We start from the raw sequence: 143,455 nt of genomic DNA, 5'->3' as shown, positions 1-143,455 counted from the left end.
TATTTAGTTCTTTATAGAATACAAAACATAATCATCCGTCTTGTATGTCAAAACCACAAATCTGAGACATTTACCTTCAGAAAGATGCAAATTTCTCTCACTTTGTCATCTCCTGGGAATGCCAACCAAAGAAAACATCATTTTTTCTGAAGATGAGGCCATAAATATTACAAGAAGGAGGGCACTTCTGAAAACCTGGAGTGAACTCCACTCCATGAAAGTCTTTCAAATGTAAACAGCCTCCGGTAACGACACAAAAGCACACTTTTGGACAGAGAATAGTCCCACACCTAAAAGGAAAATAAACCAACCCGAAACACACAAACATAAAGCACAGTATAACCAAGGAGGCACTAAGCGACTTCTTATCTCGCTGCAGGTCGTGAAAGAATTAGTCAGGTCAACAAAGGGCACAGACCCTGCGTCAGGGCGATCTGCACGGCTGAAGGGCCCTGGGAGGCAGCCGGGCAATGTGAAGACCGAGGGTTTGGGAAAATGAATCAGGAAGTCTAGTCAATACAAAACATTTTGATTATCCTGACTAATGCGCTAATGCCTTTCAAGTCACATCAAGAAGAAACATCCATCCACATTCTCTGATGTTCCAAGGAGAAAATAAAGGACGGAAATGCTATGAAATGAGTATTTCAGATTTTTGATGTTTTGGGCTGCCTCTTAAAAACTTGGGTTTAACTCTGCAGTTCAGTTACAGTAGCAAAATGGTTGTAGGATCAGATGCAACCTGGGCTGATGTCCTTATAATCATGGCTAACAGGTTCCTGTCGTGCTAGAGAGAGGCATTAAAATAATAGATGGGAGAAAACTTGGTCACATGACTGTCATATACACTCTCCTCTCTTTCCTGATATGAATTTGCTTCTTCTGTGAGTAGCTATATTTCCAGAAGACAAACGAGACAAGGGTGTTTCCTATGTGTCTTGTTCCATTGAGGCAGCTCTAACAGACCACCATAGGTTATAAACAAAAAACATGCATTCTTTGCAGTTCTAGAAGCTGGAATCCTCCATGGCTCATAGACGGCTGTCTTCTCATCGTGTCTTCACAGGGCAGAAGGGTTGAGGGAGCTCTATGGAGTCACTTGTTTTTCAACTGTTTTTCTTTTTTTAAGTATAGTTGATTTACAGCGTTTCAGGTGTACAGAAAAGTGATTCAGTTATGCGTATATACACACACACACATGTATACATGTATATATATATATTCTGTTTCAGATTCTTTTCCATTATAGGTTATTATAAGATATTGACTATAATTCCCTGTGCAATACAGTTGGTTCTTATTGCTTATCTAGTCTATATATAGTAGTGTGTATCTCTTAATCCCAAACTCCTAATTCATTCCTCCCCGCCTTTCATGTTTGATAACCATAGGCTTGTTCTGTGGGTCTGTGAGTCTGTTATCAAAAGTGTGTGGTGGGATCGAGCTGCTCAACACTTAAAAGCCAGTGAACAGGCCAGGTTTGTGGAAAGGAAAGTTTGCTTTACTTTAGATGCTGGCAAATGAGAGGGGAAGGTGACGGCCATCTTCCCAAAGGTTGCAACCAGTGGGCAACAGCTTTTATAGACAGAAGCGGAGGGGCTACATGCAGAAACAGCACAGTCATCTCTAACAGCCATATTCAAGTTGTCGTAGATGGCCTGACCAGCGTCATCTTGGCTGTTTTAGGGACAGCTAATCTTCAGTTCCAGGGTCCATTTTTCTCCATTTCTTTGCAGTTAGTTCTCAGAATTGCAGCAGCTCAAGTCCTGGGCACAGTCTGGTCATCATGTAGTTAACTTCTCTACCTGGTATTTCAGTATCTATAAGACAGCTCATAGGATATGGCTCAGAATATTATCTATAGCCCTCAAGAAAGAACTAAAAGTCCTTGACTGTGCTTAATGACACATTATTATTATTTAGTCTCCTTTGACTGTTTTCCCTTGTTTCCACATTTCTCATTTTTCTGGTTAAATTCATTATTTGACTAAAGTTTTCCACAGACAAAAGGCAGTCACAGGACATGGCGGGGCAAGGACCATAGGTCCCTGCCCTGTTTCAAGTCTGTTTCCGCTTTGTAAATAAGTTCATCTGCACCGGTTTTCAGCTTTCACGTATAAGTGGTATCAAATGATACTTGTCTCTCTCTGTCTTCACTTAGGATGATAGTCTCTAGATCCACTCATGTTGCTGAAAACAACATTATTTCATTCTTTTTTATGACTGGGTGACATTATATTCAGGGCTTCCCAGGTGGCTCTAGTGGTAAAGAACCTGCCTGTCAATGCAGGAAATTTAAGAGACTCGAGTTGGATCCCTGGGTCAAGAAGAACCCCTGGAGGAGAGCATGGAAACCCACTCCAGTATTCTTGCCTGGGAAATCCCATGGACAGAGAAGCCTGGTGGGCCACAGCCCATGGGGTCACAAAGAGTCGGACATGACTGAGCACGCAGGCTCACAGCTTCTTTCAGAGAACAGAAGAGGGGGCGGTAAGGAAGCAAAGTAAAACAGTCAGAAGTTTTGCAGATATCTCCTGAAATGATCAGCCCTGGGAAGGGGGTGTCTTAATTTCCTTTTTCTTGCAGGCATACACAGGTGGACAGGGTCAGGATATCTCTCTAAACAAAGGCACTTCGGTTTAACATTCAGGCAGAGGGGCAGGGCCCCCAGAGGCAGGCCATTATGTGTAGATAGTATCCTTTGAGTGAACAAAAGCCACGGGAAGCAAAGGTTAAAGTAAAAGAAACTGATCCAACATTAGTCAGATTTTGTTCTTCACATAAAAGTGATGGATAGCCACATCCCAACTGAATGGGGAGCTGCCTTCTTTTTGATATTCTGGGCTTGACTCTGTTTGAAGCCATTGTTTTATGCAACAGTCTCAGATGATAGTCTTTTGCATTAGTAAAAAAAAAAAATTAAAACCTCCTATAAATTAAAAAAAGGTTAAAATGACCATTTTATTGTAGTTTGCTTTATAAAAGTGTAATAGTGAGACTAGTTAGGTTTTACCTGATGTATAATTTACATTCACTCTACAAACAAAGACAAATGACTTTTTTAGAGATGTTTATAAATAGAACTGTGTGGATCACAAAAAAACTGTGGAAAATTCTGAAAGAGATGGGAATACCAGACCACCTTACCTGTCTCCTGAGAAATCTGTAGGCAGGTCAAGAAGCAACAGTTAGAACTGGACATGGAACAACAGACTGGTTCCAAATAGGAAAAGGAGTACGTCAAGGCTGTGGATTGTCACCCTGCTTATTTGACTTCTATGCAGAGTACATGAGAAACGCTGGGCTGGATGAAGCACAAGCTAGAATCAAGATTGCCGGGAGAAATATCAATAACCTCAGATATGCAGATGACACCACACTTACAGCAGAAAGAGAAGAACTAAAGAGCCTCTTGATAAAAGAGAAATAGGAGACTGAAAAAGCTGGCCTAAAGCTCAACATTCAGAAAAGTAAGATCATGGCATCCAGTCCCATCACTTCATGGAAAATAGATGGGGAAACAGTAGAAACAGTGGCTGACTTTATATTTTGGGGCTCCAAAATCACTGCAGATGGCGACTGCAGCAATGAAATTAAAAGACGCTTACTCCTTGGAAGGAAAGTTATGATCAACCTAGACAGCATATTAAAAAGCAGAGACATTAACTTTGTCAACAAAGGTCTGTCTAGTCAAGGCTATGGTTTTTCCAGTGGTCATGTATGGATGTGAGAGTTGGACTATAAGGAAAGCTGAGCACTGAAGAATTAATGCTTTTGAACTGTGGTGTTGAAGAAGACTCTTGAGAGTCCCTTGGACTGCAACCAGATCCAACCAGTCCATCGTAAAAGAAATCAGTCCTGAATATTCATTGGAAGGACTGATGCTGAAGCTGAAACTCCTATCCTTTGGCCACCTGATGTGAAGAAGTGACTCATTTGAAAAGACCCTAATGCTGGGAAAGATTGAAGGCAGGAAGAGAAGGGGATGACAGAGGATGAGATGGTTGGATGGCATCACCAACTCAATGGACATCAGTTCAGTTCAGGCGCTCAGTCATGTCTGACTCTTTGCAACCCCATGAATCACAGCACACCAGGCCTCCCTGTCCATCACCAACTCCCGGAGTTCACTCAGACTCACGTCCATCGAGTCAGTGATGCCATCCAGCCATCTCATCCTCTATCGTCCCCTTCTCCTCCTGCCCCCAATCCCTCCCAGCATCACAGTCTTTTCCAGTGAGTCAACTCTTTGCATGAGGTGGCCAAAGTACTGGTGTTTCAGCTTTAGCATCATTCCTTCCAAAGAAATCCCAGGGATGATCTCCTTCAGAATGGACTGATAGGATCTCCTTGCGGTCCAAGGGACTCTCAAGAGTCTTCTCCAACACCACAGCTCAAAAGCGTCAATTCTTCAGTGCTCAGCCTTCTTCACAGTCCAACTCTCACATCCATACATGACCACTGGAAAAACCATAGCCTTGACTAGACGGACCTTTGTTGGCAAAGTAATGTCTCTGCTCTTGAATATGCTATCTAGGTTGGTCATAACTTTCCTTCCAAGGAGTAAGCAACTTTTAATTTCATGGCTGCAGTCACCATCTGCAGTGATTTTGGAGCCCAAAAAAATAAAGTCTGACACTATTTCTACTGTTTCCCCATCTATTTACCATGAAGTGATGGGACCGGATGTCATGATCTTCGTTTTCTGAATGTTGAGCTTTAAGCCAACTTTTTCACTCTCCATGAGTTTGATTAAACTCCGGGCATTGGTAATGGATAGGGAGCCCTGGCGTGCTGCAGTCCATGGGATTGCAAAGAGTCAGAAACGACTGAGAGACTGAACTGAACTGAACTGTACTGATCAGAATCTAGACACAGACTCAGGACTTCTTGTTTCTGCCTTTATTTTTTGCAATTTTTAAATCTTTTCAGTGACGTATAATAATAAATTTATGATAATTCATAACAACAATTATTTATGTTTATGTATGATTATAATAATAATTTATAATAAATTAATGTTCTCTAGCTCATTGAAGATTTCCCTGGTGGCTCAGTGGTAAAGTATCCACCTTCTTATGCAGAAGACTTGGGTTCAGTTCCTGGGTCGAGAAGATCCCCTGGAGAAGGGAATGGCAAGCCACTCCAGTGTTCTTGCCTGGAGAATCCCATGGACAGAGGAGCCTGGCGGCTATAGTCCATGATGTCAGAAGAGTCAGACACGACTGAACAACTAAAGAACAGTAATAACAAGCTCATTGACATTTCATTTGCAAAACGGGTTCATAGATTCAATAACTGCATTGTTCTTGGAGAAAACAAAGGCTTTGCAACTCTTTTCCCTTGTGAAACTATTCCCCACTTTTGGCAGAAGTGAATTTGAGTCAGGGTTTTGCCCGCTGCAGACGAAACTGTTTTACCTGACACGTTATGTTTGAGGAGAACATTCCTGAATAGTGTCTTAAATAGTCACATTTTCTTTCAGGTCTTCCGTATATTCTCTTGAAATCTTGCCTGAGGACTCCTCTCTTTCCCAAGGTGATGTGGCTGGGTGACAGCAGGGCTGTGTTTCAGAGCTGAAGTTGGGACTCTGATCTCATTCCCCTTAACTTCTGCAATGCCAGGAATGAGGCCTCCCTTGCTCCGCAGGGAAAATGAAGGGATGTGCTGCCTCTCTGGGATCTTTCAGCTCAAACTGACCGAAGTGTGCCCCGCTAATCTTTTCAGTTTCTCGTCTAGACTATATGGTCTCCCAGAGGGTCAGGTCCTCAGTGGGGTTATCCCCAACCTCGGGCTTCAGCCCCAGAGACAGAGGTGAGCCTGGGGGTCCGTGACCCCCTGAAGGCAGCTTGCACCCTGAGCACACTCTCCCTGCCAGGCTGCCTGGGCTCGATGCCAGGCCTGCCCGCCCCAGAGGGTGACTCAGGACCTCCAGCCTACAGAGTAACTGCGTGACTACATCCAGTGACTGCGTCCCACCCTCATAGCCACGGCCCTTGAGGTTCCTCGGGTGTCGGGCAGCTCTGGGTCACAGGGCCCACCTGCAGGGCACCCCAGTCCCCCCAGGGGCCAACTGCTGGGCAGTGACAGGCTTCAGGAAGCCACAGTGTGGCCATTTCCTGAGTTCCTTCATGGTCTGCTGAGGCCACTTCAGCTCAACATCTAATTAAAACCTAGTGCAGACTGATTGAAGAGGGGCTTTATTAAGGGGATTCCTGCAGGAGGAAGAGGGGTCATTGTCATGTGGGGAGCAGTGACAGGTGTGCCAGCTTCTCATGAGTTAGGGGGGTTCTCTCCGGCAGAGATAAGTAACCGGTACGGGGAAGTAGGAAGAAACGGTGGCCCGGACGACGGTGTCCCATCCCAGAGGACGGGAAAGGGGAGGCTTCTGGGCAGGAGTGACCTTTGCCTCCGGCCTGGAGCAGGAGATGCCCCCCAAATGGGCCGCAGACACAGAGCCACATGCAGAGGGTGAGAGTCAAGAGGCCTCCCCTTTATCTTGAGTAGCCCAGCACCCACATGCTGTGTACATGCCAGGGTTTGGTGGCTCATCTCCAGGGACACAATTTTGCTGCAAAAGCAGCAATTTTTTTTTTCACAGATGTTCCATTTTATTATTTTTTCAACTTTTAATTTTGTATTGGAGTATAGCCAATCAGCAATGCTGTGATAGTTTCCGGTGGACAGCAAAGGGACTCAGCCATACATACACACGTATCCTTCTCCCCCAGACTCCCTCCCTTCCAGGCTGCCACACGACGTTGAGCAGAGTCCCCTGTGCTGTATGGCAACTGGCCCTTGCTCGTTATCCGTTTTAAATATAGCAAAGCTGAGGTTACAGTTTCTCTTCTCTCTCTGCTGTGTGCTCTGTTGTGTACAGTTCTTTGCGACCCCCATGAACTGTAGCCCACCAGGCTCCTCTGTCCATGGGATTCTCCAGGCAAGACTACTGGAGTGGGCTGCCATTTGCTACTTCAGGGGATCTTCCCGACCCAGGGATTGAACCTATGTCTCTTTTGCATCTCCTGTGTTGGCCTTGATGGTTATCCATTTTAAATATAGCAAAGCTGAGGTTACAGTTTCTCTACATGAGCTCAAAGAAGAGCCTTCAAGGAGACCCAGGCAGCTGCAGGGAGCCTGTGAGAAGAAGCCTGTGATGGGCTTCAGGCCAGGCCTCCTCGGGACTGCTGAACTAGGGTTCCAGGAAACCGACCCCAGTATCTGCATTCTCTTCTGAAACACCGTGTAGAAGACTCCCGGGCATAGACCCTGGGGCTGGAAAGTGAAGTTGCTCAGTCATGTCTGACTCTTTGTGACCCCATGGACTGTAGCCTACGAGGCTCCTTAGTCCATGGAAATTTTCCAGGCAAGAGTACTGGAGTGGACTGCCATTTCCTTCTCCAGGAGATCTTCCCAACCCAGGGATAGAACCTGGGTCTCCTGCATTGCAGGCAGATGCTTTGCCATCTGAGCCACCGGGGGCTGGAAAAGAATGATCCATACTGAGGGAATGATTTGAAAAAAGAGGCAAGAATTAGTTTTCAGAAAGCAGAGAATATTCTGTAGACCCAAGTCAGCTTAAAAGGAAAATTTTTGTTCAGGCAAGAGTGGAGGGTCCCTGGAAAAAGAGGCAGGTGCCTGTGAGGAAATTTCCAACATGCCCCCAAAGACAGGGGCTTCCTCTCCCAAATGGTGAGGAGCCTGGTTCACCTGAGGGCTACTTCTTGAGGTTTATTTTATGTTATTTAATTTTTATTTTGATAAAATTCACATAACATTCACCATAGTAATTATTTTCAAGAATGCAACTCAGTAGCATAATACCTCAGTTCAGTTCAGTTCAGTCGCTCAGTCGTGTCCGACTCTTTGCGACCCCATGAATCCCAGCACGCCAGGCCTCCCTGTCCATCACCAACTCCCAGAGATTACTTAAACTCATGTCCATCGAGTCGGTGATGCCATCCAACCATCTCATCCTCTGTCGTCCCCTTCTCCTCTCGCTTTATGTACGTACATCGTGTATAATACATACACATAGCAATACGATGGCGCTAGTGGTAAAGAACCCACCTGCCAATGCAGGCATAAGAGATGCAGGTTCAAGACCTGGGAAGGGCAGATCCCCTGGAGGAGGAAATGACAACCCACTCCAGTATTCTGGCCTGGAGAATTCCATGGACTGAGGAGCCTGGTGGGCCACAGTCCACGGGGTCACAAAGAGTCAGACATGACTGAAGCCACTTAGCAGGCAGGCAGGCCTGTGATGCATACTTTATGTTGTTGCTATTGTTCAGTCAGTAAGTTGTGCTGGACTGTCCTTTGCCAACTCCCGGAGAATACTCAAACTCATGTCCATCGAGTCAATGATCCCATCCAACCATCTCATCCTCTGTCACCCTCTTCTCCTGCCTTCAATCTTTCAGGCACCCTTCAATCTTCAGGGCCTTTTCCAGTGAGTCGGTTATTCACATAGGTGGCCAAAGGTATTGGAGCTTCAGCCTTTAGCATCAGTCCTTCCAATGAATATTCAGGATTGATTTCCTTTAGTATTGACTGGTTTGATCTCCTTGCTGTCCAGAGACCTCTCAAGAGTCCTTCCCGGGATCACAGTTCAAAAGCATCAAATCTTTGGCATTCAGCCTTCTTTGTGGTTCAACTCTCACATCTGTTGATGACTATTGGAAAAATGAGAGCTTTGACTATACAGATCTTTGTCAGCAAAGTGATGTCTCTGCTTTTTAATACACTGTCTAGGCATACGTATTATGATATTAGTATATGTATAATGCATATATATTATATATAAGTAAAAGTGAAAGTCGCTCAGTTGTGTCCAACTCTTTGCCACCCCATGGACTATACAGTCCATGGAATTCTCCAGACCAGAATACTGGAGTAGGTAGCCTTTCTCTCCTCCAGGGAATCTTCCCAACCCAGCTCTTCCACATTGCAGGCAGATTCTTTACCGCTTGAGCCACCAGGGAAGCCATAATCTTATTAAAATCCTCAGTGATTGATAAAGGAATTGGCTCTGGGAGGTGAAGGCATAATCCCAGGTGTACTGCTGGCAAGACACTGGGTTTAGAATTCAGGATCACAGCTGCCACCAAGCCTCCAATGCCCTCCTGACAATCATAAATGTTTCTTTCTTCCATGACCATATCTGTCAGACTAAGGTGTTGGTTCTTTACAAAAGCAGAATGAAATAAAGTAAATAAAGTAAAACATTTGCCACCTGCCTGGGCAGCATTCCAGCCTACGCTTCAATTGCTTCAAAGGCTGAGCCTCCCCAGCCATCCCTATCACGCCCGAGACCCAGATCCCACCATCTCTTTCTTCCCTCCCCTCCACGTCTCTTTCCTTCTCCTTCTTGCCACTCCCTCATAACCACCAGGATTCTTGTTGACTGAAGGCTACAAGGAGACTGCACACACACTCACACACTGCAAATGGATGCTCTCACAGTCACACACACACACACATACACACTTGTACACTGAACACACATGAGCATATAAACACATATGCACATTCACGCATGCACACAAATACACACATATACACATATGTACTCACACATACATGCTTGTACACACTGAATACACACAAGCATATACATACACCATGCACACACATATACACATTTATGCACACTCATACATACACACAATGGCCTTCCAACCCCACTTGTCTCTCTTTAGATCCTTTAGAATCCTCTTTTCTCAGCCCCGTAACTCATTCCCTGCTGCTTCCTCTTTTAAGAATTTTCCTTTAGTAATCACTTTAGCGCTGAAACATGGATTATATCAGGAGATTAACTCTAGTTGGAGAAAAAATTTCAAGTTGGAGAAAAAATTTCACACGTTCTTCCACCTCTTCATAGCGTCTTTTGCAGATTATCGAACAACTGGCCATTCTTTTTGCAGGAGAACAGGATTCTCTTTCCCCCCCTACCTGCTCTCCTCTCTGGACAGTACTGGACTGGTCCCTCCCCGTGGAGAATCTTACATGACCCCAGCTCAGAGGCCACGCAAAGAGATACCACTTACGTTTAGGATGGAAGAAACTCGATGGTGAAAACGAGGGGTAGGACCACAAGTTATAAGAAGCGACTGCCTCTTCACCTCCTGCCAACGGAGCAAAGACTTCCACAGCTTCTACTTGCTTTATGTTAATATTTTATTATTGAAGTATAGTTAATTTACAATAGCATGTTAGTTTTAGGTGTGCAATATAGTAATTCAATATTTTTATAGACTACACTCCATTTAAAGTTATTGATAAAGAAGATGTGGTACATATGTGTGATGGAATATTACTCAGCCACTGAAAAGAATGAAACAATGCCATTTGCAGGGATATGGATGGACCTAAAGATTATTGTACTAAGAGATGTAAGGCAGACAAAGAGAAATATATATTATACTGCTTCTATGCACAATATTTTAAAAATTACACAAATTAACTTATTTATGAAATAGAAACAGACTCACAGATGTAGAGAATGAATTTATGGTTTCCAGAGGGGGAAGGGAAACATTAGGAGTTTGGAACTGACAGGAAAAAAACTGCTATATTTAAAATGGATAACCAACAAGGGCCTATTGTACAACACAGGGAACTCTGCTCAGTACTCTGTAATAACCTAAATGGGAAAAGAATTTTAAAAAGAATTGTTGTTGTTGTTCAATCACTCAGTCAGGTCTGACTCCTTGCAACCCCATGGACTGCAGCATGCCAGGCTTCCCTGTCCTTCACCATATCCCAAAGCTTGCTCAAACTCATGTCCATCAAGTGGGTGATGCCATCCATCCATCTAGTCTTCTGTCGTCCCCTTCTCCTCCTGTCTTCAATCTTTCCCAGCATCAGGGTCTTTTCTAATGAGTCAGCTCTTCACATCAGGTGGCCAAAGTAGTGGAGCCTCAGCTTCAGCATCAGTCCTTCCAGTGAATATTCAGGACTGATTTCCTTTAGGATGGACTGGTTGGATCTCCTTGCAGTCCAAGGGACTCTCAAGAGCCTTCTCCAACACCACAGTTCAAAGCTTCAGTTCTTCAGTGCTCAGCTTTCCTTATGGTCCAACTCTCACATCCATACATGACTACTGGAAAAAGCCATAGTTTTGACTAGATGGACCTTTGTTGGCAGAGTAATGTCAGATCCATGTATGTGTGTAAGTGAACCACTTTGCTGTACACCAGAAACTAACATAACATTGTTAATCAACTATATCCCAATAAAAAATTAAAATTTAAAATATGAAGTTATTACAAAATAATGGCTACATTTCCCTCTGCTGTACAACATATCTTTATTGGTTCTTTTTTTAATTTGTTATTGCAAGATATTGCCTTACCGGATTGTGTTAGTTTCTGCCATACACCAACATGAGTCAGCACAGGGACACACACGTCCCCTCCCTCTATGCATAGTGGTTTGTACATCTTAACCCCCCACCCATTTGCTCCTTCCCCCACCCCCCACTGGTAAATGCTGGCTTGTTCTCTCACAGCTTCTAATTTCTGACCTCGACTTTGGTCTTTGCTCCTCAGGCCTTGCAAAGCCTTTTCTGACGTCCGCATCCAAGTTCCAAGGTTGAGCAAACCCCTTCGAATTAGATAAGTCCAGTTTGATGTAACTTTGAATAAACAAGAAAAAGAAGACAGAAAATGAGAAGGTCCCTAAATTTACCAAAAGGCACAGAAATGTGACTTCCTCTCCCCAAGTTTACAGGGAGAGATAGAACTGAATTAAAACCTGGCTGCTTGAGCAACTGACATTCCGCTGGAAATGAAAGCTTGGAAAGGAGCCGGAGCCCAGCGGCTGTCACTCTGCAGTGAACACAGAACCACCCAAGGGCTTGTTAACACACCCAGAGCTCGGACTTGGCAGGTCTGCGTGGGGCCTGACGGCGTTTCTCTCATTCCCAGCTGACGCCGATGCTGCTGGCCGAGGGGCCCTCCTGCGGGAACGGCTGTTGTGATGCCTTTAGCCTGGCCACAGGGCAATGCCACAGCTCCCCTCAATTCCCGTGCTGCCGTGGGGGAGCAGGAGCATGCATGCAGGAGTGGCTGATGTAGTCATGATGTAACAGGGAAGAGCCAGTTTTGACTCTTCCCTGTTAGATCTGTGCCTTTGGCTGCTTTTGTTATTATAATCACACAGAACGGTTTGCTTCAGAGCACCCTGCCCCTCTGCCTGACTGTTGTGTCCTTGTTCAGAAGCCTGTCCTCCTGTGGATGGCAGGAAGGAAGAAATTAATGCATTCCCCTGCCTGAGGCTCGCCATCACAGGAGGTACTTGCAGGACTGAATGGCCTTTTCACTGTGTCTCCTCACCTCCCGGATCTCTGATCCATAAGAGAGCCTGGCATCCTGATCCCAGACGGTCATTTTGAGAGGTCAGTCTGCCATCTTCTTGGTCAGCCAGCTTTCAGAACGAAGCTTAATTCCTTGCCTCAACACCTCGTTCGTCTCTGATTCACTGGCCTCGCCTGTGGCAAGCAGAGCAAGCTTGGACTCGGTAACAGGGAGGAGCTCAGGGCTTCTCAGATGTTTGCTGATCCCATTTTCGTCCACTTAAAACTGAAGATCCCTGAAATCTTGGGGTCTAAGACACTGGATAGCTTAATTCTCTCTCTTACATTCAGGGCTTAAGTTCTTAGCTGTGGTTTCCTTCCAAATGATTTCAGCTAGGATTGGGCAGAATTACATCCTCTAAGTCACTCTTGAAGGCCTTGTGGTATTTAAAGTGTCTTTTGTTTCCAACATCCTGGAATACTTAAGTAACCCTTTTCCAGATCGAATAATGTCCCCTGTGTTTTGGTTTATTTACAGTTTTTCTGAGGCTGCAGGAGAGCCAAGCCTTATTCTTGGCACGTGGCTGAGCTGTTTTCACCCTCTGCTACCTGGAGGTTAATCGAAAGAAACACCCTGGAAAAGATAAAATCGCTGAGCAGGAGGCAGAAAAGTGACGCCTTCAGGCCCAGCCTGTCTCCACCCTGCTGAACTCAAACAGCAAATCCCGAGACTGAGGAAGGCCCGGGGTGTCTGGGTGACTCACTGCCCCTGCAGAGCTGGGTTTTCTTCCTGGGGGATAGATTGCACCACTTTCGCTGTTGTTATTGGGAAATCATTTTGAAATTAGAGAAAATGTTTTAAAAATTGAACCAGAAGACTTGTGTGCCCTTTCCTCAGAATCAAATTTTATTTCCATTTTCCCCCATCTGCTTTTGCATGTGTTCTCTCTCTGTCTAAATATGCGTATCCATATTAATATAATATTCTCTGAACCATCCGAGACTAGCTTCTTACACCTAATAATGGGTGTGCTTTTGCGTAGCTGTAGTACAATGATCAACTGTGGTGAATTTAGCATTGATGCAATTGTTTCATCTAGCCCACCATCTATATTTTAATTTTGACAATTAATCCAATACAGTAAGTCCCCTACATACTAATGAGTTCCATTCTGATAGTACTTTTGTTTGTAAGTCCAATAAACTTGGCCTAGGTACAAAATAACACAAGGCCATATAGTATTGTACTGTAATAGGTTTATAATATTTTTCACATAAATAATACATTAAAACAAACACAAAAAATAAAGCAAACATTTTAATCTTACACACAGTGCCTTGAAAAGTACAGCAGTGCAGTTCAGCAGCTGGCACACAGGGGCGCACTCGCATCTTTGAAAATTTGCAACTTGAAGATCGTATGCAGGGGCCTTACTGTAATGTCCTTTATGGCATTTCCCCCCTCCAGAAAAAGAGTCAGTTCTAGGACCATTTCCTGTGTCCGGTTATCCCATCTTGCAATCCTCTTTCACCTGAGACAGTTCAGAATCCTACCCGTCTTGCTTGAATGGGCTGTTCGCCAATGATTGCTCACATAGAGCTGGGCAGTTCCTCTGGAGAGGGACACTGAATATCACACATCACACCCAGAGCACGGGGTGTGGTCTGCCCTCGACGCCGAGGCAGAGTTTGCTCAGCCAGTGATTGTGTGGTCCAATTTCTCACTCTGTAGTTACTAGCTTTTCCCTGATTTTGAACAAGGTAACTGAGAAGGCACATTAAGACAGGCCAACATCCTGCTCCTCATCCAAATCCATCCCCGCCCCTGAGATCTGAGCATCACTGATGACTTCCTAAGCATCAGTGATGACCTTGCCTGAGCCGCTCTGTGCAGTGACGGCCACCGAGTGAAGACCTTTCAATCCAGCTCTCCCTCTACTTTATCAGCTGAACGATCATGCCACAGTAGTTGAGAGCTCATCCTTCCCCTCTGCTTATTTTGTGTATCGATGAATTGTTGGGTGTTTCCCTGGTAGCTCAGTGGTAAAGAATCTACCTGCCAAGAAGGAGACGTAGGTTTGATTCCTAGATCGGAAAGATCCCCCTGGAGAAGGACATAGCCCTGTAGTATTCTTGCCTGGAGAATTCCATGGACAGAGGAGCCTGGCATGCTACAGTCCATGGGGTTTCAAAGAGTCAGACAAGGCTTAGAAACTAAACAACAACTATTATTGTTGACATGGACACAGGGATTTTTGCAAAAACTCATTACCATCCTCAATGATGTTAGAGTGAAAACTGACCCAGACGTTTCTGCTGAGACCGCCTTCCTGCGGCATCTGCTCTGTGTCCTTGTACCAAGGATCCGTCTCATTTTTTCACCCTTTTTCTTGTTTTCTGACATAATAATATGTCCCGAGTTCATCTTATACTTTATCTGCCCCAAGCCTGGGATCTGCCACTTTTACACCTAGAAAAAGGAAGTTGACTTCTGTTGGGTTTATTTCCATGCTATGAAGAGAGTTCTCTTTAATGAGTGCTTAGAGTCTAGAATTGAAATCTCTTAGTTAAATAGAACTCCTTTGGTGGCAAGAAACAGAAAACTTGAATGAGCATAAGCAAAACATCAATTAATTGATCAATGGAATCCAAGCAAGAGTCGAACAGTCAACTTCTGAAAGTGGAGTGGTGGTTCTGAAGCCCAGAGGGCGTTAATCCCCAGATATAAATGCTGCCCCGCTTCCTCAGTTTCAGGACCTCATCCTTGCTCTCTCACTGGGCCACTGGGAGCCCAGCCTGCTCCTCCGAAGGACAGGAAACCTGGCACCCAGAGTGCCCTTGGCTCCTGTGCTTCAGCCTCCAGCCTGGGGAATTCCTGCTCAGAAACCCTCAGGAAAGACTCAGCATTTCCTAGATGACCAGGTTTCCACCCCTGGGCTAACCTAGAGAGCCATGCAGATGCACTCAGAAAAGAACAGGGCAGCTTCTGAGCTGACAGACTGGGGAGGCAAAGGAGGGGTCCAGGGAGCATTAAGCAGATCCTCCCGCACACATCTGCTCAGACACAAGAGTGTTTGGCTAATCGCCTGTTCACTGTGCTCAGGTGCTGCAAACGAGTTGTTCTTTTCTTCTGAGAGACCCTGGAATGTAAAGTTTCCAACAACCACAAAACCGTGCCACAGCCCCAGCCGAGATTTATGGGGGGCAGCTGTGAAGTGTGTAGAGGCGCAGCCAGCACGGCCCTTGCATCAGGCTCACCTGTCCACACTGTGGCAACAAAAGAAACAATAGGGAGATTTCCCTGGTTGTCCAGTGGCTGAGACTCTGCCCTCCCAGTGCAGGGGGCCTGGGGTCAGTCCCTGGTTGGGGAACTAGGTTCCACGTGCCAAAGCTAAATATCCCATGTGCCAAAATTAAAAAAGTAAAATAAAAAAAAGAACCAGAGCACCACAAGTAAAACCAGGTGGGGCCAAATAAATAAATATTTTTTAAAAGTAGGAAAAAGGCTGCTTGAAAGGAAGGGAGCTTGGAGACGGATCCCATTCTCTGTGACCTTGGGCAACTGGTTGACCCTGTGACTCCTAGACTAGCTTGAAAGTCAGTTTCTGCTCTGACACCCCACGCCTATGTGGTCTGTGTTCAAGTAGAGACGTTATTTGACAGCTCTGGCCTTGCCTCCACATCGACCTCAGCCAACCATGACTGTTGGTGACCACAGATGGACAGAGAGTCCAGTCCTGGACTAGCCCCTTCCCCTCCCTATTACCTAATCCCCAACTCCCTTCTGGCACGCCCTGGACATTCTTCGGGTTTGGACCCAATCTCCAGGTCCTGTTTCACCCATCAAATTCCATATTAGGTGTGTCTAGTGCCATCACAAGGTGTGGCCAGACAGAGGCCAGCATGCCAGGCTCCTCTGCCCTGAAGTGGCAGGCACTACCCATCATCCCAAGAATAGCTCCCTGCACTCAGCCAAGCTTGAGTCCCCAGACCTCATCATCACTGGTTACCATGGTTACAAGGCAGCCACTCCTGCCACCTATAAGGGTCTGTTCAATGAGTCCAGGGCCCCCACCAGGGTTACAGAACCTTCAGGAAGACATTTGGAAGTGGGTGCTGGGTTACAGGGCTAGGGGACTAGTGTTTGGGCTTGATTGTGAATGCGTCATGTTTCTAGGATGGTGAGCATGCCTGGAAAATGGATATGAGCCCAAACTATGGGCTCCACCATTAGGGGTGGGATTAGTGGTTCCGGGGCCCTGCCAGAAGCCCAGCTGTGTAGACAAGCCACGGTGACCTACTCTCCCAAACTATGAGCCAGCTCTCTCCAGCTGCAACGGGGGAGTGCTAGCCTGAGAGTGTGGAGCTGGCCTAAGTGCAGGGGAGAGGGATGTGAGTGTCTGTGGGTGTGGGAGGGGAGAGGGAGAGGACTGGGTGGAAGAGAAAGAGGAAAATCACAGGGAGAGGCCGAGTGAGCAGATGCGAGTGGTCCTGCACTTGGGGAGGAAAGAAGACACGAGATGAAAAGAAGCCAGTGCTCTTGCGGGGTGGGGGACAAAAATCAGCAGAGGAAGGGATGGATCGCTTCTGTCCAGAAGAAGTGAGTCATGTTTCTGTCTCAGAAGAAGAGTCTAATAAAAGGAAATGGGGGGAAATCAGTGAGTTTTAAAATACTTGGTTATTTTCAAGAAGGGATTAATGAGATGCCGAGTTCCTCATCTTGACAAGGTTTTCTCTGGGATAAGTGTGCTCACATCTCTCCACTACGTGATGGCTTGAGACTCAACAATGTGGCATCCCGTGGGGATTCCTTCCATCCCCTTAGCTGAGGTCTGCCAAGCATCTACTATGTGCTACTCTCTGTAGCAGATGCAAGGGCACCCAGAGACGGAGGCTTCACAGCTCAGCCCAGAGGAGAAGCAGAGATGCGAGCAGTGAGCACAGAGAATGGGCCACATGCTGCACGCAGCACGCGGGTGAGAGCGGGCTGGGTCTGGGCCCTCGGGGGTCGCCAGGGTGAGGACGTCGAGGCGCTGTTTGCTGTTTGCCGTGTGCTCCGTCGTCAGTCGTGTCTGACTCTTTGTAACTCCATGGACTGTAGCCTGTCAGGCTCCTCCGTCCATGGGATTTTCCAGGCAAGAGTACTGGAGTGGGTTGTCATTTCATTCTCCAGGGGATCTTCCCGACCAAGGCATGGAACCCGCATTCTCTTGCATCTCCTGCATTGGAAGGCAAGTTCTTTAACCCGTTGCCACCTGGGCAGCCTGAGGATGCCCAGGACAGAAGCAGCTAAATCTCCCTGGGACCCTGGAGAGCAAGTGGGACCACAGCATCACTGCAGCAGGTACACAATGGTGGCATGTGGGACTGGAGGACTGGCCAGGATCCCTCAGGCTGACTCCTGAGCAGATGCTGACAGACATCAGGGTGTGTGCACAGTGGGGACAGACACAATGAGCGCTCTTCGCCCCTCTCGGATACCCACCTCACCCCCTCCGCCTCTTCATTCCTTCATTTCTCAGCCATCAGCGCAAACACACCCCTCCCAGGCAGGCACCTGCCCTCAACCAGCTCACCCCAGGCTTCTCCAAAGTCCCAAGGTTTTAAATATAATCTCCCAAAGTAACTGAATTCTTTTTTGACACTCAAGTGAATAAACTCTTATTTTATGTTTCTGTCATAGCAAACTGAGTCCTAATGAAAATTTCCTCACCTTTAAAAATGGCAGGGCCATCTCAGTTCATTCAAAAGCGAGTAATTTACATTCCTGCCACAAGTTGAAATGAACCCACATGTTCGGCAAGAAAGAATACTGTGTTTTCACCGAGAAAACCAGAATTGAAAGAGACACGTGTACTCCAATGTTCATTGCAGCACTGTTTACAATAGCCAGGACATGGAAGCAACCTAGATGTCCGTCGGCAGACAAATGGATAAGAAAGCTGTGGTACATATACACAATGGAATATTACTCAGCTATTAAAAAGAATGCATTTGAATCAGTTCGAATGAGGTGGATGAAACTGGAGCCTGTTATACAGAGTGAAGTAAGTCAGAAAGAAAAACACTAATACAGTATATTAACACATATACATGGAATTTAGAAAGATAGTAACGATGACCCTATATGTGAGACAGCAAAAGAGACAGAGATGTAAAGTCTGTTCTTTAACAGACTTTTGGACTCTGTGGGAGAAGGCGAGGGTAAGGATGATTTGAGAGAATAGCACTGAAACATGTATATTACCATAAGTGAAACAGATCACCAGTCCAGGTTCGATGCATGAGACAGGGTGCTCGGGGCTGGTGCACCGGGATGACCCTGAGGGATGGGATGGGGAGGGAGGCGGGAGGGGGGCTCAGGATGGGGGACACATGTACACCCGTGGCTGATTCATGCCAGTGTATGGCAAAAACCACCACAGTATTGTAAAGCAATTAGCCTCCAATTAAATCAATAAATTAATTATTTAAAAAATACTGTGTTTTCTTATGCCCACCAGTTTGTTAGCAATAAATAGCATTTTCCGAAGAAAGAATTTCAAAGCAGTAACAAGTCTGTATTCTAAAAGGATGCCAGATGCGGGCGTCTGCGGTTCACCTTGTGAGAAGCCATGTAAAGCAGAGGTGGGTGGTATGAGGCAATGAGGGGGCACTTTGACGCAGGGCATAGGTGCCCCGTCCTTCCTACAGAGAGATGGGGAAGGGCTGCTGCCCAGGGACCGTCCAGTGAAGTCACAAATACAGCTGGGGGCAGGAGTCCCACCAGCGGGGCTGGTGCGACGGGTGATAACATCATTGAGAAAGATGCCAAGCGCGTCCGTCCCAGGGAGTCCGTCCCAGAGAAACCCGTTCGAGCACCTGAGCGTCCTGTCCCGCCGCGCTCCTGTCCCCTTGCCACTTTGGTGCCGACTCACACATCTGCTTCCGTGAGACGCTGAGCCGAGTTCTGCTTCGCACTTGTTCCGAGGCAGGGATGCAGGCACTTAGGCCCCTCGTGCTGCAGTGGACAGTCGTCCGCGCAAGAGGCCGGGGGTTACTCAGCCGTGTCTCCTGGCTTCCAGATTCATCAAATTTGAAATAAAATAGAAACCAGTCACCTCTGCTGTCAGTTTTCAGTTTCTCAGTAAAGGGAATGGTTTTCCTGGTTAAATATGACAAATCAGAAAAACCTAAGCATTTTTAATGAACCCAAGGGGGGAAAACCCAGAGAGCTGGGCTAAGAGCTCTCTGACCCTGAGATGGCAGGAGCTGATGGCAACCCCAGTTGGAAATAAGATGATTTCAGCCTAAGTGAATTCTCCCAAGCAGGAAGAACCGGTTTGGGAAGAGACTTGCAAGCCTTCCACAAACTGCCCAGATGTATTTGAGTGGCTTCCACTGCTTTTGCTGCATGATAATGGGCCTCCCATTATAATGGGGTTTCCCAGGTGGCTCAGTGGTAAAGAATCCGCTTGCAAGGCAGGAGACCCAGGTTCAATCCCTGGGTTGGAAAGATCCCCCGGAGAAAGAAATGGCAACCTACTCCAGCATTCTTGCCTGGAGAGCCTGGCATGCTACGCTCCATGGGGTCGAAAAGAGTCAGAGACGACTGAGAGACTAACACACACACACACACACACACACACACACACACACGTGCCTCATAGGTGAACTTTTACGAAACCAAAAGGCAGACTTGAAGAAACAAGGCTGCTTGTCCAGAGTGAGGTCAAATCTGAAACTGGATTCCGTCCAATTGGCACTGTTAATTTAAAAGACCCACTGGACTTGGGGGCTGGAATGGCAAGGGCTCCTCTCTCTCCATCCCCTTCTCTCCCACACCACAGTTCAGGGTCTTAAGAAGAAGCCAAATTCAATAGGGACAGACATTTAAGAGGAAAAACCAATTTTATTTAAAACTTCATTTTATTAAACTCCAGGAATTTGTCTCTAGGTTTAAAGAGAGTTGATCCGATGACTCAAAGTTTTCGCATTGACCTCCTCCGAGGCTTGGGGAGGCCTCCCAGGCCTGCAGAGGGTGCAGCTGACAAAACAGACAGCTGCTGAGTCCACATCAATGGGCACTTTCCGTCGATGCAGATGGCTTAGAAATCGCCCCCTTGGCATGGAATTCTCTGGTGCAGGAAAACAGAGAGGAGAGACATCAGGCTCACCTGCGAAGCCAGGCAGCATGTCCTGCCCTTCCATCACCTCCGCCTGTGACTGCTTCTAAATTTGAGAAACTTGTCCCGCTGCCCAGGTGGACAGATCTCTCGCCATACCTTCCTGCAGTGTCAGCTCTGCATGGATGACAGTAACGGATGTCAGAGTGGACAGAACAGATCACACACATGGACAGGGTGTCGCACATGGACACATAGACCATCGGCAGAGTACAGCCTCAGCAAGAGGCGAAGCCATGCACAGAAAGGCAGGTCCTAGACTCCTGAGAGTCCCTCAGACAGCAAGGAGATCAAACCAGTCAATCCTAAAGGAAATCAACCCTGAATATCCATTGGAAGGACTGAGGCCGAAGCTGAAGCTCCAATACTTCGGCCACCTGATGTGAAGAACTAACTCATTGGGAAAGACCCTGATGATGGGAAAGACTGAGGGCAGGAGGATGAGATGGCTGGATAACATCACCAGCCCAGGGGACATGAGTCTGAGCAAACTCCAGGAGATAGTGCAGGACAGGGAAGCCTGGCATGCTGCAGTCCATGGGGTCGCGAAGTCGGACACAACTTTATCGACTGAGCAACCATCTGTCCCAGCTATGGTTCACACAGTGCCCCCCACCCTCACAGTCCCAGGCATAAGATTCGGTGGGAAGCTCTGTCTGGCAGCTGTTTGTGATCACCAGGAGAAACACACTCCTCAAAGCAAACACTGAGAGCTGCTGTGTATCTGTGGAGAGATGAAGTGCAGATGTCGACTGTTGTACAATGAATTCAATTATTGGAATTTTTGTCATCCTTAATCCCATAAACCACCCTCAAAGAGCACTCTTTTCAACCCAGAAAAAGCTGAGTGATGCCCGGGTTAGAGGTGTAGTTGAGACCATTTGCCTCTGTGCAGTGGGGAAAAGGAAATGTCTTTCTCCCTAAAATGACCTCGTAAGAGTGACTAGAGGTCATTTTCTTAGAAAGTTTAGTGTGAAACAAAACAAAATCTATTTGCTCAACACACAGACACACACACACACAGGTATAAGCATCCCATGCAAATGTCTGTGTCTTTTAATTACCATAAGTAATTAGGAGAGATTTTACTCCCAAGAGGTTAGTTGAGCATTTGTTTGTGATGAGCATTTTCCCCTCTATGGAGCTAGAAATATCACAGTAAATGTGGTGATTAACAATGTCTCTATCTCCAGCTCAGGAAGTGTTGACACAGATGTTTGGCTAATCATTGATAGCAAATAGCTATTCCCATAAAGGCGAAGATTAGTCGGAATTGGCATGCATTTTGTTCTTCTGTGAGCCTCATTTGATTATAGATGATGTTTTGTTAGAGTGTATCCATGCAACCTCATAGTGATGTAAAACCCAAGAAAACAGGGACTCTGTGCCAAAACCAAATTAAATACACGTTTGAAAAATGCAAACTTGATTCGAGTTCAGGTACCACGAAGTTTGCCTTCATGTCTATTGTTGCTAAATCCTTCAGGGAAACTATAAAAAGCAACCCTGAACATTAATATCAATTTAAAGTTGGTGTCACTGCCAACATTTCCTCCCCACGAAGCCCAGCTGCCGTATCGTCTCCAGCCCAACACGGAGTGGCAGCAGAGCCGCTCCCACAGGGCTGGGAAAGCTGCCCACAGACTGGGCAAGGAGAAGCCCTCTGCTCTGCACAAGCCCGCTGCACTGCCCTGGTTTCCCTGTGGGCAGCACGGACCCCTCTGGGAGCTGGGTACAGAGCCCGTTCTCCAGGAGACCAGCTTCAGCGTCTCTGAGCTGTCATGCCCCTTCCTCCTTCTTCAGCAGCTTCCAAGAAGCACCTACATTCAGATGGCTCCCACCCGCTTGCCACCCCACTCACGTGTGTGCTGGGCTGTTTTCATCTTGTCCGACTCTTTGCCACTCCATGGACTACAGCACACCAGGCTTGCCCGTCCCTCACTATCTCCCAGAGCTTGCTCAGACTCGGGTCCATAAATCGGTGATGCCATCCAACCATCTCATCCTCTGTCGCCCCCTTCTCCTATCTACCAAACACAGCTTAGCCTAGCCTACCTTAAACGTGAGCAGATCACGTATGTTAAAAGATGGCTGTGAAAAATCATCTAACACAAAGGCTATTTTGTAATAAAGTGTGGACTGTCTCAGGTAATTATTGAGCTCTGTGCTGGAAGTTGTCTGGGCACAGGATGGTTGTCAGTGTATCGATTGTTGACCATCATGATTTTGAGGCTGACTGGCAGCTATGACTTGCAGCCGCTGACCAGCATCACAAGAGAGTACTGCGATATAGATCACCAGCCAGGGAAGAGATCCAAGTTCAAAGTATGGTTCCTACTGAACATAGAGACATTTTGTGCCATCATACAGTCAAAAAAATCATAGGTCAAACCATCCATCATAAGTCAGGAACCATCTGAATACGTCGATCTCGCCAAAGAACAAAAGCATCCTGCTATTTGCCTTTAAGGAAGTGGGGAGAGGACGAGAGGCAGCAAACACAGAAGTCAGGGCTTTGCACGCCCTCCTGAGGTCCTCGATGTTTCCATTTGCTTCCAGGACACTCGGTAGTGTTAGCCCCTCGTTTCCACACTCAGTCTTACCCGACGGCTCCTCCTCTTTCTTGAAAACTCGGCTCGGAGTCAGCAAGGCACGGTCTCTGTGACCTTTGTGTCCTCAGGATTTGGGCACAGCTCAAGTCCTCAGCACCTGTGCCCACGTCTCTCAGGGATAATTAGATGGCATCCAGCCATCTGTCCTTCCCTGGTAGACTCTGAACTTCTTGAAGAGGAATTCTCTTCCTCCTCTTGCTAAGTCATTTCAGTCGTGTCTGACTCTGTGCGACTGTCTGTAGATGGCAGCCCACCAGGCTCCCCCGTCCCTGGGATTCTCCAGGCAAGAACACTGGAGTGGGTTGCCGCTGCCTTCTCCAGTGCATGAAAGTGAAAAGGGAAAGTGAAGTCGCTCAGTCGTGTCTGACTCTTAGCGACCCCATGGACCGCAGGCTACCAGGCCCCTCCGTCCATGGGATTTTCCAGGCAGGAGTACTGGAGTGGGTTGCCATTGCCTTCTCCTCTTACAAGGACACTAATCCCATCACAGGGGCCCCACTCTCATGACCTCGTCTCTACCTAATCACCTCAAAATACCATCCCAGTGGGTTAGGACTTCAACATGTGAATGGAGGGGGTGTGTGCAGGGAGGAACAAAACCATTTAGTCCACAATAGGCCACCACTAGCCACACGTGACTGCAGAGCGTCTGAAATGTGCTCAGTGTGGTAGAGGAACTGAATATTTACCTGCCTCTGTGTGTGTGTGTGTGTGTGTGTGTGTGTGTGTGTGTGTGTTAGTCGCTCAGTCCTGTCCGACTCTTTGTGACCCCATGCACTGTAGCCCGCCAGGCTTCTCTGTCCATGGGATTCTCCAGACAAGAATACTGGAGTGGGTTGCCTTTTACTTCTCCAGGGAATCTTCCCAACCCAGAGATCGAACCCAGGTCTCCTCCTGCATTGCAGGCAGATTCTTTACCATCTGAGCCACCAGAGAAGCCCAAGAAGATGAGTGGAAATTGTATTTTATGTTAATTGATTTAAGTTTATGTTTCAATAGCCAAACGTGGCCAGTGGCTACCACACTGGACAACACAGCTCCAGGATCTCTTGCGTGCATGGGTACTGGGGAATGAAAACCGACCTGAGTTCAGGCTTGAGTGGTTAAACTTCCTGACTGTATCAGGGAAGTGAAAAGGCTTCCCATGTGGTGCGCGTGGTAAAGACTCTGCCTGCCAATGCAGAACACATGGGTTTGGTCCTTGGGTCGGGAAGATCCCCTGGAGGAGGGCATGGCACCTCACTCCAGTGTTCTTGCCTGGAGAATCCCATGGGCAGAGGAGTCTGGGGGGATACGGTCCATGGGGTCTCAAAGAGTTGGACACGACTGAGCGAGCACAGACACACACATCAGGGAAGTTACTTACCATTTTCTCACCAAACCTCTGCAGGACCACCTGTACCAGACTAGATGCCGCCTTCCCTGGGGGCCCCTGCAGGCTCCCCGCCCCCCCACACACAGTCACTGGTGGGAAGGAGCCTCCCTGGAGAGGAAACACTTGAACAGACACCTGCGTCCTTGGGGTGATCTGGAGGAAGTAGCTGCAGGTGGGGGGACGCAACCCACACCAGCCTGTGAACAGAAAGGGAGCCTGTGCTCTCAGCAGACAGGAGTAGGAAGATACAGGCACCCAAGCACGCAGGCCCACCCGCCATCGGAATATTTAAGTTTCCTTTCAAGCATCATGGGGAGTCGTTGCAGGCCTATGAGCAGGGGCGTAATATGATATTATTTAGGTTTCAAGCTTCCTCCTTGGACACCTCTGAGGACACCAGGTCTCAGAGGGCAAGAAGGACAGCAGAGATGCTGGGGTTTCGGGGGCGGGGAGGAGAAGCAGCCTGGTCAGAAGAAGAGACAAAAGAGGGGGAGCCGAGAGGCCGTCCTGTCATTGGCACTGAGGACACAAGTGACCCATGGACACCGCCTGGGGTGAGGTCTGCGGCGAGGGGAGCTGCCGGCCGAGAAGGGCAAGGTTCCAGCTGTGCTCGGGTTGCCTGGATGAGATGCCCCCGGGATACCCACGTGGGCAGCTAAAAGGTAAACAAGCAGGGAAGAGCCTGCGCTGACTGACTGCTGAGCCAGTACCCTCTCCTCTGGAATAAGAAGTCTGCGGATGGGACAAGACACCGCATCAGAGGTGGTCCAGGAACGCTTCTGCTTTCTGGTCAGCGAAGACTGGGCAAGTCCTATGGGCCACTCAGCGGAGACCACAGCAGCCTGTCCCGCGGCTGGAACATTTCTTTAGCAGCAAGGGGATGGCTGAAGCCCCTTAAACCACCCCCACACTCTGCTTCCCATGTTTCAAACTGCTAGATGAAGTTGTTGAGAAATCCTGGAATGCCCCCCAAGTTTCCCTAAACTATATTTCTCACGGTGGACTCTCAGCAACGAGATAAATTTAGATTCCCCCCATTAAGCAAGCCCAGCACCAGGGCGATTGTATAGGCTGATGTTTTCAATTCCACTTTTATTATCTTGTATTTCTCTTCCAGGCTTAGAATCCCTCTTTCTCATCACCCTGCAGTTCTTCCCTGTTTGTATTCCTTTCTCCTCCTCAGAAGATGATCATGATACTGCTTCCGTCATCAGTAAATGGCGTAAAGAATGAATGAGCTTGGCTTTTAACACTCCTAAACAGACAGTTGGGAGGTGGTGGAAAATTAAAACCAGGCAGCTCCATGACATTAGTGAGTCCTGCTTGAGCGGAAGATCCCGACTCCAGTCTCCAGTCTCGTCGTACCAATGACATCAGAGCAGAGGGGCTGGCCAGGACGGGGAGCCCTGGAGCAGAGGACACCATAGAGCCGGGCTTGTCTCATCTGCCCCACAGGAGCCCAGCTTGTCTCATGCTGAAGTGGGAAATGGCAGCTTCCTCCAGCCGACGAGGAAGTTGACGGTTCCTGAAGAGAGGAGCTTGGTGTGAAGGCGAAGGGAGCAGGGACAGTGCTGTAGCATCCTCGGGGGTCAGCACTTTCCCCGCTACCCTGGCTGAAAATGGGGAGCTCCTTCCAGCCGATCACCAACCCCATGGAGCCTGGTTTGACTAAAAGCTTTCACTTGCTAGATTTTGTGAAAACTTTACCAAGTGACTTTCACAAACTTGAGGTCCAGAACTCAGAAGAGGAGATCAGGTTATAGCCTGGGGAGAAAAGCAGGTTGGAGCATGGGATGCTTCTCAGGTTAGCAAGTCTCTGGCTGGGGGGTTGGGGTGGGTGCTTTCTTTCCAAGCATCACTGAGGGCAGACGAAACGTGAATTGCGTCAGCACCGCGTAAAGGACATCAGTGCCATGGCTGGTGATTATTTCATCAGCCTCAATATATTAAGCATGTTCATCAGCCACAAATAACAGTGAAGCTTAAAATAGACTCTGATTAAAGCGTTCAGAGAAAAGGCAACCTCAGGGCCCACACACAGATTCTTTCCATCCCCAGAACAACAGGGCCAAACAGCTGTGGGGAACGTGGCCTTGCCAGACACGGGCAGAACCCTGCCAGGTTGTCAGCATCAGTCTCTTGGGCGGCTCTCTGGGTTTCCTGTGCGTTCTACTACCCCTAGCCAAGAGCAAAGGCTTTCCATGTGGCTCAGTGGTAAAGAATCTTTCTGCCAGTGCCGGGGCCATGGACTCGATCCCTGGGTTGGGAAGATCCCCTAGAGGAGGGCATGACAACTACCTCTAGTATTCTTGCCTGGAGAATCCCATGGACAGAGGAGCCTGGTGGGATACAGTCCTTGGGGTCACATAGAGTAGGGCACAACTCAGCACACACAGGCACCCAGGTCTGTCCTGACTCATTTTTATCTTCCCGGTCACACGTGGGACATCTCAGCAGCACAGAAAATGTCTAAAGCCAGTGCAGTCCAGCTGTGCGCATGCTCAGTTGTGTCTGGCTCTTTGTGACCCCAGGGACTGTAGCCGAGGGCTTCTCTGTCCATGGGATTTCCCCGGCAAGAACACTAGAGTAGGTTGCCATTTCTTTCTCCAGGGATCTTCCTGACCCAGGGAGCAAGCCCATGTCTTCGCCGTCTCCTGCACCGGCAGGTGGATTCTTTACCACTGAGCCACCTGGGAAGCCCAAATTCTTGGTACCCCCAATAAAAGGCATGAGCGTGGAGGTAGCTCTGAAACAGCCCCAGGTTCCCACCACAGCCCCCCAACCCTGTGGTGGACACACATAGGCTCCCAGTTACTCAAACAGTAACCTAGGTACTGCTGTGATTGGATCTTGTTGATGGGATTCAGGTCAAAATAAATTGACTTCAAGATCTGGAGATTATCCAGGGTGAGCCTGACCTAATCAGGTGAGCCCATACAAGGGATAAGGTTCTTCCTGAAGAAAGAGATTGGAAGCATCAGGGGGACTCACATGAGGGGGTCCCTCTGATGCTGGCTTTGAAGATGGAAGGGCATTTCAGATGGCAGGGAATATGAACGGCTTCTGGGACCCAGAGTCCTCAGTCCTACAGCCATAAGGAAACGAAATCCACCAACAGCCTGCATAACTTGGAATCATAATCTTCCTTGAGCCTCTGGAAAGGAAGGAAGCCTAGCCAACAGCCCAATTTCCCCAGGTGGGACCCTGAGCAGAGAATGGCCCTCTGACCTGCAAAATTATGAGCTAAGGCAGTAAAGAATCTGCCTGCAACGCAGGAGATCTGGGTTCAATCCCCGGGTCGGGAAGATCCCCTGGAATAGGAAATGGCAACCCACTCTGGTATTCTCAGCCGGAGAATCCCATGGACAGATGAGCCTGGCGGGCTACAGTCCATGAGGTTGCAGAGTTGGACACGACTGAGTGACTACATTTTCACTTTCTTTCCAGCAGCTTTTGGTGACTTTACACAGCAAAGGAAAACTGACGGAATCTGCTGGGTAATGTTCAGATGCCGACTCCTGAGCAGGCCCCCACCGCACAGCTGCAGGATGTCAACGACCTCAGCAGAGAAGGATGACAGCTCCTGTCCTCCAGCCCCCTTGGGGGAGAGTGGGGGCCGCCCAGAGAATGCACAGAGCTTGCTCAGAAGACTGGAAACTGCCTCTAAGATAGAGCAGATCCTGTTGCCTTCTTGTCAATGAGCATCGTTAATTACACTTGTTTTCATTTTCACTCTTGGAGATATCATTTCATTTTTTTTTTTTTTTTTACAGTTTTGCTTGAAAAATTATGGTATCGGGAGACTAGCTTTGCCTGGGCTGCTGAGCTTAGATAGCTGGTGTTCACAGGCGTGCTGATGGCTGTTGCTTGGAGAAGGTTTCAACTCTGCTGACCATCATGCTCTCGGAGAGTCACAGGATGTTCGCAGATTAAAAGCCCTGAGAAGTCTGGCTATGAAGGAATTTGCTCGACGTGATTTATTTAACCAGGCATCTTCCAATCCTTCTGCTCCAGAAAGCCCTTTCCTCCAGCTACTCTGATAAATTAGGGGGAGGAGCCTAGTGTGAAAAAACTGGTTCAGAGATTAATAAAGGCAAATAAGTAATAGACAAAGATGCACAGACCCTGTGTTGTGTGCAATCTGATCGTGCTGTGTGTGATCATGAATGTGTGAGGGGCCTTCACTTGGCCAGATTTTGGACATCCCCCCTTGATCTTAAAACTTGGTGGCTCAGGCAATAAAGAACCTACCTGCAATTCAGGAGATCTGTGTTCGATCCCTGGGTTGAGAAGATCCTCTGGAGGAGGGCATAGCAACCCACTCCAGTATCCTTGCCTGGAAATGTTCATGGATGGAGTCTGGCCAGGCTACGTTTCATAAGGTTGCAAGAGCCAGACATGACTGAGTGACTGATCACACCATGACCTTGAACCTAAACATTCTCAGACAATAAGGCATAGGGAAGGGAGCTTTGGTAAGAATATTTAAGACAGGGTTCATTGCCTTATATTGCACAGGAAGAAATTTCACTAAGTGAAAATATCTTTTTAATGGGAAAATAGCTTGATAAGAAAATGAAAAATCACTGTCCTTAGAAAAAAACTAAAGAATGCTGTTTTACTTACCTAAATCCTATACAAGTAGACACTCTATCGTTTGCAAATAAATGTTTTGATATTTAAAATGAGACCTACTCTGCCAGATGAAGAAGTCTATTATATATCAACAGTGACTTACGTTTTATGGTCTGGGGCCAAGACACAGGCAAATCTAGAGGCCGGAACAGACAGTCCAGAAACAGGCCCTCCTGTACCGGGCCTTCACATATGAGCAATAGGACTTAAAAAAACTACGGTTTCTAGAGTCAAGAATGGGACAGCAGAGGATGAGATGGTTAGATGGCATCACGGACTTGATGGACATGACTTTGAGTGAACTCCAGGAGTTGGTGATGGACAGGAGGCCTGGTGTGCTGCAATCCATGGGGTCGCAAAGAGTCAGACACGACTGAGTGACTGAACTGAACTGGAGTCAAGAAATCTGGCTAACTCCTTGGGGAAGAAACCTTATATCTCCAACTCTCATCCTATTTTAAAATGAACTGTAAGTAGAATACAAATTTAAATATAAAATAATAACTGCTAGATGTTTTGAAAGAAAGCACAGATAAATACAGCTGTCCCGCTACGCCCTTTGGTTACTGGTTCCAGGACACCCCCTCATCCCACGCAAATCCTTCTGAGGGTAATTGTGAGAATATCTATGACGATACTTATGACAGTCCTTATGAAACGGAGTCAGATGAGCCATGATCTTATTCTTGGACTATTTTTTCTTGCTAGTAAACTTCACTGATGTTCAAGTCTTTTATGTGAAATTGGCACAGTATTTGTATTTAAATTTGCACAGTATTTGTATATAACCTAGGCACATGCCCTGGTGGCTCAGAAGGTAAAGAATGTACCTACAATGCGGGACACCCTGTGTGGGGAAGATCCACTGGAAAAGGGAAAGGCAACCCACTCCAGTATTCTTGCCTGGAGAATTCCATGGACAGGAGAGTCTGGCAGGGTACAGTTCATGGGTTTACAAAGAGTCAAACACGACTGAGTGACTAACACTTTGTCTCTCAGGCGTATACACCCCTATACTTTAAATCATTTCTAGGTTACTTGTGTTACTTAATGCAATGTAAATTCTATGAAAATCGTTGCAAATACAACCAGATGCTATGTGAAGTGTTGCAGTCCATGTGTGGCAAATTCAAGTTTTGCTTTCAGGAGCTTTCTGGACTGTTTGTCCCAAATATTTTTGATCCACTGTTGGTTGAATCCAGACACAGAGCCAGTGGGTACTAAGGGTAACTGTATTTTATCCACGTTTAAGAAAGGCTGTTTCAACATAATCCCAGAGTTCAATCACAAGAAAGATAATGATCAACCCACTTATACATACATCTCTTTATAATTTTTTTTTTCTTTACTTTTGTCTGCACGGGGTCTTGGTTCCTGCCAGGGCTTTTCTCCAGTTGCATGGAGCAGGGGCTACTCTCTCGTTGCAGGGCGTGGGCTTCCATTGCAGTGCAGCACAGACTCCAGGGCACCCGGGCTTCAGAAGCCGCAGCTCCCCGCTCTGGAGGCAGGCTCAGTAGTCGAGTCACACAGGATTAGCTGCTCTGAGGCCTGAGGGGTCTTCCTGGATCAGAGATCGAACTTGCGTCTCCTTCACTGGCAGGCGGATTCTTTACCACTGAACCACCAGGGAAGCCCCTACAGACATTTCTGCAATAAAGAAAAACTAAACAAAAAGGCAAAGGAACATTTAGAAACATATCTCTAACATTTAAAAGAGACACATAACTGATGGATTGCAAACGAACGAGAAAAAGTTGACTCCTCTAAAAGGAGAATGGACAAAGGACCTGAACAGACAAATAAATTAGATCGTGAACGGACAGTATGTGGAACTATTTGGCCTCAAAGGCAGTGAAATAAAGGGGGGAAAAGTAACGAGATATTCATATGATTGAATACAGTAAAAAAAAGATTGAGAACCTACCCATTCATGCTGGGTATGGTTATGGGAGCTGGGTCAACTGAGATGAGAGCACGCTTTACAAAACTGCAGGAAGGCAATGTCAGGGGAAGAACAGTCAGAATCAGAAATGGCCAGTAGCCAGGTAAGACCCACCTGATTCACTAGGAGTAAGTACCTTTGGTTTGCCTACTATTACCTGTAGACTGGGGCATCCCCTGTGGCTCAGTGGTGAAGAATCCACCTGCAATGCCACAGAAGACACAGGTTCTATCCCCAGGTGGGGAAGATCCCTGGAGGAGGAAATGGCAATGAACTCCAGTATTCCTTTTTTTTTTTTTGGTGAAAGTTTTCTTTTTATTTTTTATTTTTATTTTTTAATATTGTATTGGTTTTGCCATAAATCAACATGTATCTGCCATGGGTGTATACATGTTCCCATCCTGAACCCCCCTCCCACCTCCCTCCCCATACCATCCCTCTGGGTCATCCCAGTGCACCAGCCCCACGCTTCCTGTATCCTGCATCGAACCTGGACTGGAGATTCATTTCTTATATGATATTATACATGTTTTAATGCCATTCTCCCAAATCATCCCCCCCTCCATCTCCCACAGCAAAAGAGACACAGATGTATAGAACAGTCTTTTGCACTCCAGTGTTCTTGCCTGGAGAATTCCATGGACAGAGGAGCCTGGAGGGCTGCAGTCCTGAGGGTCTCCAAGAGTAGGACGCGAATGAACTGACCTAGCACACACGAATCTGTTGATTATAGTATTTCACAGCCTTGGAAGAGTCCGCATCCACACAAAGCAATGAATGATGCTGGTAGACTTGAAAAGGATTACAGCCCAAGGTTAGAGCTCACTTGTGTGCGTGATTGAATAACCTCCCTCTCCAGCATTTTTGCGATGCTCTGGGGCACCGTTTCTTCACTTCCTTCTGAACCAGCCTCCCCAGCCTGCTGGTTGTCTCACTAAATGAGACAAAGAAATCTCTGACACAGGTTCACTGTGCGTTTGTCTGAGAGTTGTGTTTCTAACTTAAAAAAAAATGATACTTTGACAGAAATTTGGCAAAAGGATATTAAAGTTCTCAGATGGATGTTTCTGCTCTGAGACAGTAATTTAGCATTGAGGAATTTACCCTCTGGATAGAATTGGATAGAGATGGAAAGACAGCTATAAGGAAGTTCAGGCAACTTTGTGTAATGAGAGCTGGGGGGAAAAAAAATACATACATCACTGGTTCTCTGTCCAGGGTGATTCTGCCTCTAACAGATTTTGGGCCATGTCTGAAGACAGTTTTAATTGTCACAACTCAAAGGGCCGCTACTGGCATCTGGTGGCCTGAGACCAGAGATCTGCTCAGTGTCCCACCGCAGAGAACGATCCAGCCCCAAATGCCAGCGGTGGCAAGCCTGAGAAACCCTAACCAAACTGTGCAACTGCAGGGACGAGGCTGAATCAAAGTGCAGTGCTTTGCAAGCGTAGGGAAAAATTATGATATTGCAGGTCTAGATTCATATTTATATTTAGAACTCGTTGCTAAGTGAAAAAAATATTTATAAAAATATACTTGAATCATCATATGGTTAGGAAATATAAATGTATTAATAAGATATTTATATATTTATAGACTATTGTCTCTCATGTTTCCCACGGACAGAATAGATTCATTATATGGGTCCATAGAAAGTGGCATATGAGTGAATACGTGCATGCGTGTGTGTGTGCATAGTCGTGTCTGACTCTTTGTAACCCCGTGGACTGTAGCCCGTCAGGCTCCTCTGTCCATGGAATTCTCCAGGCAAGGATACTGGAGTGGGTAGCCACTCCCTTCTCCAGGGGATCTTCCTGACTCAGGCATTGAACCTGGGTCTTCTGTGGCTCCTGCCCTGGCAGGTAGATTCTTTGCCACTAAGCCACCTGGGAAGCCATGTGTACATATTATAGTATTTATTATTCTGTATCTTTTGTCAGTTGACTTCTATATTGATTGGCTTCCTCTGTGGTGTGATGATGCCCGAGAGTCCTTCACTAAGGAGTCCCGTCTCTAAGACAGTTCAAGCTGTTATTATGCATGTGTCTGGACAGATAGCACATTGACACTTATAAGCCATGAACCCTGCCTAGGAAGCTCTTGATTAAATCGGGTGGCCTGCCTGTCACTCAGCTGAGGAGCAGACAGCTCGGGTGTTGAGCTGCAAGACCGCTTCTTAGAAAGGTGGACCTCTGAGCAGCCCAGGGAAAGGACACAGATGGAGCGGACAAGGGTCCTGTCACTTTCCCTTAGGCCAGCCTCTTCCATCCACTCACTGAGCCAGCCTGAGAGTCTCAGGCCCAGTGAGATGGGCCCATGCAGGACTGTCCATCCCAAACCTGGCCGCCAGCCCTGGCTCTGTCACTGACTCCGGGTTCCTTGTCTGTGAAATTAGTGCACTAACCAGCAGCCTCCTGCAGTTTTCCAGGGCTCTGGTCCTCTGGATTCCCCATCACACATCTGTCCCTGCGATTTCACAACGAGTGGTGTCCACCCTGAACACTGACGTGCCTGTTGAAATTGTTCCCTTGTCTTGACAACTTTCTTCTGTTACTTTGGAATGATCACAGACCTCAGGGAGGAGAGTTTAGGTAAACCTCTTTCCAAGTTCTGGGCCCCAAAAATGCCCCCAGAACTTCCTCCTTGTGAAGCCTTCTCAAGGTCCTGTGACCGCGGAGATCTGGAGGGTCGGCCAGCTCTGCTGCTCCCTGGAGAGGAGGCTGGCCGTGTCCTGTGTTCTCCAATTTTTTGTGGGTTACGAATCTTCACTTGATAACGTAATTTTCCCTTTTTTCCTTGAAGCCCAATAAATCTTCTCCCACCCTCCAGCAGTTTATTCTGGGAGTATACAATTTCTGCCTGATCTGTGAGTGCATGCGACTATCTCCCTGAGATTGTCGTGTGACTTAAAGAATGCTGAATTCTGCAAATGCGCTGAAACCAGGTGGCTTTCACTCCTTACTTCCACTGGGTAGAGCTGTGCAGTATGGTTGAGAGAGAAAGGGACACCTTTGAAAAGAAACAAAACCCTGATTGAGGTGAGTCGTTAACCAGCAAGTGATGACTGGTACAGGCAGCTTCCTCTCTTTTGTGAATATATGAACCAAATAACCTTTGTAAGAGGTTTATAAAGAAAGCTGAGTGCGAAGAATTGATGCTTTTGAACTGTGGTGTTGGGACTCTTGAGAGTCCCTTGGACTGCAAGGAGATCCAACCAATCCATCCTAAAAGAATTCAGTCCTGAATATTAATTGGAAGGACTGATGCTTAAGCTGAAACTCCAATTCTTTGGCCACCTGATAAGAAGAGCTGACTTACTTGAAAAGACGATGATGAAAAGAAAGATTGAAAAGAAAAATAAAAAGAAAGACTGAAGGCGGGAGGAGAAGGGAACGACAGAGGATGAGATGGCTGGATGGCATCACCGACTCGATGGACATGAGTTTGAGCAAACTCCGGCAGTTGGTGATGGACAGGGAGGCCTGGCGTGCTGCAGTCCATGGGATCGTGAAGAGTCGGACACGACTGAGCGACTGAACTGAACTAAACTGAACTGAAGAGGCTTATTATCTCCATCAGAGTGTTCCTAAAATAAAAGTAAAATGCAGGGCAACTTGTAGCTGGTGAAGTCAGCTACCTGTCAGTGCTTCCTATCATCACTGATGTTTGGAATGAAGTGATCAGCTAAAATACGAAGCTAATGAACTTCAATGTCATCAAATATCAAAGAATCAGCCAATAAACTCTATCCACATAGCATATATGTGCTGTGTGTGCTCTGCTCAGTGGCTCAGTCGTGTCCGACTCTTTGTGACCACATGGACTGTAGTCCGCCTGGCTCCTCTGTCCATAGGGGTTCTCTAGGCAAGAATACAGGAGTGGGTGGCCATATCCTCCTCCAGGGGATCTTCCCAACCCAGGGATGGAACCCAGGTCTCCCACGTTGCAGGCGGATTCTTCACTGTCTGAGCCATGGGGGAAGCCCTTAGTATATATACTGTACATTATACGTATATTATAATTACTGTGGCATCCGGTCCCATTACTTCATGGGAAATAGATGGGGAAACAGTAGAAACAGTGTCAGACTTTATTTTTTGGGGCTTCAAAATCACTGCAGATGGTGACTGCAGCCATGAAATTAAAAGACACTTACTCCTTGGAAGGAAAGTTATGTCCAACCTAGATAGCATATTCAAAAGCAGGGACATTACTTTGCCAACAAAGGTCCATCTAGTCAGGGCTATGGTTTTTCCTGTGATCATGTATGGATGTGAGAGTTGGACTGTGAAGAAGGCTGAGCACCGAAGAATTGACGCTTTTGAACTGTGGTGTTGGAGAAGACTCTTGAGAGTCCCTTGGACTGCAAGGAGATCCAACCAGTCCATTCTGAAGGAGATCAGCCCTGGGATTTCTTTGGAAGGAATGATGCTAAAGCTGAAACTCCAGTACTTTGGCCACCTCATGCAAAGAGTTGACTCATTGGAAAAGACTCTGATGCTGGGAGGGATTGGGGGCAGGAGGAGAAGGGGATGACAGAGGATGAGATGGCTGGATGGCATCACTAACTCGATGGACATGAGTCTGAGTGAACTCCGGGAGTTGGTGATGGACAGGGAGGCCTGGCATGCTGCGATTCATGGGGTCAAAAAGAGTCGGACACGACTGAGCGACTGAACTGAACTGAACTGATTGCATAAAGTAGGGCTTCCCAGGAGGCACTAGTGGTAAAGAACCCACCTGCCAATGCAGGGACACGTCGGAGAAGCGGTTTTGATCCCTGGTTAGGGAAGATTCCCTAAAGGAGGGCATGGCAACCCACTCTAGTATTCTTGCCTGAGAATCTCATGCACAGAGGAGCCTGGTGGGCTGCAGTTCACGGGGCCTCACAGAGTCGGATGACTGAAGTGACTCGGCATGCGTGCATGCACTGTGGAAAACAGGAAATTGTACTGTGTATTTTGGAAAGATTTGGGCTGTAAAAGGAGGAAAGGTAGAGGATTGTTATCACGATCGCCACTTGCCCAAACATGTTAGTATGTCAGGAACGTGGTGTCCTACACAGAAACTGTTCGTGGATTTTGGACCTCGGCTCCATCCATCATTTCCCACCTAAATTCTCTGCAGTGGCGACAACCAGCTGTGCCTAAATCTTCAGGCAAGAGGACCTTCTGTGGCTGCTTTGGGATGTTCCCTGTTCACACATTCCAGGGATTCCCCGAGGCCCCCTTCCCCTGGGCCAGCACTCCCGGGCTGCAAGGAACAGCCTTGCTCCCCACTGCCAAGTCCGAGCTGCCCCTCTGCTGTCTCGGCGTCAGTCATCACCACCCCCTCACTGGCTCCAGCTCCTCACACTGTCCGCACACCCTCCTCCCCGGCCTGGTCAGCCAGTGACGGGTGAGACTCGGGCCATCTCCAGCTCTGGCCTCCTGCTGTCCCAGTCCAGCTCACTCAGTGTTCCGTGTCTCTGTTGTTGACCGCTGTGCTTGGGGGAGGCTCAGAACTGCTCACCATCGGAAGAAAAGAGGTACCCAGGGAAGGAGCCTGTCTTGCCTGGGAAGATAAGGGCCTCACCCCTTCCCAGAGGCACGTCTTCGGGGGTGGGTGGCCACCCAGCCCAGGGCCGCCTGTAGCACTGACGGAAGACGTCCCCAGTAACTCCAAAGCACGCGTTCAGTAAAGATTTTAAAATGCTGGTTGTTCCTACAATGGTGGGAAGTCTCTGTCTTACTGAGTCGGAGAGGAGATGGGTCTTTTTACAACACCATAGGGAAATAGAATTCTGGAAGCCTGCTTTGGAGAATGTCTTTTTTTAATTAAACAATTTCAGTAATTAGCACAATGTACTCAAGCCTAGAAAAATTTAGATCTTCAGAAAATTTATCAAATTTTTCTAAAACTAAAAAAAAAAAAATAGGATCAAAATCAGATTGTATATAAATGACTCATTAGAGAGGATTTTGTGAAGAATTTTCTCAAGAAAGGAGAACTTTGTGATAGAAAAAATATAGCTATAAAATCCCATGATTCCATGCATCCTCAGAGATCATTTATAATTGCTGCTATGTTTGAGATACATTTGAGGAACCGGGTGATATGTGGAGGAGGGTGTCAAGCACGGAAAATGTGAGCTAAAGGCCGGGCAGAGTCTTGTGAATGGCCACTGTCGTCAGACTGATGGCCAGTCAAGGCTAAGGTCCTATTTGGGGAAAGTCCTGCGGCGCTCACTGGCGTGGGGACAGAAGAGGGAGACTGCCTTCACGGCTGACTCCAGGAAGTCACGCTGCCTTCATTCTGCCTGCGTTCCCCTCACCAGCAAACCTCCCTCTTATACGAATACCTGAGGTTACTAGGGCCCTCCTGGGTAATCGAGGAAAATCTTCTCTCCCCAAATCCTTAACCTTATCACATCTGCAAAGTCCATTTTGCCATGCGAAGTAACAAGGATGGGAGATGGATAACTCTAGGAGCCGTTATTCAGCACTCCGCACCAACACGATAGCCAGGGACCGGGAGCTTCGTCAAGGATGACGATGCTGGTGAGCAGTGCAGTTGGGACATGATGCAATGACCATGTTTACAGCTCCTAGTGGTCCTCGGAGACACACGTCTTCAACATAGAGCCCAGAGCAGTGAGGCGACCAGATGGACCTGGGCACAGGAGCATCCGTGCAGTTGAACCCCCGCTCCTTGAAAGTCCCGCCAGTGCAGGCTCTTGGCAGAGCAAGGCTGAGTTTGTGGCTTGCCAAAGAGCAGGAGGACTCTACTTATGTAACTGGAAATGGGGTCCGGCTGATCGCAGTTCACAAGCCAACAAGTCGCAAGTTATTGGAAAGGAAAATTTGCCTTATTCTGGATGCTGGAGGGTGGGGGCGGGGGGCGGGGAAGGGCAGACTGTAGTCCAAAGCCCGACAGAATGAAGGCAGCGTGGCTTCTGGAAGTCAGCTGTGAAGGCAGTCTCCCTCTTCTGTCCCCACACCAGTGAGTATCGCAGGACTTTCCTCAAGTAGGACTTTAGCCTTGATTGGCCATCAGTCTGAAGACAGTGGCCCTTTGCAAGACTCTACTGGGTCAACCCCAAAGCTTTAGCTCACATTTTCTGTGCCTGATATCCTCTTCCGCATATCACCTGGCTTCTCAAATCTGTCTCAGACATGATAATAGTTATAAATGATATCTAAGAAGTAGGCTAGAGCTTTTGTAGATGCAGTGAGGGGGCTACTTGCAGAAACAGCAGTCAGCTCTGACGGTCATCTTGAAGTTGGTCATCAGTGGTCTGACCAGCATCATCTTGATTGTTTTAGGTACAGTTTACCTTCAGTTCCAGAGTTGGTTTGTTCCAATTTCTCTGAGGCCAGTTTTCAGAACTGTGGCAACTCCTATCATGGCTGCAGTGTGGTCATCATGCAGTTAATTTCTCCACTTGGTGGGGTTTTCAGTATCTGTAAGACAGCTCACAGGATGTGGTCCAGAATAATTTTCTGGAATTACAAGTCTTTGACTTTGCTTAATGAGTAAGCAATTGCTATTTGGTCTCCTTTGACTGTGTTCCTCTGTTTCTGCATTTCTGCCAGAAGCAGAATTTTAATAAAGCATTCGGACAGTAATTCGAAGTAGAGGATTTATTTGGCAAAAACAGAACTATGTTCAGCAACATGGAACTGAACATTATTTTTCATACAAAGTTAAAAGCACATTGTGTCTCCTTCCTGACCACTTGCCCAGTCCCCATCTCTTCAAGAGAGATAATGTTCATCTAAATTATTTCATCTGATTGACGATTGTCATTTATAACTTTATTGCCGCTTCTGTCTCAGGTATTCCTTTGGAAAAGGTATATGAATTCTTTACCTATTCTAATGTATTGTCTATAGATTGTAAGATAAAATCAAGCATGTATCTGCTGATGCTTTTTAAGTTGATCTGTCTTTATACTTGGAAATGTCTCTTAATAGTAGGCTTCTCTGATGGCTCAGATGGTAAAGAATCTGCCTGCAATGCAGGAGACCCGTGCTGGATCCCTGGGTGGGGAGGAGTCCCTAGAGAAGGGAATAGTTACCCACTCCAGTGTTCTTGCCTGGAGAATCCCATGGACAGAGGAGCCTGCTGGGCTACATGGGCTACACGGAGTCGAAAAGAGTCAGCTATGACTGACTGACTCACTCACATTACAGTTGCTCTTTGCCTAAAGTTTTCCCACTGACAAAGGGCAGGCAGGGCACATGGGGGTGGGAAGGACCATGGGGCGCTGCTCCGTTTCACTGTGAAGGCCTTGGACTCGTCTTGGAGGCGGGTGGGGCAAAGCTCGGACATTTATGAGATTTCTGGTGTCTGGGTTAAGGCTGGTCTTTCAAAGCAGAGTGGAGTGAGATTGGGATGGCTTAAAGTTCATGATAAAATATCTTGGGAGAAGAAGATTCAGCAAGGCTTGAGGACATATACACTATGATCCATTCCAGATTGGGTACATGAATGTTCATTTAAATTAATATTGTGGAAATTCCTGAGATTGGTAGTCAAATTATTTGCAAGTTTACTCCTATCTGGAGAGAAGAAGTCAGGTTGATGGAGACCATGGGGTGGTAATCTGTTACAATGTAGACAGTCAGTTCTGTGGGTATGCATTCCCACACTCAGTTCAGTTTCCCAACACTCAGCCCACCACAAATTCCTAAATGAACCAGATTCAAGCAGAGCATGCTTTTGAGGAGCCCCCACAAGATAGAAAACCCAGAAGGCACCCCTCGACACAGTCAGACCAGTGGTGAGGACAGGAGGCAGTCCCCTGGGTCATTGGCAGCAAGGCCAGGGGTCAGAGAAGAACATTCTTTCTGCATGAGTTCCCAAACCCGCAGCCAGACGGCTTCCAAGGCTGCGTGAAGACGACAGGAAGTGTGGACATGGGCATGACAAGGGGGAAGAATTCCTTATGTGACAGCCACACACGTTGAAAGTGATGAGCACAGAGCTGGACGCCCTGCTGGGTGCCTTTCTGCTCTGAGGAGTGAGCAGGTCAGCCCAACACCGGGGTGAATTCCAGATGAAGGCAAAGTGGGAGGCTTTTTTGCAAAATTCGAATAAAACAAGGAGTTTTATTTGAATTTTTCTTTTGTTAACAAAACAAGCATTTTGTTAACCAGGTAGATCTGCTCCCAATGAGAGCTCAGCTGTGTGGCAGAGGAGTAGAGAGAAATTACCAAGTTCTGGACCTGTGAACACGAGATCTCCATGTTATAGCATCTACCACATACTAAGCATCCACTTGTAGGTCAGGTCTTAGGCATGCTCCTACATCATGGACAAAAGGGAAGTCTCATTGCCCCAGCTTAGAGAAGCATGAAGAAAGGTCCTCTCTCAGAGCTCAAGCGGCCGGCCAAGGCATCTCAGTGAGGGACCACGTCCTAAGGCTGCGAGTCTGCATGACCCCACGCTGCCCCCGGCATTCCTCAGAAGCTGCTGTAGGGGTCGCTGTTGACTCTGCAGGGTTTTGCGCACTTTGTGCACCTGATGTGTGCTGAGGCACCTGTGCAGCTCGGCATCAAGCATCCGTGATGCTGTGCGTGCTTTTGTCTGTCCTGCAGAGGAGAGAAGAAATCCACCTGAGAAGTTCCTCCTTTCCCAGTCCAGCAAGTTAGACAAAACCCTTCTCCTCCCTGACTCTCGACAACACACAAAATCCTTGGGGCCCAGACCGGTTTTTGGTAACTTAAGCACCCCACCACCCACCTCTTGTTCCGTCTTCCTTCACTTGGCCCTACCCGCCTTCCCTCCGGCCACGTGCTATTACTCATCTCCGCTCAGAAAGCCGATACTCTCATACCCAGTGACTTGGCCAAAGCTGTTTCCTCCCTTGGAGATGCGCTGGCCCTAATGGTTCTGTTCTTGGTAAAATCCTTTTTTAACGTCCACCCCTGAATTCTAAGCTCATCTCCTCCGTGCTGGTTCCTGAATATCTAGTAAAAATCCTTGCCCCACCCCCCAACGCTGCTCCTCCCTGTTCTGCTCCTGGGGTGCGGGGGACAGAGCATCCCAGCGTGCAGGGCGCTCACCTGGCCAGGTGTGCGCCCCAGCCACCCCCACACCCAGAGCCGGGCCCAGCCTGGAGCAGACATGCTCAGTCCATGCTTGATCAGCAGACCAAAGTGGGGCAAACGTGCTGTTTCCAACACGGACCCTCACTTTCCTGGGGAGATATTTAGATGAGGAAATCATGCAATCTATTCCTGTAAAAAGTGGGAGTTTCATCAAACCTAGTGTGAAAAAGGAATTCCCCTCAAAAAGAATGAGAGAGACTTTTGGATAAGGGAGTTGAAAACATATACGCTGGCAACAATAAGGATTCTTTTTTTTTTCTTTGCCAAATTAGCACCACTTGGTTCAAAGACAATGGATCATATTTGTCAAGTTTAAAATTTGTTGGAACACTTTTACTTTTCTCAAATTTCAGATCTATGACTTAAACACACTTCATAAAGTAAATGACACCATTCTTTTCATGTTGCTACTTAGCAATGAGAAACAAGGTACTTCACAAATAACACTGCATTTTGCAGGATTCCTGTTAAGTGAGTCCATATACATGCCTCCATTTGGGGGCAGAAAACCTAAAACACACATTGAAAAAAAAAATGTTTTAAGCACACACGCAATGCATACCCGGGTTGCTAATAGAACATAAAGCATTCAACACCACCCTCCAAGTTTGATGGCAGGAGTCACGGTTCCCCATCCATTATCTTCAAGTGTTGAGGTCAGTTAAGTCATTACGGATTAGAGCCCATCTTATGAATGGATTGTGATGTGCTTTGTGGAAGGTGGTGACAGCACGGACTTCTAAGCAGGAGGACCCTCCTGTTAGAGGGTAGAGAGACCCAGGATAAAACAAAAGCAGCACAGCGCACTGCGGGTGGGGGCATGGCCCAGCCGCACTCTAAGTCCTGTAGGAGTCACGGGACAGAGCCATTCCCCCGAGCTAGATAAATTAGGAATTCCTTGTGGAAGGGATGGGCTTGGCCGGGAGATCAAAGGTGGTGGCATTTGGGTGGATGAAATTATGGGCGGGTGGCACTCCCGTGAAGGAATTGTGTGGCATGCAGGTACAAAGCGTGGCTGGGAGACCTGGGGGGGATTAAACGTACCAACTGGTAATAAAGCTTCAAGGAGGTGAGGGAAATGTGTGGGGAGGGGGAGGGAGCAGCCTTGAATCCCGTTCTATGACACCTAGACTTTGTCTTGTAGGTGACCTTAGCGACAGAGTTCTTAAGGAAAGAGAATAATTTGATTTAAAAAAAAAAAAAAACGCTTTAAGAGAACAAAAGCGTCAATGTTGTTGAAGATGAGTGGAAGGAGATGTCTGAGGCTGTGTGAGTCGGCAGTAATCTGGGTGTAGATGTGTGATGATGGAGCCTGCAGGAGCCAGGCCGTGAGGAGGCGGTGAGGAGGCGTGGAGCAAGTGGGAGGGACTGCAAGCCGGTGAGGGGGGGACAAGGGATCTTTGAGGAAAATAAGAAAGATGGCTGAGAAACCAGCTCAGGAATTAGGAGTCCAGGTGCCGTTTGCATTTCTGCCTCCAAAGTCAACCCTCATGCTAACAAACCAGACACCAGAACCACTCGGTATTTCTTTTAAATATATTTATTTTTATTTATTTATATGGTTGCGACTTCCCAGGTGGCTCAGGGGTAAAGAATCCACCTGCCAACGCAGGAGACACAAGTTCCATCCCTGAGTCAAGAAGATCCCCTGGAGGAGGAAAAGGTACCCCGCTCCAGTATTCTTGCCTGGGAAATCCCATGGACAGAGGAGCCTGAAGGGCTATATAGTCCATGGGGTCACAGAGAATCAGACATGACTTAGCAACTGAGAACCACATATATGGTTGCACTGGATCTTAGCTGACGCCCGTGGGATGTCATTGCAGCATGCGGGATCTATTTCCTTGCATGCATGATAAACGCGTGCATGCTCACTCAGTTGTATCTGACTCTTTGCGATCCTGTGGACTGTAGCCTACCAGGCTCTTCTGTCCTGGGATTTCTCAGGCAGAAGTACTGGAGTAAGTTGTTCTTTTATCCTCCAGGGGATCTTCCCAACCCAAGGATCACACCTGCATCTCTTGCCTTGCAGGTGGATTTTTACCCGCTGAGCCACCAGGGAAGATCTATATCCCTGACCAAGGACTAAACCCCGGCCCCCTGCATTGGGAGTGTGGAGTCTTAGCCACTGGACCATCAGGAAGTCCCCAAGAATCACTAGGTATTTTAAATGAAAAGGGATTTAGTGCAATGAATCATGTGCTTCCAGTAGGGTCAAAAGGAGAAGGGGTCTGTTCACCAACTGGGCTTGGAGAATAACTCGAAGTCCTTTCTGGCTTGCACTTCTGCTACAAAGAGGACTGGGGGCATCGCGATGGAATCGTGACTTCAGGAACCTGTGGCCTTCTCTGTGTTCCAGGCACCAGAAGACTCACCCTGCAGGTGCAGGAAGTGAGCGTCTAGACAGTGGACCAAGGCTGCAGAAGCTAGCGTCTTGGTCCTGAGTGTCAGCTGATGTGGCCACGGCGGCAGCAAGTCAAGCTCTCTGCCCTTCTTGCCTGGCAGTGGTCCTGGGAAGACAGCTGCTTCTCAGAAGCCAGTTTCATCCAGACTGTAACTGGAGAGGACGCAGAGAAACTCTGTCCCAACCTCGGCCCTCTAGGAAGGCACAGCTGGGGTTCAGGATGGACGTTGAGAGCGGCACCCCGAAACGTGCCATAGCAACCCATTCTGGCAGCCCTGGACGTGTGCCCACCACCCACAAGGAATCTTCTCAGCCACTGGAAGGACAAGAAAGCTCCCTCCCAACATAATGGATTTATTCTTCATACAAATGAAAACTAACTCCATCTTCACTGCACAAGAGGAGAGATCCATACTCTTGTCCATCAGCGCGTCCGTCATCAGACCACGGCCTCAGCGGTCACAGTCTCCCCTTCTGCAACTGGAGACTACGGCACTGACCACGGCCAACACAGCACGTGTAAAATAAAAACAGAAGGGCAAGCAATGGAAAAGGGACTTGGCTAAGCCACCTTCACAGAGCAGAAAAGAAACATCGTCATTACTATGGTGCTCACTCCTGCAAGTGCACACAAAGCCATAGATATTATTTCTACTTATGAAATTATTTACAAATGACTTCCTTTTCTCCACGTGGAAAATACTGCAGCTATTTACCTGGTCAATCGCACCTTTCCTCTTAGCAGACTTGAGCTCTTTGGGGTCGTATTTCGGTCAGTCGATTGAATTTTCCGTTAGCCTTTGCCACTGGCTCGGCGGTTCTAAGAGCCGTCCCTGAGGATAACTGGGTTTCAGCATTTCCTACCCGGGAATGAAAACCTTTGAACAAGGAAACCTGAAAGTTGGGGCAGCAGGAAGCAGTTTTGTGCGATGGTCATTATGGGTAATAACAAAAGGACCCAGCCCTACCTCCAAGGGCCTGGGGTACATATATTTTTGCCTTTGGGGAAACAGCACCAAGTACCAGGCACCATTCAAAGCAAACAGTGCTTTCTACAGGGCATCACCCACTCTCACATTACTCCCACTTCAGTAATGCCCCCAGTGGATGTCTTGTCTGGGTACTTGATAGCCTATTCCAGCATTTTGAACATCCAGCTGCATGTGGATGTTTGGGTAGGAAGGGAAGACCACATAACTCCACAGGGATGTTGAGGTCAAATCTCACCTCTGCACCCCGACACGGAAATAAATCTTGGAGACAGAGATTTGGGTGAAATAGAAAATACAGCTTTATTGCTTTACCAGGGCAAAGGGGGTCCCAGGGGACAAAGCCCTGAAAATGGCATGTCCCCACCAGAGGGGCGAGTGTGGGGTTTTATAGAAATGCTTCAAAGAGGACATGATCAGCTTGTGAGCATTCTTCTGGTTGGCTGATGGTGAGTGAGTATGAGTCAGCATCATCGACCTTCAGGTTCCAAGGGTCTGGGGTCTGTGTGCTTGTGGGCAGCATACCGCAGTTAACTGTTAACCTCTCCTGCCTGAAGGGGGTTTCCAGGTTATATAGAAGTTTTACAACAAGGGGCAGGCAGTCTGAACATCAAAAGCTTATTGTTAATTAAAGGAAGCCAGACATCTCAGGTTAAGGAATTCAGTGGTTTCCTACGTATGGCAAGATGCGAGTCTGGGCTCACTGAAGCCAGTCCTTTGATCTGCACCTCAGCTGTCTGGGGCCAAGATCCCGTGCTTTCTCATCCCGAGCCTCCGCGGGCCGCCCGGTGGGTGGGGGTTGGTGGTTGATTCAGTGTGACAGGACTGGCCGGCATTCCTCCTGAGTTTCCATCCTGAGTTCCCTCAAGGCTCCCCGGGGGGTGGCCTCAATCGCTGATGGCTCTCACATCCTTTGTTTTCTGATACAGCGGGCAACATTCCATTTCCCATTCCCCGTGGAATGACACTGTCTCTGACACTCAGCCCTGTCAGCTCTTGGCCGGGGAAGCCCGTGGCAGGCTGACAGATCAGCTTGGTGAAGGAAAGCCCGGGCTGTTACTCATCTTCATCCAAGATACCATGGCCAGCTTGCTGCTGGAAAACCAAGGTGGTGTGGGGAGAGGGTAAATGAGCCACACAGATAGGTCATCTGGGCTACCTGGATACTGAAAACTTTTGGGAGCAAAGCTTTTGTAAGAAGCAGATTCTGTAGCCGAGCCTGTGCTCCCGACCCCTTGTCACCAGGCCTCCAATCTGATTCCTTCCAAGTCCCTGAGCAGCCAAACTCCCTCGACTTCCCATGGATCAGTTAAGGTCTACACCTGCAGCCACAGCTCCTTCCAATAAAACTGAGACGTTACATGAACTGCTTGGTTTTCACCCCGGAGAGAAACTCCCTTGGCTACACATCAACAGGAACAAACCTGAGAGGAGATGTCATTCTGCAAAGACCTACCCTAGGCTGTTCCTGGCACACTATGCCTGAGCCTCTATTAACTGGTTTAATGGTTTTGCAATTTTAATTGACCTTCTAGGCCTGCTAATGCTCAAGCTCTCCAATGTCATCTCCCTTTGACCCAGTGCTGTTCTGGAATCCACACTTCATGACCGAATCTGTTAGATCATAAGGACATACCATGTCCCACGATCTCTTCCGTGATCCTGTAGCAATGAAGAGATATTTTAGAAAAAACATTGTGCTGAAACTCCAATCCTTACCCTGATGCTGGGAAAGATTGAGGGTGGGAAGAGAAGGGGGTGACAGAGGATGAGATGGTTGGATGGCATCACCGACTCAATGGACATGTGTCTGAGCAAACTCCAGGAGACAGTGAGGGACAGGGAAGCCTGGCATGCTGCCGTCCTTGGGGTCACAAAGAGTCAGACACGACTTAGTGAGTGAACAACAATTTCCATAAAAGGCATTACCTTTTGTGCCGAAAGTCTAAGGGCCTCACCAGTTCCTCCAGGAAGGTCTGCAGGAGGTTTGACGGCACATCTGGTCAGTCCTTCTGCGTCTGCTAGGAAGCCAGGTACCAGAGCATCTTGCCGTCTGCTTTGTATTCCTAAAAAGTTGGCTGTCTTTCAGGTTACTCAAATAAACGGGTCAAGGCTGCATTGAGGGGCCAAGGGGTCTGCAGCAGAGGCCCTGACACCGAATATAAGGGAATCTACTTTCTACAAGTGCTCCCCAAAATACCCACACGTAGTGTATTCTTCCTCAAAACAAAAAAAGAGTCTGACCAAGCCCTGAGCTTCTTCTCCGTGGTAGAGCCTCAAACACCCACACATCATGCTCTGCCCTCCCATGTAGGCTGTGTGAGCACCTGCAGCGAGTCCACTGCTGGTGGTGACCCCTGAACTTTTCATCAGTTCTCTCTTGCCTGCTCCTACATGCGATAGGCTATTTCTGGCTCCCCAAGTTCAACGAGCACAGCCATCAACAAATTGAATAAATATGGTACCCTAAGGGATGATGGTGGTGGTGGTGGTTTAATTGCTAAGTCATGTCCAACTCATTGCGACCCCATGGACTGTAGCCTGCCAGGCTCCTCTGTCCCTACAGGATGGTAAGATACTCAAATTTCCTGTGATTAATTGTCAGAGAATGAAAATGTTGACACAGATCAAAAGTGAGAGACTAGAACATCTGATACACTTTGCCCGAACTAAAGATATATTCCTTTTACTCTAGTTTATGTAGCGTGTTGCCAGACTATTCCAAAACATATTACCCAGGCTTCTCATGTCATTAAATACAATCCTTCCTAGATGTCTAACCCTTCCCTTCCCTTTAAAGAATCTGCCCGAAATGCAGGAGACCCTGGGTTTGATCCCTGGGTCGGGAAGATGCCCTGGAAAAGGGAATGGCAGCCCACTCCAGTATTCTCGCCTGGGGAATTCCATGGACAAAGGAGCCTGGAGAGCTACAGTCCATGGGGTCACAAAGAGTTGAACATGACTGAGTGACTAACACTTCCTAGATATCCAAGAGGGATTGGTTCCAAGACCCCTCCCAGGATACAGAAGCATCTATGGATATTCAAGTAAAATGGTAAATGTAAAATGGTCTAGTGTTTGCCATATAAGCTACAGACATCTTCCAGCATACTTTAAATCATCTCTAGACCTAATACCTAATGCAATGTAAATAACTGTAAGTATAATGTAAATTCTACGCAAAGAGCTCTAAATACAATGCAATACTATGTACACAGCTGCCAGTGAGTGACACAAGTTTTGCTTTTTGGTAATTTCTAGAATATTTTCCCAAATATTTTCATACCGTGGTTGGTTGAATGCATGGATATGAAACCCAAGGATACAGAAGGCTGACTGTATAAACAAATGATAATTCTTTTGATCAGTATGTCTTCTCTTCCTGAGTCAGATTCTGTTCTTTGCCTCTGAAGCATGTGGGGATCTGATTCTAATTACAGGTCTAGGGCTGATGAGGAAGTAGAAAGAGGCAGGGAGAGACCCAGCATTCCTTTCCAGGAAACTATGTCAGATGTTGCTAAGATTGACCTCGTCAGACAAAGAAGGAGAAAGTTCTCTTAGCAAGGAAATCTCTCAACCAAAGTTCTCCAGTTCTAACTCGTAACCAAACAATCTCCTGTATTTCAAAGGAGCCCTGACAAGGCTTTGAATTCAGCTGACTCTGCAATTCAGCAACGAGAGTGATCATTTCAGCCATGTCCATGACTACCAGGAAGAAGCTCTACCTGCCAGACTGAGGAGCTCCTTGTCCGACTGTAACCACAGCACAGAATGTAAAAACCCGGGCTTAACACTTTCTTTCCCTGAAATCTCCAGTTTAGCCACATGCTGCCAGCCCGCGCACCACCTTACGCTGCTCATTCTGCCACGCACGAGGTTGTAGCGGCCGCTTGGTCCGCCAGTGCGTTGCTTTCAACAGGCTCTTTACTCCCGGACCCTTTGGGTGAGAATTTATGTAGCTTTTCCTACTGTCGGCCACACAGGTCCAATTTCTGTCACAGTGACTGAATCCTCACTGCCCTCAAATTCCACTGACAGATCACCTCACCATCTGAGTCCCCCAGGGTCTGTTGCCTATGACGACTTTGATTGCCAACTTCTGGATGAGTGAGAATTAAACTGCAAGGAATAAAAGACACCGCAACTATTTTAAGCATGAAAGGATTTAAAACAAGAATCCATACAGCTGTTGCACACTAAATTGGAAAAGTGTCTCCAGGCTGGGTGGGCCTCCAGGAATAGCCCAGTGCACCACAGACCCAGACTCAGCAGGAGCGGCCACCTGTGCCCATTGGGGAAGGTGCGGGGTCAGAGGGACGGTGTCAACCTGGCGTATCCAGGGACCTCTTTTCCTAGCTGTCCAAAGATGTTCCCACTGTCACTGCTGCAGAGGGTTCTCAACAGCTAAGAAACTAGTCATAGCATCTTGGAATACTGCTGGAGAAAAATAAAAAAAAAACAAACCTTACCCAGTCACAGCAACAGAAACATGACCTCCCCCTTGCTTCCTTCTTCTGTGGCCACTTTTAATTGGCAGATGCTAATTCACATCCATCAGCCTAGCTGCAAGGACATACACGTACAGTTGTGTTAGCTTTCTAGACCCTCTAATCTGCGAAAGACACACCAGGGAGATCACGAGAGGGTGTGATGGCCAATCTCCTCGTTCTACCACGTGAAGTCACCTTTAAACAAACAGCATCTACTCTCATTTTATGCAGTCCATTTCCTTGCATGTCATCTAAATTTATTTACTATAATGTATCATTTTTCTCTCGACTCCATATAAAGATTTCCAAATGCAGGACCACTGGGGAATTTTGCTGTTTTCTTCTCTACTACTGAGTCTACAATCTGATTAAATCGCCATGATGTAAGTTTTGGTGTCCTGGTTTATAGCTTCTTAATCTGAACAACTAATCATTGTTGGGCAGTCAGCTAAACAAGTGCTGAGCAAGCATTTTTGCCTATCCTTTAAAAATAATTGCCTGTAAAGGGCCAAGCCCTTGGTTTTTATTTGATGTTCATATAAGTCTCTTGAAATAAATATCCAGGTATAACTCAATTTCCCAATGCTATTTGACCATTGGGCTTCTTTAAGACATCCTTTTTCTTGTATGGTTTCAATGACAGACACTCTTACCTCCTAACTCTCAATTACGTGACCCAGAGGTGAGCTCCTGGGACAAGGTAAGATGAGCCTGCATCTCCTTATCCCAGCATAGCACACAGTACCTGCCACAGAGGAGGGTGGTGCCCTCCAAGATATACCCAATAAATGAACAGATGAAAAAAATCTGCTTTCATAATCACCCTTTCAAATCTGGTTTCCTTTTACTAAAGCCCCTGCTACCGTTAGTCACCTGAGGAATAAAAGGAGTCACTGCCCACCCACGAGACTACATCTCAGTCCGGTCCACAAAGTGGGAACCCACAGAGGGCAGTGCAGTCCTGTGCTGGAGGGCTGGACAGCCAGTATCCAGTATTCTTACATGCGTAGAAGCATCTGAGTCCATTTCAATATCTGGCCCCACACACCATGGCCACTCACTGGAAAAGACCCTGATGCTGGGAAAGACTGAGGGCAGGAGGAGAAGAAGCAATAGAAGATGAGCTGGTTGGATGGCATCACCGACTCAGTGGATGTGAGTTTGAGCAAGCTCCTGGAGATGGTGAAGGACAGAGAAGTCTGGTGGGCTGCCGTCCAGGGGGTCACTAAGAGTCGGATATGACTGAGCGATTGAACAACAACACACCCCAGGCAGGTGGGCCTGCCTGGCTGTCCAGCAAGGCGTGTGACCCAGACCCAAGCTTCTCCCAGCCGCAGAGGCTGGTTCAGGTGCGTGTACCTGGCCTTAGGTAGCCAAGGTTTTGTTTGTAGGAGGAGCAACTTCGTTCCTAGTGCAGGAGAATCCTGAGGACACAGCCTATCATGTGCCTGGGCGGGGAGGGTCTGTCTGATCACTGACAGAGTTAAAAGCTCAGATCTGCTAACCCTGGATCAGACCAGTTGACGGGAGCCAAGACATTCCTTTAAAAGTCAAATGAGATTACATTTCCTGTTCCTTACAACTGAATCATTCCCAAGTGACAGAGCTACCTGGCTTTAGCAGGGCCTTGAATCATTTGGCTCAGATGGTAACAGACCTGCCTATGATGCAGGAGACCTGGGTTCGATCCCTGTGTTGGGAAGATCCTCTGGAAAAGGAAATGGCACCCCACTCCAGTATTGTTGCCTGGAGAATCCCATGGACAGAAGAGTCTGGCGGGCCACAGTCCATGCGGTTGGAAAGAGTCATACACGACTGAGTGACTAACACTTTCAACACTTTCACTGAATCACTTTGCCTACTTGAAAGGCCTGTGGTTGTTTGTTTGCTGTTGTTCAGTCGATAACTTGTGTCTGACTCTTTGTGACCCCATGGACTGCAGCACGCCAGGCCTCCATCTTTCACTATCTCTCAGAGTTTACTCAAACTCATGCCTACTGAGTCGGTGATGTCACCCAACCATATCGTCCTGTGTTGCCCCCCAGCTCCTCCTGCCCTCAATCTTACCCAGCAATGGGGTCTTTCCCATGAGTCAGTTCTTCGTATCACGTGGCCAAAGTATTGGAGCTTCAGCTTCAACATCAGTCCTTCCAATGAACACTCAGGGTTGATTTCCTTTAGGGTTGACTGGTGCAAGCTCTGGGAGCTGGTGATGCACAGGGAAGCCTGGTGTGCTGCAGTCCATGGGGTCACAAAGAGTCACACACAGCTGAGCGACTGAACTGAACTGAACTGACTGGTTTGATCTCCTCGTAGTCCAAGGAATTGCTTATATTTTCTGCAAAGAAAAAGGAAGCACCATCCCTCTCCTTGCCTCTTGCCTTCCACAAAAAATGGATGTCCTAGTTCTTGAGAACAAGGGTGGACTTGACAGCCTGCAACTTCTACTTCCAGAGTTAGATAGGCTGTAATCTGTCTTCATAACAGCGCTTCTCAGGTTTTACTTCTGAATTTTCAAAGAAATTTCAACCTGTGCTTAAACAGATTTAAAATTTTTTTCCTCAGAAGCTATAAAGTTCCTTACTGGCTACAAAAGTTCTTTTTTAACTAGGAATTCAAAATGTAACAACAAATTCAATAGGATATGTCCTAGAGGCATTTGGAGTTCACACTTTCCTAGTTTTTAAGGAAAAACATGTAGCTATTTTTTCACTCTAGTATATGTTGAATGATTATCTCCAAGACTTGGAGCGTCTACCATGTATCTGGAATGTATTGTTAGAGTTTAGCACCATTTTTCCTTATGTCAGGGCTTGAGGATGAGGCCAAAGGAAAGTTTCTGGCCAAAGATGTTTGGTATCATTTTATCTAAAATTCAAACAATTGCTCAACATTTATTCTAAATGAAAGATATATATTTTTCCCTCCTTGGCAATCCTTTCCTGCCTGGATAAATTACAGAATGTGCTATATTCTCATGATCTTATAATAAAACCATCCCAACTCACAATCTGGACCTTCAGGTTCAGAAATAAGAAAGTTTTGAGAATCACGGCTTCTTAGGGCCAGTTTATTGTAGCTGTTTAGTCGCTAAGTCGTGTTTGACTCTTTTTATGGACTCTAGCCCACCAGGCTCCTCTGTCCATGGGACTTCCCAGACAAGAATACTGGAGTGGGTAGGCATTTCCTTCTCCAGATCTTCCTAACCCAGGGATTGAACCCATGTCTCCTGCATTGGCAGGCGGATTCTTTATTGCTCAGCCACCAGGGAAGCCACGTAAAGGCCTCAAAAAGGCCACATAAGGAACTCAAGATATTACTTTTCAAAATCTTTTTGTCATTCAGGGGCCCAGATAATTTTATCGTGTGATCTCTCTTGTGAAAGCCATAAACAACTTCTTAAGTTACATGCGTCTTTACAGGAACACATACTTGATTCTCTGCCCAAAGCTGATTACTCTTTCCCAACTCAGGAAAGGACACCCAGTCTCCTAAGCTATTTCTATTTGACAGCCAGAATGAAATGTTTTTAATGTAAATCTTATCAGGCCACTCCATTTCTTAAAACCTTTAATGGCTGCCTACTCAAAGCTATGGTTTTTCCAATAGTCATGTATGGATGTGAGAGTTGGACCATAAAGAAAGCTGAGTGCTGAAGAATTGATGCTTTTGAACTGTGGTGTTGGAGAAGGCTCTTGAGAGTCCCTTGGACTGAAAGGAGATCAAACCAGTCCATCCTAAAGGAAAATAGTCCTGAATATTCATTGGAAGAACTGATGCTGAAGCTGAAGCTCCAATACTTTGGCCACCTAATGTGAAGAACTGACTCACCGGAAAAGACCCTGATGCTGGGAAAGATTGAAGGCAGGAGGAGAAGGGGACAACAGAGGATGAGATGGCTGGATGGCATCACTGACTTGATGGACATGAGTTTGAGCAGGCTCCTGGAGCTGGTGATGGACAGGGTGGCCTGGCATGCAGCAGTCCATGGGGTTGCAAGAGTCAGACACAACTGAACTGAATGACTTCCCATGGAATGGGCTGCCATTCCCCACCCAGAGATTGAGTACGTCTCCTGAATTCCAGGCAGACTCTTTACCATCTGTGTTTTCATCAGGCTTCTCAGGTGGGACTAGAGGTAAAGAGGCTGCCTGCCAACGCAGGGGACCTAAGAGATGCAGGTGTGATCCCTGGGTGGGGAAAATCCCCTGGAGGAGGGCATGGCAATCCACTCCAATATTCTTGCCTGGAGAATCCCATGGACAGAGGAGCCTGGCAAGCTATAGTCCATGGGGTCACAAAGGGTCAGACTCGACTGAAGCCACTTGACATCTTTACCATCTGAGCCATCAGGGAAGCCCAGTGGCTGACCATTGCACTTCAAATCTAAAGCATTTCTACCCTGGCTTACCAGACTCTGTATGGTCTGTCTGTGCCCCTACCATCACTTCAATTAATCAGTATTGCTGGTCCCTGGCTCACTGCACTCCAGAGGCCCTGACTCGGAGACTTATTGTGAGTCCTACTGAAACTTCTTGCATATATGTATCACACACACACACATATATATATTAAACTTTAATTTTTAGACATTTTAGGTTCTCTGCAAAATAGAGTGGTAAGTACAGATGTATCCCCTGTCCCGCCCCACCTCCACACAGCCTCCCCCGTTGCCAACACCTCCCTCCATGTGGTACATTTGTTATAACTGAGGAAGCCACACCGATGAGTCATCATCACCGCAAGTCCGTACTTTACGTGAGTGTTCACTCTTGGTGATGAACGGCCTACGGATTTGGACAAACATAAGACATCTGACCGTTATTATCCTCTAACACATAAAAATATTTTAACTGCTCTAAAAATCCTCTGTGCTCCACCTGTTCACCTCCCCTCTCCCCAAGCCCTGGAAACCACAATCTTTTCACTGTCTCCATGCATGCGTGCTAAGTCACTTCAGTATTGTCTGACTCTTTGTGAGCCTATGGACCATAAGCAGCTGGCTTCCTCTGTCCCTGGAATTCTCCAGGCAAGAACACTGGAGTGGGTTGCCATTTCCTCCTCTAGCGGACCTTCCCGACCCGGGGATGGAAGCATGTCCTAAGCCTCCTGTGTCGGCAGGCTGGTTCTTTGCCACTAGCACCACCCGGGAAGCCTTTATTGTCTGCATAGTTTGCCTTTTCCAGATGTCTTAAGAGTCAGACTCATACAGGATGTAGCTCACTAACACTGGCTTATTTCACTTTGTAATGGGCACTTAAGTCTCCTCCATGTCTTTTCATAGACCCTGATGCTGGGAAGATTGAGGGCAGGAGGAGAAGGGGACGGCAGAGGATGAGATGGTTGGATGGCATCACTGACTCAGTGGACATGAGTTTGAGCAAGCTCCGGGAGTTGGTGATGGACAGGGAAGCCTGGAGTGCTGCAGTCCATGGGGTGGCAAAGAGTCAGACAGGACTGAGCGACTGAACTGAACTTTTCATGGCTTAACACACATTTTTTAGTACTGAATAGTATTCCACTGACTGGATGGACCACAGTTTATCTATTTATGCACCTACTGAGGGTCATCTGAGTTGCTTTCAAGTCTCAGCAATTACGAACAAAGCTGTTACGAATACCCACATGGTGACATGCATTTTTCAGCTCATTCAGCTGAGTGTCATGGGGCACAACTGTGGAGTTCCTGGTTTTTAATCTAACCTATATTTTTAAATCCAGGTATTTGTTAATTAATCACTCATTTGTTAATTAGTGATTAGTTAATTGTTAATTGATCACTCATTAATTCTTTCCACAGTGAGACCTGTTGAATAACAGGCATGTTAGGCACGTGAGGCAAGCTCTAGGTACTGGGGACCCAGAATGAATACAAAGTGCTTCTCCAGGAAGTGCCAGTTCCAGCCGAGTGAAGTTATCAGCACACAGGCAGGTCATGTCGGGTGGTGATGAGAGCTCAAAAGACTGACAGCCAAGCTGGTCTGGACAGACTCCCCTGGCAGACCCTCTGCTTGGGGGAGCGGGGGGCTGCAGCAGAGAAGTGAATGAGGTGGGGGAGGGGGCCCACAGATGTTGAGGGGAAGGAAGAGCCTCTCGAAGTGGGTCAGAGGTGCCTGGAGCCTCTCAGGGCATGTCTGGGAGGGGCGGGGGACAGTGAGAACACAGAGGCAGCAAGGTTGGCTGTGACTTCACTCTTTACCCGTCCGCTGGGGAATCTGAGATGACTCATCTGTCAAAGCTCTGCTGGGATGAGTAAAGGGGGACAGGCGCGGGGGAGGACGGTGGGCACGATGGGAGCCTGGGATGCATGCGCTTGGACTGCCCGGCTGCCCGCGAGCTGGACGTGCAGGAGAGAGGAGAGGAGGGAAGGGGCCTCCTCAGCTCTGGGCCTGTAAGTGGAGAACATGTGGCAGCTAACCCGGCCAGATGGTCAGGACGCCCCTTCCCCGCTGCGGGAGAGCGCACCGAGGCAGGGGACCTGCTCCTGTAGAGTTCAGGCCAGCGGACCAGGCTGCGTTGGTGTCAGCTGGGACTGGAAGCCGGGCAGATGGAGGAGTTCACCGCACAGGGAGTGAATGTGGAGGGAGGGGAGGAGGCAGACCACTCCAGGTCTGCCCACACTGACACCCTGTAAGGGGCAGTCTGGGGGGCCAGTAAGAGAGACTGACGAGGAGCAGCCTGTGGGATGGGGGGTGTCCAGGGGAGAGGGTGTCTGGACCCCAGTAAGACCCCAGGGAAGGGGGAAAGGGTGACCAGCAGCTACGACAAAGGAAAGCGGTACAGGCTGAGATGCGCATCCTCCGTCTTTAAGAAATCGCTCCCTCATCTCCACGTTTTCCCTTCCAGCCACCAAGAAAATTAAAGACACAACTTCCGTGAGGTAGTGCAGTGGTTCTCAAGGAGGGGTGGTTTTGTACCCCCCCCACCTCCGCCCCGGGGATGTGAGCAAGGTCTGGAGGGAGTTTTGGTTTTCTCAAGGGTGACAGAGGGTGAGGGGCTCCTGGCTTCTGGTATACAGCCTGGGGGCTGCTGTTTAATAACCTGAGGCACAGGAAGGCCCCACCATCACAACTCTCCAGAATTACCCAGCCCCAGGGTTGCTGAAGCCGAAGCTCCAATACTTTGGCCACTTGATATGAAGAGCCGACTCACTGGAAAAGATCTTGATGCTGGGAAAAATTGAAGGCAGGAGGAGAAGGGGGCAACAGAGGATGAGATGGATGGAAGGCATCACCATCTCAATGGACATGAGTTTGAGCAAGCTCTGGAACATGGTGAAGGACAGGGAAGCTTGGAGGGCTGCAGTCCATGGGGTCACAGAGAGTTGGACATGACTCAGCAACTAAAGAAGAGAGCAGCTGGTGAGGCTGGGAAACTCTGACGTAGAGTGAGAATTTGCAGTGTGTGAAGCTGACACCCAGTGCCCCTCAGAGCAGGCTCCAGCTGGGACCCAGGCCCAGAGCAAGCTCACAGATGCGTAAAGACACTTCCCAGGATGGGACTGAGGCCACCAAGGGGCAGTGTCACGTCAAAGCTCGAGTGGGGCTCACCGGACCTCATAGTTAATAACCACGAAAAGATGATGGTGAAACATCGTTGAACACACATGCCAGTTTAGGAGAGGTTCGGGCTATGTTAGCAAGGATGGGCCCCTTTAAATAGTGACGAGGATGCTAAGAGCACAGGGGCCACGGGGATCCCAGGCATAACACGCCATTCCCAGAGTCGTTCCCCGATTGCTCAGGGATACCGGCCAGGCCAGCAGGGACTGTGAGGACCAAACCTCAGCTCAGAGCAGACTCTCAAGAGGGCGGGAGGGAAGTGAGGCCCTAGGGAAGGCACAGGAGGGAGTGGATCCCTCACAGTCTCCATAAAACAGTGGGACACGGTATGACTTGCAGCAAAAATCGGGGCAGAGGGTTTCATGTGCCTGCTACGGAGGTGCCGGCAGGACTCCAGGGTGAGGACTGAGCCAGCAGTCAAGTGTGAAGGGCCAGGGGGAGAAGGGAGGCGCCCGCAGCACGTCCAGCTGGGAGGACAGCCTCCCAGGGCCTGGGGATGCTGCATCCGCATCGGCTTTGATTCCCATGAAATGGAAAAAGGAAGCCTGTCTCAAAGGAGCACCACTACCCTCAGACCGTGTCTGCCAGAGACCCTTCCTCCCTCTCATCTGCCCGAAAGGATCAGGGGTCAGAAGGCGCCACGGGTGGCCTGTGGTGACCTCTGTCTTCCCTCTCTCACCGTGCGTCCAGCCTTGCTGTCGTTGGGACCCACTGGCAGGCAGGCTTGAAGTGCTAACAGGGAAGGCTGTTCTCATTCAGAAATGCCCTGGTGGATTTGCCCTGGTAACTCAGGTGGTAAAGAATCTGCCTGCAATGCAGAAGACCCAGATTCGACCCCTGGGTCAGGAAGATCCCCGGGAGAAGGGAATGGCCACCCACTCCAGTATTCTTGCCTGAAGAATCCCATGGACAGAGGAGCCTCGCAGGCTACAGTCCACAGGGTCACAAAGAGTCGGACACGACTGAGCAACTAACATGACACGGAATGGCCTCAACAGAGCTCCCCTCGTTCTTGGGCTGAGTGGTGGCTCTGAGAGACAGGTCCCCAGGCTTCTTCCGGGAGAGAGCGCTTCGCTTCAGGTGACACGTGGAGGGGCGGGTGGAGCAGACCCCGGGAGCACGGCTGCTGCTGCCCACCAGGTCTCCCCTGCATAGGCCTCCTCCGAGCTGTCCTCTCAGTGTGGCCCTGACCCCCAGGCTTCAGGGCTCATCTCTGCCTGGTTGGATCTGAGCCAGAGTCTTGTTCAGTCACTTGGACCAGGAGGCCCCACCCTGGGCACAGGACCCGGAGACGTGTGATCACGTTCCCCATCTTCCACGTCCCCGACATGAGGTCTGACCACCCTGCCTGCCTGCAGCTAGAGTCCTGTCAGGAAGCTTTAGCCAGGATCCCTGTCCCCACTCCCCCACCCCCAGGCTGGATGTTTCTCTTAGAAATGCTCTGCCCCCTGCCCCACCCCCACCCCGCCCACCGCTCTGTGCTGCGGCTGCAAATCCCCACCTTCCCTCTTGGTCGCTGGCTCAGAGCCCAAGCCCTCTCTCCTGCCTCAAAAGCCCAGCAGGGCTCCCTATGGCTGTCACCAGGGCATAAATAAGGGCTTTGCTGTTCTTTGCCAAGTGTCGGAAATAACATGTTTTTTTTCTTCGACAGTTAGAACAACATTTTGAGCCCTCCTTCAGATTTTTCCTGGGGTCGCCCTGCAGTTATCCCAGGGCTCCGTGGAGTCTTACAATCACAGCCATAGGAGACAGGAGTGACCCACAACACGGGTGGCTGAGACCATGTGCAACCAGGATCATGAAGGGCCTGGACAGACGGACAGACAGGGAGGAGAGATGCGAGGCCTGGGATGAGAGCCTTCGGTGAAGCGAGAAGTCCACACACGATGTCTCTGGACTGGTCGGACTCTGTTGTCTCTTAGGACAGGAAGGGAGGACCACCTGGTGGGCTGAGTGTGGGAGCAGGGAGGACACAGCTCTGTGCTCCAAGGGTGGGAGGGTGGACCACGGCGGGAGGCGAGGGGAGCTGGGGGCAGGTCTGGTTCCAGACAGGGAGGCAGCGGGGCCACTTTCTCAGTGCGCTACCCATTGTCAAGACGGACCCTCGCTCACAAGAGGCCCGCCCCTGTTTGAGGCTTTGTTGTTGCATCTTAAAATTCATCAGAAGTTCTGAACACGGTGCCTGGCATTTTCATCTTATATCTGGCCCCCAAAACTGTGTAGATGATCCTGGTGCTGGAAGGGGCCAGAAGTTACTGGGTCTGTAGAGTGGGAACTTTCAGGAAGCAAATCCTGGAGACCACAGAAGAGTCCTAGGTGACCAGGAGTTACAGCTGCCAGATGTTCACAAAACACCTCACACTCCCCTGCAGAGGGCTTTAGCAACCAGGAAAGTCCTTTAAATTGCGCTTCATCTGTATCAGCTGTATCAGTTCTGCCTTCTATTCCAAATCACGCTTGTTTTAAAGCAAAAACTGGTTCTTCAGGTTTCCAGGTTGTTGTTCAGTCGCTCAGTCATGTGTGACTCTTTGTGACTCCATGGACTGCAGAGGCTCTCAGTCCTTCACCAACTCCCAGAGACTGCTCAAACCCATGTCTATCCCATCTTGTCCTCTGTCCCTTTCTCCTCCCGCCTTCAATCTTTCCCAGCCTCAGGGTGTCTTCCAAAAACTGGTTCTTCAGGTTTCTGAGTAAACTCAATCTTTCAGGTAAGACCCCTTGACTTAAGATGTAAAACTCATTCTTACCTGGCAGGCTGTGCAAAAACAAGTGTAGTTGTAGTTCATAATGGAAACTGGTGTTGGCCGATGGTTAGGGAATGCTGGAAATGACATTTTTCTCTCCTGTAAGAATGGCCACCCCTACTGTGTCATACTGTAGCTCCTGATGTGAAGAGCCCATTCATTGGAAAAGACCCCAGTGCTGGGAAAGAGACTTCCTGGTAGTCCAAAGGTTAAGAATCTGCCTCACAATGCAGGGGACACAGGTCTGATCCCTGGTCAGGGAACTATGACCCCCATGTGCTGCAAAGCAAACTAAATCTGCACACCAAAGCTGAAGAATGTCTGTTTGCAACGAAAGATCTTGCATAATGTGACGAAGATCTCGTGTGCTGCGATTAAGACCCACTGCTGCCGAATAGATAAATAGTTTTTAAAAAAGCAGCAAAGGCATAGAGCCCACCACTGATCCCCGGAGAAAACTCAAACTTCCCTCCCCACCCAGAAGGGACTGTTGCTTTGTTCAACCTCGGTCATGTTTGATTCGCTACAACCCCATGGACTGCAGAACTGCTGCCCTTCCTTCACCGTCTCCCCGAGTTGCTCAACTCATGTCCATTGAGTCCCTGATGCCATCCAACCATCTCATCCTCTGTCATCCCCTTTTCATCCTGCCTTCAATCTTTCCCAGCATCAGGGTCTTTTCCAATGAGTTGCCTCTTTGCATCAAGTGGCCAAAGTACTGCTGCTGCTAGTTAAGTCATAAACATGGTTGGAAATTCCATTTGGGTCTAAACCACAGACAGGGAAAGACAGCCATCTTGTGGGCTTATGGTAGCATTACATTGCAGATGCAGAAACTGGCACAACTTAGATAATACCACTGAACTGCAGACTGCTAGAGTTGCCATTATTCCCTAACACACCTCTCAGGAATTTAGAAGAAGGAAGAAACACAGTTTATTTTGCTTATGGGCAAATGCAGCAGGTGAAAGAATAGCTCTCCATAAAGCAAAATATCAGAACATTCAAAGAACAAACAGCTTTGCACTTTGAGTTCTTGTGATATAAGCCTTGACTTCTAGACAAAACCTATTAGCCATTTCAGTGGAATCATGTTAATAAATTAAATAATCAATTCAATTAAACTTTATTTTGTTATTCTTCAAAGCATTAACTTTGAGAAGCTACCAAGGATATGGGAGGTGATGAGGAGGGTGTGGGCCAAGAACTGAGACTATTATACTTGGATTCTCTAAGTAGCTTCCTGGACTCCAGGCACAGGGGTCCCCAAAATCAGAACCAGAATCTAGACATCCTCCAGGTCTTAGGACAGTCTGACAGAAAAACAGTTTTCCTTGGAAGCTTGATCAAAATTTTAAAAATTGAAAAAAAAAAAAAAAAACCCCAAAAACACACCTAAACCAAACCTCTTTTTTCCCTTTTCTATTATTTTTTTTATGTGAGTTGGATGGAGATATTATCTATTTTCCAAACTAGATGACACCATCAATAAACTGTGAATGCCTCTTCACTGTATGGTAGAGCCTATGGGCTTGGCCCTGCCCTTTTCATTTTACCCTTAAATTACAGCTACTCCTCTGTAAGGAAATAGCAGCTCAAAGAGATCACTTGCTTCAGAGTTTAAAGCCAGGTGCATGGTTCCAAAGCCTTTGCTTGCAGTTTTCTGCAATGTAGACATATGCTTGTTTGCTTCCATCACAATGACACAATGTTGCTGTCTCTCAGTTGCTAAGTTCTGTTGGACTCTTTGTGACCCCATGGACTGCATTATGCCAGGCTTCCCTGTCTTTCAGCATCTCCCAGAGTTTGTTCAAACTCGTGTCCATTGAGTCAGTGATTCTTTCCAACCATCTCATCCTCTGTGGTCCCCTTATCCTCCTGCCCTCAATCTTTCCCAGCATCGGGGGGCTACAGTATGACACAGTACGGGTGGCCATTCTTACAGGAGAGGAAAAATGTCATTTCCAGCATTCCCTAACCAGTGGCCAACACCAATTTCCATTATGAACTACAACTACACTTGTTTATGCACAGCCTGCCAGGTAAGAATGATTTTTACACCTGTAGACGGTTCCTCAAAAACAAACAAACAAAAAAAATGACATATGCAGTAAAGACCAGTATGTTCCCCAAATCCTAACATATTTACTGTGTGGCCGTTTATGAAAAGTTTGCCCACACGACATTACACAAAACGGACTGCTGCTATTGGGTTTTTTCCCCCTTTGAATATCTTATGAGAAATGTAGAAGATGGAGCAAATGCACTTTCACTTCTGAGCAGAAGTGCTTATTATTTTTCACTTTCAATTAGCTGCAGCAAATCTGACTCACTCTGACATTCATGGAGCACCTACTGTGTACAGCACTTTGCAGAGTTTCAAAGGAAAATTCACCTCTAAGACATAAAGACCACCATTATCCAAGTCAAAATGTGGTATTAATTTCAAAAAAAAATGAGTGCTAAGGGACAAAAACGGGCTTCCCTGACGGCTCAGCGATAAAGAATCTGCTTGCCAAGGCAGGAGACACAGTTTCAATTCCTGGGTCAGAAAGATCCCCTGGAGAAGGAAACGACAACCCATTCCAGTTTTCTTGCCTGGGAAACGCCGTGGACAGAGGAGCCTGGTGGGCTATAGTCCATGGGGTCACATATGTTAGGATATGACATAGTAAGTAAACAACAACAAGCGGACAAAAAAGGACATACATATTGTGGTCGTGGAGGTAAAACATGCGGCCTGGAAGGACAGGAGGGTTACAGAATGCCAAGCTGGCAGGAAGGGCGTTCCAGGCAGGTGCAGGGGACAGGAAGGCAGCAGTGAATTCCCAGTTCCTGCAGGGGTAGGGATGTCGTGTAGGCGGGTGGACAGTGCAGAGGGAGCCAATGCTGGAGTATAAGCTGGTGCCTCCCTAACTAAGATACCCTGGGGGGTAGGGGGGGGGACTACATTTGGGGAACCTTAGATAAAAAGGAAGTTACTGTTAAGACCTGTTTGTCCGAGGTTGGAAGGCAGACATGGAAAGTCATCAGGACCACAGGGGTTCCTCTGCTCTTTCTCGCTTCTCCTTTCACTTTTAACCCTACTCCTGTTTTCTGCACATCCCACAGTAGCCCCTCGTGTACAGACGTGTCTTCAGTGCCAAGGACAGGCGATCTAAGCGACTGCTGGACACCTGGTCCCTCCACTTCACAGCCAGCTTCAACCGCAGAGCGTGTACAAGCAAGGACAGGGATGCCGGCGTTTGGAGAGGAGCACAGACTGCTTTCTTGGAAGGCGCGGGGGGGGGGGGGGGGGGGACGGGGGGACGGGGAGGGGACGTGTTTTCAGTTGCAATTTCCATCCTGAAGATTTAGGAAGGAGCTGATAGGGTCTGGGACGCCTCCTTAATGCATGCAGTTCTTGTATGGGACGCTAAGAATTCGGAGTTCCTAACCAGACGTCGAGAAGCGACGTCTGAGGCTTCCGAGCAAGGTAACCGATGGCAAGCTGGGATTATCAAAAAGATTCTGGTGGCAGCGGATATTGGGGAAAACTTCGATTCAAACAAGAGGATGAGGACTTCAGGGTATCCGGGAATTGCTGTAAAGTGAAGATTTTCTCTTTTTTCCCCTTTGAAGAGATTTTAAAAAGATTTGGTAGCAGCCGGCCACTGACGGGAGGCGGGGTCGCTCAGGATTCGGCCAGGCGCTGTGCTTGGCAGGACTTCCGGGGGGTGGAGGGGAAAGAGGCCGAGGAGCGCGGGGCCGGAAGGCAAGTGGACACGGAAGAAGAAGGAGCTGCGGAGAAGAAAGACGTCTGAGAAGAAGGGCTGGTCAGCGGCGACGACGACAACGCCTCAGGAGGCGAACCGCCCCCTCAGGCGCGCCCGCGGCGGCCGGAAGAACTGCTCGGGGGTCCGCCCGGCGCGCGGGGACCGCCGGGAGATGTAGTCCTCGGTCTCCGCCTGGGCCCGGCCGCAGTCTGACGGAGCGCGCCGCTCCAGTTAAAACTCGCGCACCAGCCCGTCAGCGTGCGGGGTCCTTCAGGGCCAGGAGGCGCCTGCAGTGACGTCACCTCAGGTCACCTCCCCCCCTCGGCGAAGGTTTTTGGTGTCTATCGAAAGCCGTCTACAAAGCAAGCCGGCAAAGGAAGACTAAACCCTACACGGCGAAAGAGGGGACCCGTCCGACGCCTCTCCGCCCTGTGCCGTTTCTTCGGGCGGTGTACCCCCGCCGCCGAGGCGCAGCCCCGCGCCCCGTTTTTCCTCAGGCGGCGCGGCGGGCAGCCCCGAGCCGCGGCATGGGGGCGGAACGAGCCGGGGCGGGGCGGGGTCCTGGCTGAGCGGCGTCGCACGCTCGGGGGGCCGCGCCGGGTGTATCGTTTCTGTCTGCAGCGCCTGAGGTGGCTCTGGCTCGGAGAGCCGTTCTCCCGGCTCCACGGGGACCTCGGTGCACGGATGGACCCGCCCGGACCCGGCGGGAAGCGGCCCGGTAGGGCCGGACGGCCCCGACGGCGTCAGCAGAGGCAGGACGGGGCCGAGGCCGCCGGCCCCTGAGGCGCGCGGGCTCCGCGGGCCCGGCGGCGGCACCATGATGCCGGGCGAGACCCACTCGGCGGCGCCGGGGACGGCGGCGGACCTCTCGCGTTGTCAGGGCTGCGCCTCTCTGCAGCAGGTGAGGCGTCTGCCCCTCAGGCCGAGGGCGCGGAGAGGTTGGGCAGGGCCGTGCGGGGCGCGGGGCGGGGGCGGGTCGGGGGTGGGAGTGAGGGTCGGGCGGAAGCCCCCCTCCCCCTCCCCGTATTGGGAATGGCTACGGCTTCCCTGGTGGCTCAGCTGTTGAAGAATCCGCCTGCAATGCAGGGGAGAGATTCTGGTTCGATTCCTGGGTCGGGAAGATCCGCTGGAGGAGGGAGAGTCTACCCACTCCAGTATTCTTGGACTGCCCTGGTGGCTCAGCTGGTAAAGAATCTGCCTGCAATGCGGGAGACCTGGGTCCGATCCCTGGGTCGGGAAGATCCCTTGGCGAAGGGAAAGGCTACCCATTACAGTATTCTGGTCTGGAGAATCCCATGGACACAGGAGCCTGGCAGGGTACAGTCCATGGGCTTGCAAGAACTGGGCATGTCTTAGCGACTTTCCGCTGCGTTCTTCAGGCTTAGAATCCGGGATTCATTTCCTAGATGCAGCGCTGGTGGAGGGTTGGGGGGCCCCCCGAGATTCCCTTCTCCAATCCCGGTGTTTCCCCCAAGGCTGACTCCGAGGGAGATGAGTGGTGGTCAGAATGCCAAGGGAAGCTAATCTCTCCCAGGAGAAGGTGGTTGATTTTTTACTGTGCCGGGCCGTCCTTCCGTATTTCTTGCTTGTGGGGGTGGTGGGGGCGGGTGCTCATGTGGCCTGCGGGTTGGCCAGGAGGGTCATTCGTTCCCCGAAGGCAGGCGGACAATGCAGGTCTCTGAAGTGTAGCGTGGAGTGTGCGTGCCCCTGGCAGAAGAGGAGCCGCTGCCAGCGTCTGCCTCAGGTCCTGCGGAGTGCTCCTCCCCAGCTGGACTTCTCGCAGCTGTCTGATATCAGGAGTCTCTCTTTTTGCTGCTGTCATCAATATTTTTCAGTGGTAAAGCAGTGCTGTGCACCGCCTGTGTCCTCAGTCGCGTCCAGCTCTTTGTGACCCCATGGGCTGTGTGTGTAGCCCTCCAGGCTCCTCTCTCCGTCCGTGGGGTTTTTTTTTCCAGGTAGGAATATACTGGAGGGGGTTGCCATTTCCTTCTCCAGGGGATCTTCCCAACCCAGGGATCGAATTTGTGTCTCCTGCATTTGGCAGGTGGATTCTTTACCATCTGAAGGTCGTAGTCCAGCACAGTACTGACATGTAATTAAATTACTCCTGTTCTACCTGGTGTTCTAGGCACTAGGGACATAGTGGTGAATAAAATAGTGGTGAACAGTAATCTTGTAGATAAGGTGTATGTGTGGACGAAAGAAGGTTTGAAGTGTTAGGAAAATAGAGGAGGAGTTGGAGTGGTGGTTTTTCCTCCGCTGGGGGCTGCCCGGAGGGCAGGTTGCTCTTGAGCTGGTGACATTCGGACACGTGAATGATGAGAAGCAGACTGGAAAAGGTGTGGGAGGAGCTTCCTAGGTAGAAGGTTTGACAGGTGATCAAGTTTTGGGGTGAAAAGGAGCGAGGTGTCAGGAACTGGAGGAGCTCTGGTTGGGGCAGAGGCAGAGCTCTGTGAAGGCAGGAAGGAGTGTAGGCCCCGAGGCTATCAGAGAAGCTGAGGGTTTGGGGTTTTATTTTTCTAACAGCATCATCTATGAGCTAATACCAGACATTTTAAGGGCTGGGAGCAGGGAGGGAGAGAAGAAAGTCCTGCCCTGGCACTCGGAAATAGAGGAGGAACTAATGGGAAAGTCACTGTCTGAGCTGAGATGTCTCATGGAGGCATTCATAATGTGCTTCTGTTTTTCCCTCAAAACCCAGGTCCATGAGGGAAGTTCTCTTGAATCTTTTGTAAGTTGTATTTGTTCTTTGGGCTCTTTACTCACTCAGCAAATGTTTTTTGATTCCCTCCTGTGTTTTAGGAAGTACAGGTTCAGCAGTGGGTGAAAAGGCAAATATTCTTTATCTCTTAGAGCCTGTATGTTAGGAGGTAGGGGGAGGAGATAGTCAACAAGTTATGTGAGAAGGTAATAAACATGTTGGAAATAAATTGAGCAGAGAAAGGAGGCAGAGGAATAAAAGGCTGAAGAAAGGGCCAGTGTCTGGTAGAATTTAAGTAGGGAGTCCTGGAGGCCTCAGGGAGGTTGTCTTTGGGCAGAGAGGGTGAGGATAAGCTCTGGAGATGTCTTTGGAGAGGAGCACCCCAGACGGCAGAGAGGTCGCTGTGGTGGCCATTCACTCACGTGCTTGGGAAGACGTGGAGGCACGGCAGCTGGGGTGGAGCGCGTGCTGGGGTCTTGGTCGATTTGGGGCCGCCCTGGCCAGGTGATTTACAAGCGACAGGGATTCACTCCTCACATCACGGTGGCCGCCAAGTCCAGGATCCAGGGACTGGCGGATCTGCTCTCTGATTCCTTCCTGCTGTGCCCTCACTTGGCAGTGCTCTGGGGTCTCCTTCGGAAGAGCACAGGTTCCATCCCCAAAGGCTGTGCCGTTCTGACCTGCTTACCCAGCGGGGACCACCCTGCTGTGCCCGTCCTATTGCTGATTATTCGTCAGTATATGAATTTGGTGGGGGCGCGATGACCTACAGAATTTGATGAAGTTAGAACAGAGGCTGACGGGGGACGCCCTTCGAGACTGTCATAAGGATGTTGGCTCTTCTTCTAAGAGGACAGTGAGTCACAGGCTTTTCTGTAGGAGGACGATGAATGTAAATAACCCACTGTCCAGTTGTGGGTTCGAATCTCCTTCAAAGACCTGGTCTTCATTCAGAGTAGCAACTGCATCCTCCTGGTGGCTCGGGCAGAAACTAGATGTCCCCCTTGGTTCCTCACTTTTCTCTCACACCTTGTGTCCAGCCTATCAGCTTACTGTCAGTTCTTCTCCTGGTCCACCCGTTTCTCCCTTTCCCCACTGCTTCCCCTCTCATGTGAACCCCTGTGATCTCTGGCCCAGAAGCTGTTGCAGTCGCCTCCTGGGCACCTCCCTCCTTCCTGCTGCGCCACATTCTTCTGTTGGTTCTCAAGCCAGCCAGCAGCCGTAGGGGTCGTCCTCTGAGGTCTCTAAGTACAGGAGTCTGCAGGACTTTTCCAAAAGGGGCAGGATTGTAAATAGTTAGGTGTTGTGGTCTCCTTCACCGACACTCAGCTCAGCCTGTGTAGTGTAGAGACACCCACGGGTAGCACTGGAGGGATGGGTGTGGTTATGCTCGGGGGAACCCTTGTTTGTGGGATGGGACAGGCACTGAAAGTGTGGACTGAAGCCCCAAGGGGTTTCAGCTGTGTTCGTGTCTGGATGTGGAGCCTCCAGGTACCACGATCCCCTCCGGGGAAAAAGCAAAGCGGCTAGGTCAGATGGGCTCTGAGCTCACTGTGAGAACCGCAGTTGGGGAGAAGTGGGGACAGGAGAGTGGAGGAGTGTGTTCTGTCCATGCCTGCTGGCCTCTAAGGTGGATATGGGGTCATGAGGCCAGGAGCAGCAAACAGACGGAGGTAAAGAGGACGCGTGTGGGAGATCAGGATGGGGGAGCCCCGAGGGTGAGAACAGGCGTTTGCCAGTCAGCAGGCCTGCGGTCGGCCCCGCAGCAAAGACATTTCTGCAGGATTGCGTAGCACCACAGCTCGTTGTGTGTCTCAGAGAGAGAGGGTATGTAGAGAGCACACTTTGCTGTGAGCTCTGGTGCACCGAGACTCCTGGGTCTTGCAGAAGTTTACCTCGCACGTCAGGGGTGTCTGCCTGCAGGAGCCCCCGAGCCAGCGCTGTGGCTCCCTCCTGAGCCCCGTGGAGGCCGGTTGTCCCCATGGAGCGGTGCTCTGTGTGGGCTGCGCGGCTTCCTCCCCGTCTCACTCCTCCCGGCCCTCTTCTCTCTCTCTCTCTCTTTCTTACTTTTGTCATGCCTCTGGGTTGCAGGATCTTAGTTCCCTGACCAGGGATTGACCCCAAGCCCTCAGAACTGAAACCCTGGAGTCTTAACCACTAGACTGCCAGGGAATTCCCTGCCCTCTTTTTCTTTAGCAGGTGCAGAGATACTGCTTTTGTGGCTTGATGTAGAAGTTTATAGATGGACCACGTTTTTCCCTAGCCTCTGACATCACGTCATCTGTTTTCTCACCCTTACTGGTTACGATGGTTGATCACTGACCTGTAGCCCAGTGTCCGTATGGGTTGCCACACTTTGGAAATCCTAAACCTATGTGGATCCTCACACTGGTGATATTATGTACCGTTAAACAGATCTTACGCTGAGAGGTTTTAACTCAAGCTGGCGGAAGCCCCTTTTTTCTGGTGAAGGAGAGGGCCTCTCCACCCACCTCCCTGCCTTTTTTTTTTTTTTTTTTTAACCAGTTTTGGTTATTGCAGAGCAAAACATTTTAATTCTCTGGAGAATCCAGATGAGAGTTTGAAGCACATAGTTATACTGTTTAGCTTATGTAACCAGAATAGATTCAGAATAAATGGTGTTTGGCTGTCCTTGGAGCAGGTTTGAGCCAATTGTTTATATAAATTTGTGTTGGACTTCCATTGATAATCACCAGTGCTTTCAATTTCCATTATTTGCAACTTGAAACATACTTGCCCCTATACATACTGATATGTAAGTGGTTATAGCAAATTCTCACAGAGTTGAGATTCAGTCAGTGAATGTTTTTCGAGCGTCACCATGTTTGTGAGACTGTGGTGTGTGTTGGAATTGAGTGTGAACAGAGGAGGCGTAGAGTGTGTGTTGTGGTTGAGGTTACAGATGAATGAAACAGCGTCCACAGCGTACGTGTCTTGTAATGAGTACTTACTGAGAAAATCTGAGTAAAAGGTGGGACCCACGCAGTTCAGACCGTGTTGGTCAGAGGTCAACTGTTCTCTTCCAGGGGACGTTCAGGGTAGGTGCTCTGGGAGCATCCAGGAGGGGCAGCTGAAGGCTTCATGGAGGAAGTGAGTCTAGGCCTGAAGAACCATTTGTGGTAAATGAGAGGGAAGAGATGGAAGGGGAGTGGCGTGGGCAGAGGAGGCATCCTGGGCAGAGACTAGGAGGGGAACGGCGGAGTCTCTGAATGATCAAGCCCCAAGAAGAGGCCCGCGAGGCTGAAGCCTGCCCTCCCCAGAGCCAGAGCCGCTCAGCGGCCCCCGCGGATGGGTGCAGGTGGAGGGGTAGGTGTTCCCACTGTGCCAGGGGGCATCACCTGGGGCCCTGGCTGACCGCTCAGGGGACAGGCTCAGCCCTCATGAAGCTCGACCAGACTCCATTCAGCCGCAGTTGGTAAAAAGGTAGCAAACAGGAGGAGGAAACACAGCTCATTGGAGAGGATTCAAGCTGGTCATTTAGCGAAGTCACCCACAGCACAGCAATCAGAGATTTGTGGTTTTTAAAAAGAGTTTATTTTGAAATAGTTTAGAACTTCCAGGAAAGTTGCCAGAAGAGTACAGAGAAGGCTGATATTCTGTTCATCCTATTCACAGGTGGTCAGGATGTTTGTGTTCAGGTCCTCGTTGGTCTACACACACACACACACACACACACACTCCTACACACACACACTTTGTCCCCGCTCCACGTTCTCGTTGGTCTGTACACGCACACACTCCTACATACACACACACTTTGTCCCCGCTCCACATTCTCGTTGGTCTACATACACACACACACACTCCCTCGCACATACACTTTCTCCCCGCTCCTCATTCTTGTTGGTCTACACACACTCACACTCCCTCACACACACACACATGTGCACACACACATACACTTTCTCCCCGCTCCACATTCTCATTGGTCTACACATACACACACACTCCCTCGAACACACACTTTGTCCCTGCTCCACATTCTCGTTGGTCCATACACACACACACACCCACACCCACACATATACATACACACACACTTTCTCCCCGCTCCACATTCTCGTTGATCTACACACACACACACACACATACACTCCCTCGCGCACACACTTTGTCCCTGCTCCACATTCTCGTTGGTCTACACACACAAACACACACACAAACACGCACACACACACACTTTGTCCCCGCTCCACATTCTCGTTGGTCTACACACACACACACTCACTCCCCACACACACACTTTCTCCCCGCTCCTCATTCTCGTTGGTCTACGCACACACACTCCCTCACACACATACACATGTGCACACACACATACACTTGTCCCCGCTCCACATTCTCGTTGGTCTACACACACACACACACTCCCTCACACACACGCACGTGCACACACACACACACACACTTTCTCCCCGCTCCACACTCAGTGTGCTTCCTCAAGATCTGAGCGCTTTCCAGCAGAGCCTCAGCTCTCCCATCGGGCCAGAAGCCTTCATGCCCACTTCCCTCTGGCCTCTCCATGTAGCTGTGATTTCCCTCAGGTCACTATCTGTAGACCCTTCCGAGGGGCCTGCATTACGGCCAGGTGTGGCTTCCCCTCCTGGTGCTAGAGCCCATCAGGGAGGTGTATCGTTATGTTGTCGTGTCTTCTGCCTTTTTCCGTCAGTCTCTCTCTCGTGTGCGGGGAAGTTCCAGTACAGCCTTGTCTTCTCTGCGAAACACTTGGCCGGGTCTGGAGACGTTTGGGCGGTTACCCTGTATTAGCGAGCTCCACAACTGCCCCGAGTTTGGTGACGCCCATAAGGGGCTGATCCAGGGTTAGGTTAGTGGTTTATTGCGGTGAAAGCAGACCCAGGAAAGGCGAGCGAGATGCCAGTGGAGGAAGCCAGCTGAGCGCTTGATTCAAGGGTTGTGCAGCTGTGTGTTGTGACGCATGTCAAGTATTGTCCGGCAGGGCTGCTCATTAGAGACTCCGAACCCAGAGGCTGCTGTGGTCACATGGCCACGTGGTCGTGCCTGCCTATGTGCCCAGGTGCCGGTCTCCCGGGAGGAAAGCAGTTTTCAGCAGCAGCCATGTCGCATCGTTGGGCCACTAGGTACCACTCTTAACGGTTTGGGGAATGGTGGGAGCCCTTCAGAAAGCTAGGTTCCCAGATGCCAGCCAAGGCCCCCCTCCTCGCAAGCAGGCCTTTCTGAGGACCGCAGTCTCAGGCCTGCCCTGTGGGCTCTGGTCTGCACCAGCCCTGGGGGGTGGACAGCCTCTGGCCATGGGGTGAGGAGTGACCGCGAAGGTGGCAGGCCTCCCACGGTGGGAAGGGCACTCCAGAGTCAGCTGAGAACCTTCCCTCCCCGAGCATCAGTGCTCACAGGCTGACTCAGGCAGTTTACTTAGCCCGCTGTCAACTGTGTGTTTCCTTATTTGCTTGATGTCTGCGTGTTGTAACACCACTTGCCTAACTCGAGGGCCATCCCCCGCCCGCCTCTCAGCCCCGGGCCCTCGGTGCCCCCCGCCCCGCGTGCACAGCTGCTGTGTTGAGGGAAGACGGGAATTGGAGAGGATTGCTTCTCTCCCCTTTCCCTTGGCTCTCTGTGTCCTCACTGACTCTCAGGGCTGGGACCTGGCTGATGGGAACCGCTCACTGTGGAGCAGGCGGCAGGACCCAGGGGGCTGCTCTGGGGGCTGGGTCAGCGAGCACGGGAGTGAGCACGATGGAGCCGGAGGAGCGCGCGCTGGAGGCCGAGGAAAGCCGAAGGAGGGAGTTAGGACAGCAGAGGGGACTGCGGGGACGTGAGGTTTCCAGGGGACGCTGGGGCAGCAGTCCCCGAAGGAGAGGAAGCTGTGTTAGCACAGAGACAGCGGGAATGGGGTTCCAGAAGGAGAGCACGGGCCGCGGAAGGAGAGTGGTCTTAGGACACCCCCGCCTTCACCTTGGACCGCGTCCGCCCTGGAGGCTGGGCACTGGGAGGGTGCGGCGTGCGCACGCGGGCGATCGGTCAGCGGGGCCTGCCGCCCTCTGCTTCACGCGCGGTCATGCTTCCCAGACGCATCACTCGCGGCCTTGACCGCGGGCGGGGTTGGAGAAGCACCGGAGACTGTTCCATGAGGTCAGGGCAGCGGCAGACCCGCCGGCCGGGCAGAGAACGAGGTAGGGGCTGGGGCGCGGCGGCCACCACGGTGCACTTCTCACCCGCTGTGTGCTGCTTTCCTGGGTAGTGCTGTGCTTTGTGATTTTAAGCTTTTAAAATTTTAAGTTTTTAAAATCTGTGTGAGCATAGTTTAGAAAGACAGGTAGACGCACCATATTTGTTAAGCCCCCAGCCAGCCTGTCCGTGTTCTCAAGAGACACCAGTTTTGTTTGCACTCTTGCATATTGTTGAATAAAAGAGGTATGTGGCTACTTATTGTTTTTCAGTTTCAGACATATTTTTCCATTTCTGCCTTTGGAGGGTGAGGCTGGAGCTGCACCCATCACCCCCCGCACCCCCAGTGGAAAAAACAATCCTCTCAGTGTAGTTGTGATGCCCCTTAGGTCACTATTCAGAGTTGACATCATTATGACTGTTTGTTAGAGCCAAATATGGGGTAAATTGCAGTTATTTTTCCTCATTTGTGTGTTTTCTAGTGTTTTCCCTGATTAATAGCTATATCCTTAATTCAGTGGATTAATCTTGAAAATGTTAATATGGCAGAGATGAAGTTAAATGCTTTATATGACTCCTTCTGTTTAATCCTGATAGCAAGCCAGGTACATTACCTGCCCCACCCCCAAACACACACACAAACCAGGGTTTCACTCTCCTTGTCTGTAAAATTGGAGATAGTACTGAGGCAGGGCAAGTTAAGTTGGTTTGCCCAATGCACCCTTCTAGAAAGTGGCGGAAGAGGAATTTAAGCCCAGCTGTGTGTAACCACAGAGCCTGAGGTTTCTGGAATGTGTCTGGCACAGTTCTGGACATTACAGAATGGCCCCCGGAAGAAAGGCTGGGAAGATGAGATTGACTTGCAAAGAACTTGAAAGAGAATTGGGGGTGGGTGGGAAGAGGTTATTTTAAAAAGTAATCCATCTCAGTGCGCAATGACACCGTGTTCCCTTGCAGCTCTCTGTCAGTCAGAACAGCTTAATGCCTTCGTTCTACCAGGTCTTCTGTCGTTTTATCCTTAAGGAGAAACATCCCCTCTGAGCCCTTGGGCCTGCCCCAGACTGGTGCACAGCTGCCCTGTGGGGTTCTCCGGACCTCTCTTTTGTGCCTGCCTCGTCCTCTCTTCTTTTATCTCATGATTAGGGTGGGCTCCGTTCACATCCTTGGGTACCTCCTGAGCAGGGGCGCCTGGGGAGTGAGTTTGCGGAGACTGCAAGTGTTAGAATGTCTGTTTTCCATCGTGATTGATTGATAGCTCGTGTGGAATTTTACCTTGGAATTCGTTTTCCCCCAACATGCTAAAGGCTTGCTTTCTCAGGTCTCTAGTTGATTTTTGGAGTCGGAAGATATTCTGATTCCAGGTTCTTTGTATGTGACTTGTGTGATTGTATTGTTTGCAGCCAAAGATGGAGAAGCTTTATACAGTCAGCAAAAATGATACCAGAAGCTGACTGTGGTTCAGATCATGAACTCCTTATTGCCAAATTCAGACTTAAATTGAAGAAAGTAGGGAAAACCACTAGACCATTCAGGTATGACCTAAATCAAATCCCTTATGATAATACAGTGGAAGTGAGAAATAGATTTAAGGGCCTAGATCTGATAGAGTGCCTGATGAACTATGGACTGAGGTTCGTGACACTGTACAGGAGACAGGGATCAAGACCATCCCCGTGGAAAAGAAATGCAAAAAAGCAAAATGGTTGTCTGGGAAGGCCTTACAAATAGCTGTGAAAAGAAGAGAAGAGAAAAGCAAAGGAGAAAAGGAAAGATGTAAGCAACTGAATGCAGAGTTCTAAAGAATAGCAAGGAGAGATAAGAAAGCCTTCCTCAGCGATCAATGCAAAGAAATAGAGGAAAACACCAGAATGGGAAAGACTAGAGATCTCTTCAAGAAAATTAGAGATACTAAGGGAACATTTCATGCAAAGATGGGCTCGATAAAGGACAGAAATGATATGGACCTAACAGAAGCAGAAGATATTAAGAAGAGGTGGCAAGAATACACAGAAGAACTGTACAAAAAAGATCCTCATGACTAAGATAATCACAATGGTGTGATCACTCACCTAGAGCCAGACATCTGAAATGTGAAGTCAAGTGGGCCTTAGAAAGCATCACTATGAACAAAGCTAGTGGAGGTGATGAAATTCCAGTTAAGCTATTTCAAATCCTGAAAGATGATGCTGTGAAAGTGCTGCACTCAATATGCCAGCAAATTTGAAAAACTCAGCAGTGGCCACAGGACCGGAAAAGGTCAGTTTTCATTCCAATGCCAAAGAATGCTCAAACTACTGCACAATTGCACTCATCTCAGACGCTAGTAAGGTAATGCTCAAAATTCTCTAAGCCAGGCTTCAGCAATATGTGAACCGTGAACTTCCAGATGTTCAAGCTGGTTTTAGAAAAGGCAGAGGAGCCAGAGATCAAATTGCCAACATCCGCTGGATCATGGAAAAAGCAAGAGAGTTCCAGAAAAACATCTATTTCTGCTTTACTGACTATGCCAAAGCCTTTGACTGTGTGGATCACAATAAACTGTGGAAAATTCTGCAAGAGATGGGAATACCAGACCACCTGACCTGCCTCTTGAGAAACCTATATGCAGGTCAGGAAGCAACAGTTAGAACTGGACATGGAACAACAGACTGGTTCCAAATAGGAAAAGGAGTACGTCAAGGCTGTGGATTGTCACCCTGCTTATTTGATTTCTATGCAGAGTACATGAGAAACGCTGGGCTGGAAGAAGCACAAGCTGGAATCAAGATTGCCTGGAGAAATATCAATAACCTCAGATATGCAGATGATACCACCCTTATGGCAGAAAGTGAAGAGGAACTAAAGAGCCTCTTGATGAAAGTGGAAGTGGAGAGTGAAAAAGTTGACTTAAAGCTTAACATTCAGAAAAGTAAGATCATGGCATCCGGTCCCATCACTTCATGGCAAATAGATGGGGAAACAGTGAAAACAGTGTCAGACTTTATTTTGGGGGGCTCCAAAATCACTGCAGATGGTGATTGTAGCCATGAAATTAAAAGTCGCTTACTCCTTGGAAGAAAAGTTATGACCAACCTAGATAGCATATTAAAAAGCAGAGATGTTACTTTGCCAACAAAGGTCCGTCTAGTCAAGGCTATGGTTTTTCCTGTGGTCATGTATGGATGTGAGAGTTGGACTGGTGAAGAAAGCTGAGTACCGAAGAATTGATACTTTTTAACTGTGGTGTTGGAGAAGACTATTGAGAGTCCCTTGGACTGCAAGGAGTCCAGCCAGTCTGTTCTAAAGGAGATCAGTCCTGGGTGTTCATTGGAAGGACTGATGCTAAAGCTGAAACTCCAATACTTTGGCCACCTCATGCAAAGAGTTGACTCACTGGAAAAGACTCTGCTGTTGGGAGGGATTGGAGGCAGGAGGAGAAGGGGACAACAGAGGATGAGATGGCCGGATGGCATCACCGACTTGATGGACACGAGTTTGAGTGAACTCCGGGAGTTGGTGATGGACAGGGAGGCCTGGCATGCTGGGATTCATGGAGTCGCAAAGAGTCGGACACGACTGAGGACTGAACTGAACTGCACTGTGTTCTGAAAGCGTGTGCTTCTGTTTCCTGGTTTGGATCCAGTTGGAATCCGTGTGCTGGACCCTTTCAGTTTGGCAACTCTGGCTGCAGTTCTGGGTTTTTCTTGACTTTCAGTGTTTAATGATCTCCCTATCTTTTCCATTCTTCCCTGAGACTCTTATCAGGCAGGTGACATTTCTTGCACTGACACACCGATTGCTTTTATTTTTCTGAATTCTTTCCTATGTGTCTGCTTTTTTGGGGGGGAGGGGTTTGGAGGACATTTTTTTTTTTTCCAGTTTTACCACCAAATTTTTTGAGTCTTTTATTTTGTTTTCCTGTTTTTAATTTAGCTGTAACAGTTTTGTTGAAGTATAATTCACATACCATAAAATTCATCCTTTTAATATGTACAGTTAGGTGGTTTATAGTATAATCACAGTTATGGAAACCGGTTACCACTTGTTAAACATGTCTTTCCTGCCCGTGTGTCCTCTCCAAGAACCCATTAAGCACTAGCAGTCATCCCGCTTCCCCAGCCCAAGCCCCTGGTGGTCTCTAGTCTGCTCTCTGTCTCTCTGGCTTTGCCTGTTATGGGCAGTTCACATGAATGAAGCATACCGCGTTAGCCTTTTGTAACTGGCTTCTTCCACTTAGCAGGTTTTCAGTGTTCATCCATGATGTAGCATGGGCCATTCATTTCTGCTCATTGTCAGATATTGACATTGTGTGGCTGTACCACATTTTATTTTTTCCTTCATCAGATGATGATTCATCCATTTATCAATTGATGTTTAGTTTATTTCTACTTATTGGCTAGTGAATAAATGCTGCTTTAAATGCCACCTTGTTTCAGTGGTGTCTGACTCTTTTGTGACCCCATGGCCTGTAACCTGCCAGGCTCCTCTGTCTGTGGGATTCTCCAGGCAAGGATACTGGAGTGGGTTGCCATGCCCTCCTCCAGGATACGTTGTCTATCCAGGGATTAAACCATCAAACCCATGTCTCCTGCATTAGTAGGCAAGTTCTTTACCCCTAGCGCCACCTGGGAGGCGCTTTAAATAAGAGTGTACAAACTGGCCTGGACATATATTTTCACTTCTGGGTGTATACCTTGGAGTGGAATTGCTAAATCATATAGTCAGCTGTTCAACATTTTGAGGAGCTGTGAAGTTATTTTCCAGAGCAGCTGTACATTTCCTGTTCCACCAGCAGTGTTAGGAGAATCCCAGCTTCTCTGTGTGCTCGCCAGCACTTGTTATTTTCTATAATTTTGATTTTAGCCATCCTAGTAGCTATCTGTTTTTGATTTTTAAGAGCTTCTAAAATTTTTTCTAAGAATGGCCACAAGAGACAAGGGTGATTTCTCAGTTTCACTCGTGAGGAAATATAAATGAAAAACACGGCTCTGAGATGATCGCGCTTCCAGCTATCACTAATGCAGGGAGCCTGTTTGGATTTGAAAATAGATGTGTCTACCAGAAGACTGGGCAAGAAATATATTGCCCAGTGTGTTATTAACAATACGGTGAAGACTGAAAAGGACCCAGCCTGGTCTTCAGTAGGAAAATGGTGAATTGAATACATCCAAACATGTTTTAAATATACAGTGACAGTTCTGAAAAGATATATGCAAAAAGTAAGAGTGACTTTCAACAGGTGTTGAGATTATCAGAAGGTACATACTTTTTAATGTGTCGATTTCTTATTTCAGTAAATGTTACATGTATGATTGCAAAGAAAATGCACATGTTAGTGTAAAGGGAAATTGTCCTGTAATTCTCAAAATAAGTTAGTAAAGACATTTTGGGGATAATTAATGAAAAATAAGTTCTTATTTCTGAAATGTTAATGAGAAAAGGAGACATTAAAGGAAAAAGTGACTTAAAAAATATCTGTTCAATTTTAAGTATTAGAAACATTTTGAACAATTAATTTTTTCCATCAAATTGGTAGCAATAATTTAGAGCCAAATTTGTAGTTGTCCCAAAAGTATAAAGTAGATCCTTGTAAAAAGAAACTTCACTGACTCTTGACCCTATTTTAATATTCCTATTCATCTTTTCCATGTTATTTTTCATTGTTTGCTGTTTTTAAGAATTTATGTGTATTTTTGGATTAAGTCCTTTTGGAAATAATGCAGACTGAAGTGTGTGAGTGAACTAAAACTGACTACTTATTGAGCTCTCGCAGTGAAAAAGCACACCCAGTCAGAGCATCTTGCTGTTGGTGTGTGGTCGTTCAGGTAAAGAAGGAGCTTCTAAGCGATGCAGCAAGGGCCCAGGGTCACACAGAATATCCCTGGGGGGTTATGTGCAACGTGGATAATAGACTCACATATTTCTGAGTTTGTAGAATATAGTGAGCTGTATGTGTATTTTATCATAAATGTTACAGAAAAGTTTAAATTATAAAAACAAATGGCTAACTGCAGCTTTTTTTCTTGCAGAATTTGAATGAATACGTTGACGCATTAATTACCTTGAAGCAAAAAATTATTAACACAGAGTGAGTATGTTTCGTGTGTTTGGCTGAACTCCATGAACCTGCCATACAAACTGGAGCGGGTGCTGGTGGTAGCGCCCTGGCCTGAGGGTAGACCTGGGGTTGCTCGCCCGGGGCCTGCGTGGCCTGTGGGGCAGTGCAGCTCCTCGGGGCCTGGCCTGGCCTCGGGGAGGCCTCTGGTCTTACGGGTGTGCACACTTCTCTGCTGTGTGGCCACACCGTGTGACTTGCAGGGTCTTAGCTCCCTGGACCACCAGGGAACTCCCAGTGCTCTCAGACCTTTACAGCAAAGCTCAGGGGCTAGGACATAATTTCTGCTCAGCTGGAAATGTTAAAAATTCTAAGAACTTTAAAAATTCTTTAAAGCCTTCTTAGCTTTAGGACTGGATAGATTTCCTGTGGTAGTTCATGGTCATGGTGTGAGATTGTTTTTTTAATCCTTTAAAAATCACAGGAATTTATGGGCAAAGATAGTATTTAGATCAAAGGAATTTTAAATTAAAAACTCATATATGTGCAGAGCTTCTAAGGAATTTAAGGTGGTGTATATGCGTGTGCACATATATTTAATGAATTAAATATGTTGCAGGAAACCTAGGAAGAAGAGTGCTTTGTATATTTTGAAATATGCTTGAAACGTATGTTTTTTAGATTGAAAACTAACATAACTCTTTTCTTTGTTGCAGTAATTTGTTAACAGAATATCAGAAGAAATGTGATGATATCCTTTTACTGGCTTTTTCCTTTGAATTTTTAAGAATAAACAAATGTGATAATTTTCATGGTTATCCTTTGGGAAGCGGTTGTTTACAGATTCAAAGTAGAAAGTGCCTCTAATAAGCTCAGTGAGCAGCTGTCTTCTACTCTAGACACATGCTAAATCAAGGCTGCTCATCTCCTTCTTACAGAATGTTTTGGTTTTGTCATTAATGCTGATTTTCTCAGATTTTGTAAGCTTTTTAAAGAGTCGGTCTTTTTCATTTGCACTGAGGACATCACATATATTCTTTAGGTTTAGGAGTAATGTGAAGCTGAGATGATGCTGTGAGAAGATTTGGGAGTTTCTGTAAGAAATATACTGTAGGAGTATCAGAATGTTGGGAGGTTAACTTTTGTTCATTAGCTTTGTGATTTGTAGAGAGTAATAAATACTGCCAAGTCATAGTACTCTTGCCTGGAAAATCCCATGGACGGAGGAGCCTGGTGGGCTGCAGTCCATGGGGTCGCTAAGAGTTGGACACGACTAAGCGACTTCACTTTCACGCATTGGAGAAGGAAATGGCAACCCACTCCAGTGTTCTTGCCTGGAGAATCCCAGGGACGGGGGGCCTGGTGGGCTGCCGTCTGTGGGGTCGCACAGGGTCGGGCACGACTGAAGCGACTCAGCAGCAGCAGCAGCAGCAGTGGACTTCCACTACTCGTCTCCTCCCCTCTCCCCATGTCCGTAAGTCTATTCTCTGTCTCGTTCTTCTTTGTTGCCCCGTAAATAAATTCTTCAGTACCATTTTTCTAGATTCCATATATACGTGTTAGAATACAGTATTTATCTTTCTTTTTCTGACTCACTTCACTCTCTATAATAGGTTCTAGGTTCATCCACCTCATTAGAACTGACTCAAATGTGTTCCTTTTTGTGGCTGAGTACTATCCCCTTGTGTATATATACCACAGCTTCTTTACCCAGTCACTGTCGATGGGCATCTAGGTTGCTTCCACGTTCTAGCTATTGTCAGTAGTGCTGCAGTGAACAATGGGATACATGTGTTTCTTTCGATTTTGGTTTCCTCAGGGTATATGCCTAGGAGTGGGATTGCTGGGTCATATCATCGTATGACCTAGTTTTTATTCCTAGTTTTTTAAGGAATCTCCATACCGTCTTCCACAGTGGCTGTATCAGTTCACATTCCCACCCACAGTGCAAGAGTGTTCCCTCTTCTCCACACCCTCTTAAGCATTTATTGTTTGTAGACTTTTTGATGATGGCCCCTCTGACCAGTGTGAGGTGATAGCTCATAGAAGTTTTGATTTGCATTTCTCTGATAATGAGCGATGTTGAGCTTTCCATGTGTATGTTAGCCACTTGTATGTCTTTGGAGAAATGTCTGTTTAGGTCTTTCCCACTTTTTGATTGGCTTGGTTGTTTTTCTGGCATTGAGTTCTATGAGCTGCTTGTATATTTTGGAAATGAATCCTCTGTCCGTTGTTTCATTCGCTGTTATTTCCTCCCATGCTGAGGGTTGTCTTTTCACCTCGCTTAGTTTCTTTTCTGTACTCTTTTGTGTCATTCTGGCCATCTTCTTGTTTATCAATTTCTCTTTCTATAGGACAGAGAGTATATTTTATTTCATCAGAAATTTTTGTGAATTTGTCTATCTTGCAAAGACTGCAGTAATTTAGGATGAAAAACATATACTCCATTAGAAGTTTATGTTCTAATAGAGGAGGATACAGACATGTTATGACCCATAGGCATTTCTATATTGTGATATGAGAGTAGGGTTCTACAGAAATGAAACTTAAAGATGAAACTGCTGTCTTCGGTAATATTTTACTGGCAGCATGATGGGAAATGATGTTATCAAATTGTGCAGATTGTAAAAGTGAAAGGTTTTTCAGATTTTATGTTCTGCCTGTATTTCTTTTCTCAGATCTCCCACATTGCAGGCTAATTCTTTACCATCTGAGCCAACTGTATTCATTAAACATATAGATACATATATGTATACGATTTTAGTAAGTACAGAACGCTTGTTTGCTGGAACTGTGCTCTGGACTCTGAGAAAGGAAAGGCAGGACATGCAGGGATTCAGGGTCGTTTTTGTTAGTTGTTTATTCCTTTGTCTTTGCTTTTGTCTGGAGTTTCATATTAATCATACAATTAATCAAGAATCTTTTAATTTAGAGAAATATATATTTCGACTTACTGTAATGCTGTAAATTAGGAGTAGCTCAGTGAAAAGCTTTTTATCATATGTTATAGGTGGAACTTTGAATGTTGTTTTCTAGAAATTATGATCACCTGTATGTATATTGAACACAGATTATTACAGTTTTAAAGGGACTTTTATCTTCAGACCCGCTACCTGGTACCTGTAGATAAAGTGGTCACAGTTTTCTTTAACCAGTTTTACAGCTGCAGTTTGCAAGAAGGTAAGCTACCTGTTTTCACAGTCAATGCAGGGTAGACATTTACTGAACTGGATTTCTACACAAATTCAGCAAAGTGCCACAAAGCATTGACCCATCATGTAGGCTTTTTTGAGTGCTCATAATAAAAGATGTACATTTTCCTTCCTGTTAAATTGTCTAAATGAATTCTTACTGAGGTCTTAAATTACAGCCTAGGGTTTGGCTTTTCAGTTACTTTTACTGACCATGTGGCTTGAATTGAAGCTTATTGCTATCAGTTATTGTCTCTGAATTGACAGTTTAATGTGGTTCACTGTGTATATTTTAAACAATTTAAAATAATCTTACTTAGAATTTAGTAGTGTTGTATACAATGCTACTGATTACACTTACCAATTAGAAGAAGGCAAAGTGTAGTTATAAAATGAATCAAAAAGTTGCCTGTCGTTTAATTTAAATCAGTGGTGATGAGTTTTTTATTGGAAAAGCCACATCACTTGATAGACAGTCCCAGTATTCTTATGTTCTCCAGTGGATTGAGAGCCTGTGGTGTTTGCTTCTCAGATGGCTTTTGATGTACTTTTATTAGAAATAGAGTCATGTCAAAGAAATAAAAAGTGATATGTAAATAATTTTGGTATTTAAAAATACCAAAATAAATAGAATGTGTTTAAAAAGAGATTCTTATTTTCTTTTTTGTTTTTAGAAAAAAAAATTGAAACTCACCAGTAGATATATTTAATAATTCATCATAGATACTTCTCATAATAACGTTAATGCTTTGTCCATTTTTAGAGAGAATAGTACTTTGCATCACCAAGTGGAGCAGATGCTTCAGAAAATATCTCCTCTACAGAAATGTCAGGAAGAACTGGGATTTTTAAAAGCTGAATTAGAAGAGAAAAAGGTACCTAAAGTAATTTTCCTATAAAGGTTTATCTTTGGTAAAGTAAGATCTGCTTATTTCCTGTCACTGGGATAAGGGGACTTTGTGTATCTTACTTAACAAGGAGAGAGAGGTGCTAGGACTCTTAAGTGTGCTGCTATCCTTAGAGAACACTGAACTAGTTGACTGATGGCTCAGTCCTTAACAGTAGTTATTAGTGATTAATGTAATGCTGTATTAGTTGCTTTTGGAGAAGGCAATGGCGCCCCACTCCGGTACTCTTGCCTGGAAAATCCCAGGGACGGAGGAGCCTGGTAGGCTGCAGTCCATGGGATCCCAAAGAGTCGAACACGACAGAGCGACTTCACTTTCACTTTTCACTTTCTTGCATTGGAGAAGCAACCCACTCCAGTGTTCTTGCCTGGAGAATCCCAGGGACGGGGGAGCCTGGTGGGCTGCAGTCCATGGGGTCACATAGAGTCGGACACGACTGAAGCGACTTAGCAGCAGCAGTATTAGTTGCTTATGCTTTTTGAGAGATTTAGTAGAACCACCTTTTAGCTGTGAATTTGTATGACTTTGTGTCCTGCATAGCTTGCTTTCTCTGTTTTTCTTTCTGCCATTGGGGTGGCTCAGACGGTAAACAGTCTGCCTGCAATGTGGGAGACCTGGGTTCTATCCCTGGTTTGGTAAGATCCCCTGGAGGAGGGCATGGCAGCCCATTCCAGTATTCTTGCCTGGAGAATCCCATGGACAGAGGAGCCTGGCAGGCTACAGTCCATGGAGTCACAAAGAATAGGACACAACTGAGCAACTAAGCACAGCACATAAGTGTAAAATAACATGCAAAAGTTCAAACTTTATTAAACTTAGGGAAAAAAATTAGGTTCTCTGTTTCAAAAACCCGGTTTCAATAAAACAGTTTTAAGTGCTGTAAACTTATTTTTTAATATAAAATTCATGTTACTCTTATTGGAGCTCTAGAAGAGAATTCATGGCTTTTCCACATTACAAACTCTGAAGCCGATAGGTAGGTGTTTAGCGTGAGACGAGTGGTAGCCACGCTGCTGCCTGTCTCCTTGACCTGGTAGCACTTGTGCCTCTTAGTCTGCAAGTCGTGCCGTAAGGTCATGCCGTGTGCCTCCTTGAGGTTTTTCTACTTTAACAGTGCTTGATTTTCCTGTTCGTTTAGAAAGTATTATGTATTTATCTACGTGGTGAAAGATAAACAATCGTGCTGAATTTTGTCTGCCCCTGATGACAAAGTAATGTCATCAATCATACCTGAGAGGAAACATTAATACTGGAGTCAGAGTTGAATAATAAACCCTCAACAGTCAATCCCTTAGTTTGTCTTTCAAAGAATTCCTCAGCTTCTGAATCCTCAGGCCCCTCATCTGTAAAAAAGGGGTCATGAAGACCGTCTCTCCGAGCTCTGGCCGTTGAAGAACCGTGTGCACAGGAGGACTATGTGACCAGGCTCAGTATGTTCCTTTCCCATCCCATGATGCCTGTAGCTGTGCCTGTGGTTGGTGTGAACATACCCCCTTGGTTACCAGGAAGGGTAATGATTGATATTTCTGCACGGTGGTAATAATTGTTGTGTAGTTGCTCAGTTGTATCTGACTTATTGCAACCCCATAGACTGTTGCCAGGTTCCTCTGTCCCTGGGATTTTACAGGCAAAAATACTAGAGTGTATTGTCATTTCCTACTCCAGGGGATCATCCTGACCTAGGGATTGAACCTGCATCTCCTGCATTGGCAGGTGGATTTTTTTTACCACTGAGCCACCTGGGGAAGCCCAGTGGCAATAGTAACTTACATTTATTAAGCTCAAAAATTGCTCTAGGGTTGTTGAATTCTAATTGGTTGAGACAAAAATACTAGCTATTCAAATTTACGAAGATTTGGATTTACCTTAAAATTAGCATATTTAAAATTTTATAGCTCTGTTTGACTAGACTGTTAATCATGATACCTCTATTGAGAGTTTGGCTATATCTGTTAAAGTGTTCAATGAATTGTACTTTGGTTTCCTGCCTAAACATTTTATTCATTTGGTTAATTTCATACTATTAAATGATAGTGCTTTAGCTTATCAAGGTCAAAATCAGTTATCACTCATGGTCAGTGACTTTCACATTGGTGAATGTCAATCAATATGTACATTTCAATATATAAAATTTCTTTTCCAGAGTTCTCTAAAGTTGTATCAGGACACTCATCAGGAATATGCTCGTGTGAAAGAAGAATGCTTAAAAACTGATGCTCAGTACGTATTTAAAAATTACTGTGAAAATAAGGCGTCCAAACTGGAAACTGTGTAGTGCTTATATGAGTAGTGTTGTCTTCTCTCTGTCTTTGGGTTTATTCGCCATAATTAATGGGGTGATCTTGAACTAGTCTCGCAACCTTGATTTCCGCATGTCTGGAAATTCTGTGTTAAAGGATTAATAGGATAAAATACCCTGTCGTATGTTGAGGGCTTACACAAAGAAGGAACTCCATAAAAGTTTTTATGTCTATATGTGTGTGTGTGTCTGTGTTACGTTTTCATAGAGAAAACAATTGGCATCTCCTTTTTTTTTAACCAGTCCTTTAACATGTATTATGTGGAATGGGTCTCTTTGTCCCATTAAGGCAAAGGGCTCTTCCAAAATGTCAGTTAACTGTTTTAAAGTCTAATACTATGTTCACATCATTTACAAAGCTTGTGAACTACATGTACAGTTATTTCACAGTAACTCAGGAGACTTTCTCAGAGGGTTTCCTACCTTCTCTGACTCAGGAATCTTTCCTAAAACTGAAAAATTGTAGTTTTCTAGCCACTGTCTCCTATAAAATGGTGGTGTGACTGTTTCCATCAGACATGCTTCTTAAAGTAACCTCACCTGATCAGTGCATCACCTGGACACACGAGCGTGACTTAGATGAACCACGCTCACCTAAGTTCGAGGCGTGGCATGCCTGATAAACAGAGAATTTTAAATCCATTTTCCAAACACTGCGTGCAAACAGCGTACCGTTGTTTCTGTGGTTTGCTCTGCCTTCTGAACAGTTGGTGGTGGTAGTGGTGGGTGTGTGATGCTTGTGGCTAACGTTTTGTTACATAAATCTCAGTACTTTAAAAAAACATGTATCACAGATTGTGAGGCTGTAATACGTTTTTTCTGTTAATACTTCCCTAACCCTGTTAATATGTACAATTGTGTTATCAGGAAGAAGAAGCTAGAAGCCAAAGTGAAGAAGCTGGAAGGTAATTGGCACCCTGTTACCCCGCTGGTGGGAGCCATCACCCTTGTGCGAGCGATTGGTGTCTGTGCAGGGCTGCAGTTCTCAGTCAGCTGGTCCCGTCCTGGTTGTGACGGCGTATCCCTGGGAGAGCACATTTAGGGTACCCTTAGGCAGAAGGGTGAGCACCACGCTCCTCTCAGTTCCTGAACAGACGTGCAGGTCCTTGTCGTGTTCACTCAGAACACAGCTCACAAGTTCCATGTAAGAAGCAGCAGTCATTCAAAGGAGTTAATTTTGAAAGCTGAATCTCATGGGGCCTTCTCATTTTTTCGTGATGAAATCAGTGGTTAGTAGGAAAAGATACTCCTTTTAATACTCAGAAACTCAAGAGTATTTGGATGTTCATGACTCCCATGATGGAGAGATCTCTGTGAGGTTCCCTGCATCGGGGCTTTCCACTTTGTCCCTGACAGTCCACCCACCCACCCCTGCCCCGCCCCACCACCACATGGTCAGGGCCGTGTGTCTGCACTGAGCAGGTGGGGTGCGGACGCCACACAGGGGGGTCTGCTCTGTCCTCCTGTGGCAGCCAAGAGCCCTTTCAGGAGTCGAGTTTGAGATCTTCCCTTCTGTTTTTCCCCATTCACTCAGTGGCTGTGATGTGGAGACAGCATCAAGTAGAGACGAGGGGGCCCTGCAGACCCTCCCTGGCCCTGGTCCCCTGCGCGCTCAGCCCGGTGTGGGCCGGGCTGCCCTCTTACTGTGGGCCCTCCCGAGCCTGCCCTGCCCTGTTTCCACACCACTAGTGCTCTGCTTCAGAGGACGGTGTACTTTTTGTAGTTAATTTTTTATTGAAGTATAGTTGATGTATAGCATTGTGTTAATCTCTGCCATACAGCATAGTGACTCACATGATATAAACATTCTTTTTAAAATAAGCATCCTTTTTGATCTTTTCCATTACGGCTCACACAGCAGATTGAGTTTAGTCCCTGTGCTGTGTGGTAGGACCTTGCTGGTGTCCGTTCTGTGAATACTGCTTGGCATCTGCTAACCCCACACTCACACCGCCTCTCTCTCCATCCCCTTTGGCAACCAGGAGTCCGTCAGAGAGCAGCTTAGTTTCGAGTGTGAATTGAGAATTTGAATAGACGTTGCTGAATATGTTTCCAGTTATTAACTTGCCTAAATTGAGCCCAGTTTTTCAGATTTAAGCTCTAAATATTTTGGTAACAACTTTTCCCCTGATTTGGTTGTTGCAAAAGCATTGTGGCAGTAAGTACAACATCACTGTGTTCCTTCCCAGATGACCTCTCACTAGTGTGTGGGGATAACTGTCTATTTAAAGACATGTTTTAAAGGGATCCAAAGTGCCTGTGAGAGTGTATGAAGCTATTACAACAAACTTCCTTTGAATCAAAAATATATTTTTCATGTGACAAAAACATGTTTCTAGTAAGTGATGAAAGGTTGTTGTTGAATCGTGAAGACACCGGGATTCTTGGCCCCCGGAGGAGAAGAATTCAATCCAGGGCCAGTGATGAGGCTTGATCGCTCAGAGCTTTTGTGTAATAAAGTTTTATTAAAATATAAAGGAGATAGAAAAGGCTTCTGACATAGGCATCAGAAGGGGGCAGAAAGAGTACCCGCTTGCTAGTGTTAGCAATGAAGTTATATACTCTGCAATGAATCCAAAGAATGTCTGGAGGTTATAAAGACCTCACCAGACCTACTCCCATAATTTACATTTTAAGATAACAGAATTAGCCAAAAGGTTTAATCCAGAGACTGTCCTCAGGCAGGATACATTATTGTTATATAATCCTAAGAAATGTAGAGAAGGAAAAAAAGGTTTGTCCTTTCTTCCTCCTTGAGAATTCCAGACCCCTCTCTCCTTGGGGACCCCTAGACTCCTTATCAACCTGCCTAGGAAATGACTCTCTCAGTGATAGGACATAGAAATCAGGTGAAGAAATAGACAAGTTTGTTAGAGGAATCAGGAGGGGACTGTCTCTATGGTGTTTATAGGATTTTATTTCTCATAGCAATTGTCTGTGAACATACTTGGATGCAGTCAGTACTGGTCAGGTTCTTCATAGTGTAGTTGAACCCTTCAGTGCTCAGAGCCAAAAACTTGAGTGAAGAGTTTGCTCTTGGTCCACAGGGGAGCTACACAAACGTGTTAGAAGTGCCTCTGTGATAAAGTTACGGGACTTGGGGTGAGTTGACTTGAGGCAGGGTAACTCCGAGCAGGCAGGCACAGCAGTGTAGTAAACACCAGGAAGGCTGTCCCTCCCCTGGACGAAGAGCAGGGTCTGAACCTCTGCTGAGCAAATCACACCCCCGAGTCTGGCTCCAGAGTGCTGCTGGTTGTTGAAGAGTGTGCACATCAAGCCTCTCCTCTGCAGGTCTTGCGTGTGGGCCTTTTGCCTGACTGAAGGGATTGGGTTGGCTTGTTTGGGGATTGGAAAGGTTTCTTAAGGCCTATGACAGTTCTTCATTTCTGTAGATAATAGTTCAATCAAAAGTGTTTCTGCCTTTATTCCTGATTCTGACAGAATACTGAAAGAATGACAACTTTACAAAATCTGTTTCAAATTTGAAAAAAAAATGAGAAAAGCTCTCAGTAGGTTTTTTGAGTATTTTATCAATGGTACTTATAAATTTGGTAAATAATTTTTTTCTTTTACTTCACTGTACTCTTTAAATAAAGAGGCTGCTGTCAAGCAAACTCAGGACTTCAAGCAATTAAGGAATGAAAAGAAAATACTTGAAAAGGAATTTAAGAAGACACAGGTAATAGATCACAGCAGTGCCGCCTGTGTTCGGGTCTTCTCTCCAGGCCTGCTCGTGTCCTCTCTCAGCACAGGGGGTCCCCATCATGCAGAGTCAGAGGCCCCACAGATGCAAGGGCAGTAAGGGGTGCCCCGGGCTGCCCCTGTGCATCCCGTCCAAAACAGCTGCCCTCCCATCCACCGCATACACTGCTTCTGTTTTGTTTTCACAGGAAAGACTTGATGAATTTTCTAAACAGAAAAATGAAAGGGGTGAGTATTCAGTTAATGCTTACTTAAAAATGCTGTTTCAACACACATTATTCTAACTCTTTTCCCCCACATTTTAGAACTGAGACATATTGGAACACAAATTTCAAGTGATTCTTACGGAAGCATCGATAAAAGTGAGTATATTACAAATTTGGTTTTAATCTCTGTGCATTTCTTTCAGTGGTTTGGGAGGTTGATTGTTACTGTCACCTATAATGATGGGGATTCTAGGGCTCATAGATGATTTTTGTTAGAAGAGACCCCTCCTGTTTCCTGTCATGATTAGATCTGTAACCTTGCTGTCGGATAAAACAGTCCAGTGAATGAAAGAGCCAAAAAGCTGGGAGAGGTATAACTTCCACACTTGGCAACAGTTTATCCAGTTAACGCTCGATTTCTTAGGTGCCAGGTATATGGAAGTGGCCAAAGGCAGGCAGGGAGACCGTGGAGTCCGAGCCCTCCAGGGTGTTTTGGCAGACAGAAGACCTGGGGAAGGCCGGGCGTCCCACGGAGGGTGCGGCTGTCCTCTGGGAGAAGGGTTGCCCCACGCCCTACTCGTTGCCTGCTGTGCCCACCGCCACGTGGGTGGAGGCACGATGCGAGAAGTGGAGACCTGGGGCTCACGTCACCACTTCACCTTCCGCGGGACCTTTGGTCGTGTACTTCCTGTCTGTGTGTTTTCATTCTCAGTTTTGAAAAAGGTATGAATTTCTGCTGTGCTAGCTCATACTTTTTTGATAGAGATAAGTTCAAAATGATTAATAAGTAATGGTATTTTCATGTCATCCATCCATGTTTTTTCCAAATGGAAATTATTAAAAACACGTTTTGTGCAGGTATGTAGTGTGTCTTCAGAAGTCTCCTCTACCTTTTTTCCTTCCTTTATTTTTTTTAGTCTGCAGTTCAAGGCTTCAGCTTAGACTAACAGTTGGCACATTTCAGCTGCCTGGGCCCCAATTCCCCGTTTGTCATCATCATTGATACATGGTTCCATGTGTCTGTGGCTCTTCCTGCTCCGAGATGTGGAGACTCTTGCGTACTGGTGCTGCTGAGAGAAAGCGAAGGCTGGGTAGTGCTTGGCTTTGCCAGCTGACAGCCAGCTCTTGGGTTTGGTCGTCTCAGTTTTAGGAGTCAGCCGTTATCAGGCCTCCTGTTTAAAACAGAACCCTCACCCCCTTCCACAGTTGCTCACTAGCCTCACGTTCTGATTTTTTGTCAAAGAACTACTTAATAGTTTTACTAGAACTAGTAAAATCTTTTTTTTTTAACATATCTTCTCTGTAAGGGAAAGGATCTTGTTTATTTTACTTTTTACAAATGAAGTCTTTAGGAATCTGCTGATTATTTAGCTTGGAGCTTGATGGGTTTAATTCCCAATGCTTAAGTATATCTTTTAACAGTTTCCTCTGTTAATACTGGACTTCTGAAGGACATTATGAGTTAGAAAGAGCATTGGGCCGGCTTCACTTTTGAAAAGACTGCCTGAGTCCTGTGTTGGCCTGTCTTTCTTTCATGTTCCTTATCTAAAGATGGCAGAAGATTAAAAAAGAAAAAAAGAATAGTTAAAAAGTGCTAACAATTATTGAGGAAGGTATAAAGCAGATGGTGGCAATTGGTGATGAAATCCCCAGTCACAGAGAAAATCGCAGCCCTCCAAAAGCAGGCTTTGACTGCGGAAGCCTGGCATCCCCAGACTGGGGGTGGTGTGGGGGCGAGGAGGAGCAGTGTGACTGATGGGGTGGGAGGGCTGCTGCTGTCTAGCTGCACGTTGTCACAGGCTGTGACCCAGACTGGCTGCAGGCCACGGCCCAAGTTTAGTCTTCTGATGAGTTAGGACACAGGGTGGCTGTGGGTGTCAGAAAATTGGGTTAATGGTGCTTCTTTGAAGGATAGCTCCCCCTGTTTCCAGAGAGAGAGGTATGTGTGCGCCTTGTGGCTCCTCACTGTTCTCGCTCGCTTGCCCTCCTGATGAAGGCATGTCCTGCAGGTTCATGGCACAAGGACCTGCGTTTATTGCCAGAGGAGTAGCACTGTGGATGGAGGCTGAGGAGATGTGCTCTGGCTGTGCACGGTGCTCCTGTCCTGGGGAAGGGCAGGGACAGGAGAGAAAACCACCAGGAGCGAGCAGGCCCCGAGGGAACAGTGGTCAGTCGTGAGCAGGGAGAAATGTCTCCAGCCCAAGTTGTGTCCTTAGAGAGCATCTGAGGGCATAGCCATGGGCCACTGCTGTGACGTCTGAGTCAGTTCTCTGATACTAAAAACATGATTGTAGAGGTGAACCCCCTGGAAAGGCTGGATTGCTGAGTGGGCAAGTATAAGATTGCTTTGATGAGCCAAGGGATTTAATTGTGGATATCTCTCAATATGTGGTATAAAAAGATAAGGAAATAAAAGGTGTTAGGGAAAATCTGAGATGTTGGAGTATAGAGCCAGGTGCTGTGATGGTCACCTAGGACTTCCCAGAGCAGAGAACAGAGCTACTGTTTGCAGAGAGAGTGTGATCAAGAAATGACAGAAAATTTCCCAGATCAAGACCCTGATGTGATAGTTACATTAGAAAAGCCTGTCAACTGTAGAGCATGATTTTTATGTACAGTCTCCATCCCTGACTTGTTCAAAGGAAATAAATTTAAAAACAAATGACACAGAAAGATTGAATAGAGGGGGATGGATATAGAAATTGCAGTTCAAGCAAATTCTAACTTGAAAGCAGTCATATAACACAAAGGGCTTCCCTTGTATTTCAGTTGGTGAAGAATCTGCCTGCAATGCAGGGGTCCTGGGTTCGATCCCTGGGTTGGGAAGATCCCCTGGAGGAGGAAATGGCAACCCACTCCAGTATTCTTGCCTGGAGAATCCCATGGACACAGGAGCCTGGCACTATGGGGTCACAAGAGTTGGACACGACTTAGCAATTAAACCAACTGTATAATGCAAAAGAATAATTCACGCCTAGGAATGAATTTGCCTGGATTAAAAGGAACTGTTTAGAATGGTCAGCAGTACAGTTCATCAAGAAGATCCTGCTCTTGTGACCTTCAGGCATAAAAGTGCACTAGGTGAAGTGCCTGGGCATTCTAGGGGAAAGAGCCACATCTGACTTCACGAAAGACTTCAGTGTGTTTGTTAGAAACAGAGAGTAAAAGCAAACAAATGGGAGATGGAATGGGAATAATGACTGCAGGATGGGTGATTTACATTGACTCTCAAAGCCCGGGGATTCTGTAAACTACTTGTCAAACATGCCTAAAAGCTGACTACTAAATAAAAAGCTGCAATCTGAGATTAGGTTATAGATATTTCAAAAGATATTAATAAAAACCTCTCCTACCTCCTTCCTGAAAAACTGGTAACCGAACACACATAATAAACTGCTCTTGGATAACAGAAAAGATAAAAGCTGAAATACTAAGCTGTTTTGGAAATTAACAAAAATAAGGCAGCATTTTGGAGAAGGCAATGGCACTCCACTCCAGTACTCTTGCCTGGAAAATCCCATGGACGGAGGAGCCTGGTGGGTTGCAGTCCATGGGGTCTCGAAGAGCGGGACACGACTGAACGACTTCACTTTCACTTCTCATTTTCATGCACTGGAGAAGGAAATGGCAACCCACTCCAGTATTCTTGCCTGGAGAATCCCAGGGACGGGGGAGCCTGGTGGGCTGCCGTTTATGGGGTCGCACAGAGTCAGACACAACTGAAGTGACTTAGCAGCAGTGGAAAGGCAGCATTTATTAAAATCTTTGAGATATTGCCAGTATTCAGTGAGTGATCCATGGTTGTAAGCGATGTTGTGAGGATATGTGAGGATAGACACAGGGCAGCCTCGGAGGAAGGGTCCCGGAGACACACCCTGTGTGCCAAGTGGCTTCGGTCACATACGACTCCTTGTGACCCCATGGACTGTAGCTCGCCAGGCTCCTCTGTCTGTGGAATTCTCCAGGCAGGAATACTGGAGTGGGTTGGCTTGCCCTTTTTCAGGGGATATTCATAAGACAGGGATCGAACCCAGAGTCTCTTTAGGTCTCCTACATTCACAGGTAAATTCTTTACCGCTAGCAGTACCTGGTAAGCCATGCTAGGACGCAGGAATTACCGTAAATGAAGCGAGAATTCCAGAAAATGAATGACTTAAGAAGGTAGCAAAATACAACAGAAACCCAAGGAAAATAGGAGGAAGGAACTGATGAAGAAGGAAACATAAATGAATGAAATAGGAAACAGAGCAGTTAACTTAGGGCCGTTGAAATGAACAGCTGGATCTCTGCAGTGCTGGTGAAGCTGACCAAGAAAGGAAGGCAGAAAAGCTTCGTAGCACCAGGACTGAGGACGCTGTCAAACTACATCTTGAGAATTTCTGAATTTCACAAATTTCAGATTTTATCATGTTTGTAAAATGGACTGTTTTGTAGGAAAACACACTCAGATTGACATAGAGCAGTTGTTGGAATATCCTGAACAGAGAAATAACTCGTAAGAAAGTTAAAAATTAAAGATAATACTATGGAAGCTCTGGATGGCTTGCAGGTGAGCAGATCTTCAGTGAAAACCTGATGTCTTTATTATTGTTTTTGCTTTAGGACTGCTCCTGTCTTGTTCTTCTGACTAGCAGAACCGTGTGCCAAAACTAACTGTGTGCGTGAAAATGCGCACACGTGTCTTCAGCACTCAGAACTGTCACTTAGCAGTGAAGCTGTGAAAATACTAAAACTGTAAGAACTCACATCTGTTAGTAATATTGAATATGGACAAAGTATGACTGAGGATTTATCTCAGGACTACCACAACAGCTGGTTAAGAGGGACATGATAGGGTCATCTCAATTCAGCATCCATTCCTCATTAAAAAAAAAGACGAGATAATAATAGGAAAAAGCACTTCGCACTTGAGAAACGTGAAGCACTGAGAGCCTAGTCGTTGCATCAGAGACGAGGCGAGCCTGCTCCTCCACCCTTCTGTGTCTGCTGGGGACCTGAGCCATGCGCCCGAGTGGACTCACAGCGCAGGAGCTGTCAGATTGCTGTCATTGGAAATGAGGGCACTGACGAGGTGGAGAAAGGAAGATAGCAGTGTTGGAGCTCGGGCGAGCGCTGGTGCTTACAGTGAGGACGCACGGTGGGTCTTCACTAGTCTGTCAGAACAGATGGCATAAGAACAGTCCGTTCTCAGGTGGCCGCAGATCGGTTAGACACCCAGGGAAGTACCTGAAGGCAGCGTGCCTGCCTCTGTGAAGACAGCTCTAAAACCACTGAACATGCACACAAATGCTGTGTTCCTGGATGTAAACAGTGAAGGCATAGAGATGGGAATTTTACCCCCATGTATGTATAAATATATATTCTTAAGACTGGATGGGGAAGGCTTATCAGAAGCAATAGACCCGTAATAACAATTTAATCCTGAGCCAGGGTCATGCTAGCACAGATACTAAAATATAGTTACAAGGTTGTTGTGATTAAGGATGCGTGCCATTCATGTGGACACTGACAAGTCAGTGGAGTAGGCAAGTCTAGAAACGCTGTCCTTGGAGATGCCTGGCGTTTGATAAAGGAGGCGTCTATCACAGGGTCAGGGGACGGCGTGTGGTTCAGCCGAAAGGTTTTCACGACCAAGTCCCGAAAGTGCCAGGATGCAGGCTGTTTTCTGCTTGCTGGTATCGGATAGTTCTCGTGTCAGACTGGAAGTAATGAAGGCGCTTAGCTGGAATAGGCATAGCTCTGGTTAATAGCCTCTGTAAGAACAGAGAAGGAACTTTCTTGTGTATTTTTTTTCAGGTTCCTTGTTTGCTGCTTTGGGTATTTGTAATAAGCAGAGATCCTGGTCAGGTCATTTAAGCAAAGGGTGTCATGGTATTTGGAAGCAGGCTTTGGGTGGGTTAACTACAGTGTAGATAAACTACTTGATCATAGAACTTTGCAGCTTGAATATGGATGCACCTCACCAGCGACTGGCTAATGTGGGTCAGGAGAGGCTGGAAATGCCCACATTTCCCAAGTTCTGTATGTTTGCCCAGTTTGTCCTGGTCCTTTTTCTGTGGAATTAATTTATTCATTATGGAATTCTACTATAGATGTAGTTTGCCATTAAATAGGGCTGTCCTGTTCCAAAATTTGTGATTCCTTGGAGATATTTTAGTTTAGAAGATTGATCTTTTTAACTTCTCTAGAACTGGATTAAAGATTTCAGTGTTTTCAAGAAATGATTCTGTTTAATAACCTCAAGTGAGCTACAACAGAATTTTGAGGTGACTTGAAATTACCAGGTACTTAATAATTATTTTCAGTTAAATATTAAGTAATGTGGCTTGTCTTTTTATATGTATTTGACACGAACTATTCATATTTATATTTTGATGAATGTTTTTTGCTTGGAACATTTTGAGGAATTTGTATTTTTAATGTTAAATTTACTTTAAAACCACAGTGTGATATTCTTAATGTTATATGACTTTAATTTAGTTACAATTGTCCTTTGCCTTTCAACTTGAACCAGTGATTCTTAACCACTTTAGAAATTCAGACCCATTTGAAAAAAATTTTCAAAAATTACAAAGCTCTCACTTTGCTTATATAGACGTAGATGCTTCCTTCTGTGTGCTCACGTGGGTGACTCTCTCTCCCTCTCCATATGTCTATACCCGCACGTTGATCTCCTCTCATTTCCCCTTAAGGCCATAAAAGAATTTCCCAAGACCCACGAAGCCCCTAAGTTAACTACCGCCTGGTCACCTCTGGTGGCATTTCTGATGACCTCATGGAACTGAGCTGATACTGTTTCTTCTGTGTAGAATCTGTGGAGCGGTGATCTATACCGGTCCCTCTAGCTGGGCTTCCTCCCTGCGCTCCCCAGTCACGTCACTGTCTGTGGAAAATGCAGAGACCAGAGATTTGTTTGTCATGTGCGTGCATAATGGAGGTGAAGACCTTTCCCAACAAGCACGCTGGGTTTTCTGAGTCCTACCCTGTGTGCTCCGCACCCTCCAAGCAAAACCCAGGCTTGTGTTCAGCCTTCAGTCAACATGCTTTCACATTAGTAGCCAGCTGAATTGTGTTCAGTGATGGAAGGAGGGGAAGGGGGTTTAAGTTACCTAGTTTTCTAATTCCCTGATAAATCCCGATTTCCCAGGAGTGTGTTTTGGCCTTGGGCTGAATGAGCCAAATGACATGACTAACACTTGCCTCTCTTCCACAGGGAAGGTAAAACTGCTTCTGAAGGAGCTCTGGCTGTGCATCAACACCACACACAGACTCCCGGGTGAGGGTGGCAGATACATCCCAGGTGAGGGGGAAGCTTCCAGAGCTTCATTTCATACAGCAGCAGCGGTGTTTACTGTGGACGTTGTACGTCTTTAGTTTTTTTTTTTTTTTTTTCGTCTTTAGTTTTTAATTTCTCGAATCTCTCATTGAAAGAGTGAAATAAACTGAGATGGGCGCTTGCCATCATCCAAAACCCTGTTCCTTCTAGCATGATTTCTAGTCTCGTTGAATGCGTCTGGTTTTGAATTTTGTAATAGCTGCTTCATCAGGGAACATCCACTGGGAAACCAGAAGGACTCGTAGAGGGAGTGTGTGTGGCTGGTGCAGGTGGAGACCGGGTTTCACCGTTTCCCCGCCCATGTCACTTTCCCTGGATTCCTTTAATTCTGGTGGCTCAGATGGTAAGGAATCTGTCTGCAATGTGGGAGACCTGGGTTCGATCCCTGGGTCAGGAAGATCCCCAGGAGAAGGGATTGGCTATGCACTCCAGAATTCTTGCCTGGAGAATTCCATGAACAGAGGAGCCTGGCGGGCCCCAGTCCATGGGGTTGCAAAGAGCTGGACCATGACTGAGCGACTCATGCTTCCACTCTCATTTTTTTCTGCCTTTAGTTGCCCCTGCTCTGGCAGTTACGGATCTTTCCTTGTCTCCTGACCCTTTTGGAGAGTACAGATCATTGGGTAGAAACCCTGTGGGTTGTGGCATGTTTTCTTGTATTAGAGTGAGGCTGTGTATTTTCCACTAGAGCTCCTAGTGTGTTCTGGGGAGAGAGCGTGTGGTCGGCCTTGTCCTGGGGGCTGTTAACCTTGATCTCTGTGGAAGGTGATGTCGGCCCGGTTCCTCCTGTGAAACTGCTGTTGCTTCTTGACTCAGTGGCCACCCCGAGGGAGGCGCTGTGACATGGCACATATCTGTTTCTCTCTAGCCCTGGCCCACTGATTTTAGCTCTGCTGGTACATCTTGTAGGCTGCGATTACTACTTTGTCAAATAGTGGCTTTTGCAATTCCCTTGTTTTCCTAAAGGTATTAACTGCAATTCTTCTGTAAGGAAGAACTGTCATTTTTCTCCACTCACTCATTCATTCACTTTGCATTCACTTCTGTCAGTGTGGTCTCATAGACACTTGTTTTATTCTGTGCATCATAATCCGGTACTTTCACTAGTCATCTTACCGCTCAGGTTGCCCCAGGTGCAGTCACTGGGACCATCTGGGCCTCTTAGGCATGTCCGTCTTTACATCTGGTTCTGCAAACTGTCTCGGGCTCAGCTTGTATTTTTCCCTCCCCAGCCCTGTAATCAGCCACTGCTCCAGGGAGCCCTGAGGCCTTCTACGAAAGGTGTTTTTGTAGCTTTCATATATTTTTATAGCTTTCAAATATGACAAGTGGTTGTTTCCAGTTAATTGCCAGGACACAGTATTTTTACTAACAATTAGCATTGCTGTTGCTCACCAAAATCAAAACCCAAAGAGAACCGGCATTTCATAGTAGCTTTCAGTTGTGTTACAGTGCAAAGTATTTCTGTGACGTAGTCAGGTTCCTTAGAGTATTGTACAAATACTTTCATGGGGGGGAGGTGAGAGTTGCTCAGTTGTGTCCGACTCTTTGTGACCCCATCGACTATACAGTCCATGGAATTCTCCAGGCCAGAATACTGGAGTGGGTAGCCTTTCCTTTCTCCAGGGGATCTTCCCAACTCAGGGATTGAACCCAGGTCTCCTGCATTGTAGGCAGATCTTTACCAGCTGAGCCACAAGGGAAGCCCTACATGGAGTAGGCCTGGTATAAGTTGATTTTAGAAGGAGAAATTTGTTTCTTGTCGCCTTGTGGCAGAAGGCTGTTTCTCCCCAATACTGCTGACTTCCCAAGAGAACGAGTGTGTCATCGAGGCCTGTCACCTTGGCCACGGACGGAAGCCTTGGCAAGCATACCCTGCTGCCCGTGGACAAAGGCATCTCACCCTTTCCCCCGGCCGTCTTCTCGTTTACTTGTTGAGGGAAGCGTACTTTGTGGAATGTGTTTAAGTTTTATAGGATATTCTTTAGGAAGGGATTGTTGGCTTTTAAAAATGTTTCTACTTGGATTTAATACAAGCATTTTGAAGTGTTAAAATAGGTGGGTTTTTTTTTTAATTGATAACTGTAAATAATTTGATATTCACTTTTTTCCCCTTGCAGAAAAACCTGCCCGAGAATACTGCAGATCCATAGAGTTCGGGGAAGATGGGGTGCCCCCTGCAGCAGGTGGCAGTCCCATCCGCACCTCGGCAGTGCAGACATGCCTGGCAGAACTGTCCATGGAGATTGAGGGTGACTTCTCTGCCTGTGAGGATGTGGGTGGAGCAGCAGGTCGCGACAACGGCCTCTCTCAAGAGGACACGAGTCCCAAGGCTGTGGCGTGGAGGAGCGAGGCTCAGGGCCCTGGTTTTGACGAGGACCTCCAGGCTGCGGTCGACTTCTTCAGGCTGCCCCCGCCTCTGCTGTCCCCAGTGCCCTCCCCGCCGCTGGCATCACCGCCTCACCTGGGTGTCTCACCCTCTCTGTTTGCACCTGTGAGTGGACACTTTGCACTGGCCTCCCCAGGTGGCCACCTTGTCCACCCTAACGTGTGAGCGCGTTCTGCATAGTGTCAGGGAGGAAGCCGGGAGTTCGTGAGGCACGCCACTGCCCCGGGGTCCGTATCTTGTACTCACACAAGCGCGCACACACGTGCGCACATGTCATGGCCTTCGTTGTGTGCTGGGGGTGCATTATTACTGTCTTCATCTGCAGTGTGTTTTAAGTCTCCTGTGGAGGACTGTGTCTTAGTTGTTTACTCTTATCTTTAGACACGTAACAGGGATGGAATGAGTGAGTTACACAGGTGTTTGTCTGCCTGGAGTGTTTCAGAGACAGAAGGTCCGTGTATGGCATGCACGCCTGTTAACTTAGGTTGCTGCGTTCTCCACCTTCATGCAATGAATTCATCATCTCTGTGTATTTGCAGAATGGTTTATGTAATTTCTTAGGAAGTTAGTCTTTTTTTTCTCTTTCCTTTTTATTGTTTAAATTGTGAAAATGATAGGGGTCACAAAGAGTTGGACACAAATTAGCAACTTTCACTTCACAACACACTTACTAGGAGACTTGGAAAACACAGAACCAAATTACATATAGGGGAAGTTAGTCTTGACAGAGCAGATTTGCATGCTTTTTGACTTAAGGAAGAAAGAAATTAATGGCTCCTTTGAATCACTTCATTTAGGAACCGTAATGCATATCTGTTATGTTCTGGACATGATGCTGGACACTGCGGGCACAGAGGTGACAGGACCTGGTCACTCTTGCTTGGGTCCTGGGTGCTTGCCCATGAGGGCGCCGTGGTGGCGTCTGCGTTGCCGGGGGCTGGGTTAGGGGCTCACCCTGGTGGGAGGCCGGCGCACACCTAGTGGGAGAGGCCCCCGGATGCTGGCATCTGGCTGGCCGTGGAGGAGGTGCCGGGTGTCTGGTGCTGTTTACAGAGGTGTGGCACTCTGGACACGGGGAGCGTGCACCCAGACCAGACCCAAGCCCATGTGAGTCTTCAGGGCTTGGCGTTTTCTCCTGACAGCATGGGGAGCTGTCAGTGGGTCCAGAGAAGTGGACCTAAAGGTCGGGTTCCACGTGAGAGTTTCCGTTGAGTTGCGGTGGGGATGGGAAGAAAGTGGGAGACTCCGGGGAGAGGCAGGACCGTTGACTGGAATCTTGGGATCACCAGTGTCCTGCGCTCTTGACCCCTGGACCCAGTAGCCGCACTGGAGTTAACTGATAGACACTGGTTTGGAAAAGGTCTCCAGGCTGAGAGAGCAGCGAGCCTGGTGAGATTTGCAGTGTGGCTGTGAGAGGAGGGGTCGGACAGGGACGCTGGAGACAACACAGAGAAGAGCCTCTCTGGGTGGGAAATGGTCCACCTTAGGGGTGGGCAGGCCTTCCCTGGGGGTGCCGGGGGGCAGCGGGGGCCTGGGGCCGGCGGTGTCACGGAAGGTCTCCGGAAGAGAGGGGCTGGTTGGGAGTCGAGGAGGGCTTTTGGAGCAGACATGAAGGTCACGGGCCATGGGGAAGGGGAGTAGTCCGTACACGGAGGGGAACTTGAAGGGTCCGGGGATAACTGCAGCTGGGGTGCAGCCTCGGTGAGAGGTATGGGCAGAGGGGCTCACAGGGCAGCCCCTAGAGCACGGGTCGGGCTGGGGGGACCGGGAGGGGCGAGTGGAGGTTGAGAGGACAGCTGGGCGGCTGCCTGCAGTGGGTCTTCTGAGTTGAGGAGGACGGTTCACAGTCAGGACAGAGCAAGCCCTGGGCTGCGAGTGCAGCAGCACCTGGACGCCTCTTGGGGAGCAGCAGTGAGCGTGTGTGGAGCCCTGGGGGGTTTCTCTGAGGAGAGAGGGGGAGGGCCCTGGCTCCCCGACCCCCGCCCACCTACCCATGGGGCGCCTGGGGTGGCCTGCCTTTCTCAGATGCTTCCAGAGCGTGTCCGTGTTCAGTGCATTGAATCAGTAACTGTGTAGTTGGTTTAAGTGGTATTTAACTGATGGATACAATTCCTTTGTTTTTAAGGAACCCTTTGGAGAGGGTGCCAACTCCAGCGATTATGAGTCAGCCCCATGTAGGAACTCGGAGCCTGTGTCCAAAGAAGATCCGCCTGAGGCCCAGGACCGCTGTGGCTTATCTGGAGAGAAGAAAGGAGCTGGAGCCTGGGAGGAGCAGCCCCACACCCGCGAGGCCGCCCTGGCTCTCAGTGCAGGGACCACGCTCGGCTTTGGCACCTTCGCAGCAAACCTGCAGGAGCCCGCAGCTTCATTCGCCTTTGCTCGGGAGCAGCTCTGGACCGTGTCCTCTGAGCTCGGGAGTGGGAGAGAGAAGGGCGTTGTGGACAAGCTGGGCAGACACAGAGAGGTCGGGCAGAAGGACAGGTTGGTGCCCACAGTGTGGACACGTCCCAGAGCCCCGGGTGGCAAGCCTGCTGAGACGCTGTTGGGCGGCCTAGCTCGAGAGGAGGGCACGGCTCATGGTCAGTCAGACCCTCGTCCCCCTCCCCTGGGCCTGCAGCCGCTCAGGGAGCCCAGGGCACCTGATGGGAAGACCCTGCTGTCCCCATGGATCGAATCACCCAAGTTAGAGCTGGCCAGGTGGACACTCATTGATGGAACTGCTTCTGAATCGGGGCGGCAGTCAGCCTCTGGTCATTTCCAGGGACAGCCTAGAGCCTTGGAGAAGGAAAGAGGAGCCACGCAGGGGTGTGTTTCAGAAGGGCCCCCCACCCCGGGAACCGCGGGGCTCAGCCTGGGAGATGCCTGGTCTTGCTCCTCGGCCTCAGGCGCCTCCCCTTGCTGTGGCCACCCCCCGTCTCCCTCGGGGCTGGAGGATGGCGGTGGTCCCGCCATTCCCCCTGCAGTTGGCCCTCCCCGCCCTTGTGGCTCAGAGCAGACCACGCCCGCTGCCGGGGTGACGGCGGTGGAGGTGCCCCCCGAGCCCCCGGGGTGCTCCTCAGGAGGGGCCCGTCTCGAGAGCAGCTTCCCGACTCTCAGCCCCATGTCGGGCACGTCCGATCCTTTTGGTCAGAGGAGCGGCCCGCTGGGATGCGCAGCCTTTGTGAAGGACTTGAGTGATGCCTGCTTGCTCCCGCAGCCTCCGTTCCCTTCACGCTCATCGTTTCCCCCTCGCTCAGCGTTCCCAGGAGCCGCTGGCATTGGGCTGGCTGCTGGGCAGGCACTGAGAGTGGAGCTCGCGCCGGCTCGGACAGGTTTCAGAGCGTCGCCGGGGCCTGTGTCCAGCTTGGTCAGGAGCGGCTTCGGCTTTGGCAGGAGCGCTTCCTGGCACCACAGTGACCTCTTGCGGCGGGGCAGTGAGGCGAGGCCCCGGGCCGTATGGTCCTCAGAGGGCGGCGGGTCGGCGTCCGTGTTCACCAGTGAGGACCGTGGTCCTGCTGCTCCCCGGGCCCCCACGTCCGTGCTGCCCAATCAAGTATCAGTGATCACCAGGCAGGCGCGGCCTGGCCCCGCGCAGCCTGCCCGCCCGGAGACCCCAGCGCCCCACGGCGACGCCCGGGCCAGCTGGCTGGCGTGTGGAGCGCAGCATGGCGGGGAGAGGGGGGACACGAAGAGCAGTGCCCGGAGCCCTGCCTCAGGAGCCCCCGCCTCCTGGGGAAGGTTAGATTTTGATGCTCCAAGTGGTTCTTTCCCAGTAGAAAATTCCCATCATCCTACAGACTGTAAATCCTCATTCTTTTCTGAGAACATCCCGGTCCCAAACCGGGATGCTGTGATGGGCGCCGCGGTGCAGGAAGAGGCGCAGAAGCAGAGCCCTGGTCTCCTGGCCACAGGCGTGGACACGGCCAGCTTGGATGTGGATAAATGTCCAGACACGGACCTGACTCTCTCCGGAGGTTTTCCTGCTGGAGACGCAGTCAGGTGCCCTGGGGCGGCTCTGGCGGTTTCACAGGCCCCACCTGCCCTACAGCGTGGCCTGAAGGAACGCCTGCTCCTGGAGTCTGAGAGTCCTGGCTGCGCGCCTCTTGAAGGCCTGGGTGCTGCCGAGACCGCATCTCCACGCCCTGCCCCGTGCTGTTACAGCGGCATCCGGGAGGCAGGCGGAGGCGACACCGAGGTGGAGGAGAGCGAGGCGCCCAGCAGCAGCGAGGGGGAGCCCGAGCCCGACCCCGCTCTGGAGCCGGACCTGCACAGCGCCCCCAGGGCCCGCGGGTGGGGTGCAGGGCCTGCAGAGGCTGGGCCTTCCGTCGAGGTGGGCTCCCTGACCTCAGCTCTGCAGGACTTCAACATCAGCACGCTGTCTGAGATGGACAGACTGTCCACGTCCGAGGTCGTCATGTTTCTTGAAAGCTGTCAGCTGAGAGATTATAGTTCAGCGGACTCCGTTTCAGAATGTTCTAGCAAAGGAACACTGAATAGAGGAATGAAAGAGGAATTGAAGCCCAGTGGACCATCAGGAGAAGGGTATGGAAGTCAGCTCTGTGAAGAGGAAGCACTGGAGACCTCTGAAGAGTGGGTGGAGTCGGAGGAAGACGACTGTACTTTGCGGGGTCAGCTCCCTCGCTGCTCCCTGGAGACGCTGTCCGAGGTGCTCACCAGGCTCGGGCAGGAGCTGCAGGCCAGCCAGGAGGACAGCGAGGCGGAGGAGGCCGAGGGGCTGCTCCTCTTCAGAGGGCCTGAGAGCGCAACGGCAGAGCACCTCCAGCAGCAACTTCCACCTCTGGACACAGCCATCACCGCCTCACCCACGCCGAGGGCCAGCGCGCACACTCAGGGCGGGTCTCCCACCTGTGCTGAACCTGGCCGCGAAAACACGCAAAGCACTCCTGAGGGCCGCGTGGACGCGGTAAGGCCGGCGGGCAATCGGGAAGAGGTCCAGTCAGAACCCGAAGAGCCCTCGGTCCCCAACGCTGACCCGGGGGCGGGGCCTGGAGAGGTGAGGCTCCAATGTCAGATCTCCACGGTGACCTCTGAGGTCATCAATGTGCTCATCAACAAGGATCAGAACCTAGTCATTGAGAAAGGGGACAACTGGACCATCATCAACGGGGTGACGCTCATGCCGGAGCTGGGCCAGGTGATCCTGTGTGACGCCCCGGAGGCCGCCCCCCTTTCCACCCATCCAGAAGAGCTGGCAGCTGGTTTCCTTTTGGTTCCTCCCGTGGAGAGGTCTCCAGAGGCTGGTCGCCCCGGCTCACCTCTTCAGGAACCCCCATGTGGCCGCAGTGCGGCTGGAACCCAGGAGGATATCTCAAGCAGCGGGCAGAGTGGTAACTTTGATAAAAGTCGTTTGCGAAACAGACCCGTTAAACCCAGCGTGAGGATCAGCTCCGAGATATATGATCAGAACTTCGAGTCACAGGCTGCTCCGTTCGATCACACTTACTGTAACTCGAAACTGGAGCCACTGGGCAAAAATAAGAATCGATCAAAGGTTTCAAACAGAGACCAGTCCAACAAGCCAGTCAGGACTCCGGCATCAGGCCGCGTTGAGACCATTGAGCGCGAAGTCTCTCCGTCGTTCTCAGGGGACAGAGGTCATGGAAGACCCCAAAGAAGTCACACGCAAACCATCCTGGCCACTGCCGACACGTCCACACCCGCAGACTGCTGCGTGGACACACTGAGCAAGATCCGGCAGGAGGTGGGGCCCCCGCTGCCCCCACTGCTGGCCCCCCTGATCGCCACGCCACCAAGGACGTCCCGCCTGGCATCTCCCCTCATCTCCAGCTCCAGCCCCTCCTCTCCACTGTCCCCGCTCTGCCCAACGTCCCCGTCGTCCGAGCCCCCGGCGCCTCCTGTGACATCCCCGCTGCCGGAGGAGCCGAGGCCCTGCTCTCCTCTGTGTGCCTCCCCGTCGCCGTCATCTGCGCCGGCCGGGGACAGGGTCTTGTCGTCCCCGCTGCAGTTCTGCGCAGCGACCCCAAAGCACGCCCTCCCAGTGCCCGGCCGCCTGCCCCCACTTGCACCCGCCCATCCTGCGGTGGCAGCGCCCCCGGAGAACTCTGTGAAGATCCTGGACACCATGTACCCAGAGCTGTCCGCCCGGGCCCGCACCCTCAACATCCTCAAAGGGAACATCAAGCTCACCCGTGGCCCTCCGGCGAACCGTAAGGGCCTGCCGGGGCCCGTGGGTGCCCTCGCAGGCTTCCAAGCCATCGCTTCCAGCTCCACCGCCTTTGTGAAGGCAGGGGGCAGCTCTGGCAGTGATGGCAAGCAGGACAAGGTGGGCGGCCTGGGGCCTCCGCAGGACCCGGCTGGGAAACGGACACTGTCTGCCAGTGCACCGAGGAGCGCCAAGAGGCTGCGCCTGGACAACGGGTCCCCAGAGCCGGAGCCCACCCCAGAGGGCATGGGCTGCAGCCCCTGGACGGACCTCCCCCAGGCTGCAGCCCCAAGCACAGAGGACAACAGGCATCCTCTCCCGGCCTCGCAGTCCCCCTCCAGCCCTGAAGAAACCGCGGATTCCCCCGACAGAGCCATCACAGAGGCCCTGAGAAAGATCGGGGAGGCGACCTTTGACCTGTTACCTGTCATCCGGAGTCACGTGTACGTGGGAAACGTCTCCACAAAGCCGGTGATGCGAGACCAGGAGAAGGACGTTGTCTACGAGTTCAGCACCACAAAAAAGGTACGCGGCTCCGCTCAGAGAGCGCTGGGATTGCCCGTCCCCCGACCCAGGCTGCCTGCCACCAGCGAGGGGGGCCCTGAACAGAAGGTCCTGTCCCCAGACACAGGCTGCCTCCTGCCAGCGAGGGGGACCCTGAATAGAAGGTTATTGTCCAGGATGGACAGTCACCCCTGTAAGCGTCAGGACCTGTTGCTCTATTTCTAGCCAGGAGTTTGTGCATCTGAGAAGCGGTCAGACATTGGAGACTTGGTAGTCTATATTCACTAGATGAGTTAAAATTTTAAAGGGAAAAAAAGGTGCCCGTCAGGACTTAAATTGCACAGTTCCTGTTGGTTCTGGCATGTTTAATGGCTCAAAATGGTTTGCCTCAGAGCATCAGTTGCTCTGTAATAGAGCCCTTTTGTCAGTAGTGTTACATACACATTTGAGAATTTTGAGAGAGGGTTAGTGTGTGGGTCTCCCCCTCGCCCCCCACACTTAATGCAGGTCACCAGTCAAATAGGAACACACACTTAGTTTCAAGAGGAGGTGGAGAGAGAAGTGTGTAGGTTTGCATACAAGGTTTCTTAGGACTTTGCTAGGTTATTATCTTTTCCATGTTCATGTTGATAGTGGGTGGGTGACTTCCAGTGTCCCTGGATTAACATTATTGGTTGTCTGTATATGCCTGGAATCACAGTGGTATACATGTTTCTTGTTCATTTCAGAAAGCATAAAGAGCAATGCAGGTAACTTTGGAAGGATCTTTATTTTCACGTGATTGAGTATATCAGGTTATTTAGTACTTCTTTACCTGAGTAAGGAAACTGTTACCCAGTATTCTAAGATCTAAACAGGATAAATGTGTAGAGTGTATTGCAGTTCAGAAAACAAGAATGGCAGTAGAATTAGAGTGGATTTCATACACAGAGATTATTTTAGTAAAAGCCAAAAAATAGCAGCTTGTTGGAGTGGCGATAGTGACGAGCATCAAGAGTTGGACCAGCCATAGGCCCTGTGCCCTGCTGACCTCTGCTGAACTGCCCGTCTGCTCGCTGGGGGCCCCCTTCTCCGCAGAGCCTCCCAGCTTCCCTGCTGAGGGGTTACTGCAGTGGCAGCTGGCCTCTGTCCGAGACAGTGCCCCTTTTATTTTTCCAGCTTTCCCAAGGACTTGATTTTGTAACTTGTAGCTGTTCCATAGTAGGCTAACGATAAATATGAATGTACATTGCCTTTTTGTTTTTTTTTCCCCCCAATTCAGCATTTAGCAGAGAGCTTGCTTCACTCTATCCTCTCAGAGCTGAAGAGTCAGAAGATGTCCGTGGAGCACAATTACATCCACGCGCTCTGCAGGGTGTACGTGGGGGTCTGCCGGCAGCTGGGTGATCTGGAGAGGGCGCGCCTCTTCTGCTATGGCCTGCTCAAGGAAGGTACTTGTGGGTGGTGGCGGTCTAGCCTCAGAAGCAGGGGCTTGCTCTTCTACCTGCTTACATGTGCCTCTGGATTTCCAGCTGAGTTGCTGCTGTGTGTCTTTTGTGCATCTCCCTGGTTTGCAGTGGGAGGATTTACGTGACTGACGCTTGCCTCGGTCAGCACGTACATCCCTGCTGTGTGTGGGAGGGCCTCTCCCCACTGCCTCTTGGTATTCCTTGTGCAGCTGCTTTGGAGTCAGACGTGGTCGACACAGAGGAGGGAGTCATTGTGACGCAGCAACTGCTCTGCTGTGTTCCTGGCTGGAAATGGCAGAAACTGGTGGAGTCACAGGCTCACGAGCAGTTTCAGGGAGATGTGGGGAGGAGTGCTGCCCTTCGAGTCTTTCCCTTCAGTGCTGTGTCTTCAGTCTGCTGATGGGGAGCAGACGGGCCTCGTTCTTTACATCAGGTCGTCAGGGAAACATTTAAATAGCAACGTGATACGAAATGCAACTGAGTATCGCATCCATCCTATCTAGATCGCAGAGGCTGATAACCTTGTGTCACCACAATGTTTATGGGACTTTTGAATCGGGATGAACCTGCCGCATGTAGACTTGTGCGTGAGGCTGCTGTGTTGGTTGCCCACTTTGTTTTTCTTTATTTTTTCAGTCACTGACTTACTAGCAAATAGTTACAGGGTGTACGTAAGTGTGAAGGCTTTGATGGTGACCCGGCCCAGGTATCGGTACGGCCTTGCAGTGGTGCACGCATGACCATGACCTCACGGGAGTACCCAGCAAGTTTCCCGGTGAGGGCGGCAGGGAGGAGAGCCCTGCGGGGCGGCCAGGACCACCTGGGTCTCTGTTTCTTCCTCAGACACACCCAGCACACTCTCCCTTCCAGATCTTTGTAACCGTTTCTCTTTTGGGAAGTGTTTCTCTCTCTCCACTAGATGCTGGTCAGACTGTTCCTTTCCCCTTGTTGTCTCTTCTCCGCTAGATCCCGTCAGAGTACCGGTTTTGTTTTTCTTGTTCCTGTTACATCCTCTCCCTGGAAAAACGTGTTGTGTGCTCCTACTCAGTGTCTACTGAATGAACGAGAGGTACAGTGGAAGGTGGCTTTGAGCGAGTCTCAGGCCTGGGACGCTTTCTTTGTCAAAGTGACTTGTGAGCTTTGATGTGAAGACAGAAGCGAGGGAGAGAATTCCAGGCGGAGGGAACAACCTGTGATGTCTTGGGACAAGAGGAAGTGTGACCGGATAAGCAGTTTCCCGAATAACACGTCAAAGTAGCCTAGAGAGTGTATGCTTTGGGTTACTCTCCTTCCAAACACGTTGCAGCATTAGATAAAATAGAACAGAGAAAAATGAAAAAGATATGGCTTCATGCCAAACAGGATACAGATATTTGTGTTGACTGGTATAACCACTTGAAAACACTTAGTTTCTTATAAAATTAAACATTAATTTATCATCGTCATTTTTCAGTTGCTAGGTCATGTCCGACACTCTGGGACCCCATGGGCTTCAGCACACCAGGCTTCCCTGTCCTTGACTATTTCCTGGAGTTGGCTCAAATTCATGTTCATTGAGTTGGTGATGCTATCTAATCATCTTGTGCTCTGTCATCCCTTTCTCCTTTTGCCTTCAGTCTTTCCCAGCATCAGGGTCTTTTCCAGTGAGTCACTTTTTCCCATCAGGTGGCCAAAGAATTGGAACTTGAGCTTTAGCATCAGTCCTTGCATTGAATATTCAGGACTGATTTCCTTTAGGATGGACTGGTTGGATCTCCTTGCAGTCCAAAGGACTCTCAAGAGTCTTCTCCAGCACCACGGTTTGAAAGCATCAATTCTTTGGTGCTCAGCCTTCTTTATGGTCCAGCTCTCACATCCATACATGACTATTGGAAAAAATATAGCTTTGACGATACTAACCTTTGTTGTGTCTGAGTGATGTCTCTTGCTTTTTAATACAGTCTAGGTTTGTTAGGAGCAGGTGTCTTTTAATTTCATGGCTACAGTCACCATCTGCACTGATTTTGAAGCCCAAGAAAATAAAGTCTGTCACTGTTTCCACTTTTTCCCCATCTATTTGCCATCAGTGATGGGACCAGATGCCACAATGTTAGTTTTTTGAATGTTGAGTTTTAAGCAAACTTTTTCACTCTCCTCTTTCACCCTCATCAAGAGGCTCTTTAGTTCCTCTTTACTTGCTGCCACTAAAGTGGTATCATATGCATATCTGAGGTTGTTGATATTTCTCCTGGCAGTGTTGACTCCATACTGTGATGAATCCAGATGGGCATTCTGTATGATGTACTCTGCATAGAGTTTAAATAATCATGGTGACACTATACAGATTTCTCCTACCCCTTTCCCAATTGTGAACCAGTCCATTGTTCCATGTAAGGTTCAAATTGGTGCTTCTTCACCCACATAACATATTTCTCAGGAGGCAGATAAGGTGATCTGATATTCCCATCTCTTAAAGAATTTTCCAGTTTGTTGCAATCCCCATAGTCAAAGGCTTTAGTGTAGTAAGTGAAGCAGAAGTAGATGTTTTTCTGGAATTCCATTTCTCTAGAATCCAGTGAATGTAGACAATTGGATTTGTGTTTCCTCTGCCTTTTCTCAACCCAGCTTGCACCTCTGAAAGTTCACCATTCAGTTCACTTCAGTTCAGTCACTCAGTCATGTCTGACTCTCCCACCCCATGGACTGCAGCACACCAGGCCTCCCTGTCCATCAAGAACTCTTGAGCTTGCTCAAACTCATGTCCATGGAGTCCATCCAACCGTCTCATCCTCTGTCGTCCCCTTTTCCTCCTGCCTTCAATCTTTCCCAGCATCAGGATCTTTTCCAGTGAGTCAGTTCTTTGCATCAGGTGGCCAAATTATTGGAGTTTTCAGCTTCAGCATCCAATCCTTCCAATGAATATTCAGGACTGATTTCCTTTTGGATTGACTTGTTTAGACTGGTTGTAAAGCCTAGCTTGAAGGATGTTGAGGGTAATCTTGCTAGCCTGCTAAATGAGCACAGTTGTGTGGTAGTTTGACCGTTGTTTGGCATTGCCCTTCTTTGGGATTGGAATGAAAGCTGATCTTTTCTAGTCCTGTGGCCACTGCTGAGTTTTCCAAATTGGCTGACATATTGAGTACAGCACATCACTTTTTAGGATTTGCAATAGTTCAGCTGGAATTCCATCACCTCCACTAGCTTTGTTAGTAGTAATGCTTCCTAAGGCCCACTTGACTTCACGCTCCAGGATGTCTGGTTCTAGGTCAGTGACCACACCATCGTGGTTATCCAGGTCATTAAGATCTTTTTGTAGAGTTCCTCTGCGTATTCTGTCCACCTTGTCTTAATCTCTTTTGCTTCTGTGAGGTCCTTACCATTTCTGTTCTTTATCGTACCCATCCTTGCATGAAATGTTGGTATCTCTAATATTTTTGAAGAGATCTCTAGTCTTTCCCATTCTGTTGTTTTCCTCTTCTTCTTTGCATTGTTTGTTAAAGATGACCTCTTTATCTCTCCTTGCTATTCTCTGGAAGTCTGTATTCAGTTGAGTATATTTTTCCCTTTTGTCCTCTGCCTTTCTCTTCTCCTCTTTACTTAGCTGTTTGTAAAGCTTCCTCAGGCAACCCCTTTGCCTTCTTTGCATTTCTTTGTTTCCCTTTGGGATGGTTTTGGTCACCGCCTCCTGTACAGTGTTCCAAACCGCCTTCTGTAGTTCTTCAGGCACTCCTGTCTACCAGATCTAATCTCTTGCATCTGTTTGTCACCGCTACTATATAACCATAAGGGATTTGATTTAGATCATACCTGAATGGCCTGCTGGTTTTCCCTGCTGTCTTCAATTTGATCCTGAATTTTGCAATATAAAGCTGATGGTCTGAGCCACAGTCATTTTCAGGTCTTATTTTTGCTGACCGCATAGAGTTTCTCCATCTTTGGCTGCAATATAATCAATCTGATTTAGGTGTCGACCATCTGGTGATGTCCATGTGTAGAGTCACCTCTTATGTTGTTGGAAGAGGGTGTTTGCTCTGACCGGTGCTTTCTCTTGGCAAAACTCTGTTAGCCTTTGTGCTCCTTCATTTTGTACTCCAAGGCCAAACTTTCCTGTTACTCCAGCTATCTCTTGACTTCCTACTTTTTCATTCCAATCCCCTGTGATGGAAAGGACATCTTCTTTGGTGTTAGTTCTAGAAGGTCTTGTAGGTCATCATAGAACCGTTCAACTTCAGTTTCTTTGGCATTAGTGGTTGGGGCATAGACTTGGATTACTACGATGTTGAATGGTTTGCCTTAGAAATGAACTGAGATCGTTCTGTAGTTTTTGAGATTGCACCAAAGTACTGCATTTCGGATTCTTGTTGACTCTGAGAGCTGCTCCATTTCTTCTAAGGGATTCTTGCCCACAGAAGTAGATATAATGGTCATCTGAGTTGAATTTCCCCATTCTGGTACATCTTTGTTCATTGATTTCTAAGATGTCCATGTTCAGTCTTGCCATCTCCTGTTAAACATGTCCAATTTACTTTGATTCATGGACCTAACACTCCAGGTTCCTATGCAATATCGTTCTTTACAGCATCGGACTTTCCTTTCACCACCAGACGCTTCCGCAGCTGAGCGCCATTTCTGCTGGCCCAGCCCCTTCATCCTTTCTGGAACTATCAGTAATTGCCCTTCACTTTTCCCCAGTAGCATATTGGACACCTTCTGACCTGGGGGACTCATCTTCCGGTGTCATATCTTTGTGCTTTTTCATACTGGTTACGGGACTCTCGTGGTAAGAATACTGGAGTGGATTGCCCTTCCTTTGTCCAGTGGACCGTGGTTTGTCCATAGTCTACATTATGACCCATCCATCTTGGTGGCCCTGCACCCTCGCCACAACGAGGCTGTGATCCATCAAGGGGATGGCCTGAAAGAACACTCATCTAGTAGCAGGGTTCTGGGTGCGGACTCTTGAGACAAGGCGTCTGCTTTCTCTGCTTGTTTTAGAGTTTATTGCTCTTCTCTATAGTGGTGTATACTCATGCTGGGTTTCAAATTTGATTAAAGAAACTATGCCGAAGGGTAAAGTTGGCTGGAGGCTGGGGGAGAGGACGGGAGGGGCAGGCGGGAGGGACAGAGTGGATTTGAGGCAGCTGGGGCTGCGGCCTCACGGGGGCCACCTCTTCTTCAGGTGTAGGCGGCCTTGCTGCGCACATGTGGCATTGTTTAAATATGTTCTTGCTTTGTAATTTACTCACTTAATCAGACATGAAGGTTTATTATCTTGTTTTCTTTCTCATAGATTTTCCAGAGTCTGAGAAATTGACTTTGTTCATTGCAAACATGTGGCATGATGTATTTATCTCTCAGTCTGTGATTAATAAGGCGATGCAGTTGGTAGCCAGGCAGCGCGCCAAGGGAGAAGTTCTGAACTGTTTGCGTGCCTTCCTCAATTGGGAGAAGGTGAGGTTTCTTTTTATTTTGTGCAATAATGTACACATAGACCTTATATAAATGTTTTATTTGGTTTTGTGTTCGTGAGCATTTTAGAGCTATTATTCTTCATATTAGATCCTTCAGAATACCATTTTAGTCTTAAGCTTGTGCATTTTGTTCATTAAGTATGTCCACTGAGCAGAGTTTATCTTGGGTACTAATTTGCCGCTGGTGAAATCCATACGCGTGCTTAACATATGTAGGGGCCCCGAGAAGATGCAGACCGCTGCTTCTACACGTGGTACTTAGGTGAGAAAACTGAGATCCCAACTCCTTCCTTTGATGATTTTTCTGAATGTAATCTGTGTTCTTCTTCCCTATTGATGAAATTTGTAGTTTTTGGAGCATTATGTGCTTTCTTTTATTTTCTTTAGTGACTGATGTGCTAATATAATATGTAGATTGGTGTTCTTTTCATAGATTTTCTCTAATGAGAATCCCTGGGTGCTGAATTGATAGTGATACACTATAAGAAGAGGTATTGAAGAGGCACTGAAGTCAGTGACAGGTTGATTTTCACTCTCTTCTGCCTTTTTTAGGACTGTATTACTGTCCTTTTTAGAAGGAGGCTGGCTCACGCCTGTGGACGGTGCTTGTGTGCCATCATGCTTTCCTTTTCAGCGCTTTCTGGTGTTACTGTCAACTAGACTTCAGTTTCCTTAGAAAAGGGAAGGGCTTGGTGGATAAAAAGTTAGGGAAGTCTTAAACAGCGGGTCTGCAGTCAGCCCTCCATCAGCCCACTTCCACAGTCTAGAGTGTGTTGTGTGAGGTCCCATCTGATTGTGCTCCCTTGGCGGCCAGCAGAGCCCTCCGGGTTGCGTCCCGCTCTCTGTGGTTACCTGTGCACCCTCCCCTGCTGAATCCTCCCACTTGTGCCCTGGGGGTCTCCTCCTCCAGCCTTCAGGGTGAAGCTAGATAGGATAGGGTGGTAAAAGCCATGATTAACGAAGAAGGAAGAATTTTAATAAGTGTATTTTATCTGTATCATATCAAATAAAAATATAAACTCAAAGTTATTTAAAAAAGAGAGAGAAATACCTGGGGGGGAAATACCATTATAGTCTAAGACGTCCATATTCTCTTACAGAACTCCACAGGTGTGATACTCAAAAGTAAGTAGAGAGATAGCACAATCAACAACAAAAAAGTAAACTGGATGAAGGCTATTTTTCGTGTCTGTGACATTTGCAAAAGCAGTCATAGATTTGGCCACACAAGAACCTTAATTTTTAAAAAGTAAATATTCTACACTCAAAATTGTCTGGTAATGATTTGGTAAAATTAGACATAAATGATTTAAAAATTGTATAAAAATTTCCCAGAGATTGAGATGCACAGTCTCTGGACGGTCTGTGAACAAACAGAAACTCAAAGTAAAATCGCAGTATCTGGAACCCTGCATTAGCAGAGACCTCTCGTTTTTGGAAGACTCACACTCACTGCGGCAGTTTAAATGTCTTCAGTATTAAACACAGAAACAAAGTTCTTTGATAACCATCTTGAAAATTAAAAATTTGAGAAGGAATCTAGGGAAGAAAGAATGTGATAAAGGAACAGTAATAAAGTTGAGAATGAAAAAAAAACCACTGCCTTTAAAAAAATGCTAATAAAACAGATAACTCAGTTCAGATGACTATAAAAAGAGCAAAGCAAAAAATATTCAAGATTTCAGGATGAGAGGAGTTGTGAGTAGAGACAGAGAGTGAAAAATGAGAAGATTGCTGCCTGCAGCGTCACAGAGGCAGCCCTAGACCCGGGCGGCCGCTTAGCGGTATACACACGTCACAGTTGGCTTCAGGGTCAAACACTGCAGTAAGCCAGTTTTCAGTTACAAAAGGCTGAAAAGATAATTGGAAACTTAGTATACAAGAAGGGTGTATAGATGTCACCCGAACATTAAATCTTATCTTTAAAGAACCAATTAATTCCAGTCTTTTTCAGGCGTCAGAGATTGAAAGCTCCTTGTTCAGTTTAAATCACAAAACCCAATAAAAAAAAAAACTGAAGAAAGAGAAGAACATTATAAATCCACTGCTGGGTGTGAACCCAAGGGAATTCAAGTTTATGTCCACAAAAAGGCTTCTACAGAAATGTCCAAAGCAGCGTTATTAACTGTAGCCTAAAGCTGCAAGTGACCCACACGTCTTCAGTAGGTGAAAGGACAAACCGTGGTGTATCCGTGCTTTGGTGTATCCAGACCGTGGTGTGACCCTGCTCAGCAGCGAGAGGCAAGCTGAAAGTCTCTCTGCACTCAGAACGTGGAAAGACACCCGGACAGCGCACAGCTGTAAAAGGAGGCAGACGAAAGACTCTAGTGCAGCAGTCTTGGTCAGTTTTTTTAATTTCTGGAAAAAGCAGGTTGATACATACGGTCAGAGAGGTGGCCAAATGAGTTTATTAAAGAACTTTTTAAATATTAAAACCTTTTTTTATTTGTGACTTTAATTCTCTGATTGAGTTAATGAAACTGGGCGTTCCTCTGTGGATTGCGGAGTCCTTTCTAGCCCGGCTGGCTTCCGCATTGTGCCCGGAGCTTTCTATCTGGCCTCTCTGCCGCTGTTGCATAATCATTTAGGACAGGTGCTATGCCTAGGTAAGCACAGTTCCCTCTTCAAAATCCAGCTTTCAAAGGGTGTCTTTTAAAGTTACATGAGGATTCATCTGATGCTCGTTACGTGCTTTAAGATCACCCATAGAAGATGCATTGCATTTGAAATTCTAAATTCCCTTTTTTTCCCCTTTATTTGCCAGAATGCACCTGTAGATGTTGGCTTCATGGTTTCTAAGCTGCTTTTGACCATACAGTTATGTCCAAAAACAGAATTTCAGCCCAGTGTGAGGTTTGGGGAAGACCTGAGTGACAGCACTTGGGAGTACGTATGTGCCATCGACCTGCTCTGCTGCCATCAGAAGTGGGTCTGGACGCACGACAACATCATCAGGTACGGCTGCTTTCCTGACTCAGGCTGGGCTATTTGTATTGTCAAGCAGTCCTTTCAGCGATTGCCGAGTTGTGGTTTGAATCATTTTTGCTTTTAAGGCAGCTGAACTGTTTAGAACGCACATTTTGATTTGGATAGGAATTAATAAAACTGCTCGTAAAATGCCAGTGTAGCTGTGACATCCCCTCACTTTATTTTTTTACGGTACCTTTCACTACTTTTCATTGTATTCTCTCATTACTGTCTCTCTCCCAATGGGAAATGAGTCTCATGAGTGGGGGGCCTTTGGTTCCCTGGCCTCCCCAGCACGTGGAGACCTGTGCCTACACAAGCGAGGCGCTCAGCGAGTACGTGTAGGTGGAATCCCGTGATCACTGTCTTAACGTTCAGGTGCTATGGAAGGGCCATAGGAACAAGGCCGTTCAGGATTCTACATTGGCGGCTCTTCTCACTGGGGTTGCAGGAGAGAACAGAGTCTGATACGCTCAGGCATCTGTTTTGCGTAATGAGCTAACTTTTCTCTGTGCATCAACTATGCAGCATATTTGGAGAATGGAAAAATAGTCAAGTATTTATAATTGTTCCATGGTTAAATATAACCTTAATTTTCTTACAACCCTGACTGAGAAAGGCTGGTTTAAAGGGGCTTATGACATTGAAAAGGAGTCCCCAAAGGATTGATAGTATGTATCTTGATATCCTGTGGAAACTTGTTCTTGTTTTCTCCTAATACTGGAAAAAGATGATACATCTAAATGTCAAGCAACAGATCACTAATTCTGGGATGTCTGTATAATGAGGTACAGCCATTGTAGAATTCAGAGCCGTACTACATAGATCTGTATGTGTTGAGATGAAAGTTGTTTTGTAGTCTGTTACTAAGAAAGTGCCAGGGCCATCTGTTCCGTGCTGTGTGATGACAAGCGAGAGGCCACCCCCGGTCCCCTCTTCCTAGGAGCTGGGGGCAGGGCCCTCCTCCCAGGGAAAGGTGAGACCACTGCGGGCGGTGCCAGGGAGACGCGCTTCATCCAGGGTTCCCCACTAGTGGAGTGGACAGAGGGGCGAATAGCAGGATCTCTGCCTAAGCTACTTGTGACCCTGATTCCTGAGCTCTGTGGTCACTCTGTCCGTGTTTTTTATATAAATGTAGGCATAGACGTGTGTGGAAGGCAAAGCCCCAAAATAAAAGAATGATAGTTACCTGACAGTGTGTTTTTTGGGGTGCTTTTAATTTACATTTTCCTTTCATTTGTCTGTATTAAACTTTTCTAATGTTATAAATGCTATGTAAGAAGTTAATACATTTTTGAAACGAGAAAGCAAAGAGAAATTGCCACTGATCAGTAGAAAGTTTCTTTAATCCCTGTTAACTGTGGTTCATTTCCTCTGGTTTAGTTCTTTTTATGAAATACAGCCTGTCCTTGTTCCTAACTGGGAAACAAGGCTTCTAGAACACAGGTCCTCCTGATGTCTAGATGGTCCACATAAAAATCCAGACTCTGCTGCTTCCAGTTCTGCAGCTTGGGGACGATACTGGGTACTTTGCCTTGTGAAAAGGGTTTACACAAGATGCCAGCACGGGTGTTTGCAGCTTTTTTAAAGCGACTTTGCGCACTGAGATCCTGAATAGTTGGAAAGTCTCAGTTTTCAGAGTCTGTTCTATTGTTAGCCAAAAATGCTACATCTTTAGAAGTTCCTCTTCTTCACGGATTGTCACTTATGCACCATTTTTAGATAGGTTCTTAATATTTGAGCCATGGTGGGCATGCATACTTACATACATACATGTCTATATTTGTTTTTATTTTGCAGCAAGGAGCTGTGGCCTGTAATGGATAAGTGGATAAAGTATAGGAAAGGACATGCGAACGTCGCCTACACTCCCGATATCATCGTAGCGTCAGTACTGAGGCTCATCGGTGAGCTGTCTCTTGTACTGAATTTGTTCTTGTTATTGATGCTATCTTGGTGGGAGAGTACGTGTGGAATAATGATAAATGTTGACTGAAACTTCACTATGACTGACCTTATAGCCATTAGAGTAGGTACTTTTGCACTAAATTAATTTTCATTACTCATTCTCTTTATAAGTTAACATTTTATTCAACTTTGTCAGAGAGTCAAGATTTTTCTTGTCAGTACATTTTATTTATAATTGAACTCTTGATTCTCAGATACTAATTTTAATATACAGACAGATATACACATATACATTACAGGATACATAAATTGCTATAAGTTGTAGTCTAATTTGATTTATAAAATAAGTGTATCTTCCCTACTTTCACCCTTTTTTTTGGAACTTGCTCAGTAAGGATGACGATGTGCTTCCATGATTGGAACTAGTTTTATTTTGTTTCTACAATTCTAAGCTGAATATACACAAATTAAATCATTGCTTAAAAATATTTTAAATGAAACATTGTTTTTAATCTCAGGTCTAAAGAGGACCTCAGTGACCCTTTAGTTCTGCTGCTTCCTTTGCACCTTACAAGTCTTTATTTTTCACTTTGACTTATTTTCTTCCTTTTTATGCCACATCTCTGACAAACTGCTCTCCATTCCTTATGTTATTTCATTATCATTGATACGATATATTCATTATTAGAAGGCTGTCTTTACTATGAACTGACTCTCTGCCATGTATTCATCTCCTGGGAGCAAACAAAACTGGGTTCACCCAATTGCTGTGTCAGGGCCCTTCAGGTTGTTGAAGGTAGTTATCATGACTATACAGACATCTTGGAGTGTGAAGTCACGTGGGCCTTACGAAACATCACTGTGAACAAAGCTAGTGGAGGTCATGGAATTCCAGTTGAGCTATTTCAAATCCTAAAAGATGATGCTGTTAAAGTGCTGCACTCAATATGTCAGCAAATTTGGAGAACTCAACAGTGGCTACAGGACTGGAAAAAGTCAGTTTTCATTCCAATCCCAAAGAAAGGCAATGCCAAAGAATGTACAAACTACCACACAATTGCACTCATTTCACACGCTAGCAAAATAATGCTCAAAATTCTCCAAGCTAGACTTCAATAGTACGTGAACCGAGAATTTCCAGATGGTCAGGCTGGACTTAGAAAAGACAGAAGAACCAGGGATCAAATTGCCAATATTTTTGGATCGTAGAAAAAGCAAGAGAAAAAACATCTACTTCTGCTTCATTGACTATACTAAATCCTTTGACTGTGTGGATCACAACAAACTGAAAAATTATTAAAGAGATGGGAATACCAGATCACCTTAACCTGCCTCCTGAGATATCTGTATGCAGGTCAAGAAGCACCAGTTAGAACTGGTCATGGAACAACAGACTGGTTCCAAATAGGAAAAGGAGTAAATCAAGGCTGTATATTGTCACCCTGCTTATTTAACTTATATGCAGAGTACATAATGCAAAATACTGGGCTAGATGAAGCACAAGCTGGAATCAAGATTGCAGGGAGAAATATCAATAAATAACCTCAGATATGCAGCAGAGAAGGCAGTGGCACCCCACGCCAGTGCTCTTGCCTGGAAAATCCCATGGGCGAAGGAGCCTGGTAGGCTGCAGTCGATGGGGTCGCTGAGAGTTGGACACGACTGAGTGACTTCACTTTCACTTTTCACTTTCATGCACTGGAGAAGGAAATGGCAACCCACTCGAGTATTCTTGCCTGGAGAATCCCAGGGACGGAGGAGCCTGGTGGGCTGCCGTCTATGGGGTTGCACAGAGTCGAACACGACTGAAGCAACTTAGCAGCAGCAGCAGATACACAGATGATACCACCCTATGGCAGAAAGTGAAGAGGAACTAAAGAGACTCTTGATGAAGGTGAAAGAGGAGAGTAAAAAAGTTGGCTTAAAACATTCAAAAAACTAAGATCATGGCATCGGGTCTCATCACTTCATGGCAAATAGATGGAGAAACAGTGGAAACAGTGACAGATTTATTTTCCTGGTCTCCAAAGTCCCTGCAGATGGTGACTACAGCCATGAAATTAAAAGACTCTTGCTCCTTGGAAGAAAAGCTATAACCAACCTAGACAGCATATTAAAAAGCAGAGACATTACATTGCCGACAAAGGTCCGTTCTAGTCAAGGATATGGTTTTTCCAGTGGTCATGTATGGATGTGAGAGTCGGTCTGTGAAGAAAGCTGAGCACTGAAGAATTGATGCTTTTGAACTGTGGTGTTGGAGACGACTCTTGAGAGTTCCTTGGACTGCACTGAGATCCAACCAGTAAATCCTAAAGGGAGTCAGTCCTGAATATTCTTTGGAAGGATTGATGCTGAAGCTGAAGCTCCAATACTTTGGCCACCTGATGTGAAGAACTGACTGATTGGAAAAGACCCTGATGCTGGAAAAGATTGAAGGCAGGGGGAGAAGGGGACGACAGAGGAGGAAACGGCTGGATGGCATTACTGGTTCAATGGACATGAGTTTGGACAAGCTCAGTTAGATGGTGAAGGACAGGGAGGCCTGGCATGCTACAGTCCATGGGGTCACAAAGAGTTGAAGAAGTCTCATTCTCTGTATCTTTGGCATTTAATTAAAACTCAAAGATAATACCATTTGAAATGAGGTTTAAGAATTTTTAAGTCATGTAAATCAGTCTTGTAAGTGGATCACAGTAAGAAATATAATAGCTCCGACTGATTTTGTTGCTGTGTCTGCTAACATGCACTGTGCATATTCACCTGCAAACATAGGAACATTGTAAATGAATATATAAGCTGAGTCCTGACAACAGCCTGGTTTCAACATGGACATCTACTAATTTTCACTGGAGATAACCCAACATATACTTGGAGTTAAGATTCCGAATAGGAAAGCATGGAGGTGTGGGAGTGGAGATGGCTTCTTAGGGCACGGCTCTCCTGAGCTTGTGAGATCAGTGTCCCAGGCGGGGCCACCAGAACACGGACAGGCCAGTAGCTGCGTTTCTAGCCGTCACATGACGGCATCAGTGTGTCTGGAAACCCTGGTTGCAGTAGCAGCTTCTCTTACGGATTCAAGAAGAATTGTTCATACATCTTGAGAATTCTCCTCCGTGCCTAGAGAATCCCATGCACAGAGGAGGCTGGCGGACTATAGTCCTTGGGGTTAAAGAGTTGGACATGACTGAGCAACTAACACTTGAGAAGATAGTTCATAAGATTTGATGATATATTAGAGTAATATATGTACATTTATATAATTAAAAGTGACGTATAATGCAATTGTGTATCTTATAGGAATAATTCATGTCCGTCTCTTTGTGACCCCATGGACTGTAGCCAACCTGGCTCCTCTGTCCATGCAAGAATACTCTCTCCAGGCAAGAAGACTGGGGTGGGTTGACATGCCCTGCTCCAGGGGATCTTCCAAACCCAGGGATTGAACCCCGGTCTCCCACACTGCAGGTAGATTCTTTACTGTCTGAGCACAGGGAAGCCCAGAGGAGTAATTAATAATGTGTAATTAATATGTAGTTAACAGTACTGTATAATAAAACGATAACGTAGAAGTAAGTGTAGTTCAAAGGGAGGGTAATGAGGAAGCAAGTGTCATGTGGAAAATAAGAGAGTCCAGCCTACCTGCGAACACTGTGAACGCTGCGTGTCTCAGGAGGACCAGCGCAGGTAGAGCTCACGTGCCTGAAAGGCTGGTGTGCAGAGGGCAGGGGGCCGCCGGGCCGTTCCAGGAGGACCTCAGTGAGCTTCGCTCGGTGTCTGTTGGCACTGAAGGCTCTCCTGACCCCCGTGCACAGCGGGTGCTGGGGGCTTCCTTAGCTTGGGGGCTGGGGCTGGGCACCGGTGAGGCCCAGTCTGGGGACGGGGCGGAATCCTGCGAGAGCTTGAGGGCGGGACAGGTGCTGTCCTTCCCGTGCACTCATCTCAGGTGGAGTTTGAGCCGTTTCTTGAGAAGAAAGCATTGGAGAAGCATCTTAACAGTTTCTGAAGCTGACATTTACTAAAGAATTTACCGAATAATTAAGTTGGTTAGTATGACTTCATAATAATAAATGAAGTCGCACAGCAGGCGTTCATGAAACAGGAATCGTCTGTATTCTTAACTCTAAATGTGTAAATCCCAGTGGGTTTTCTGCTCCTTGGGAAATAAAGCAGGACGATCCAGAGCCATCGGTGCAGGGTTGGGGTGTAAACACCACCGTGAGCACACGCCGTGGGCATGCCTGGTTATTAACCTGCCTGAATGCCAGTGGAGCCCAGGGCTCTGGAGGACCAGAGAGCCTGGCAGAGCTGGGGTGTGGGGAGAGGTGAGCGCGTCTGAGGTCCTGAGTCGAAAGGGAGTGGAGCGAGGCCGGAAGTCGGCCTCCGCTGGACACAGGGGCGTATAGAGCCAAGTGATACCACTTGCTTCCCCCAGAGTGTTCTGACTCTTAAACGGCCTGGCTGGGGTCAGCGGAGCCCCGAGCTCAGACGGCCCTGTTCCTCCTGCCAGGGTTGCACGTTTCCTGCAGTAGGCAGTCCCGCTTGATTTCTGTCCAGGGTCTCGCCACGTCGTTCAGCTTTTCTGTGGAACTGTCTTAACGAATGCATTCCTTCCTTACCATACCTGCGTATAAAACCGTGACAGAGAGCCCTGGGTGACTCTCCAGCTCTGAGCCCTGCCCTTTAGACTAGGCCACATTCCCTGTGACCGTCAGCTCTCCTCAGGCCTCCCTGAGTGTGGAAAATGTTGTCTTTGATCTGAGATCACCTCCATGTTTCTTACTTGAATTTCATTGTGGCCCAGTTGCCTTGGACTCACCCACATTCCTTCCGTGGGGGTACTTTTCTTCCTATCTCTTAGTAGATTTGTCCATCGTCTTTGTCAGGTCATCATATGTGCAAGTGTTAAGTCCTAAGCCATATACCTCAGACTCATGAGTTCCTCTTACTGTATCTCTGATTTACTCTGATAGATAGCTTCTAAAACCCAATTCATTAAGCATCTTTAATTAAAAGAAAAGGATCCAATATAATGCAGTCAGGTGTTATCTGGTGGTGATGGTGTAGTTGCTCAGTCGTGGTCAACTCTTTGCGACCCCATAGACGGTAGCCCACAAGGCTCCTCTGTCCATGGGATTCTCCAGGCAAGAACACTGGAGCGGGTTGCCATTCTTTTCTTCAGGGAGTTTTCCCAACCCAGGGATTGAACCCACATTTCCTGCATTGGCAGGCGGATTCTTTACCACTGAGCCACCAGGGAAGCCAGTGTGTTTCCTGGGGACACAGCCACATGGTCCCACAGCTGTGGAGGCATGCACCCTACCCCTTTCTCTGCTGTGAGTCTTGCACCGAACACTCCTCATAGATGGCCTCAGAGGACAGGGCTGGGGACGGGCGCTTAGCACTTTGACCTCATGCAAGGAGGTATTTAAGAGTGACGGTGCCTTGACCTTTCTCATCTCTGAAGTCCGTTACTTTTCAGCCTCAGTGAAAGACTGCCTGAGACATGATCCAGATGTTTACAGTTTCACCCCGGGTTAGGCCTTATCCGGGGAGTCCCTGGTAGAAGGAATTTCCTGGAGGGCTGTGTCTGTCGCAGTGCTCAGGGTGCATGTGACCAGCACTGAGAGCCCCTACAGGGGATACAGAGTGACAGAGCTCCTGTGGTGCCCCGTGCCTCAGTTTCTCCGTGTCTAACATAGAGGGGCAGGTAGACTGGTTCACGTACAAGCCTGCGGGCTGTCTGTAGTACTGAGAAAGCAGGTGGGCACAGCGGTGCCCGCGCAGGGTAACATAGCCACAAGAGCGCAGGAAGGGGCCCTGGGCCCAGCGACATCCAGGGCTTGCCCCAGAACCCCCTCCCGTGCCCCAGAACCCCCTCCCGTGCACCAGAACCCCCTCCCGTGCAAGGGGTCAGGCCATGCAGCCTGGCCCTGGGTGAGGGAGGTGTCCCGCTCTGGAGCAGGCTGGTGCCCCCAGTTGAGTCGCGGCCCAGCGAGGAGCATTGTCCTGGTGAGACCCCCAAAGAGCTGTTGTCAGCCCAGGTTTTGTGTGTCAGTGACTGTAGTTGAAATTAGAACTCATGCTCAGACTTTAAAAAAATTCTGGCTATTCATTGGAAATTAATAAAAAGATACTAGTAGTTGTAAATGGCATTTTTAATGAAAAACAGCTGTTTCCAAACAAAAATAGAATGGAACCTTATCTTGTCGAGAGCCTCTTCACTGTCTGGTTTCCCATAGCTGCTTTGCGTTCTCTTGTGGCTGTACGTTATTTTGGTTGAGGTATTTGGAAAAAATCCGGTCTCGTACAGATCTGTAGTTGATGAGAGGAGTACTTTAATAGCCTGTTGGAGTAATTGTGGGTGTACTTCTTTGACACTGGGCTTTCTGGTGGCTCGGCGGTAAAGACCCCACCTGCAATGCAGGAGACCCGGGTTCCATCCCTGGGTTAGGAAGACCCCCTGGAGAAGGGAATGGCAGCCCACTCCAGTGTTCTTGCCTCAAGAAGCCCATGGACAGAGGAATCTGGCGGGCTACAGTCCATGGGGTCTCAAAAGAGTCAGACACGACTAAGCGACTAAACCAACAACAGCAGCAACCACCCGGTTTCAGATCCTGAAGCTCAGTGCACATAATGTTGAACAAAAGAAAACATAAGTTTTAAGTTCTTATGAAAAGTTAGCATTTAACCGAAGGTTGTTTACCGTTTTTTTTTTTTCCCCTCTAGGTCGTTTAGGTCAGTTGGGTTTGAAGGAAGGGTTCCCGTCTGCGGTGAAGAACATTAGTACGGTGATTGGTATGTTTATCCAGCATGCCCAGGATGAAGGTACAGCTTCTGTCTATCACGCTTACTTTCAGATCATTTGCATTCCTCTCATCCAGTCTCTCTCGTGTTCTTAACCATGTGCCGTGCTCTGCGCGTCTCCCACTGCTCGGGCATGAGTTTGACGGAGCCAGACTCTGCCCGTGCTCCCAGCACCGGGATGAGAGCCTGTGTGGGTCTCCTGCAGTCTGCGTGTTCGCCGCTCATGCCCTTGAGCAGTGAACCCCTAGGGAGGAAGGGACTCTTCCTGACCTGGTGCTGGCATTCTGTCTCGGCAGCCGTCGGCTCTGGCTTCATGCCGCCCCGTGACCCCCGCTGCCCCCACGTGCCCGGCTGAAGGTGTGTCCTGATGATAAGTGGGGTCACCCGTGTGAAGCAGCAGCTCCACTGTGGCCTGGGTGTCCGTCCAGAGCACCCGGGATAGCTCGGAGACTGGAAACCGCTGAGCCAGTCTTCACGCTCCCTAATTCCCTTAATGTGCATGCCGCAGAGCATGTAATTTTATAGTCTTATTTGGGAAGAGCTTAAAACTCAAAAAGTGACCCTTTGAAGCAGTGAGTCCCTCTCGTTTTTATTTGAATGCTGTGCCATCAAGGGGTGATGCCACTTCCATCAGGATTCCATCAGGAGCGCACAGTGACATCTGAAATCTGTGTCCCAGATGAGCTTAACCTCTAGATTGTCCTCTTTCAGGGTGAGGCTCGGCAGGTTGAGCTGCTGAGAACTTCTCTTTGATCTGCTGAGATAATGCCCATGAGAGTGTTCCCTTTGCGCTAGATGGTGCTCCCCTCCCATCTGGACCATGTTCCCCTCCCGTCTGGACCGTGTTCCCTTCCCATCTAGACGGGGTGTTGTCATCTTAGAGTTGCTGGAGAGTGGCTGAGGGACTGTCCCCAGAGCCGCCAGCTCAGACATTTCCTAGCAGAAGGAGGCTCGAGGGGACTCACTCGGGCCTGCTGCCAGTGCAGCACGGGGTCCCTGGACGGCCCTCCCAGGCGGCGCTGACTGCATTATGCTCAGGAAGCTGACGCCCCAGGAGAAACCTCGAGCTGGATAGTGCTGCCAGCTCACAGCCAGGCCTGAGGCCAGAGCCACAGCCGTGCACGCACTCCTGCTCATCACAGTGGCTTTCACACCCTGTGTGACTCCTCTGTTAGGCCTTTTGTTTTAGTCTTGTGTCCCCTTCTCAACGGGAAAGTGACTCTTAAGCTGGTGCAGCGCTACCTGCATCCGCAGCATCACCATCTGAACCTGTGGGTTTTGTGATGTTTATTTGTAAACACTTGTTGTTTGCCTTGTTGAACACACTGCATCACTAACAGTGTATAGTTAATAAGTTTAAAGAAATGACTCCTAAATTTCTTAAACTAAATAATTTAAGTGAATTTAACTAAAATTGGAAAAGGAAATGGCAACCCACTCCAGTATCCTTGCCTGGAGAATTGCATGGACAGAGGAGGCCGGTAGACTACCGTCCATGGGGTCGCAGGAGTCGGGAACAACTTAGCGACTAAAATTAAACTAAATTAAACTTTAATTAAATAACTACTAAATAAACGCAGGCTAAATGAGAACTCTTACATACCATAATCTAAGCTAGCTCTAGCCTACAGTTAAATGCCGTGTCTGTGATCGTGCACTGTGCTCTAGTGTGTAAGAGTGTTTGCTGTACTATATTGGGCTTTGGCTGGTGGCTCAGACAGTAAAGAGCATGCAGACAAAGCAGGAGATCCAGGTTTGATCCCTGGGTCGGGAAGATCCCCTGAAGATCATACTAAAGAAGATCAAACTAAAAACTAAAACTACGACCTAAAAAGAAGGTCATACTAAAAACCAGTTTCTCATTTGCTCTCATTTCATTATGTTTTTCCTCTCCAAAGTCCATGTGTCAGTACTCACAGTGGGTATAATGGAGTCGTTTATTTGACGGATGCTTTGGGATCCACATTCTATCGAACCTTAAGTGCCAGTGTGGTCCTTCCGGAGCTGCCACTGGAGAGCTCGCTGCGGTCCGGAGGAGGGGCACTCCTTGTGTGCCCTCTGCTCCGCACACCCTCCTGGGGTGCCAGCATCACCAGGGGCCTGTCGAGACTGGGCTCCGTTTTGCTTCTTCCATTCCTAGGAGGACTTAAATGAGCTTTTTTTTCATTGTCGGTTTTGTTTTTGTTATTAGTTTTCATTGCTGGCAGAAAGTAAATGAATAGTGATTCACTAGATTAACAACATTAAGATTGTGAATAGCAGAGCTTTTCTCATGTGATGACTGATGTGGAAATGCTTTTCAGATATCCCGTGGGGGGTCCAGCTGGCCGCCGTGTATGCCTTGTGCGACCTGAGCCCCAGCAACCCAGCGGAGATCTCCAAGATCCTGGAGGCCTGGCGCAGGGAAACGGCGCGCAGCGTCCCCGCTGCGGTACTTGGCGCCCTGGACGAGGTGGGCGCGCTGTGCGCGGAGGGGCGAGGCTGAACACCAACGCCGCGCCCAAGTGCCTTCACGTGTTTCGGGGCCGCGGGGCAGCTGGCCTCCAGGATGCACGCCGGGCCCCGGGGAGAGGCCGGGCTGCGCCCCCTGGGCCGAGGCCGAGACACCGGGGCTGGCCCCGAGCTGCGCACGTCTCCCTTCCAGCTGTGGTGAGCACGGACGTTTGGACTGGAGTTTGTGTGTCTTGGTCAAACAACAGAAACTTGAACTTAGCCCTTTTTTGCTGCAGAAAGTGTCGTGGTTTTTTTGTTTTTTTTTGGTCGCTTTTTGAAACTGAGTGGCTTTTTGTAATGAGTTTAATATAAAAACATTAATTTGGTTCCTGAGCCAGTTTTGGACCTTGTGCCCAAACGACTGACTGGGAGGAAGCACGGCTGAGGCGGAGGCTGAAGACGCTGCCAGCGTCCTCGCCGGTAGGGGCCGCCGCTGCTCAGGGTGGAGACCCGGGGCGCCTCTCCCGCTGCTCAGCCCCGGGAGGAGAGAGAGTCCAGGCTCCCAGGGTCCGCACCCAGCCCAGCGCAGGCAGGCCCCCGCGTGTGCCCTGTATATACGGACAGCCGACAGTGTGTCTCACATTTGATGATATTCCACTTTTCGGAATTTTAGTATTTGTACAGAGAAAAATGGGTTTAATAATTCACCCTGGTCCTGATTTGTCCGCTAGTCATCATTTCTTAAAATTCTTGTATGTGTTTTTATAATAAAAAGTGAAAGTAAGCCATGCACATGAGTCCTGGTGAGTACAGAGTGACCCTTGCCCACCTTCTACTCCAGCCAAAGATGAAGTGAGCGCCCAGTGCTGACCAAAGACGGGAGCCGCCGCCTGGGAGCCTCCTCTGCAGACATGGGCAGGGACGCCGGGGGGTGCTCGCTGCCTCATCCTCCAAGGCTTTCGGGGATGGCAGACCCCATGCCAGCGCTACCTGGCCCTCAGTGTTGGATGTCTTCGTTTAGCTAGAGATGCTCCCCTTAAGAAATTACCTCTGACAACTATTTTGTTATTCCTTCCCCCTGTTTTTAAAGGAATTATAACAGACGGAGATTTATAAAAAGAAACCTCTGCCTTGCCCTTTGGATGCTTTTTGTCTGTGTGTTCCTTCTTTCTCCCTCTGTCTCCGGAGCGCGTGGTCCGGGCCAGAGCCTGGCTGGGAGGAGCTGGTAAAGAAAGTGGCCAGGTTTTCAAAGACTTCTGTGATCTGTCACCCCAGACTTTGGTTGCATACAGTGAGGGGGACACGGGGACTTGGAGCAGGGTAGCAGGCCCAGGAGGGTCCCCCCGAGGAGGTCACTCGTGAGTTAAGCCCTGAGAGGAGGGACCTTGGAATGGTCCTGGTGGACAGGTGTGCTGGCTCTGAGAGCGGAAGGGCCTGCCCTGTGTCAGCAGGATGCCCCGCCCCTCCCTGGGACCTGGGCAGCCCTGGGCTCAGTCACACTCCGAGGGACGTTTGAGCAGGTGTGACGGGGCAGGGGGCTGACGCTGGTGGGCACAGACCATCAGCAGGGGCAGGGGGCGGATGTCACACGGATCTTGCGGCTGAAAACAGTGCTGAGTTGGATAAAGGACAGAAAGGAGTCGGGGGTCCCACAGTTTTGAGTTGGGGACGGGGGTTCCGAGTTGGTGATAGGAGCCACAAACCCTGGGCGCGTGCTGGGATGCAGACATCCACGTGGAGGCAGCCGGGAGCCTGTAGCAGCAGGAGTCGAGCTGGGACGAGCTGGGTCGGAGGTCAGAAAGGTGACAGAGCTCAGAGGGTGTTTAAAGCGAGCGGTCACCTAGGACAAGTCACTTCCCTCTCTCAGCGTTTCCTGTGATTTGAAGATGCCTGGGAGGGGGCGGAGGAGGAAGCACCAGGTGGGACAGGAGGGGCTGGCTGAGAATCGCGTTGGTGCATGCGCCCTGGCCCAAGTTGGGAGCAGGAGGGCAGGCAGCAGCCTCTGAGCTGCTGGATGCCATGAGGTCCGTGGTCCCGGAGAAGCAGCCAGGGTGGGTGGATTCTGCTGCTTGTAGGGGCGTGCTGAGCCTGGAGGGTTGCAGAGTAAAAGGGGGTAAGGAGGAGAGGGCAGATCTGGGGACACAGTGGGGGTTGAACTTGTCTGGCGTCACATGGTTTGTCATATGGCTCACAGCAAAGAGGGCTTCCCTGGTAGTTCAGCTGGTAAAGAATCCGCCTGCAATGCAGGAGACCCAGGTTCTATCCCTGGGTTGGGAAGATCCCCTGGAGAAGGGAACTGCTACCCACTCCAGTATACTTGGGCTTCCCTGGTGGCTTAGCTGGTAAAGAATCTGCCTGCAATGCAGGAAACCTGGGTTCAATTCCTGTGTTGGGAAGATCCCCTGGAGGAGGGCATGGCAATCCACCTCAGTATTCTGAAGAATTCCATAGACTGTACAGTCTATGGGGTCTCAAAGAGTCAGACAGGACTGAGCGACTTTTACTTTCACAGTAAAGAACCTTCCCACCAATGCAGGAGACGCAGGTTCCATGCCTGGGTTGAGAAGATCCCCTGGAGAAGGCAATGGCAACCTGCTCCAGTATCCTTGCCTGGAGAGTCCCATGGATGGAGGACCCTGGTGGGCTGTAGTCCATGGGGTGCAAAGAGTCGGACATGGCTGAGTGACTGGACTACCACGGTTCAGGTCGTGTTCTGAGCTCCGCAGTCCCATGTGCGCTCAGCTGGTGGGGAGCAGATGGTGCTGACGGGGCTGCCCATCTGCCCACAGGAGGCTGGCATCATTCCTGAGAACATACATGCCTGAGCAGGCCCATCCTACTGTGACCCCCTCAGAGTGGGAAGCAGTTTTAAACTGTTGGTAAACTGATCGTTTCTGGTTCCCGGGCAGAACACAGTTGTAGAGTTTCATCACTAAAAAAAAAGGATGCAGGCAAAAATGCAGGTAAACATTTGAACCTGGAGTGGGATGGGGCTCTGGGCCGGACTAGATCAGGGCATCCGGGAGGCACAGGGGTGCTGGGCGCCCCCTTGGAAGCAGGCACCCAGCCCTCTGCCTGCAGCCACACACTTGACTCCGGAGCCCGAGGGGCAGGCGGTGGGGCAAGGAGGATGTGCAGCAGTGTGGCCAGTGGTCTTGTTTTTTACTTTTTTTTTTTTTTTAATTTTATTTTATTTTTAAACTTTACATAATTGTATTAGTTTTGCAAATATCAAAATGAATCCATCACAGGTATACATGTGCTCCCCATCCTGAACCCTCCTCCCTCCTCCTTCCCCATACCATCCCTCTGGGTCATCCCAGTGCACTAGCCCCAAGCATCCAGTATCGTGCATTGAACCTGGACTGGCATCTCGTTTCATACATGATATTTTACATGTTTCAATGCCATTCTCCCAAATCTTCCCACCCTCTCCCTCTCCCACAGAGTCCATAAGACTGTTTCATACATCAGCGTCACTTTTGCTGTCTCGTACACAGGGTTATTGTTATCATCTTTCTAAATTCCATATATATGCGTTAGTATACTGTATTGGTGTTTTTCCTTCTGGCTTACTTCACTCTGTATAATAGGCTCCAGTTTCATCCACCTCATTAGAACCGATTCAAATGTATTCTTTTTAATGGCTGAGTAATACTCCATTGTGTATATGTACCACAGCTTTCTTATCCATTCATCTGCTGATGGACATCTAAGTTGCTTCCATGTCCTGGCTATTATAAACAGTGCTGCAATGAACACTGGGGTACACGTGTCTCTTTCCCTTCTGGTTTCCTCAGTGTGTATGCCCAGCAGTGGGATTGCTGGATCATAAGGCAGTTCTATTTCCAGTTTTTTAAGGAATCTCCACACTGTTCTCCATAGTGGCTGTACTAGTTTGCATTCCCACCAACAGTGTAAGAGGGTTCCCTTTCCTCCACACCCTCTCCAACATTTATTATTTGTAGACTTTTGGATCGCAGCCATTCTGACTGGTGTGAAATGGTACCTCATAGTGGTCTTGATTTGCATTTCTCTGATAATGAGTGATGTTGAGCATCTTTTCATGTGTTTGTTAGCCATCTGTATGTCTTCTTTGGAGAAATGTCTATTTAGTTCTTTGGCCCATTTTTTGATTGGGTCATTTATTTTTCTGGAGTTGAGCTGGAGGAGTTGCTTGTATATTTTTGAGATTAGTTGTTTGTCAGTTGCTTCATTTGCTATTATTTTCTCCCATTCTGAAGGCTGCCTTTTCACCTTGCTGATAGTTTCCTTTGATGTGCAGAAGCTTTTAAGTTTAATTAGGTCCCATTTGTTTATTTTTGCTTTTATTTCTGATATTCTGGGAGGTGGGTCATAGAGGATCCTGCTGTGATGTATGTCAGAGAGTGTTTTGCCTATGTTCTCCTCTAGGAGTTTTATAGTTTCTGGTCTTATGTTTAGATCTTTAATCCATTTTGAGTTTATTTTTGTGTATGGTGTCAGAAAGTGTTCTAGTTGACAAAATTCAACACCCATTTATGATAAAAACTCTCCAGAAAGCAGGAATAGAAGGAACATACCTCAACATAATAAAAGCTATATATGACAAACCGACAGCAAACATTATCCTCAATGGTGAAAAATTGAAAGCATTTCCTCTAAAGTCAGGAACAAGACAAGGGTGCCCACTTTCACCATTACTATTCAACATAGTTTTGGACGTTTTGGCCACAGCAATCAGAGCAGAAAAAGAAATAAAAGTAATCCAAATTGGAAAAGAAGAAGTAAAACTCTCACTATTTGCAGATGACATGATCCTCTACATAGAAAACCCTAAAGACTCCGCCAGAAAATTACTAGAACTAATCAATGACTATAGTAAAGTTGCAGGATATAAAATCAACACACAGAAATCCCTTGCATTCCTATATACTAATAATGAGAAAACAGAAAGAGAAATTAAGGAAACAATTCCATTCACCATTGCAACAGAAAGAATAAAATACTTAGGAATATATCTACCTAAAGAAACTAAAGACCTATATATAGAAAACTATAAAACACTGGTGAAAGAAATCAAAGAGGACACTAATAGATGGAGAAATATACCATGTTCATGGATTGGAAGAATCAATACAGTGAAAATGAGTATACTACCCAAAGCAATTTATAGATTCAATGCAATCCCTATCAAGCTACCAACAGTATTCTTCACAGAGCTAGAACAAATAATTTCACAGTTTGTATGGAAATGCAAAAAACCTCGAATAGCCAAAGCGATCTTGAGAAAGAAGAATGGAACTGGAGGAATCAACCTACCTGACTTCAGGCTCTACTACAAAGCCACAGTCATCAAGACAGTATGGTACTGGCACAAAGATAGAAATATAGATCAATGGAACAAAATAGAAAGCCCAGAGATAAATCCATGCACATATGGACACCTTATCTTTGACAAAGGAGGCAAGAATATACAGTGGATTAAAGACAATCTCTTTAACAAGTGGTGCTGGGAAAACTGGTCAACCACTTGTAAAAGAATGAAACTAGAATACTTTTTAATTACAGTTACTCTACGATACTGTGATGGTTTCTGCCATATATCAGCGTGAATCAGCCATAGGTACACATATGTCTCCTCTCTCTTGAACCCCCTCCCACCTCCCTCTCCATCCCACCCCGCCTACAGGTGGCCAGCACTCTTACTGTACTTGTCCCCAGAACTCCTAGGGAAGCCCCAGCTTTTCATTCAGAGCTCAGAATCAGCCTGGAGGTGACACTTGAGGCTGTAATCCCCCCGCCAAGGAATGCTTGGTCACATTGCCTACTTGGGTTTTTTAAATAGGATGAGACAGCATATCTCACAAATTTCCTGTAGAAACTTGAAAGGGGCTTTGTTCCTGGCCGGGAAGGAGCAGTGTGGTGCCACTAGAGGGCGCTGTGGCCCCCACCGCGAACCGCAGGGCCCCAGACACAGAGGGCTCCTTGGGCTGCGTTGAGCTCTCCTGAAGACGGCTGCCCACATCTGCGGCCTTGAAAGGAGGTGGTTTTACTGCCTGGACCCTTTTCTCCAGGAGTTAAGTGGGGAAAACGTGTGGAAAGGATAACTTGTAAAATAGATGGTATTCAAGAGCATCAGACGGATGTTGAAGCGGAAGCTCCAATCCTTTGGCCACCTCATGCAAAGAGCTGGCTCATTGGAAAAGACCCTGATGCTGGGAAAGATTGAGTGCAGGAGGAGAAGGGGACGACAGAGGATGAGACGGTTGGATGGCATCACCAACTCAATGGACGTGTGATGATGGACAGGGAGGCCTGGCATGCTGCAGTCCATGGGGTCGCAAAGAGTAGGACACGACTTGTCTACTGAATAACAGCAAGATCACAGTAATTCCTTCCTCCTCCCACCACCACAACCAAAAAAGAAGCAAATATTTGCCAGTTTGGTCAGATTCTTGGATATTTTATAATGATCCTAAACCAAAATACTTTGACAAAAATAAAATGTGCCAGATGGGCGGTGCTGATGATGGGTGTGGTGGAGGGTCGTGTGATGCGGCCCGAATCCGTGAATAAAGGTGGATAACTCCCCCTGCCCCCCCCCCCCCCCGGGATGCATTCCGTTCTCCAGGAGCATGTCCTCTTGTGAAGAACCACGGTACAGAGAGCCGTGACCCAGAATCTGGTCAACCTGCCTGATTAAGGCCAATGATGCCGCACAAGTCTCCCTGAGGAACGCTCTAGGAATTGAGGGGACTTTGGAAAGGAAGAGTCGTCCAGCTAAACACCTCCCACTTGCATCTCCTTCACTCACCCGACGCTTTCTCAGAGAAATTGAGCATGCTTGTTTCATGGTGGAACAGGCAGGAAGTTCCTTTTCTTGCCTCTTTTAAGGAAGGGTTTTAAGGAAGCCCTATTTTCATAGCAGGACGTTTCTGTCCTTATGTGCTCGGATTGTTTTCATGAATCAGCCGTCACGGTGTTGCAGCCAGTGTGTTCAGCACAGGAAGGGTTCTAACAATGTCAACAGAGACAGAATTAGCAGTGAAGAGTGGTGGTGAGGGATGCTTCAGTTCAGTTTTATGAAAAATTTGTTCAGCACAGAAAAAGTGCTTCTAACAATGTCGACAGAGACAGAATTACCAGTAAAGAGTGGTGGTGAGGGGTGCTTCAGTTTATGAAAATGGCAGCCTCTTGCTTTTACGAAGGACTCTGGGCTTTTGTGCCCGACTTGAGGACCAGGGCTCCCTGCCTGTGCTTGGATCCAGCCCTCGAGGGAGGCTCTGCTTCTCCAGCCGGGAAGGGTGATACCTCGCACCTGTGAGGGTCTGTGCCCAGGGGGATGGGAGAGGGGATGCCTGGCGGGCTGGTCCCCAGACCAGCGGTTCTCAGATGGTACAGCCTCACCCGGGACACACTGGGCACCAGACTGGGCTGTCCCATGTGCACCAGCCTCTGGAGAGGCATGTGGTCCGCAGCCCAGGAGCCCAACCTGCCCTGGACACCCACAGCTCAGACTCCAGGCGCAACCTCTGCTGCCCCGTCCACGCTGCCTTCAGCTCAGAGCTCCACTCTCCAGGCAGCCTCGCCTTGGCCCCCTTGTGACCCATTCAGTGGGGACTTGGGAGGAAGAGGAGGTGAGCACGTTGATCGCCTTCTACCATCAGGAGATGAGTCTTTGTTGTTGTTCAGTTGCTGTGTCTGACTCTCTGACCCCATAGACTGCAGCACGCCAGGCTTCCCTGTCCTTCATTCACTATCTCCCGGAGCTTGCTCAAACCCACGCCCATTGAGTCGGTGATGCCATTCAATCATCTCATCCTCTGTCATCCCCTTCTCCTGCCCTCAGTCTTTCCCAGCATCAGTGTCTTTTCAAATAAGTCAGCTCTTCACATCAGGTGGCCAAAGTATTGGAGTTTCAGCTTCAACATCAGTCCTTCCAATGAACACCCAGGACTGATCTCCTTTGGGATGGACTGGTTGGATCTCTTTGCAGTCTAAGGGACTCTCAAGAGTCTTCTCCAACACCACAGTTCAAAAGCATATCCAACTCACATCTATACATGACTACTGGAAAAACCATAGCCTTGACTAGATGGACCTTTGTTAGCAAAGTGATGTCTGCTTTTTAATATACTGTCTAGGTTTGCCATAGCTTTTCTTCCAAGGAGCAAGCATCTTTTAATTTTGTGGCTGCAGTAACCATCAGCATTGATATTGATGCCCAAGAAAATGAAATCTGACACTGTTTCCACATTTTCCCCATCTGTTTGCCATGAAGTAATGGGAATGGATGCCATAATCTTCGCTGTTTTGAATGTTGTTTTAAGCCAGCTTTTTCACTTTCCTCTTTCACCTTCATCAAGAGGCTCTTTAGTTCTCTTCACTTTCTGCCATTGAGTGGTATCATCTGCATGTCTAAGGTTGTTGATATTTCTCCCAGCAATCTTGAGTCCAGCTTGAGAGGAATCTGCTGAATCTAGTCCCTGCCCATTTTTCTTTTTTTCAGACTCGGGCTTTTTTGTTTTCATTTTTTGGGGGGTGGAGCACAGGCTCTGGGCACATGGGCTTCAGCGCTGGTGGTCCCAGGCTCCAGGGCACAGGCTCAGTAGTTGTGACACATGGGTTAGCTGCTCCCTGGCCTGTGGGTTCCTCCTGGACCGAGGCTCGAACCTGTGTCTCCTGCATTGGCAGGCGGATTCTTTGCCCCTGAGCCACCAGCAAAACCCTTGTTTTTCATTCTTTATGTTGTTTTTAAGAACATTATTTTTTCTAACTAAAAATTTGTTCCTAACAAATCATCATTGATTGCTACTCAGAGACTATCTCACCCTAAACTGTGAGTGTTCAGATGACAAAAATGAAGAGGAAAAAAACAGTGGCTGAAGAAGTGAGCCCTGACCCCACCATACCCTCAGTGTTCACAGGAGGCCCCCTCTTGATTGCCATGGTTTTATAAGTAAATTAGCATTATTAAACGTCCACCTTGATAGTTTAAATGGTAATCCAGTGTGTTTTGGTTGTGTCTCATCTTTCCACGCTAGTTTTGTAGTGTAGAGTTAGAGTTGTAACCTACAACTACAGTTGAATTAACCATTGAAACAGCTGATACACTGTCTACCCCGTCACCCAGGTCCTGCAGTTCCAGGCAGCCCTGTGAGCAGGCTCTGGATTTCCTTCCAGAGACCCCCAGCGCGGCTCCGGTGGAGGACTAGGGATGCCAGGGACCTTCCCTGCTCTGCTCTGCTCCATCTGATGGCCTCGGGGTTAGCAGCTGACTAGGCACTGGCTGTCTCCAGAGTGCATTTCTGCCTGGGGAAGTGGTCCTGGAGGGCCCTGGGGCTGCTGCCCGCTGGCCCCCTGAATGGTCTCCGCGGGGCCCTGCTCTCCACTGACTCCCCTGAGCCTGCAGCTTGCTGGGGGTGCACCTGGGGCCAGCCCAGTGTTGTCAGGTCTCCACCCAGCTGTCACCCCAGGCGGCCTGCACACCTCAGCTCCCAACTCGGTAGGTGTTTGCTTTATGGTTCCCTACAGTCCAAGCCCACACCAGTCATTAACAGATCCTTAAAACCATCGTTAGTAAAAAATGCAGCAAAACCAGAAAGGAGGTGAAAAAGTGAAGTCACTCAGTCGTCTCCAACTCTGTGACCCCCTGGACTGCAGCCCACCAGGCTCCTCCGTCCATGGAATTTTCCAGGCAAGAGTCCTGGAGTGGGTTGCCAGGACTTCTCCAGGAGATCTTCCCAACCCAGGGATCGAACCCAGGTCTCCTACATTGCAGGCAGACTCTTTACCATCTGAGCCACCAGGGAAGAAAGGAGGTAACACTTGGGATTTTTGAGTAACAACCACATTTAAAGTTTGGGGACAGGTCTTTACGGAAAAGCTCCCTGTGAGGTTTCCGGGGTTAGGGCATACAGGCAATCACTGCGTCCTTGGTGGGGTCACCTTATTTGTGGGGATGCTGAGATGCTGTCTGTCCATTTACACCCATCTGCTCCCCCTGTACTGAAGTCACCTTAGTCATGTGGATTCTGGAGGGACTTGGGGGTGGGGGGCAACTGACAAGACAAGGCCCATCACAGGAGTGCCAGGCAGTCAGCCCCACCCCAGGCACCTCACCCAATTTGTCCCTCAGAGGTCAAGGACCTGCCCCACATGCAATGGGCAAAGCCCCGGCTCGGCCTGCCAGAAAACAGCAGTCCTTTGCAAGTGTTTGGACTTGGAACCCATGACTGACCTCCAGAAGCATCCTTCGTAGGGAACCATGGTAAGTGTCTGTGTGTTTCTGCAGGAGAAAGGTCTCCTGACCCGTCCGTAGCCCTGTATGTTTTTCAACCTTTACTTCAACTTTGCGGGGGTGGGGGGTGGGGGGGGACGGGGGGGGTGCGGGGAAGTTTTCACAAGGAGGCATTTTGTTTTGTTAAGTGAAGCAAGCTGCTGGCTCTCACTCCCGACCAGACAGAGGAAGGTCCAAGGGGCCTGGATCTCCAGCCCTGTCACTGAGATGCTTCCCCTCAGTCATCCCGAGGCCGGCAGGTCTTCTGTTCTCCCGTCACCCTCAGATATTGGAGAGAACCTGCCCATGTAGGGTGTCTGCTTCCTCCAGAGTCTTGTTACTGTGGAAACATCTAAAAAAGCAGGGTTGGGTTCTGCAGTGCAATCAGCCTGCTCCAGGGTGATGGTATCTGCTCTGGAGCTGTGTCATCAGCCGAGGGAGAAAACCAGAGTGGACCGTGTCCTGCCTTAAAATCCTGCAGAAGTGCTTGATGAAGTGTGGTCCACGCCTCCTGCAGGTCGGGTCATAGCTGTTCTTCCTGCCTGAGACTCAGGGAACCTGGGTTGAACCGAAGGGCAGCTTGCAGGGTCAAGCCTTCGCCCTGAATATCTGCAACTGGGAAGCAGCCTTGATGTGCACATTGAAAATCTGTCTATTAAATCAGCAGTGGAGCAGAAAATAGAATTTTTAAAGCACTCACTCTTGACCTTTCCTATTCTGTATTTTTAAAGAAACTGAAATTTAGCTCCTATGATCTTGCCAGATCATCCAGAATATTTTTAATGTGTCTTCTCCTCATAAAACTATTTGATTAGTGACAGGGAAATGAATTTTCTGGATTTGGATGCAATTTTGCAGTTCATGACTTTAATTTCTAAATAGGGATATTGGCATAGGAAAAACTAAGATAAAATGAAAAATAATACAATTTCAGAAACTAGGTTTGCTTCCTTTTTTTCTGGCTTGCTTTAGCTAAATATCACATTCTTAAAAGCTTTTCTATTTTATATTGGAGTATCATGGCATCTGGTCCCATCACTTCATGGCAAAGGGGAAAAGGTAGAAACAGTGACAGTTTTTTCTTTTCTTGGGCTCCAAAATTACCACAGACAGTGACCACAGCCATGAAATTAAAAGACACTTGCTCCTTGGAAGTAAAGCTATGACAAACCTAGACAGTGTATTGAAAAGCAGAGACGTCACTTTGCCGACAAAGGTATAGTCAAAGCTATGGTTTTTCCAGTAGTCATGTACGTATGTGAGACTTGGACCATAAAGAAGGCTGAGCGCTGAAGAATTGATGCTTTTGAACTGTGGTGCTGGAGGACTCTTGAAAGTCCCTTGGACTTCAAGAAGAACAAACCAGTCAATCCTAAAGGAAATCAACCCTGAATATTCATTGGAAGGACTGATGGTGAAGCTGTAGCTCCAATACTTTGTCTACCTATTTCAAAGAGCGGACTCATTGGAAAAGACCCAAATGCTGAGAAAGATTGAAAGCAAAAGGAGAAGGGGGTGGCAGAGGATGAAATGGTTAGAGGGCATCACTGACTCAATGGACATGAATCTGAGCAAACACCGGGAAATAGTGAAGGACAAAGGAACCTGGCATGCAGCAGTCCATGGGGTCAAAAAGAGTTGGATATAATTTAGCGACTGAAAAACAACAATAGCTGGTTAATAGGGCTTCCCTGATGGCTCAGTGGTAAAGAATCCACCTGCAATGCAAGAGACAGGTTTGATCCCTGGGTCAGGAAGATCCCCTGGAGAAGGAAATGGCAACCCACTCCAGTATTCTTGCCTGGGAAATTCCATGGACAGAGGAGCCTGGTGGGCACCAGTCCATGGGGTTGCACAGAGTCAGACACGACTGAGGGACTGAATAGCAACATCACTGATTAACGATGTTGTGACAGTTTCAGGTGGACAGCAGACACAGGTATCCTTGTATCCATTGTCCCCCAAACTCCCCTCCCATCCAGGCTGCCACGTAACATTGAGCAGAGTTCCCTGTGCTGTACAGTAGGTCCTTGTTGGTGATCCATGTTAAATATAGCACTGTGCATATCCCCCTTTCAATGAACTTAAGAAAAGGGACATGTTACCATGAATGATTTCTTTTTCACAGGTCGAGTGTTGCATTTTGTCTTTACCTGGCGTTCCTTCCCATTCAAATTCCACAATCTGACCAAGGGGAGAGAAAGGAGAGAGAGAACTGAACCTAAAGATAATAAAACCCTTGTGCCCGGCTCGAGTTGATACATACCTATTTTTCTTTTTCATTCCATGCCAGAGTTTTCAATGGAAAACACGTTGACCTTACCGGTTCCCTTGCTCTACTTCAAGCTGGGGTCTGCATCCGCCTAACCTTCCCAGCAGGTGGCGCTCTAAACCGTGGTCTTGAGCTCAGAACCACCCACGCATCCACCCAGACACAGAAACACAGGTTTAGGAGAGGAAAAAACCCGGAGGGTATCAAGGCATATTTCACATGCTCCCGGTGTCTTGCAAGGAAGAAGTTTCCACGAGGCAAAGGCTGCATCTGTTGGTGGTGGCCAGGCTTCCGAGGGGCCTTGGAAGGGGTCCCCAGCTCCCAGGTTTTAGGGGAGCACTGGGCAAGTCCACCCTCGCCTGTTACCCGATCGCAGGGCAGCTCACCCGGGATCGCTGACCCGGAGTCTCTCGGGTGGAGGCTGAGTGGGGAACATCTGCCTTCCTTTTGTGGCTTCGCGTGGCTCCTTGCACCCCTGGGCCTTGTCTCCTGTCTCAGGGTAGCAATGATGAAACAAGCCAGGTATCCCATAGATGGTATTTTAAAGTCAACCAAGAAATGTCAGTGAGGTTTCAAAACTTTTTTTTTTTTTCCCCCTATAGAAAATACAGATAGATGCCCCTAGGAATGCTAGCGGAACCACTGATTGAAATTGCCTGCCGTGACCAGGCACCGTAGTTACCACTTGCGTGAGTTATCTTAAAGGGGAGGTCCTGGTAAGGAACACAGAACTAACGAGCTACCACCATCCGGAAGAAGCCAGGGAAGGTCAAAAGAAGAGAGTCGTTGCCGGTCCACACGTCCTACCGCCGCCCAGAATCCTCCTCGCTGGCAGCCATCTTGGCTGAGCGATGCCTGCGCCACCAGGAAGGACCCCAAGTCGGAATGATTGGCCAGAAACAGGCCAGAAACTAACCCCCTCGGCATAAAATCCGAGGCAGCGAGCCACGTGGCAGAGCCGTCCTCCTGGGTTCCCTTCGCCAGCTGCTCTCTGCCCCGGCGCCCCTTCCCGATAGAGCCTCTTGCTTTGTCAGCTCATGTGTCTCCTCTTTTAATTCATTCCTGAGTGTTAGACAAGAGCCCACTCTCAGGCCGGAAGGGATGGGTCCCCCTTCCTGCAGCATGAATGCCCACGCAGGTGATGAGGATCTGAGCTCAGGAGACATAAGCCTGTGGAGACATCTTAGCTGAGAGCGCGTTCCACTCAGTAATTCAGTAGTGGCCCTGCTGCTCTCTTGGTTGACACCGAAGCTCACCTTTGTAGTAAAATCATTTTGATCCCTTTCTTTCACCTTTATTATGTTCTTGTTTCTGAAGGGTATTTTTTAGCTAGAGTGAGGGGAGAGAAGGAATTTGCTTTAAGTGTTCAAGTTCCTACACAAATATCACAATACTCTTTGTTAACTATCGAAGCAATGATGGGCTGCTAACTTCACCTGGCTAGCTTTAAAAGTTTTACTTGGTAGTTTGTCGAGAAAAACTTCTACTAGAGAGGCATGCTCTATCTCTGTCTTCCTGGGAGCCTGCTTGAAACTCAGGCGGTGCTGCATACCTAGGCACAGGAGGGCACGGCGATCTCAGCACCATGGCGTATGGGCTTGCAGGGAGCCCTGAGTGGGACCCTAGAAACCCGAGGCTGCTCTTCGCATCCCGAGAGGTCTCTAACGTCCAGGGATGAAGTGTGTTTTCCGCATCCCATATCGAGCATTTCACCTTGAGCAGAGAGCAGATTTGACGAAAGATGGCAGAAAGGTTAGAACTGGTGTAAAGGCACTTCACTGTCTCTTGGCTAGAGAAGAAGGAGGCTGGCATAGCCCCTGCCATTAGAGCAAGACAGCCAGCTGACCGACCACACGAGGCAGAGGAGCCAGGGCAGCAAGAGCCAGGCCAGGGCACCGTCCCCTCAGCGGCCCTCTTCAGTGGCTTCTCCATGACCCGTCTCACCTGGTCCACAGCGTCAGGGACCCTGCAGGACAGAGCTGATGGCAGCAGCAGGAGGGTGCAAACCAGTCTCTGGCTTCAATCTAGAGCCTGCCTGGCTTCACTGCCCTGGAGTGAGTCTAATCAAAGCTAGGTTTTTCCAGTAGTCTTGTCCGGATGTAAGAGTTGGACCGTAATGGAGGCCAAAAGCCAAAGAATTGATGCTTTCGAACTGTGGTGCTGGAGAAGACTCGTAAGAGTCTCTTGGACTGCAAGGAGGTTAAAACAGTCAATCCTAAAAGAGATCAACCCTGAATATTCATTGGAAGGACTGATGCTGAAGCTGAAGCTCCAATACTTTGGCCACCTGATGCGAAGAGCTGACTCATTGGAAAAGACCCTGGTGCTGGGAAGGATAGAAGACAAAAGGAGAAGGGGGCAGCAGAGGATGAGATGATTGAGTGGCATCACTGACTTGATGGACATGAATTTGAGCAAACTGGGAGATCGTGGAGGACAGAGGAGCCAGGAGTGCTGCAGTCCCTGGGATCTCAAAGAGTCAGACGTGACTGAGCGACTGAACAACATGTGAGATTACTTATCTGCAGAAATGGAAAACAGAACGTTTTAAGAATGTCACAGTTACTTCCACTTTATCAGATACATTTTACCCCAGACTATCTCAAAAACATTTCTGTGTAATTCCAGCTTGATTATATGCTTCCCTTCTAAGTTAAGCTTACACAGACTTATTCAACCTTTTACAAAAAATATGCAAGCACAGTTAACACCAGACAATGTCTAGTCATTATTTAAGTGTATATTTCTGCCCAACAAGTAATGTAAAATTAGAAATAGTTGTTAAGCATTGTTCTTTAAAACATACAGTCTTGTTTGAAATTTAAAACAGTAAGTTTGTAGTAATGGAATGTAGTTCATAATTTCAGCAAACACAAAGAAACTACAAAAATGAATCAAGTAGAAATGCTAGAAATGAGATATGCACTATAAGAAATAAAAAATTAAATTTGTTTTAATAGCATAATGATTCAGCATAGGAAATAATGAGTGAACCTGAGGACAGGTGAATTCAGAAAAAAATAGCAAATCAAAAATAAATGAACAAAAGAAAACATAACAAAACAAAAAACCAGAATAAATAAGAGTCTCTTAATTTATGGGACAATATCAATTACTCCAGTACTTTGGCCACCTCATGTGAAGAGCTGACTCGTTGGAAAAGACTCTGATGCTTGGAGAGATTGGGGACAGGAGGAGAAGGGGACAACAGAGGATGAGATGGCTGGATGGCATCACTGACTCGATGGACGTGAGTCTGAGTGAACTCCAGGAGTTGGTGATGGACAGGGAAGCCTGGTGTGCTGCGATTCATGGGGTTGCAAAGAATCGGACACGACTGAGCGACTGAACTGAACTGATCAATTGGTCCAACATATCCATAATTGGAGCCCAAGAAAGAGAAAAAAGAACAAGAAGAAATATTTAATATTTGCTGAGAATGGTATGAAATTGTTGATGATGTCAACCCACACATCCAAAGAGCTCAGAAAACACCAATCAGGAAAAATAAAGCAGAGACACACACATTCCCCTCACTCATACACAAACAAATGTCAACCTAGAAGTCCATATCTTACAAAAATAGCCTTAAAAATAAAGGTAAATCAGTCTCAAACTGGGCTTCTCTGGTGGCTCAGCTGGTAAAGAATCTGCCTGTAAAGCAGATCTGGGTTTGATTCCTGGATTGAGAACATCCCCTGGGGAAGGGAACAGCTACCCACTCCAGTATTATGGCCACGGACTATATAGCCCATGAGGTTGCAAAGAGTTGGACATGACTGAGCGACTTCCACTTATTAGGCTTCCCTGATAGCTCAGTTGGTAAAGAATCTGCCTGCAATGCAGGAAACCCAGGTTTGATTCCTGGGTCAGGAAGATCTGCTGGAGAAGAGATAGACCACCCACTCCAGTATTCTTGGGCTTCCCTTGTGGCTCAGCTGTCTTCTTCTTATTGATTTTCAGGAGTTCTTTGTAGGTGCTGGATAGAAATATTTTGTTTTATGAACACATGAGGATGTGTTCCTCCTGAAAATCAATAACGAGAAGACAGCTCAATTTTAAGAGGCAAAGGCATGTAGACACCTCATGAAAGAAAATATGAAGTTGTCAATAAGCACATGAAAAACTCTTCAGCTTCATTATTTACCAGGACAGTGCACACTAAGAACCCAGTGAGACGTTATACATGCTCTGCTAGGAAGTCTAAGACACAGGAGATTGGCCATAGCAAATCTGAAAGAACTCTGAGGAAGCCGGAACCTGCATACGCTGTTGGCAGAAGAGTGAGACAGTACAGCCACTTTGGCAAAGTGTCAGTTTCTTGAAGTGTTCAATCTACTGTGTGTGTGCGCGCATGTGTGTGCTAAGTCTCCTCAGTCACGTGCAGCTCTTTGTGACCCTATGAACTGTAGCCCACGAGGCTTCTCTGTCCACGGGATTCTTCGGGTAAGAATGCCACGAGCAGCACCTGGGAAGCCTCCCCAGTAACTCCACTCCGAGGTGTGTGTGCAAAAGAAATGTGTGTGTGTGTGTCCATGCAAAGCACTTTATCAGACTTTTATAATAGTGAAATCTTGACTATTGATCAACACAATGAATTGTTGTTGTTCAGTTGCTCAGTCGTGTCCGACTCTTTGTGACCCCGTGGACTGCAGCACACCTGGCTCTTCTGTCCTCCACTATCTCCTAGAGTTAGCTCAAACTCATGTCCATTGAGTTGGTGATGCCATCCAATCATCGCACCCTCTGTCGTCCCCTTCTCCTCTTGCCCTCCATCTGATAGAAATGCATCAGAGTCTTTTCCAATGGACTTGCACTTTGCATCAGGTGGCCAGAGTATTAGAGTTTCAGCTTCAGCGATATTGCTTCCAATGAATATTCAGGATTAATTTCTTTTAGGATTAACTGGTTTGATATCCTTGCTATCCAAGGGACACTCAAGAGTCTTCTCCAGCACCACGATTCAAAAGCATCAATTCTTCAGCACTCAGCCTCCTTTATGGTCCAACTCTCACACCCCTACATGACTACTGGAAAAACCATAGGTTTGAATATACAGTCCTTAGTCGGCAAAGTGATGTCTCTGCTTTTTACTATGTTGTCTAGGTTTGTCATAGCTTTTTGTCCCAAGAGAAAGCATCTTTTAATGGATAAGCTGTGCTTGTTCAAAATGAAGCAGGACAAAGGCTAGCAGAGTTTTGCTAAGAGAACTCACTGGTCATAGCAAACACCATGTTCCAACAACACAA

General features: G+C 47.9%; 1 protein-coding gene across 3 annotated transcripts; it reads left to right on the top strand.

Moving 5' to 3' along the window:
* The first annotated feature begins 63,630 nt into the window (after positions 1–63,630).
* On the top strand, positions 63,631–126,816 carry ICE1 (interactor of little elongation complex ELL subunit 1). 3 transcript variants are annotated; one of them, XM_070774880.1, is made up of 19 exons: positions 63,631–63,966; positions 77,940–77,998; positions 78,682–78,716; positions 81,127–81,145; positions 81,920–82,031; positions 84,208–84,284; positions 85,231–85,268; positions 87,960–88,042; positions 88,254–88,293; positions 88,371–88,427; positions 95,485–95,571; positions 97,728–98,101; positions 100,122–104,684; positions 105,925–106,093; positions 111,381–111,541; positions 114,326–114,516; positions 116,329–116,435; positions 123,163–123,261; positions 125,544–126,463. In XM_070774880.1, exons 1-19 carry the CDS (start codon positions 63,883–63,885, stop codon positions 125,723–125,725), a joined length of 6,537 nt encoding a protein of 2,178 aa, XP_070630981.1. In that variant the 5' UTR covers positions 63,631–63,882; the 3' UTR covers positions 125,726–126,463. The 3 variants fall into 3 exon arrangements, 2 of the variants coding, with proteins under 2 accessions (XP_070630981.1, XP_070630980.1); XR_011562465.1 differs by lacking the exons at positions 63,631–63,966; positions 77,940–77,998; positions 78,682–78,716 and adding an exon at positions 126,515–126,816 and having other exon boundaries at positions 78,840–81,145; positions 125,544–125,889; XM_070774879.1 differs by lacking the exons at positions 63,631–63,966; positions 77,940–77,998; positions 78,682–78,716; ... (5 more) ...; positions 88,254–88,293; positions 88,371–88,427 and adding an exon at positions 93,012–93,408.
* The last annotated feature ends 16,639 nt before the right edge of the window (positions 126,817–143,455 follow it).

This window comes from Bos indicus, chromosome 20 (assembly GCF_029378745.1).
Source record: "Bos indicus isolate NIAB-ARS_2022 breed Sahiwal x Tharparkar chromosome 20, NIAB-ARS_B.indTharparkar_mat_pri_1.0, whole genome shotgun sequence".
Classification (NCBI taxonomy): Eukaryota; Metazoa; Chordata; class Mammalia; order Artiodactyla; family Bovidae; genus Bos; species Bos indicus.
The sequence above is the reverse complement of the archived record's forward strand: the minus strand, read 5'-3'. Positions and strand labels throughout refer to the sequence as shown.

Bases quoted from the DNA above. Each gene is read 5' to 3' on its own strand.
- ICE1 (XM_070774880.1), top strand. From the start codon at position 63,883: ATGATGCCGGGCGAGACCCACTCGGCGGCGCCGGGGACGGCGGCGGAC. The intron at 88,043-88,253 runs GTAATAGATCAC...TTGTTTTCACAG, and splicing joins AGGAATTTAAGAAGACACAG to GAAAGACTTGATGAATTTTC. The intron at 98,102-100,121 runs GTGAGTGGACAC...TTTGTTTTTAAG, and splicing joins CACCCTCTCTGTTTGCACCT to GAACCCTTTGGAGAGGGTGC.